Below are 110,739 nucleotides of genomic sequence, written 5' to 3'. Positions count from 1 at the left end.
CAATAATAAGCTTTGGCTCAAGCCATTGCTACGATCGTCAAATACAAAGCTTGCAGCGGGATTCTTTCTGTGCCTACGCGATAAACTAAGTTGCAGAATTATTTCATAGCAAATGAGGCTTCACTAGACAAGCATTAAAAGAAGATTTAGTACACATGCACGACACAATTGCTCTGCACCTCCGTTCTCATCAAACAAGTAGCTCAAGATAAAAGTCGGAAGCACAATCGTGCCGTAAAGCTTGAGGCAAAATCGGAAGTAGTTGGCGCCTTCAGTAACCTAACTACTGTAGTTAACTACTTCAAATAGTAGTTTAACTAGTAGTAGTTGCCACTACATTTCTGCAAGTAGTTGATAACTACTTTTTAACTACAATCAGGTAGTTTAACTAGTAGTTTAACTACATGTAGTTAATTACTGGCCATCACTGGCTTACACGAATGCTTACGTTCTCCCTTCCGCCCCTCTGCTCTTTCCCTCTCTTCCTCTTGAGGCCATGAAGGGTGGAGGAGGTGCGTTCACCGGCCATCACTCGCTTTTATGACTTCGCAGCTGTCAATATCATTCTACAACCCGTTCACTGTCATCGTTTATTTCCCTAAATGGCACTATGTCAGCTTAGACGACAGCGTGGAGACTGCGCTGTTGACTGGTTGACATCGATGATGTGGACATCATCGATGGCGCGTGCGTCAGCCGAACTATACCCAAGCCATGAACCAGTGCTTTTACCAAGTGCATCTGATGCAGCATCAGCACTGGATATGACAGTGTGCTATTTTTCTTCTGAAAAAAAGGCAGACGCTGCGCTTGAACTTGTGTTCAAATCAAAAGCGATGCTAACAGTCCCACTCCACGAAACAGTTGCAGGAGCTAATTATGGACTGCCTTCAACCCTAACTTGCTTCATAATTTTTCCTTCAAAGCCGTAACGGCCGCAACGCTGAGGCGGTTTTCTCCGCCGCAACATCGGTTAGGCATCGGAAACGTAACGACGGTAGTGGCGGAGGATAGGAGAGAATCTTAAAGTGAAACCGGTACCGCAAACCGAACCTATAACACGACTCGAAGGGCATCACAACGCGTCTGCATGCACTGCCTGCACTCAATCCCCCTTCCAGGAGAGCGTCTCCCGTTAGCTCGAACTCCGCTTCATTCAAACTAATATCCCGGCCCCCTCGAGTTCAAATTAATGAGAGTCCACTGTATTAATGCTCTTATTGGGACGCGGGTTTCAACTTCGAAAAAATGATCAAAAAATCGATTTTTTGAAAATGGCAGTATTGGGCTCTCTAGTACCTGCTCCACATGGTAACGAAGTGCTTTTCTTGAAAACGCACCCTAAGTGCAAAAAAAAAGAAAAGAAAAAAAGAACAATTTTGTAAGGCAAGATAGTGCGATGCGCACCAAAGTTCCTGAAAAATCTGCTGATTTTGAACGCCCATATCTCTGGAACGAGAGCTCCGACCGGCGCAATTTTGGTATCGCTGGAAAGGGCATTCTTTCGACTTCAAAGTTCCCGCTCGGCGATGCAGTCCAATGAAAGGGAGGGCGGCAAACTATAGAAGTTGAAAGGAACCCGCGTGAGCGCCAATTGGCTTTTCCGCGCCATGTGATTGCTAGGAGCTTTGCCATTGGACTCCTCCGCGGTTGGCCTGGCAACGAGCGCCGTCTCCGCCAGGACGTCTGCTAACCCTTCGCATGGTCGGCAGCTTCTAAGGATTCCCATTTCGTTTTTCGCGTGTTTTATCGTCCTATCGCTTCGGAAGTTACGGAACGACGATCGTTCAAGAAAAAGTATGCTACAAGGCGTCAATTCGGTAGCCGTAAGAGGAAGTCACCGAAAGTGAAGACGACGACGACTTCTTTGTTGGAAATCGAAAGTGACCCTCCATGTTGATGTGCATCAGTGTCCTTCCGATGACTTTTGACCAAACGATGGTGATGATGATTACCAAATGCCGTCCAAAAGTTCAGGTGCGACAATTCAGATGCGTTTAGAGCCCAGTTTTGTGAATACAGAAGCATCGCGTCAGATGCCCGAGATGGTTCAAGCCTATCGTTGAGTGCTGTGTCCGCGACCGAGCGCAAGATGGAACTGACGGGTGACAATCATGATTCTACAGATGCACTGGACTCAGAGGAATTTTTGATGTGCCATATTGTGGAGTTGAACATACTGCCGAGCGAAACGCTCTACCAGGAGTGCGGGCAGCCCGGAGTTAGTGTTCTGCTGGGCACTATACACAGACTGGCGGCTAAGATGCAACTGACGTGCGAATGCTGCGCAACTGTCGCTACTGAGTGGTCCTCCCTGCGTGTCGAGGGCAGTGGAGCTGAGTAAATATGAGAGCTATATTTCGCGTAAATATGATATAAATATTTCGAGTAAATATGAGAGCTATGCAAGCTATCAAGAGCACTGGGAGAGGCTCTACTGCCCTGACTGTCTTCTGGTCTATAATGAATGCTTCGCACCGTGGTTCGCATCACAAAACGTTTCAGCAGCACCTGAAGCAAACCTTTCGACCTGCTGCTTTTGCAGCAGCTGATAATGTGTTCAGGGATGCAGTATCAGCTGTGAGAGGGACCTACCAAAACATGAATGAAACTTTCACAAAAACATCACTGTGGCCTATGATGGCACTTGGATGACCCGTGCCACACTTCACACGTTGGTGTGGGAACAGCTGTAAGTGAGGCTATCTGCCAGTACAACTCTGGGACCGCAGTCCCCTTGGACTTTGACCTGGTGTCCGTGCACTATGCCGAGCCACAGAGAAGGACCACTTGTGCCGAAAGAATGCATCGATAGGTCATCAGATGAAGGGCCAGAAAGGAAATAAGGCCCGCATTGAAAGCGACCACAAAGATTATACTCCTGGTGACTTTTACTCCAGTAAATGTTCCAAACTTCAAAGCTCGTGTTCTCAAAATGGGTTTTTCTGCTACTTACTTCGCTCGTGGAGAGGATAGCTTCACAACCACTAGGTCTAACTTCACCCTGTTTGTTTCGTTAGACTCGTGAGAGATCACTGCACATCGTGACACTCTTATGTTTTCAATTTCGATGGCCCCTGGTTTGTGACAGGAGTATTTGTACATGTAACAGAATGACTGGTTGTAGCCACACAACTAAAAATTGAATCCAGAAATTGCCAAGCGAGAAAAAAAATAAAAAAAGAATATTACGAAGTGGAGCAATCATTTGGGAATATACAGCAAGTAACGGCATGCTTCTATCACAATTTTTTAGGTCTCCAGCCTCTCCACGAGACAAGAAGGTGAAACAAATTATAAAAATTTATTTTAAAAAATCTGCATGGAATATCCCCTTGAAACTTTGGCAGAGTCATTTCAGCCACACCATGAACATTTACACCAATTTTCATCAAAATCTGCCTAAAAATATAAAAGTTGACCTCGAAACCCACGTCCCCTCCTTAATTATTGTCCTCTTCAGAGAGACAAAAGAATCATCTTCTGATAACTAGTAAGGTAATTAGCATAGAGGAACTTTTATTCCTGGGAAGTACAGTAAGGACTCCCTAAGAGGGACTGTGGAAATTTGTCCACCTTATTTATTTGTGATTATACCTCAAATGCCCACAGGGGGTTTTACATGAGGGGGGGGGTACAGGTAACGTAATAACACAACAACACAAACACCACAACTAAACAAGAAAAGTAAGAAAAAAAACAAGCATTATAACTGAGTCACAAGAGATACACAAGCATCATAGTTGTAGGAAACTACATAGCTGGTTATGATATGCAATGAAGTCGGGTTGTGTTACAAGTGACTGGGGGAGGTCACTCCAATCAACAATGGTGCGTGGGAAAAGCGTGTGGTGGAAGTGAAACATACGACAACTAGTGTGGTAGATTCTGTGGGAATGGTTGATCCTATATGATGTGTTGTGAGCAGGAACCAAGAAGGGAAGGGGAAGGATGGATGAGTTGAAACTTTGTAAAAAAGGCACGATAAAAACTTTCTGCGAAGTGACAACTGTGGTAACCTGAGCTAGGACTTAAGAGATGTGATGCTTGATGGGTAAGAATAGTCAGATAATATAAAGTGGGTGGAGCGGTTTTGAACCGATTCCAGTTGGTTGAGATGAGGTTGGATAAGGGAAGAGCCTGATGAGCCTGATACCTTATGACAAGCTCAGCCTAACAGAAGTGTCCAAACTATCATGCTAGGCATATCTCAATTGCCAATACATTGTAAACACAGAATAAAACAGGCTAACACTGAAGAGATATTGATATAGAAACATTTATTTCACTTGCAAAGATGCCTACCACTATGGATTTCACCACTACAGTAGGCAAACACAGCGGAAACATGAACAGAGCCAGCCACTGCTGCATGAAAACTGTGTTAAAGCTAGGGGTGTGCGAATATTCGAGTTCTCGAATTCGAATCGAATATCAAACGCTGGAACTATTCAATTCGCGAATCGAATATCCAATATTCGATTTTTCGAATATTTGACTATTCCACGAATATGAACGACGCAACCCGGAAGTGGGCTTCACCTGATGCTTCCGTGCATGAGGTGAAGCTTCCTTTACGAAATTGCCCTTGCTGCAGGACCAACACAGGCGGGACAGTGTTACTAAGGAGTACAGAAGGCCATCCAAAAAATTTTCAGATTAAGACATCTGATGAAAGTGTGTGTGTCATTATACCGAATAGCGCGAAAGGTTTTGATGTGTGCAATTTGTTTCCCAGAAAAAAACTCACATAAACATAGTTCCGCGCGTTCACCCTTAACTCGCCACTCCAGCTATAACGAGGATGAGGAGGTATGATGGCACGTCACCGATGACGGCATAAGGGGACTCGTTCTGGTTTGCCGGTCAGTGGGGGTCAGCGCCTTGTCCCTTTGCCGCCGTAAACCTGTTTTGGAAGTTTTCCCGGAGAATTGGGGATAGAAGGAGCGGCCGAAGCATTACCGAGCAAGGAGAAAGGCTTTATCGGAACCCCGAACAGCCGAGTAGCAGACGACAGCGGAGTAGCAGACAACATTTCTCTAGGCCAATCGGCGAGCGTTCTCCTTATAGCGTCAGCGCGAGGTTCCAGGCAGATCACAGGCTGGTGCTGCTCTTCACCACCGTTGCTCACGGTGGCTTTTTGCGGCGTATTTTAAATTCAATTTCTGAGATAATTATGACGCTGTGGTGTAAATTACTTCGCATGGTGCACCTTACTGGCCTACTTAACAGTTTTATAGGAAGAAAACTGGGTGTTAAAAATGACTTCTGTGCTACTTTAAGATAAAGTTATCCAAAGTTAGTTTTGTAGACATGGTCTGTGGAAGGGGTGGCGCCCCTCCCACATGCAGTTTAGCAGTGCCGACGAGGGACTTTGATTTGATGTCTGTGAGGTTGCCATTAAAAAGTTAGGACTCTTGAATAATGACTACAGCCCACGAAAAGGGTATTCATGGCAAAGCTGAGGCAGGATGCCAATTCGTTTGCTTCACAAATGGCCTGTGGTTGTCTGAAACAATTACAGCATCATCCGTATAACATGCTACTGCCTGACATAAAATTTTGAAATGAAGGTAACCACTCCAGTAAGTGTAGGCTCACCTGAAAAGCAGGAAACACTCCGATGTAAAATTAAAGAGTAAGGGCTTTAAACAGAAGAATTGCATGTCTCGCTTGTGACAGTTAATGCCAGAAAAATTACACTAAAGCCAAGGGCTACAAAATGGAAACTTTTAGTGCAAAAGTCACATATTGTAAATTTTGCACGAATATTCGATATTCGATTCGGTATTCGATTCGACTTAAAATATTCGGATTCGCACACCCCTAGTTAAAACACAATGCTAGCTCCTCGGTCCTAGGGCATAACACAACCCCGCTCACAGGCAAATTGGAACTGCGTGCTTGTTGGATTCACACTCGGAGAATATCTTGCATGTCCTTGCGTGCGGCCATGCACATCCTTTTTTGTTTTCATGCAAGGTCACCATCACTGACACCTGACAACGTGTTCTTAGTGATGCCGAACTTCTATGCAACATCTGTCTTTGACGGCTTACTGTCACTTACTTTTGGCAATATCTCAACCTTCATTTCAAACGGAAGGGATTGACACGCTGTTCTCTAATGGTGAATTGGGATGATCATTTTGTGGCGCCATGGCCTAGCGCTCGGAAATTGCTAGTCTGACACCTGTGCTGGATCATGTGACCTTTGCCACCTGAACATGAGTGCCAGGAACCTAGTGGTTAGTTGCTTGGAACATGCTAGGGGCATCGCGGTCGCTTGTCTTTGGGTTTCGTCGTCTGCTAACCCACATGAACTTTGACATGCGGGCCAATGAGGACAAGCGTTTGTCAGGAGGAATGCACCTCCTCCCGATTGGGCACGATGCGTGACGTCATGCTCAAAACCGCGCACGCGCACTGCCGCAACAAGAACAACAGGAGTAGCCGGTCAGTGAAACCATGTGCGTTTGTTTGTGTGCAGACTACGTGCGTTTATCTTTGTTTGTGATTAGTGTTTCGGGCTTCGATTACTGGCTACGGGCTTTTGTTTGTGAATAGTGTGTGTGCGTTTGAATCAAGTGAAGTAAAGTTGATGAATGGGCTGTAATATGAGTAGGTGCATCTCTATGGTATTATAGAAACCATATCCCTCCAGTAACAACAAAAATTGAGTTCTCATATTATGATCCAATGACATGTCAATATTACTCTCTCCACCTAAAAATACACGATACATGATGCTGTGACATAGATATATGTGAAATAATAATTTAAAAATTAAAACAAACAGAAATATTTGACGCCGGTGGTCGATATACAACAGTAAATACGAATGAGTGAGTTTTCTGAATTTTATTTCATCTTTCTCTCTTTCATATATTTTCTGAACCGTTACCGAAGATAAGCATTTCTGCTTCCCCCAAATACTTCAACCACTTCAGAAAGCCCCACACACCGTAGGCACCCAAACTATTACCTTGTTCACATTCAAGTGAAACATTCTTGAAAATGGAGTTTCGCCACAGCATGATTCCTCAGCGTCTCAAAGCTTGTGAACTCCGACGTGCAGTCGTTGCATTTGAAAGGGAGATGGATATCTGCGCTGATATTATGCACGTTTGCTATATGCCTTCGTAGCGTTGACGGTCTCGCAAAGAACTTGTCGCAAAAGCGGCATGTCGTAGAATTCGTCAAGCTCGATGGTTCTGACGTAGTTGGTCTTTCCATGATCTCCACGATCCCAGTATTTGAATGTGATTCAAACACGCACACGCTAAACACAAACAAAGGCCCGTAGCACGTAATCGAAGCCCGAAACACTAAACACAAAGACAAAGGCACGTAGTCTACACACAAAGAAATGCAACGTGGTTTCACTTGTAGTTTCACTGACCGGCTACTGTTGTTGCGGCAGTGCGCGTGCGCGGTTTGCCAGGTTTGCACATCAGGGTTGGAGCATGACGTCACGCATGGTACCCAATCGGGAGGAGGTGCATTCCTCCTGGCAAACGCTTGTCCAATGTGGGCCCTCGCCACCCTTGCAGTGCGAATGTGATGACACCGGATATAGTTGGGCGACCCGCTGCCCAGTCGTATTGAGGCTGGGCAAAAAAAAGTGCTAGCTGGTAAATTCCTGGCTCTCGGAATGTGTGACATGAATGTACGAGATTGCTGCGCTGTGATCAGTCGAACATGACTGCTCGGGATCTGTCCAAAAAGTTGCCACGAATTGACCGCCATTAGTATCATCGTAGAGCAGTAGATTATTGTAATGAACCAGTGCAAACATGCCAGGGATTTCCTTACCTCCCTTGGTTTCTTGCAACGCCCATTGAAATTTCTTTGATTGCTTAGTGTAGCTCAGCTACCAACGTGCACACCCACAAACATCTGTCGATATACGTACACCCTCCTGTCGGAAGCTCCCACGGACTGAAGCCGGAACGGAACCGAAAACCGCTTGGAACCCTTTTTTTTTTCAGGAACTGTAACCGGAACGTAACCGTAATTCACCATCGGCAATTAACTGAAACCGTAACCTGAACCAAAACCAAAAAAATGTAATTTTGCTTACTGGTTCACATGAATCGGTTCAAGTGTGCACGCAAACAACTTTGGATGCGATATTTGCAGAGTTCGAGGTAACTCGTTACTGTAACTAAGTTCCTTTTTTTTGGTAACTTGTAACTTAACTCTGTACTTTTGCGCCGTGGTAACTTTCAGCTTTTTCAGGTAACTTTGCCAAAGTACCTTAAGTTAAGTTCCAAGTTACTTTTACTTCGCTTTTCACTCACGTCCACATATTTTCTTGCTTTCTCTCCGGTTCCTTCGTGGCATTTTTTGCCATAAAACGTGATATTCAATCAATGACAGTGTTCTATTCAGGAAGTAAGAAACCGCTGCCATTGAAATGAAGCTGAACCATTGAGCGACCACAGGGAGTAAGATGCAAAGCGTTCGAATAGACCTCTACCAGAGAAACGTTATCATGACGTTGGTAGACAGACTGAAACCTAAACAAATCGGAATGAGAGGGCTGGGTTCCACGAACGGGCACTTGTTCGCTGCCTCCCATTGAAAGAAAAGTAGGACCGAAGGTCGCGTCCCTTTCAGGGACCATCGTAATCCCCTGAAGACCGTGGCTTCCGGGCGTGACCTTGTTCAGCTCTAGCTTCGAGCGTAGTTCAACTCTACCAATTTTGTGGCGCTCTCGAACACTATGACGTCATTTGTTTACAAACAGGGAGAGGTCTATTGTTGGTCATAAACGAAAACGATCTAAGGGTGTTGCACTGCTCCGCAGGTCTAACTCAAGGTGTAACTCAACAGCTCACGCGCGCTGCACCTGCGTAATGTTATTTTGTGTCCGAAGTAACTTGGATGTAACTCGTTCTTTTTTTAAGTAACTCAGTAACTGTGAGTTACATTTCAGGCTTAAGAACTTCGTTATTAACTTAGTTACATTTTTCACACGGTAACTTAACTCGTAACGAGTTCTTTTTGACGGGTAACTTCTCAATCTATGGATATTTGTATGGCTTTACAACTCTGATTAGTGGTGTAGTTATGTGCTTCTGTTAAAGTAGTCTCTTCATCATGTGTTGTGTAGACAACACACCATCTCGTGCACTTGGACACATAATCGTATGACAATGTATCGTATGAAATGTATTGCGTACATCCCTTATGAGTTATGAACTGTATTATTGTGATAATTTAAGATACCAAGCGTTGCACATTATTTCCACATCTGTTTGCTTAACCGCTGAACACACAGAGTTTTTCTTGCCTTGTAGCTCGTTACAGAACGAGTGAAATGAATGTGCACGAGATAGTAGTAACCGCAACAAATTATTTTACGGAGAATGTCGCATACGGCAAAAGTGCGTCGAAGAAAGAGTTCACTCTTTCTTCGACGTGGCAGATGGCACTGCACCACCCTTTCGGAGCGCAACAGATAAATGTGTTCATTTTCACCCGTTTCCACTTTGCAGCTCATTTTGCGACATCCACGAAGCCTGCCAGATACGTCCTATTGGAATCTGAAAAAAATATACTGGTTCAACTGCTTGGTTACCAGTTACCGCAAATATTAAAACTGCAAATCCTGTAACCATAACCGCTTTCACAGTTCTGACACTGAACCGTAACCGAACCAATATTTGTGTCAGTTTCAGTCCCTGCTGTACCTCCACCCCAGAGGTCGATTTCTGGGGACATTACTGAACATGACATACCAAAACTTCCGAAGCCATCCTCCAGTGGCAAGATACATTCATGCGTGCATCACTATGCACACGTTGAAATTGAAAGGACGACTGTGAAAGTTCCTGTTAGCTGAATTAAGTGGCGGGGCGAAGTGGTTTGTGTTGGGCAATTTTTTTTTTTGTGTGTGTGCACGCAGGAAACCAACCAGAGAGCCACACATTGCTAGGCATATCCGATAATTCAGCTAAAGCGGGTTTCTTCGCGGGAGTATAGTATTAAAACTTAACCACCTTGTCTATTGAAAGAAATCTTTGCAGGAACCTTTCACCTATCGTGCCACACAGTGGTAACATATCAGAGCTATGCATATGTGAGACAATCAATGTGAACAAAGCTCTACCCTAAATTTTCTAAAGACAGTTTTGTGTTCTAGTTGTTACTCTGTCAAAGAAGTACCTCAGTATACTCATGTACAGCAATCCAAATGAGGCTTTTCACTAGTAAAGCAATGCATTCTCAAGTTATTCAATGTGGTAGAGACAAAATTAGAAGTCAGTGTTGCTCATGTTTAAAAGAATGTGTACTATAGTGCGATGTCTGACAAAATAACCACTGTCCTGCGCGTACCCCAAATGGCCCTAGTAGTGAGATCCGTGCACGAAAAATAAAACGCGAGATGATTTCACATGGTCTGCCGACCACTAAGCAAACTGAATAGTTTGCCCACCATAATGCTGGTTCTCAAGTTAACGGCCCTTATCGGAAAAAAGGGTCCAATCAGTCAATACTAATGACGCAAAACCATGGCCTGACACAAAAGGGACAGGACAAGGCTACTGGTACATACTACCATACTCGCTGGGTTGTCGATTCTGTAGAACAGGTGGCGCAAGGTTCAGACGTCTCACAACGTCTCGGAGAAGGGCGATTTGCCCGAAGGCTTCAGGCGTCTGCATTTGTACTACATGCCACCCGATCGAAAAATCCATCAGAGCCAGCCCTAATGGACCATTAGGCCAATAGGCCTATCGTAATTTTGGACGTTTCCAATAACGGTCTAGTCGGTTAGCGGTTTAGTTGTCTGATGGGACCATTATGACCTAAGGGTCTAAATGCTTGATGGGAGCTCCATGATACAAAACGGACGTTTTTTTGTAGAAAGCATTTTTTATATTTCTGCTTTTCCCCCCACCTCCATCACCACACATTTTATTTCTTCTTGCTTCTATTATTTGTTTGTTTTTCTTCCTGTTTTCAGGACTTTTCATAATGGACAATGCGCGCGGCGTTTACACTAAAACTATAAAAGCTCCAAAAAGGCTTTTTGGGTAAGACCAACACAACGTTTGTGTTTTATTACTCCTTTTGAGTTGAGTTGATGAGAAAAGAAAGGAAAAAAAAAAGAGACATTCTGTAGGTCCATCGAAAATCGAACTTCTGCAGTGCAATCGCGCGTTTCTTTCTCTCTCGCAACATATATGCTTCATTCCGTCAGGGAGTTCAGAGAACTTTGATACTTTTTGAAGCTGCCGACGCGTGACATCCAGGGGATATCATGTCAGGCATCCAGCGGATACCATGTGTATACCGTCATCATATGCCAGGGGACATCCATCTATGAAACACCCAATCGTTATTTGGATGCTTACTGTAATGACGAATCCTGTTGTAGTGCGTCGCGCTATGCTCGATCACCTTTACACGCTACCGCGGTAACCGCTAATCCGACAGCTCTGTGGGGGTCCTATCACGAACCATATTCAACTGAATCCTAAAGCAATATTGGAATATTCCGATCCGCAATGAATCAGGCGGCATAAACCATTAGCAGCGCTCACGGTGGGCAAGTCTATCGGTCCGACCAAATAACTCTTCTTTTGTTTTAGGTTCTTTGGCTACTGCATTTGCTGTTACTTTTAAATTATAGGACAGTGCGAGCTGCCCTATTGAATGTTTTAAGGATGTCGGCTAGTTCGTTGTTCATTTCTTGTAATCGCTAGAACTCCCAATGCAAGAAAACACAGGAGCGTTCTAAAGTGCAAACATTTCCCACAATGAGTTAAGGCGGAGATTTGGGCGACAATGTGCACGGAGTTTCAAAGTGAAAAAAAAAAAAAAAGTCTGAAAGAGAGAGAGGGTCGCAAAATGAAGGGTGAGGTGTCTAAGTTTAATTGCACGCGTGCACAAACAAAACTGAAATGATAAATTGCTTGTCGTATACTAACTTACCATGAAGATAATGCCTCTGTTTTTTACTCTTTTTTGTTTGAGATTGTAGCGGCCGGTGGACAAAGACGAAGATGGCCACGCGCCTGGAGCACCTGCCTCAGTTCCACCGGCGCGGCCATGGAGATAGGCCACCGTCATCGCCTCTGCGTGGCATACCATTATAGCCGGTCGGGGCTCATGTAGAGGAACAACACCTCCTCTACATTTGGTGACCCGAACTATGAACACCATGTTCGGCGTAATTCGGTCCTTTTACCATCCCAAATTTGGCAACCTTCCCGCAAGTCCAGCACCGACGGCACGCTGCCGCGCAGCCTGGAAGCTCTCATTTCCTGTCCGACGCTACAATGGACCGCTATGGTAGCTCTGTGATACGGCAACCGATCGAACCTGATGCTCTCCACGTATCCTCAACCTCACCTGTCCAGACCCACTGGCACGACTCTCATCCGTCCTCAACATCCTCTTCTCGTTCCCGAATGGCTTCCTGGGCTCGGCAAGCAGACTGCTGCATACCGACTTACTGACTCCCTCCTACAAAGCACGACCAAACGGCACACACGCGCCTCACAGCTTTATCAACCATCACTTCTACCCGATGTTCACCGCACCCCGGCGCTCCTTCACTGCCGGCCGCGACACTCGAGCCTCGCGCTCACCTGCCGGTCGCGGCAGCCGACGCCACGGCACGCTTCAGCCGGTGTCTCGGCATCTCTCAACGGCTCGCACAGCCTCACCCTCTCCTCCTCTGGGACTCTCAGAGCTTGGGCTCCCGTGCCGGTAGCGGCACCCCAGGACCTCCGCTTCCCCAGCGCCTCACTCTTTTCCTCGCTCTTCCCGGGCTACCGGATCTGATTACTCATCAGCTGTGATGCTTCGCCATCGTCTGCCGTGCCGTCATCCTGTTCAACCGTGCATGCTAACCACGGTCGCCCTCGCTGCCCTCCTCCAGTGAAGTCGCGGACATCACCTGCTTTATCGCCGCTCCGCGTCTGAGGGGGGTGGGGGGAGTGATGTAGTGGCCGGTGGACAAAGACGAAGATGGCCACGCGCCTGGAGCACCTGCCTCAGTTCCACCGGCGCGGCCATGGAGATAGGCCACCGTCATCGCCTCTCCGTGGCATACCATCATCGCCGGTCGGGGCTCATGTAGAGGAACAACACCTCCTCTACAAGATATTCACTTTGGTACACCGAATGTCGAACTTGTGCAGTGCTACACCATTCCGCGTTGCCCTCTCACGAAGGCGACATACCGAGATTGGACCAAGCTTGGCAAGACATTGGCCTGCCAAGCTAGCCGTGCTTGGGAAGTGCCTGGCCAACGAGATCGTTTCTTGGTACGGATCTGTCCCCTGGCCGACTGCTTGCCAAACCTCGCTCTGCCTATCACTATGCAACATTGCGCCAACGTTGGCTGGCTGAAGGAGTGGTTGGCCCGCTGTAATCTGACTCTTTGCCAACCGTCGGCCATTGGCCATTGCTTGCTTGGGGACAAGACTAGGATAGGACAGGATGCGGTTTCCATCTTGTCTTTTGCAGTCCTGTCCTTAGTGTTCACTTGCATTGATAGTTTTAGTGATTTTAAGCTATGCCATATCTCTGGTGCCCCACTATGGGCTTTTGATCTAGTATGAGGCATCATCTGTTGGACCGCCGAGCCTCGCTGACAGACCAGAGTTCTCCTGTGGGGCCACCAACCCCTCCTAACAGACCCTTTGTCGTATTGTCAGGTCTTCTTGTGGGACCATTAAACACACCTGACGTACTGTGGGACATCATTTGTCGGATCGCTAACAATCCTGTCGGACCACTAGGGGTTGCCAATGGACCGTCATGTCGGCTTGATGGGCCATCAAAATATTCTCATTGACCATTATAATGCTTGGTGGAGTCTTGTCGGATTTTTCGATCGGGAGATGTGCGATGTCACGAGGCAGGTCTGTTGCACGGGATGTGTCGTTCACGAAGCGGTGAAGTCTCCTGTGTGTCTGTGGGTTGTGCTTCGCAAAATAGCGTTAATGATGTAGCGGTCGACTTGCCGAATGCTGGAAGCCGTCGAAGAACGTGCCCAGGTCGAGACATGTAGGCACGCGGGTTTGAAGTGAATCGCGTTCTTAGGCAGGCACAGCGACGAGCTCGAACGGTTGTTGCAGTCGAAGACTGTCGGGTCATTGCGCGGTCGTAGCATATTGTGTTGGAGGGCTTTCTGGGTATGATGCTCGGCAAGGTATTGAAGCTGGTGTGAAATTTAAAATCTCGATAGTAGGAGGCCGTCGAGGCCTCGATCGGCAATGAAATTATAATGAATGTGTATTTTTGAACGAGCTGAGCTCTTATGACTTTGGAGACTTCCGTAAACTTTCTCGAGGCCCGCTTGAAGGTGCTGAGGTTGTCCGAATATACCTTCGAGGGAACTGATCTGCGAGCAACGAACCTTCTGAAGGCCTGCATGAAACTCTGGATGATCACTGATGTGGTCAGTTCAAGGTGCACAACGGACAATTTGCACGCGAATGCACAGCGCATGCGCGGCTCCCATTCTGGCTGAAAACAGCCGGAGCCATTACTACGTTGACGCTCCTGTACATTTTCCCGTCCCTGGAATCCTTGTGTCAATGAGTGAGGCTACGCTTCCCGTGTTTCGTCACGAAAACTGTAGGGAAATGACTCGGGAACGATAACGAGCAGCTTTATTGCAGAATGGCTGCACTACACTCAACAAGCACAATAATCGTCTTCTTCAAAACAGTGGTGCACAGCTTATTGGTCTGGCATGGAATGGCACGGCGGGCTCTAGGGTCATGTTGCATACATCAAATGGACACTCAAACTTCGTACAGAGAGAAGCAGCAGAAACAGGGCTCGAAACCGAAGATGGATACTCAAACAGTGAACACACACAGTTACGCTGGAACGAACGACATGAAAACCAGAGCCGTATATTAAAAGGGAGTCCGGCCATTAATGGGTCATGCCTATACCTGAAGCTTCACCCACTTTTTCAGCTTTCCGACCAATGGAGTCTTGAAATATGGGGCGCTATCGATCAACCTATATCCTCACTATCTGTCCTCGTATCCAACAATTGCAGCGCCATTTTGAGTGGCAATTGGATTGGATGGGATTGAAATGGATACCCCTCGAAATCTGCAAAACTAGTGTATTTTTGGTGCAAATTTGATGAACGCCACCAAGAGAGCGTAAGGCACGTCGGCAATTGTCGTCTGCTTCCGTCGTTGTACCGCTGCCGGCAGAACCACCTGCTGGGACACATTCTCCCCCCAGAAAGGTGTCCAGAAAGGTGAAGAGAGCCTTGAGGGCAGAGCGTTGGTGTGCTGGATGTGGGCAGGGACCAAGCAATTTTGTGATGAATGAAAAAAAAAAGTGACATGGAAATTCAGCTGTCCAGTCTCGTGAAATATGTTCGCGTACATACCCCACCATGGCCGGGGTTGTCAAGCCCGTACCCACCCGGGGCCCGGTGGCTGAAGCCCGAACCCGGCCCGCATAAAAAACGCAAAGCCCGGCCCGCGGGCCGGGCTCGGGCCTTCGGGTAAGCCCGTGCCCGTGCAGTGCTCTAGCACTATCGTGAAAAAGATGAAGCAACGTGGCGGTGGTCGTGCTGAAGAGCTCGCCGTTGTCGCCCTCGCTTAGGGGAAGGTTCCCGAAACAACCCGTTTTCAACACTGCCTTCTTATCTCACCCTGCTCGAAACGACCTTTAGCGGAACGACTTTCATGTTTTATCCCATGTCAAAACGCCCTTTCTTAGAACACCTTCTCGGTTAATCCGGATGGACAAAAGAGGTAGCGCACGGTTGTTCCGGGACAAACAGTCTGTGGACGTTGACCCATGTACAGCATTGACCTACAATTTTCGTGTGGAGACCTGGGAACCGGACATTTCGGAGCGGACGTTTTGGTGCACGGACATTTCGGTACACGGACGTTACGGAGAACGGACACTTCGGTGCACGGACACCCCTGTTAGCCGAAACTGCCAGTTATTGCTAGAGGCCATTTCCGCTGCCGGGTGACACGGACACAAAGGTCATTTATCCTAAGTGACAGTTACTAAATTTGCACTTAATGTGTTGTCTGACAGGTGTATTACACCGTCCGCAGTGGTGGTTCGAGTGACAGGGTTCGTCTCCTCGGGAAATTGCTGGATTTCGTCGCTGCCGATGTTCTATGCATCCAGTTCATAATCTTGTATCTACAGTCCAGCATGACCGTGCTCATCGTCGGGTCGTCCTGTCAGTCTTTCTGGACATCAGGCGTACTTATGACACCGTTTCGCATATTTGTGTCCTGCACGCCTCGCGCGCTTTTGATGTATCCATATTCGACTCTTCTACTAGCTCTAAGACTTCCTTATAGACCGAACCGTTGCTGCCTTTGCGTCCCAGGCCAAAACGCCAAGCATAGCGACCCCCAAGGAGTTCGGCAAGGAAGCTTCGTGTGTCCTACGCTATTTAATGTGGTAAAGGTGGGCCTCAAATTGACAAGTCCTCGAAAAGTGGCATTCTCTGTGTACGTGGATGATATTGCCTGTCAGACAGTAAGAAGATCACGTCGTGCCATTCAGCGCCGCTTGCAGCAGGCTTTAAATCACATGCAAGTTGGGATGGATCTTCGGCCGAAAAATCCGTCGGACTCCCGTTCACACGCAAGGCCATCACAAATTTCCCTTTGTGGGTCGGTGTCAATGAGCTTGACCCTATACGTTTCCACCGCTTCCTGGGCGTGGTCATGGACTCGGATCTTCGATGGATTCGCCACATAAAGTACCTTGAAGGCAAGATAGTGATGGGGTTCCGCTATTCAACATCTTTCTGGACCTAGATGGGGCTGCGATAAGCGCTCGGTTCTTGCAGTTCACAACGCCTTGCTGCGTGTGACAGTGCTTGACGGCCTTCTAGTCCTCCACAAAATTGCCGTATCCTCATTGAATACCCTTCGCAGCTTGCTTGCCCGTAGCCTTCGTCGTTGCCTCGTTGCCATAGAGTTCAAAGAATTGTTCAAACACAGCAAGTTCTTGCGGAAGCTGGGGAACTCCTAATTGAAAGAAACCCTCCTAATAGAAAGAAAGAATTGAAGGAAACAGCTGGACACTTCCTCCGCTTGCGTGCACACAATCGTCGTCACCCGCTTCTCAGGAATATTCGGTACCGCCTCGTAAGTGCTCTGTATCATGTGATGCAGGTGACACGCCCGAGCCTCACTGGCTTCGCAGCTAAGGACGCAACACCGCCGGTGGTCCCGTAGTCTCTTCTGGTCCCACCTCTGTGAGGCCGACAACGGCGAGCCCTTTCACCAGCACCACCTCTTCCCGCTCATTTTAGTGACTCTCCCGGGTCTCGGGGAACGAAGAGACCAGGTTCCTTCTCAGGTCCTTCGGGACCATTTTTCCACACTGGCTGGAACGAAATTCTCCACTTCTGCCAGCGATATACATGGATGGCGCTTCCAGAAATGGCAAGTGCGCAATACAATACATCGTAGATTTTATACCTGGAGTATGGGCAGTGTCCACTGACTTCAAATCTGCACTGAAAGCCACTGGGGACATGGGCGTACCAGGATCGTTCATCCCCGTAGTGACGGACGTGTTAATAGACGAGTTCCGAAAATCCCAGAGTGCTTAGCGCCGCTTTGAACTGTGGGAGATTACTAATACGAAAGAAACGGGTGGCCTCCAAACTGTTCCGATTTCTTCCCTACCAGTCCATTGTCCACGACGTGTCAAGGTCAGCGCAAGCGAAATCTGGAGGATTATTCTTCGTTCCCCCGCTCAGCAAGCGCCCAGGATGCAATGCGTGCGCAAAGAGCACTGGGATTTTCTGAACTCATCTATTGCTTACCGGCTGGTGTACGTAGCAGGTAAGAGAGTAGTCCTGCAGTGGGTTCTAGCTCTGTCGTATCGTGGGGAAAGATCAGTTTGACATCGCCCTAGAAGCAGCTCTTTCTTCTAGCAGACGAGCTACCATTGCACTGCTGAAAGGTGTTCGTCGTTCGATTCTTCGACGCTTATCCCAGGCTTCCCGCGAATGGGCAACTGGCATTCCTTCTACATCTATGCTTGCTTGAATTGACCCAACGCTCGCTTACCGGATGCCATATACGTCTCGTCAGCATACTGCATCAATTCATCGGATGTAATTCAATGTGCCTTTTACAGCTCACTGATTTACCGCTGCCGCCAAGTTCACTCTCCAAGATGGCGTCACTGCGTTGATTTGGAAAATCAAACCTGGAACACATCCTTCTCAATTGCCCGCACTACCACGCTTGTCGTCATCTCATGTCGTCGGATTTTTCCACGTCCAGACTCAGGACTTTCAGTATGGAGTCCTTCTCAAAGTGCCGCTCCGGACTATGTCTTCCTACCTAATCCTAGAACCCTACCTAATGTATGCAGTTGCAATCCACTGTCTCACAATGTGCTCTCGCAAAATATCGTTTCTCCATGAGACGTAGAAGTAGCTTGGAATTAATTTCTGGCTTTAAGATGTATGACGTATAGATGCGCGCGATCTAGCAACATTGTTAGTCCGACGTTAGTTATACGTGAACCTGAGCTTGAGAAAGATTCGACCGATAAGGTGCCTGCACCGTTGCTAGGAGATAGACGCTGGATCACATGATGACGTCGTCTACCCTTGGAGAGACCGAAACTATGAAGCTTTACCGGTTCTTTCGAATATGGTCGGAAATGCGCAATGTTCACTCACGGCATTTATGCCTTACGTGTACTCATTCTTTGGGCGAGGTTGATTTACAATACAAGATAATATATATATATATATATTAAATATAAATCCGGAGTGGCACTGTGAGCTCTCATTGGATTCAGCGTGCACATTATACAGAAAAGGACATGATTCAACGTGTGGCATCTTTATTTTCGCTACCACTCTGGCACTTAAATACGGAAAAGGGACATCGGCGGCCTAGGTTTCGATAAGCGAGTTACGACAGACACTGGGTACAAATAACACTGAATGAAAGTCGTCGTAAAATTTACATTCGGCTCCACCCGATAGCAAGTAGATGACGCTAGTGTGTTTTAAATAGCGCGATGTCATTGAACATGTGCTGTTGAGCGCGACAACCTACTTAGCTTGTGCCGTTGCACGATCGAATGCTGTACAGGCTCACAACATTCTGCAATAAACAGTGCTGTGTTCGAAGCAAAAACTCTATTATCTGTGTAGCGTGTATGCTTGCATGGGAGGAAAGAAAGAATGAGCAGGTGCACTGACGTAGCTACATGACGATGCTAATCTGGGAATCCCATCTTTTTCTTTCTTTTGCAGGTTGTTTATAACCATAGACCTGTCCTGTGCCTGTTTTTACTATGAGTTCATTTCTGTATTGCTTCGTGTAAATCTAATGGCGGAACTGCACATCGTATAACTGTCTTCCAACCACATAAAATTGTCAATTTAACCCACGAATGTGTTAAAGATTACCAGCATCCCTGAACTTTACAGGAGCCACATTCATGTGCAGAAATTAACCGTCAACATCTCTTTTGTTTTCTCGGGCAGTGGCTCGAGTGCTGTTAAACTATCCGTGTAGCGAAGCGAAATCTACAGCATGAATATCGTTTTAAGGGAGAGGCATCAGGTACACCTTGACCCAGCGTGATGAAACATCGCTAGTCTGTTACTAGGATTCCGCGTTTAGAGCATTTTCCTTCGATATTTTTTCGTTTTTGCTGGCAGTAAATTTGCGAGAGAAATCCAGTTGGCGATTGGTATTTAGTAAACTCTAGGAACACGGAACCCTATTCATTACTCGCATAATTTTAAGTTGCATCCCCCATGCAAGTTCATTCCTGCTGCTCCCTACCTCCTGCAGGTCGGCGAAAGGAATTTTGCATACCGGCATACACGCAACATGTCTTCTAAAACTTACAGTGTGGTACATACTCATCATATGATAGACTTAGTTTCACCGGACATCGTATAGTACACCCTAACGTCGTGAACGGAAAGGCTTATTCTCAAGCTGCTCCTGAAACATCTTGTGGCGAGGTCTGTGGTACTCCCGGTCCCAGAGTCACCACTCATTGTGGAAATGACAATGCAGCATGAGGTGCACAGTAACCGCTGAATCTGGCGAAAAGATAAAAAAAAAAAAAAAGAAAGGGTCACGCAGGGCACAAGCACCGGTGCTGCCATAGCAGACGACACTGGTATGGGTCATAACAGACGAAGTCCAAGGGTGCGTCGTTGTCGCGAAAGAGACACAACACTTGTAGAGTTCGGTCAACTGCGAGTAAATGTCCGCTGGCCTTGATATGAAAAGTGCGTGGACGATATGTGAAAACGTTGAACACGGCGTCGCTTCGAAGACACGTGGTTCATAGTTCACAGCTTCGCGCTCGATGTGCGTGTTCACCACGTGAAATGGCTGCAGGATTTTTGTCAGGCATTGCCTTGGTCCTATCGACCTGTGGAAGAAAGGATATTCAGCCATTAGCTGCGAAAGTGTGGTAAGCCAGTTCATACCTGCGGCCACTTTGCCGTATTTGTTGCGTGATTTATTTATTTCAGTCGAGAATTCCATTTGCTTACTTTTCACGCTGTTGTCAGACTCCATGGCTACAGTGTCGTCAGTTTTGGTCTCCTCTTGCATTGTTTCTGAAAGTACAAGTATGACATTGTATCGTAATGTGGGACAACCATAGAGTGTTTATGAGTTTGCATTACAACATTGACTCCTCTACCATGAAACGTATTTCATTCTAGATACAGCACAGGTGCCTGTGCCTGACACTTGACCTAACATAAAACATAATTCTAGTATATTGTTTTTGCCACGAGCCCGACATTCTAGCCATGCGGCAGAAGTTGCGAGAACTATATTTGCGTTGCAGCCATAGCTCGCCATTTTGGGCCTCGAAACTCACGGGCACAGTCACGTGATAAGGCGTGAGTTCAGCCGCGGCTACGAACTCACGTGAAGGTCGACATGTTGTATACGGTGAGCTCGATCATGCCGCATATTAGCGCCTCACCAGATAACATCACAGTCTGTTCTGTTTACAAGTGTGATGTTATCCGGTGAGTGCACTAACATGCGGCATGATCGAGCTCACTCATATGCGATGCCGACCTTCACGTGAGTTCGTAGCCGCGGCTGAACTCACGCATTATCAGATGATTGTGATTGTGAGTTTCGCGGCCCGAAATGCCGAGCTATATGGTTGCAGCGTTCCCTTATCATATCCTCAAGAAGACTTTTCGTCTACGCTACGTGATAAGGCTTCTTCAATCTTCGCGTGACGTCATGCGACATTTGAAATGTTGGTTTGTGGGTTGACCGTTGAGCTCGCAGGCGCCTGTTTGAATTTCTTGCTAGCGAGAAATATCTGTTTCCCTCGTTGCTGCTGATATCAGTGACATTTGGCAGAACGACCTAAAGGTCAAAGGCGTCTTTTTATGTCGACCCTCAGAGCACCGTTCTTTTTTTATCGACGTCATTCAGCTCACACACTACTGGAACAGAACCATTGCAACTGTGCATTCACTTTGATGCTAAAGCACGTGTCACTGAGCATCACTAGGTGCTATGCGCATACCTTACACAAAGCATCCTGCCTGTGATTTGATTATGTCCTTCTGTGATGCAATTGGGAGAAAATATTTCAAACGCGACAGACATTCACATAAGGTACTGCAAGGCAACAGACAGGCAATGCGTGTTAGCGGCGTAATTTAACAGTATCTTGTAAAGGGAGCGCAACAAGTTCTACACGTGACAGGTCACTCTTAAGATTCTCAACCTGCTAGCTAAATTGCGGCAACTGGGGCGACGTCTGGTGGGAAATAATTCCAAATTCGTCAAGCAACAGTGAGCTATGTTGCCAAGAATGACTTGCTGCTCCTGATTAGTAGCAGCCTTTTTTTTTTCTTTTTCGTTTCACATTCAGCGTTATCTGCATGCAATAGTTTTGACGCCGTACGGGACGAGCAATGCGAAGTTAGTGGTAACTTGACGCAGTGCTGGCCGTAGTTTTGAATTTTAATTTTTCAAAAAGCTATGACTGTAATGGGGAACAAAATTGTGACGTAAGAGTGCTAGCGGCACATAGTATCGAATCGATAAATTTTCTTAGATTGCACTTTTCTTTCTTTACGGCAGCTTCAAGAGAAGCTCGGGAGTCATATGGTTTTATGCACCTTTGGGAATTTGCGAGTCGCTGAGCGTTGTGCGCAGAGCCTCTTCATAACGTGCCCTCTTCTTGACTTCACCTTCCAGTTGGTCCTGGACCTGTCTTCTGCAACGCTTTTCCCGGCGTAGCCGCTTCTGGTAGAACACTGCAAATGAATAAACAATTTTCACGACTGTTTCACAGCGGATCCGCGACTCTGATAATGAAAAGCCGTGGCCGATGTCCCTTACGTCGTCTGCTCTGTTCTTCTTGCAACTTTTTCTCCAGTCCCTCACGCAGTTCACGTTCTCTGAGAATCTCAACTTTCAGCTCCGCTGTAAGAACAAGTCCAATGAATAAGCACAGGTTGGCCACAAAGACTGAGGACAAGCACGACCCTATAACCGCAAAGTTAAATTTCTTGAGCTGAAATGCGCGGGACTCATTTTTGAAACCGTTACAACAGGTAAAGGTGGGGAACCTATGCAAGAAATATAGCCAGAACAGTTCCATGTTTCACGTTTGATTGAATCGTCTCTGATTGAACTGATGTTTTTCCTACGTCACCTCAAAGCAGCCCAATGGTGTCTGCATGAGGCCAACTTGCTGTTATACGCTGAGCATGATCAGGGAATACGGGTGAACCATCACCCTCAACTGCGTTCTACAGATAACTGTGCATATGTTGTACAGCTAACATAACCTGACACCTGGACCTGTCCTAAACCTAAAACACCTGTGACACCTAAAAGAGTTGCTTCCAGATGAGCTCATGTGAGAGTGATTACCTCTCTCCATATGGACTCTTTGCTCTTGGCGTCTAGCGTTTTCTTCAGCAACTTTAAGGAGGCCAAGGATGTTTTGCAGTAACGTTTCGATAGACCCAATGCCACCACCTAACAGGCCGTTCTTCTCGGCGAGTTGCAGCAGCTGGCTGTCGGGACCTTCAGAGCCTGCTCTCGGTCCACCGCTGTCGCTTAGTTTTGAGTCCCTGTCACCTCCCGCACTGGAAACACTGTCTTCGGAGTCCTCGCTCATGTCACCTTTAAGGGAAACTCAAATTATTTTTCGTGCCGCTTCGTGCGGCACTATTCACGCTGAGATCTCGCACGACAAGCTATACGAGGGTGGTACCATAAGTTTCCGGCCCGACCAACTTTTAATAGTCATAGAGACGAAACAAGTGTATCACTTTTCGACATAATCACCCTTAACTTCGATGCACTTTTGACACCTTTCACCAGCATTCTTATACCGTTGAAAAAATAGTCCGAAGTTTTGTCCGCAGAATGCTGGAAAACTGCCTCTTGCACCTCACTATCGTTTTGAAATCTCCGTCCTCTGAGATCCCTCTTCAAGTTTGAGAACAGGAAGTAGTTACTCGGTGCCAAGTCCGGACTGTAGGGTGGGTGGTGGATTGTGATGAACTCCTTCAGTGCAGTCTTGGCAACAGAAGCCGTGTGGACAGGGGCATTGTCCTGGAGCAACCGGACACCTCGACTCAACCTGCTGCGCCTCTCTTCCTTGGTGTTCCTCTCTTTGAAGTCGATGAGGAGGATCTCGTGACAATCTCAAAATATTGTTGCCATGATCTTCTTTGTGGATTGTGTGACCTTGGCTTTTCTTGGGGGTGCTTCTCCTGGTTTGCACAATTCCATCGACTCCTTTTTAGAAAGGGGATCATAGTAGAGCACCATAGGCTCATCCCCTGTGACAATTGACTTCAATATTTCTTTTTCGTTCTCTTGACAGAGCTCCAAAAACTCTTTGGCACAGACGACGCGCTGTTACTTTTGAACTGACGAGAGAAGTCGTGGCACCCATCTCGCACTGACCTTTTTCATGTGAAGGCCCTCGCCGATGATGCGAAAAACGGTTGTTTTGGAAAGCCCCAGCCTTTCTGAGATTTCCTTCACCTTCAGACGCCTGTCGCTCAGCACTTCCTCCTCGACACGAGAGAAAATTTCTTGTGTCACCACTTCCACTGGACGACCATCACGTGGATCATCTTCGATGGACTCTTGCCCCAGTCAAAACTGCTTAGCCCAGTCTTCTACCGTTGTGTACGACGGAGAGGCTTCCCTGTACACGTTGTCCAGTCGCGCTTTAATTTCCCTAGGCGAAAGTCCCTCTCTTATCAAGAATTTTATCACAGTAGTTGATTTTTTCCATTTTAACTGAAAAGTGCACCCTGGCTGTTTGAAATGCCGCTCTCCAACCGACAAAAGCATGGAGAGGGTTGAGGGTGGTGCTCCGGCGCTCCAACAGATGGCGCCACGCGTCCTTAATCGTATTTTCAAATTCTCGCGCATTTTCTACCTCGGGCCGGAAACTTATGGAACCACCCTCGTACTTAAGTCGAAAACCTGGGACGATATGTGCTGGATTATAAATAAGGATAGATGAGCCAAGGAGTAATAACTTGCCGGAATCTTTCTCGTCGCCGTAGTCAGACTCTCCCTGAATTTCATCATCCTCATCTTCGCCCTTTATGCAACCTTCTCGCAATCGGGTCCCGCCACTTTGGGAGAGGTTGAGAGCTGACGCAGCGTTATCGTTCTCTTCCCGTGGCCCTGCAACAGAAGTTAGCCACATCCGTTGAGTAAGACGTTTCGGAAATTATGTGGCCATGTGAATGTTGACTGTGTGGAATAATTGTCAGCGCGCTGAGTTGAAGATTCAAGTATTTTGTGTTAGGCACGGGGTAAGCAAAAGAAGGAGGCTTCCGAAAGCGTGTTGGATTACAGAGGAAAGCGTGCGGAAAGTAACGATATGGGTCAAGTGTGAACACGGAACCGTTAGAGTCTAGTAAGTGCTGTGTCACGTTGGAAAGCTAACGGAGGAGCTTTGCACGATCCCTTTTAAGGACCATTTAGACACATTAAGCTTGATACCGCTAAGCAAGCAGCTGTAAAACCGAAATTGGAAAACTAGTGGTTTATTTCACATGACTAGCCCCAAATTCCTGGCCCACTTTACTTTGTTTTTCCTTTTCTTCAAGAAGGAGGCAATCTCTCCTTCCTTCCACTATGGTGCTGATGTAGATGTCGCAGCAGGTATAAATGTGTTTTGTCAACGCCACCTGGAGTAAGCAAAGCCTGATGGCTTAAACGACCTGATGTATCATCAAGACTCTGCCAATTACGGCCGTGCTCCGGCGGCCGTATCTATGGAGATGAGCCATCATGAGACGCAAGGGCAGTCACTTGTAGCCACGGAAAGTCTCTGTTTGAAATCGTCTGCGGCGTCAGGCATTCTTTATTGGTGACGTTGGCAATGTTCGAAAAAGGTACTGAATTGTTCTTACATCCGGGACTCCTCGGTTTCCGGTTAGAATCGGATCCACGCGACTTGCTGTCTCTCTCTCCGTTGTCGTCTGCGTTCCTGTAACAGGAAGATTATTAAAGTAAATATATATATATATATATATATATATAAATGAAGAAAAATAGCATACGCTCTTTGGCTGCACGTTGAACATATGTTTATAAGTCCCAAACGTCGCCACGCCAGCATTGGACAGCTGTTTCGGCCTTATTGGGCCTTCATCAGCAATGCGTAGGTGTGCGACGTTTGAGTGAGTGGCGTCGGAAGGTCACGTGGAACGTGATGTCCTAGTAAGGACATCACGTCTCTGTGTTGGGCATCATCGTTTGTTACGATGTTGGACATCGAGGAAATTTTGGAATTTTAGTTCGTTTATATCGATCTCAAACTATGAGAACTACTGACCTTGGGTTGCAGAGGTCCACGCCCGCAGCGTACTGTCTGGCCTTGTCTTGTTGGCGACCCAAATGCGCCTGCGCAATGGAAGCCAGGGGCAGACCTAGGCCCCCAGACAGCAGATGACGTTGGTAGGCATTGGCATGTTGACTTCCCAGCCCAAGCATGCTTAGTGAGGGGTCTACGTGAGGTGGTCCTAGGCCTGGAGGGTAGCCACCACTGGCCTTGCCGTCAGCGCCTCCTGCGGCTTGTTGCCCTAAATTCGACAAAGAAGAATAAGCGTTAACCTTAATGACATTAAGTCCCAACAACATGAAGTATGTTTGTGCAAGCGAAAAGATGGACTATATGCAAAGGTGACATAAAAGTGTATTTCTAGGTTAGTGCATTTCCAAGACCGATAGTGACGCCGCTTATAGCAGTTGACGGACGATGCGTGCTTTACTTTCGCACGTTGAAACCGAAACAAACCAATTTAAAATGCGTCTCTGAAATGAATTCAGCGGTTGGATTATTTACGTAAATTATTTCAGCGTTTTCGATAGTTTTTTTCCACGCGCAGTTTCAAAGTGGGGCATATTTCTTTTGTAAACGAAACCTGCTGAATTCACGTTTTGCCCGTCCAATTCTATTCTATTCAGTAAAGGAAAACATTGTAAAGAACGCTGGAAAGTGGTTTTACCGAGTTTGTAATAAAGGACTGTTTTGAAATATGTCCAGTGGGTTTGTTACGTCCAACTGTGTCACAAAAACCCGTTTCGCGACTCACAGAGCCCTTTTCACAGTTCAATAACAAATATTTCATAACAATGTGGCTTTGTCTACTTCGCACGGAAACCTATGCTGCTGCTCTCGTTTTTTGTCCACGTGTGTGCAGCTGATACTGCATAACGGACTTTTCATTTCGTTTCGATGTTCCCCAGCTAACTGTCTGAGAGTTAACGCATGCAGAGTTAACCTGAATTACTCTCTCTCTCTCTCTCAAACGGATCTATGTGGCCTATGCCCTTTTGTAAAGACGAGGTGCTGATTGCTATAATGGTGATCTCCGTACGCACTACCATACCACCACCATGCACGACAAGATATTCCAAATGAAGTTGAATACGTATACAGGAAGCACAGAAGAGACAAATGTCGTGTACTCAGACGAGCGACATTCCCCAGAACAGTCCAGCGGAAGACGCGAAAAATGTCATAGCTTTCTGCTGCCACGTAGGCAACACGGTCCGTCGTGTATTTGCGTGCGCTGCGAACTGTGGGCAATATTCTGCGTCGCAGCCCCGACATATTCCATAGCAGACGACAGAAAAAGACGCAGACGCCGTCGTCTGCTAAGTGCCCTGTACGCCACTCCAGACATTCCACCACCGTGCGAATACTCAACTGAAGACGCGGAGGAACTTCTGCCCGTGAGTAGCTTCTTGCTTTTTCTTCCACGAGAGTATTCCCTGTGAATGTCGTTCGTGTGGATACACGAATAATAGAGAGACCGACAGTGAATAAATGGAGACGTACGATTCTGCCTCTCCCTCGGCAATGAACACACCATTACTCGACGCCAATGTTTCTTGGTGCGTTTTCATTAATCGTACTAAGTAATGCAGGAGCTATTAAAAAAATGCAAACCTCGCATACCACACATCATAAAACCTTTCATTAAGGACCTGATCACTCTCCCTGCCCGCAGAGAAGCACGCATAAAAGCGCCGCATATTATCGACCTCAACCGAGAAATATGTAAGATACGTCAAGGAATTCATCTTGACCGTTTTTTGGCCGTACATTTAAGTCGCAGATAAGAGAATATTTATGCCTGTCGAAAGAAAACGCGAAATCTATTATTACACGCGAGCAGTTCTGACGAACGCTTTGGTCTTTTCCAGTAATATTCATAATGTTATTGGACATGGGTGGGGCAGGGGAGATAAAAATTAATGCGAATCAATACTGGCACGCAACCAAGCTCTGTCTTATGTTGAGCTATACGTTCGACGGATGAATAATAAGAAAAAGCGAATTCTGTGCCAGGAATAAAAGGACGGATAAAAGCAAAAAAATCGTCAATGGTACCGCCTCCACAATTTTGGTTCCGCATCACGGTAATGAAACTCGTGATCGGTCGTCGAGGTGATTGTAAAAGTCGTATATCATTAAAAGTATCGAAGAGAAAGAGCGATGAGTTATGGCTGACCTGCATTTCTAACCGCGTGTGCGGGCGGGCATACTGTTCTGAGTGGAGGATTTCGCTGTGTTAGCGTTACAGGAAAGTGATTTGCTAGTGGATATTTAAATTTGAATTGTTATTTACAAGGTCCATTCTCTTACATATTGCAGGTGGGAGTGATGAAGCTATATATTCGTAAGAAAAACTGATCCGTAATGACTATTTTCTTTTCTCTTCTTCTTCTCTTACAAAACCAGAACTTGCAGCTACTTTCCGCCGATAACGGCAGGCAGACTGCTCTGTCTCAAACCCGGTTTACTCCACTCCGTATTAGCACACTGGCGTTGTAGAGGACGCAGAACACATCCTTCTTAGGTGTGGAAAATACGGTGACACTCGAAGGGTTTTAGAGACGAGCTTGTCTCGTGTGGACTCCCGAGCCTTCGACATCGCGAAACTGCTAGGTCCTCCGTCGTCCGACAACACGCTGAGGGCACTTGAAGTTTCTCTACTTACGACTAGGCTAATGGACATTCTATGACGTACTAAGTGTGTGCTTCCCCAGTGATGCCTGTTCTTGTTTGACATTTTACACTCACTCGTTTGGAACTCTTGAACTACATGTTGCATATCCATCTGTTTGTATTCACCGTATGTATGCGTTCTGGGGTACCTAGTCCAACGTTGTTGCGACTCACACCACCCCTTTTTTTCTCTTTATCACATCACCACCAGCACACAAAGCAGGGGATGAATTTTATATCTTAAAAATGAAACTTCACCGCATAAGAGGCTCACAGCATAGCTCACTCACAAGATTACAATGCAGAGTAGAAGTGAAGAAAGACAAAAAACCTGCTTCCGTTTTGTGTCCTGTTTTTAGTTTGCGCTCATATATGTCTTAGCATCTACTTTCAACGATATCTTTGCATTGTCGTGCTTCCGTTTTATATTAGCTCTTGTATACGGAAATTCCAAACATGATGTAACTAAGCGCCCTCACATAATTGCTCTTGTGCGTGCAAGAATAGCTAGCACGTGGAAGGGTCACTCACCTTGACTCCACATCTTGAAAAGCATGGCTGGAAAGTTGTAATCCCCATCTTCATCACCGCGTACGTAATCTGAAGAGAGTTGAAAATATGCACCTTTAACTTTTATTTCTTCTGAACCAAAGAGCACGTTATACTTCGCTTTCAAAACAATATCAGCAAAACACAAACAAAACAAACAAAATATCCGACACGAAATACAAAAACTCTGTGGGACCCCGAAGGCCATCGAATGGAACATGATCAGGTTGGAGAAATACGTGGCATTTGAGGTGAAAAGTTGTCGTTCGATGCAATGGGGCAACTTCAAAAAGAAAAATTAGCGAGACGGTTGGTTAACTGTCCACAGTAATGGGTGTGATTGTGAACCTTCGCTTCACAGATGTGTTTATATTGGAAGAAGTGATGAGAGGGTCACACGGGAGATAATTGAAACGTAACAGATATCGCGGATGGAGCATGCTTGTGGGAGTATACCGTCCATTTCGTTTTCAGGTAAGCAGCTGGCGTATCTGGGAATGTAGTACACAAGGCAACCGCCAGACGGCTCTGGACTACTGATCCCACATGTTGAATGTTCTTCAACACAGTCGTTAGGTACAATGATCGTGCGTATTCTTCTTTCCTTTGTCTGTCGTCATAAGGTCTGCGCTTGGTCTCGCATCATGCTACATTGGAGCGTGGCAAACCCTTCAACAACAAGACTCTGCTGCAGTGGTTTACCCAGGATTTCGTCCTTGGGGGGAGGGGGGGGGGTTGGGTTCTGCAAGGGGGTGTATTTACATGCTTTTCACTCAATATTACGCAATCTCACTAGGTTTTAGGGGGTCTCCTCCAGATTTTGGGGGGTGTTAGGGGGGTGTAGGGGGGGGCGATAAATCACTGCTCTGCAGCAACTATAAGGTGACAGTGATGCCTAAAAGAAGGCACAAGTAGAGTGAAATCTCTTGCGCCAATATGAAATCCAAAAAAGTGGAATAGCTTCGCAGAGTTCTGGAAATTACTTTTACTTTGTAATGCATTACCATTACTCATTACAATTTTGGAAGGTAATGCATTAAACTATACTCATTATTTTTACATAATTAGTAATGCATTACTAATGCCACTACTTTGGCGTTACATTTCCCCCAAAATCTCTAACGCAGTCCTATATGGTATTTGAAGAGCGCACCGTAAAGAGACGTGATTAGTCTTTTGCTTCGATACACATCACCGGTGATAATAATTATAGTCGCTGCAAAAGCGATACTTAAGAATGATTTCATCGAGAGATGAGAGCAGTATGTTTTATGTAAATGAGTAGCCATGGGTGAGATTAATTGCAGAGTAGAAGTAGTTCGTGTACAAAGACTCCACTTGAACTATGTCTTCCTTCTTGGTCAGGTGATCGGTGACAAAGGTAATTGAAAAAAAAAAAAAAAAGAAGAAAGAAACAGCTTGGGGATTTTCCTTGCTTTTACTTTCGTAACTGCTGGAAGAGTTTTCAACTCGAGTAATGTCATTACATTACACATTGCCAAGATGTAATGCATTACAGGTAAAACATTACTTTGTAATGCATTGCTCCCGATCCCTGGAGCTTGGTCGGTACACCTTGATTGAATAAAAATATTGTTATTACGTTGTTCATTCCCCTGCGTCTTTGGAGCGACATTGCGTGACGAAGCGAGAATACGCAGAATCGGTGCTCGTCCGGCACTGTATTTACTTGCGCAATTGTCTAATTTCTCTCGAGGGATAGTGTCGCCCGTCAAAGTGGTATGATCATATGCGTGTGAAAAGATGTGACAATGTGGAGCCACGCGTTGAGGAACGCTATGACGGAGGGATCCGACATGCTGTACGGCAAATATCCGTTCCCTTTTAAACAATTCTGCGAACGTGCTCGCCAGTGCATTCTCTGTGTGCCGGCTGATAATATTTTCTATTGTATAAAATTCTTTCCACAGACAGTTTTGCTCGGTGATCTTACGCATTAAGTTGGTACAACCCTGCCGATAAATACTTTTCGGTTTATCGCAGATTTGCGTAACAGAGCTTAGAAACTCTGCTCCTTGGCTCTGCTTTCCTTTTTGTAAATATAGGAAAGGAACCTATGGAAATCTGTCTAGAGTACAAAAAATAAAAAAGAAAGAGAAGAGAGAGAGAGAGCGATAGGAAAAGAAAAACGAGATTTATTTCGCGTTCGCTGCGTCGCCTCACAGACATAGCCAATGTAGCCATGTAGCTGCCAAACATAGACAGCCAAAAAGGGAAAAGAAGCGTAACTTGCTGGCATCCTTAAAACTTCACCTCGCAGAAGATACACGTAATTAGCGAAAATTTTTTCACCCTGCGGTTTAGTTCGAACTTCCCATGTAAGCCATCGCGGCGCCGGCTTAATTAATTTTAAGTTGTGCTTTCAGACCAAACCGCTCTATGTATCCAAATTACGCTTTATTCTGCTTATGGCTCGAAATATGGCCCTATGTGCTTCATTAATCCGTGTAGATCTCTGTACCCCAGCACAGCCTTGCAGCGTCGAATCTCTTTGCGAACTTTAGACCTTGACACATCCCAATCTTCCAATTATTCAATCGGCAGTGCACGAAATTATCGGGCATAATGGGCTATAATAGTATTGCCCCTATAATTGTACAGGAGCGTCCTGAAGCACATTATTGTGAAGTGGCATTAAGAACTAGAATCAGAAGGAAAAAGAAAAAATTGGAGACACGGTATCAAAATGATCGCACGTCCCATTTTTGTTTTAAATGTGCTCAGAATTCCTCAGTGCCTTCATCTCGTTTGAACTGACACGTCCACTGGAGTAGAACATGTACATCTGTTCAAAGGCGTGATCATGAGTCGCAGTGCAGCGGAGATGAGTCGACAGAATTGACGTACGAAGATGAGGTATGAAGGCGTAATAAGGAACTTCTCGTTCAGATGGAATATTTTTTTCGCGCCGATCTTCGTTGCGTCAGCACAAATCTGTAAAACACTGTTGTCGATGCACGTCTAGCGATCAAAAGTACCTCACATAATCAGATCGTCTGGGATGAAACTTGAAGTTCACGCACTGAGGAATTGTTACGATGTTGGTGCCTGGGTAGACATTTTTTTCTTGTAGTAAATGTTGATTAAATCATCCATCGTGACGTCAAACAAAACTCGTATATAAACTTTAGTCTGATGGACGCGTGTAACGAGTGATACAACATGCTGCCGATACTACTACATACTGTACAATGTAGTGTACACAAGTACAAGTACAGCTCCGGTCAACGGTATCAATAACAATGGAAAAAATATGGTCTCGTTCCCGAGCGCGATTACAACAACGTTTGGGGCCATGAGGAAATCTTAATTGAACAAAATTATTCTGTTAGTTTAACGCAAGGATTTTGTTCACTTAACATTCCCCCAGTGCACCAAGGGTGGCTGTTATCGCGCTAGGAAGTGAGGCCGATTTTTTCCAAGTGTTATTATTAAGGTTGACCGGAGTTGTACTGTACAAGAGTAAATTTTCGCGAATTTCTTGATCGTCCTTTTCCCGTGACTTTAAAGTCATGGGAAATATTATTAACGATACAGAAAAGTGTAGAAAAAATGTAATTTACAACGAACGAGTTTGACTACGCCGAACTGATCCGTTGAGTGCAATCTATATTGTAGCGCTATTTTAGTACACATTTAGCACACTTTGGCAACATTTACACTACTAGACATTGGTTCCGTACTTCGAACATCATTTTATCGTCACACCCTTGTTCCCCGCACGACGATTCATATTTGATCGTTGAAGTCAAATTCACCAAAGAAATGCTTGATTCTGCGCGTGGGTCGCAGAAGTATAGGCAATTCTCGATATCCCGTCTAAGCTTCACACTTCCAGCATTCTTATCCACATGGGCTCCGGGGTATAACCGCATAGAAATTCATGTCGGCGTCGTAACTTTCCAATTTACTGCTAGTTAACCAGGCGCAACAACTTAGACACGTGGCAGACCACCCTTAATATTTTTTATTTGCTAGCGAAATTGCGGCAAAAGGACTTTGGGGCGACATCTGGTGGGAAATGATAACCAATTCGTCAAGCAACAGTGATATATGTTCCCGACAGTTGCCCAAGGTTATCGAGAACCACCGTCAAATGACGGAAGCCGCCGTATTTTGTTCCGGAGTTGCCCGGCTGTATTTTTCTATGTTTATAACAAATAAAAGTTTCTAGAATGAGTGAATAAAACGATTTAAGACGCCTTTGCGTCGTGCGGCGTGTTTGTTACTGTTCCGGTGGAACGTTGAACTCGCCTATAGGCGCTTTCAGCCGATCAAGAAACCTTCTAGCCATTCAGGCTGCGGTTCAGAACTTGGATTGGATTCGTAGCACATTACAGTCCGCCATGAGCCAACCTCGGAGCACAATGTATCCAGACAACCTTTACATCGGCCCAGATTTGGGCGCGGTATTTTTCATGCTGATAACAATGGGACATCATATGGCTGCCGCCGGCATTTGACGCACCAAATAGGAAAAAAAAAAAATACACGGGAAAATGGTGACTTCGGCCCATCTGGTTCCCGAGGATGATTTGTCACCCCTGACGGCTACGTAGCCGACACGTAGTCGACTTTCTTTCGTTTTAGACCCAGTGTTATATGCGCATGCAATGTAGTTTACCCGCCGAACTTGACGAGCAATGTGAAGTTAGCGGGAACTTCGACACAGTGTTGCCCATAGTTTTCAATATCAACTTTCTAAAGTCGTAATGTTCATTTTCTAATCGATTTACCGACATTGCAAAATGTATTACATATGGGCTACACTTAGCGCTTGCACGTCTTTACCGTAATGTAGCGAAGATGAAGTGCGGTGAAAGGAACTCTCCCCCCGCCCACCCTCCAAATGACTTTCAGAGGTAACGTTACTGAACGTGGCGAAGTTCGCCGATGGGACCAACACTTTCACAATGTCAAACGCTCAAAGAGTCTTCTCGGCTGTGCGTTCTCTTTGAGTCTCGCAATTGGAAATATGCATGCGGGAACTGAAGGAAGTATAGCTCCTCAATAACAATCATCCCCTCACTTTTTAACCGCACGGATTCACACCAGTAGACCACTTTGTGCGTCATTCTGTTTCTAGGTTTCATAATTTGTCACATGTTCCTTTCATCTCTCCCCCTCCACAACATAGACAGATTGCAACTGTTCGTCCTACTATTCGCGTATGCACCGTCCCTTTTCAGGAACCCCCCAAGTATATGACCATTGAGCGGCGGAGATGTATGCTGTTGCGAACGCGACCTTTTACAAAAGGAAGATACAAACGCCAGACGGTTTCCCCAACCAACTGCCGGGATATCGTCCTCCTATTGTATAAATATCTCTCGTTTTTTTTTTCTGTCGCAGCCGCTGAAAGGTTTCGTATTGTAATCCGTCCAGTCTGATGCTAATATTCTTTTGGTTTCGTATTCACGCGTCGGTCCTTTCACAAACTTCGTCTGGCCACACTGCGGTTAGTCTTTTCTATGGCAGTCCCCCGAACTTCTGCTATGATAGAAGGTGTGATCTTTCACGGAGTAAAAAGGTTTAAAACACTTTGAGTTTGCATTTTCTTTTTCTCTTCTTTTTTTTTTATGAAGGGTGTGGAAGGCTGTGTGGTTTTCCAGAGAGATATACGACGTAGCCGATGAGATGTAATCCTGTGTCAACGCATCTCTCACTCTTTATGCTTTTCTTTAACAGTCGTCTGGATGATTGGGCGGTAGGATTTTTTACTGTACTTAGACTAGTTGCTATGCTTCCATGGGGATCTGCTTCGATAACGGTCGATCTGTTCATGAATCGCATATATGCTTCATCCTTCGGTATACTATTTCAGTGAGTAGATTAATATATCAGAAATAATATATTCTTTTCTGGACACGTATGGAGTGCAATAATACCGTCTTAAGTAAACGTCTGTCTGGGAAGAAGACAGATCAAGAAAGAGAGTTGGGGTCGTGTTCGTGTGGATAAAATTATGTGATCGCCAATCAGGTTCCATAGCTGTGAATCGTGCGAAAGTGATTGACGAAGACCTAGGTTTGGTCATTTCAGTTTAGATTAGACGTTTGAGGTTGCTCGGATGCTGCTTAACGGTGGTTTAACTAACACGAGCACTACTTACCCGACTTGAAGGAGTCGTAGTCTGCATTTTCCCCTGGCTTGAGTAGTGGAGGTGGGTAGCCGGTGCCGCCGAGGCCCACCAGGGAGGCGCGCTTCGGAGGCCGACCAGGCCTGGGAAAGAAGCCGCGTCGGAAAATTAATTTACAATATAAAACCGACAAAAATATCACTTACACAATCCTGCACACTCATCTCTCTGTCAGACGCGCTCCTATTTCCGCGTCATGGTTTGTTTGAAATATACATATTTAAAGAAGGTCCAACGAATTGCATTGACGTTGCATTGCATCGCTCTATAACGTGTCAAGCGTTAGCTTCGCTGCACAAAACAGTGTCGGGAACTCAATAACGCACGCAGACATTCCGGAGCACGGCACAAGCGCATCTTATGTCACTTCATGTCAGAAACGTTTATTTGGCATCACATACAACACATGATGCAAGGGGACCAGGCAAAACGCCGCAGTAACGCGCTTCCAGCTTCCAACTAAACCCCCAACACATAGAGTAGAAATCTCTCAATCTTCCTTTCTTTTCTTGTTTTAGCATGGTATACTTCTATTCGCGTTCGCACCGAAAGACTCCAAATTTAGGTTCCCGCGAATATGGCAGTTCACGTTCGAGATTAGGTATACTGATGATAGGCACTTCTTTCTATGTATAGTGTGCAAGTTGCTTGAACACGTTGACGAAAATACTTTATTTTTCACGTAACAGAGGAAAGAACCTACAAATGCTAAATGAATACCGCGTTACTCTGAACTGCGATGCATCCTGCCCTATACTGAAACAAATTGATTCCCGCGGCATTGATTTCCTGCTAAACTGGAAAAGGGAGAAGGAAAGGAAAGTGGTACGATCGTACCACTTTAGAGGCCGCGAAAGGGGCTATAGACGCACTGTTCGGTTTGAAGCTCCAGCTTCAAACCGAACAGTGCATCTATAGCCCCTTTCGCGAATTTCAGTTTCTTAGAATCACTTTTCGAAGTAACTGGTGCCCACCTAAACGCATTCTAGACTTTGCTAGACCTGCATTCGCCCTTGCTTCTAGAGTGCCGTGACTGTCGTCCCTGATTACGAAAAGACGCCAGTGAAAATACCAGGGTGGTTGTGTATAGAGTCACTAAATAGGGAGCAGAGTAGCGACACTGAGTCACGCCGGCGAGCAAGCCCGCCATCTTGAGTCAGGCGCGGCTGCATCGCCTAGCAACGGGACGCCAATCTCCCCTGTCTCCGGTTCGAGTCGAATTTCGAATAGTCTCTGTTGAAAATATCTCATAGTCTCTCTCGAAATGTATCTGATGATTTTGCTTCAATTGTCTGGCCCAGTTATGCTTGTTTTATACGTGTCAGTTACCCGTATATGTTCCATTTAATGTTTTTTTTTATATATAGCCGAGTATATGTCAAATTCAGATAGATATCGTTCATGCACGAGTAATCACATAGAAAACTGTGCGAGTCTTTTAGGGCGCCACTCATCGATCGCTTTGACGTTGCGAGCCGCGAACGGAAGCATAAATCCTACACCTTATTTATCCGCAACACGAAGATGAGTGAAAAACGAAAGCGAAACGACGGCAGGGAAAGGGGTGATGCTTTCCAGTCACGAAGCTCCAGAGTCAACAAACGCCGAGGCGAGCGCTTTCCTTCTTGCAGTGGAAATGTATCATCTGCTTTGTTCCGCGCTTGCGCCACTCATAATGACTAAGTTGCCCCGAAAAATTAATGAAATAGCGGTTAGTGACTCGTCGCGACACCGGAAAAATTGCTATCGTGGGAGTAATTTTCCAGTATGTTGCTGTTGTTCCTATTGTCTCTATTACCGAGTTCTTTGCCTTCCTATTTGCACGCTGCCCGGGGGACCATATGCGCCCCGACTTCATAACGAACTGTACGTGCCTTATAGACCGGGTGTTTGAATATGGGCCACATCCCAGCCGAGTACGTTAGTACTTTTGGTGCATATTTTGGTGCATATGCATATTTGTTGGCCCGCCTCTGCTAATTCTCGTTGTTTGCATATTCTACGTTGTACAGTGCTGTACAAAAGTTTACGGAACACGCTCCGGCACATTCCTTCCTCAGAGTGACACAATGCAGCGAATGGGACCGTACTTACTTAGACATGTGCTTAGTTAACCCAGTCACAGGTTTGCAAGGACGTGCGATACCATTCGCTGCAAGCGTGTCACTCTGATGAAGGAATGCGCCGGAGCGTGTTCCGTTAACTTTTGTCCAGCACTGTACAATGGCAGTAAAAAAAAAGAAAAGAAAAGAATGGTGTGTGCAGCGTGTTTGATGGTCTATGAAATCTCAGACAAAGACCAAGGGTAGATTCGAACGCGTAGCCCTTTCCATGCTGACTGAATAGCACGCTGTTGGCTTTCGAACCGGAACCAGCTATAGAAGACCAAAGAAACAACCAGAGAGGCCAACTGAAGCGATAGTGAAAATGAGAGTGTCGTTGAAAAAAGAATTTGCTATGCAGCTTCAACAGCTGCGCGCCTCGTGTCTTAGAGTGCATTGCGTTAAAGAATGCTTCCGAAAAACGTGTCATCGGCAAGCCGAGAAGCTTCGAACGAGATATGACAGGTGTACGATAACAGCTTCGAGCTCTACCCCGTGCACGTGCATTTGCATACTCCTTTCAGGGACCGTCCTGGCATCTCACTGTGAAATATTACGCGTCAGACTAACACACTCGCCTCAGCATTTCTTAATAAGGTCCCACGAAAAACATTCGCTTCACAACGTTTCCGCGCTTCTTCCGAAAAGAACGCCTTCCTCCTTAACAATGAGTGTAGCACGAGCGTTAACGTACCTTTAATGCAAATGTGACTCCAAAAGGGGCAAACCAACTTCATTCTCTAAGAAAGTCGCATTCTTTCTTTTGTGGGAAACCAAAAACGGGCTCGAGAAACGCGGCGTCTCTATTCTCGCCGCATACGGACAAAAAACGGGTATCCGCTTTTCGAAGAATACACCACTTCCTTCGGGAAGCGATTTAACAGTTTGAGCGTTTTCGCTGGAACCTAAAAACGACGCGCCAGGTAAGGGACTCGCGATGGGACGTTTTTAGGGCAATTTCTCGCATACGTATAGATGGAGTCGGGGCTGAAACAGCAAAATATGTGCGGAGGGATAAGAATAATAAAAGGGAACGCCGGGTGTTTAGTTTACGTATATATACAACGCTCGCGCCCCAGTTGTTTGTATTCGTTCGCTCCCAGCCCTGCATCTCATTTAGAAGTTCCACACATAAACGTTCGAGAAAGAAGGACGGACAAGCATGACAACGGATTTAGCGTGTGTTCTTATAGAATCGTATCAAAAACGAAGCGATGATGATATAATGATGATAAATGATATACTCAATGTCCTCACGGGTGCGGATACATCTATTTCAGCTAGCGCGGTTGCGGATGGTAGCAGATCTCACATACGCGGATACCACGCGGTGCGCCGCGCTCACCTGTATATAGTTGGGTTCGGATCCCGGGATTTCAGCATAATTTCATGTCCCGAAATCCCGGGATTAAGTTTCGGCTTTTTTGACCACAAACATTCCGTGGTACGAGTGAACAGGAGGGTAGTTCCATTTTAAACCGGCAAGGGTGGGAAATTGACAATTTTTAATTTCCGTGAAAGAAATATATATTAGATAGTATCTCGATGGATGACAAATGCAACAATTTCGAGCTCCATTCGATGAACCGTCTCCGATTTAGAGAGGCGGAAGGTTGCGGCGGCGAATGTTGCTTCGAATTTTTTCCCAACTTTGACCTCGTAGCACCGCGCTTCTTGTTTTACCACATCCTTTTAAAAACTGATAAAAGCTGATAAAAACTATGGGTTCAAGACAGCACGCGGAAAAAGTCTCCTGAGTCCTACTTTAAATGGGCGCTACGAAAGAATTCCCGAACATAGCACTTTCGGCAAAAAGTGTACGATTTCGAACTTTTATTGTTCATGAGCGGGTGCCCGCATTCTCTTGAAAGTAGATTCATTAGAACCGCTAACTCATTCTCTATCGAATGGTGCAGATATCATTTATATAGCTTCTGTGGTAGAGCGAGCAGACGGCTGTAAGTAGAAGCAATTCGCCAAATTTGCTCATCTTGGACGCCATCTGTGCCAGCCGCTGCAATACTTATTTCGTTAATTTTTGCTGCAAAAGGTAGTTTGACATGTCATCTATTAGCTGCAACAAAGACATTTTGCATTATTTTTTTTGTAAGAACGCCACGATTTTTTTTTTCGAATCCATGTTGCGCTGTTGCGGCGGCGGGCGCGTCCCTTCTTCCCGCTTGTGGCGGCGGCTGTTTCATGTTCCATTCCCGTTCCCATGGTCCGAACTTGAAGGTCAGAGATAACCTCAGGACGGCAGCCGTCACCTGTTTTGTCCTTCGGTCCCAGCAGTGACCGTCTGTGTGCTACAATCTGTGTGAACACTGTGTGAACACTGCCTAGTGGCTGGGCAGCCAGCTGAGGTATTTACTCGGTCCGGATGAATGGAGGAGATTGTTCCTCGTGGCTCAGATCTCAGTAACACAAGATTTCAGCGCCTAGTGTATTTGGATTGTGCTTAGCGTCACTCCGATCCAAATCTGTGCTCTGGTGAGAGAAAGTGTGCGCGACGCTCCCAACTTCAGTGCCTGTGGTAGTGACAGCAATGTCGCCCTCATCAAGAATAGTTTGTGCGGATTACCGTAACAAGCACAAACGTGTGATCTACTACCAACGAAATTTTCGTGCGGTGGCTGAGCTTGGGGTGGACATCGTGAAGCAGGCTTTCGCTGAGTACGAAAGGTCCAGAGATATTCAGCCAGGCGACTATATCTGCGGGAATTGTGCCCACTACTTTCACGAATGTTCTGCATCCGTCGACGTTGGCCGCTCAAGTGGATCTAACAGCTCCGAGTTCGTGCCACAGGAGGATGTTGTGCAGGACGTTAACGAGGCTATTGCATCAACGAGCATGAAGATCACGTCGTTGAAGCCCGCAGCGCGTGTGAAATCAGCGCGGTCCTACGCAAAACGGAAACAACAGGAACTACAACGAGAATTCGCAAAGAAATCCCGAAAGAGCCTTGCTCAAGCGTATGACGTAGAATTGTCGAGCGAGGATGAAGAATGCAGCAGGTGTAAAGAATGGCAAGTCAACATGAGGGAAGCTTTCCAGAACAGCACATCAATCCAAGAACGGTGCCGCCTGCTGACATTGCTTCCTAAGTCTCTTTCCGTCAAGGGTGTGACCGAAATTATTCCCGAGGCGACAGAGTATGATTAGGAAAGCACGCAAGCTAAGAGAGGACCATTGTGTTCGGTTCCAGCCGGAAGGCTATAGCGATAGAAATGCCATTAGTGCCGAGCACATCGAACTTGCGCGTCAGTACTATATACCAAAGACGAGCTGGGGTGTACCGCTCAAAGTCCTTGTTGTCTCTCTCTCTCTCTCTCTGTATACAGAATCTCTTTTTGTTCTTTTGATCCTCACAAATACGTATAATTGAAAGTAAAAAGAGAAAATGGAGGCACCCGTTTCTGAAAACTATACACTCGGCTGCTCCAGACCATAGAACACAAGTCATCATGGATGAATAAAAGGCAAATAGATCGAAACGCATCATTCCATGTATTCAAACAAGCAACATTCCCCAGAATACTCCTGCGGATGACGCGAAAAACGTCACTGATTTTAGCGGCTGCGTAAGCATAAATGCTGAACGTCATATCTCCTCGTGCACTACTAGCTGCGGGAAATATCATGGGGCGCAGCCAGAAGATATTCCGCAGCAGACGACAAGAAGAGACGCATTTCATTGCAAAATCGACATTCCATCACGGTGCGAATGCTGAATATAGTACGCAGGTTCTGCCCCGTGAGCAGTATCTATTTATTTATTTTTTGCGCTTTTTTCCCACTATAGAATGTTCCGTGGGGATGACAGAAGACGCGCAATCGCAATTTGTGATAGCATGGATGGTTGTGCAGGTGGATACAGTCCTACACGACATCCTGGGGATAATTGCGAAACAGTCCCGATCCCGTCCCGGGATCCCGGGATCAACATTTCGATCCTGAAATCACAGTAAACACGGCTCAGGATTCTGAACCTTAGCATATAGACACGACGCTGCCCACAATATTGTGAGGCTAAACAAGGGCAAACTCTTGATATCATTATACCACCACAACCTTTCCGCACAGGCAGCATGTTGCTGTGGGGACACCGCGCGTCCGGGTCTGACTTTATACAGGGACCTGCCGGCATTTGCCTTACAGCGTCGGAGGGAAAGCTCGGACGGCACAGCCGGCGCTGGGATTCGAATCCGGTCACTTCCGCGTCTCGGCTCCAGTGGGAGGGAGACGGCGCTCGGTTCGTGAAGCAATTTGCACCGCGGAGGATAAAGAAAAAATAAATAAAAGAAAAATGTGTATTACGTACGATTGTTTTTGCACGAGGTTTTCCCAACCTGTTAGTTTCTTTTTCTTCTTCTTCTTGCAAGCGATGCGTATTATGACATTTTATTGCCTCGGAGTATTAGAGCTTATAGTTTGTATACTGTACAACAAGGGCTCTGCCATTGGTTCAGCAATATGCATTATTGGCTACATGCTTTGTGCGTGATAAACAGCGCGCCGTGCACACTCCACGCCCTGTCACTGACACGTGACCTTTCGGGAAGCGGACTGTTTCTCCCGCTCGTATTCGGCAAACGATTTCAAGCTGGAGATCAAAGTTAACCGGCCACGTCCCGACCATCTGCGTGGCCAAACATCATGGCCTGTCAAAATAGGAGGAAAGACGCATCACGTCATGAAGAGACGAAAGACTGACGCAGCGTTGAAAATGGGTCCTGCCAGCGTTGCCAACTGTCCGGCTGTCAAGCCGAATTTGTCACGCGCGCTGCAGCGACAACAATACGAAATGAGGGGTAAGCGCTATACTGTCGCATTCATTGTTACAGCACGTTTAGAGTCGCCATCACATTATAACTGCTCCCCATCTGGTATATAGCCAGGATACGACAGAATAAAAAAAAAAAAGGGAAATAGGGTTCGAATCCCCCCCTCGATTTTTCCCGAAGTTTCCCATCGCGAGCGATCCCGTTTTTCGTGCGTCATATTTATGTATGCAGCCCGTTTCCTCCTGTAACTGGCCGATATTAGAAGGAAAAGTACGTTCGCGTTGGGAGGGTATCTCGACAAAAATCGCACCCGGTTTATTTATAGTTAGGAGTGGTGGTGGGTGGGGGATTATGGGATAGACGTCCCTTTGTTGTTCTTGTACGCGGGTAAGTTTGCACGTTTGGCTTGGGTGACAGAAACGAAGAGAATTGAAAAGGGAGAGTATGATTTAAGCCGCACTATAACTGCTTATGGGTCGAGGACGTGTTGGTGAACACACAGTGAAGTGGAGGTTGAGAACGTCCGCGGGAGTCGCATGGCTCTGTGTATGCGTTGAATTTTGTGGGAAATAAAATGGTTGAGAATCACTGAAATGTACTTATTGGGTGCGTTGGCCAGCATGCCTTATCTGCGATAGACAGGTCGCGCGTGTCTTTCCTCGTTAAATGATACATAATGCGATAGGTGATATGATAAAACTATATGTACTGATTATCACACACACACACTCTCTATCGATTTGTTAAAAACGTGAAGACGAAAAAGGGAGGACAAATGCCGTTTTAGGACACTTCGCATTCAGTTACCGTGTGTTTGTCACGAGCGACATTCCCCAAAATACTCCAGCGGAAGATGCGGAAAATGTCATAGCTTTCTGAAGTCACATGTGTCTTCATCGTCGTGTCTTCACGTACACTGCTAACCGTGGGGAATATCCAGCGACACAGCCACAAGACATTCCGTAGCAGACGACAGGAAAAGACGCTGACGGTGTCGTCTGCTAAGTGTGCGGTACGCCACTCCCGATATTCCGCACCGTGTGAATGCTCAACATAACACGGGACGGAATTTCTGCACTGTGAGCAGCATTTTCACATTTTCTTCCACTAGAATCTTCCGTGAGGATTTCGCCCGTGCGAATACACGGTTAATATCACAAAAAGGCATAAAACCCGCTCTATCCTCAAACAAGGAGTGACAGCGTAATCATTCTTCGCACTGGTTGCATTGAGCGTGTTATGCGTGCAAGTTCCGCTCTAATTGCGCCTATTAAGGTTTTATCTTTCAATTTCGGCGAACGTGCGACTTGTTTATCCACGTTCGAAGAAGTTTCTTTTTGTGAGTACCGTGCATCCTTCACGACGTAAAATTCTCAGCAAACGAAACGAGAAGAAAGAAAAGAAATGCGTCGGCGATATCACCGTGAATATACCGATCGACTAACAATTGACCGGCCGGAAGAGACATCGCTTTCGGCGAAGAATGCGGCGAGAGAAACAAATAGGAACCGGAAACATGAAAACCGAGGGCGGACGTCCCTGCCCGCGCTCTAAGAGAGGCGGAGACCGTAGAACGACACGCCCGCCTGGCATTCGGAAAGGAAAAAAATGCCGTTTCGATTGCGAGGTCTGTCAGTCGGCTGGCGCAAACTCCGTACGACTTCCTCCCGGCAAGACGCACGGCAAAGGACACTCCCCGCACTCCAATTGCCGTTGGAATGCGAGAAAACCCGCCTCTTTCTTCCGACTGCTCCACCCAAGTCCTTTTAGACAGCGATTCCTCCGCGGAGACATTTTCTCAACTGACGGTGATTTATGACTCGCTTTAGGAGAGAGAGAGAGAGAGAGCAATGCTCGGAATTGCTCCAGCGGAAATGTGAGATAGGAGTATTCCGTTGCACGCTCGGCGTTGCGAAAATGTGGTTCATATAACTGCACAAAAAAAGAAAAAAAAAGAAAGATAATAATGATAATAATAAAAACTTCTTATTCGGGTATTCTCGCATATGCAGGTCGTCGTTGCAAAGGTTGTGCAGAAACAGGGAGGGTATCACGAATGAGTGAAGCTAAAGCTAACAGTACCACTTCATGGGGAGATCGTTCTTGTGAGAATCAGGTAAGCGAAACACAGGGACGGCTTCCGTAGTTAGGTTCGTTTTCGATGCAGAGACAAATTAGGGGGCGTCTAACTGGGTGACGACTTTCAAAATGCGACAGCTGCATACAACGTACAACGCTACGCAGCAGTATTTGCACCGATTTCTTGCACAATTCCGTAACCCTTTATCCTCCTTCGGGCCACGTGCTTCGGGCATATTGCGTGACAATGGATAAAGCGGATCTCCTGTAAAGGGTACTTTTTGGCAGTCGTGTTGGTCATGAGGTGAAGCGACCTTTAGAGTATACGACCTGCTATTATACCTACGAAGATAAGTGATGAGTTAAGAATTCAGAAAGTGCCACAGTGTCAGAACAAACGTACCTCGCGGTATTGCGACAGCTGGGTCTTCTTTGTCTATGTACAGCTGTCTTTGTCATATGTACATGAACGATGCGAACGATTTTATTTTTTTTTCTACAGAACCTAATTGGCGAGCCTCATGTGTAGCGCACCTGCGTCCAGACTCATTTTCACTCGCTACATATACTTCCAGTAGAAAGCAAAATCATCGCCGCGGGGCAACGGCCGCCGTTAAACGGCCCAAGGTTGCCTCGTACTTTCGGGTGGCTCGCTTCCACGCCTTCTGACTTCGTTAAGACATCCTACCCAAATTCAGAGGGTGATATCGGAGCAGTACTAGATACACGGGTATCCTTGAAAGAAAGAAGAGAGGGGAGAGAGCCGGAATAACTCCCATGACGACCGAGTCGCAGAAAGACCGCGCCGGCCAATTACACAGTGGCTCCGAATATCGTATCTTTATTTATGAGACTCCCCTCTCCTACAAGAAATACAGGCTCCTATACAGCATGAGGAGCTCGCATGCAATGATCCCATCCGATTCACGTCTGTAATTGCTGCGTATGATTTATGACTGTCCCTCCAATTGTCCCTCACAGGGCAACCATGTGAGACCCGTGAAAAGAAACAAAAGCTTCCCCGCCGACCTATTAAAGGGTTCCTGTGTGCTACGGAGTGTGATGCGACACAGCAGGGAAAGCGCTGGAAGAACAAGACGTGTCACTTTGCTGCTAACAGAGGACGGTGCCCGTGTGTACAGGTTGTTATGCAAAGAGAGTTGTGTAGTCATGTACATGCGCGCACTCTGGTCATGTTGTTTAATGAAAGAGTTAGGCTTGAAAGGTGGATTAAATGCGCCGCAAAAGCTGTATACGAAATTTCGTAAAGCAGATTCAACTCACGAGGAACCAGCAAACTTGTCTTGTGGTTAGTAGTTGTAGTAAAATAGCTTAGACATAGTAGCTATTCCAACGAGATCGAGATGTGTTAAGAAGCAAGGCGTAATCTAGGAATTTTTTATTTTTATTTATTTATTTATTTATTTTGCTTCGTATACCCAGAGTTGGCTGCGCGACTGTTATGACTCGATTTTTGTCTCTCTTACTTGCTTAATATTTCATTCGGCGTTCTAGCGCGGACTGTTCGAATGATACATACTTTACTGTCAGTGCATTCGAGGTACCGGCCCTGTCGCGAGATTACCATAAAGTGACCAGACATCCCGATTTAGGCATGGATACGTCCCGCTTTTTTAGTTGTGATTTTGCTGTCCCACCACAGTCTGCCTGTGGGATGGCATTTGTGCCCTTTCGGTTGGAACGAAGGTCGGATGGAAGAAAGGTTGTTCTAAACAGCAGAAGCGCTTTCGGCTTTTACCTGGCCCTTTCTCGACTTCCTCGACCAAGCTAATAAAACTGCTCAGCATGTTATGCTACTATGTGCTACTATGCTACTGTGTGAGTGGCTAACGAGGCACCCACGTGGTGAAAACTTCGTCGAAACCGAAGCTCGGTTGGCCCATCAAGCTGGGAGCATGATCTTGGTTTCGCCGACGATCAGTGCGAAATGGAAATGCAAGTTCAGTAAAGAGTTCGGAGTGAATTTCCTTTTATATATCTGCAAGTGCCAAGACACGATAGCAAGAATAAACGTTCTAGATAAAGTATCTCTATGTGCGCACTAGGTATAGTACATAAAATGCAAAGAAAAAAAAAACAGAGGAAAGAAAATAACGGGACGTTGTACAATAAAAAATAGTTTTGTTCCTTGACTGAAACCCTCCCTATCGGGAAGCCCGCCTTCGTGTAAGAGGATAATGTATCCTTTTCAGTTTTGTTTCAATGACTGTGTATGAAAAGGAAAACGAAGAAAGGCGAGAGCAAGACGTTGCATGATTCTCGAGAAGATGGCCCAACTGCTAACCCCTCCTTGAATGCGCTCATTCTCATTATTCGCACTCTCCGAAGCTCACTGACGTCAGCTCTGCACAGGCTCTATATAATAGAGAACTGTGTAGGGCAGGTTGGTACAGTGCCAATGGTTTGCGTAGCAGATAAAAGACACGGAAGGTTCCGAACCAGACTGAAATAGGCGTTCGTTCATTGTTTCGTTGGTTTCATTCGGTCAGTAAAGGTTGAAAGTGCGACTTCGTTGTGTTTCGTCTCCGTCCCCCTGTCGCTGACTTCATGGGCTCTAATAAGCCGCGACTATTCCATTGAAATTGCATAAACCCATTCGGAGTACTCCTCGGTGCTGACTCCAACACGAAATGTTGTTGACACGCCAATGTATATTGCCCATGCACATCCCACATTTTACGCCACCCTGTGCGTTTATGCGTGTTCTGTGTGCTGCTGCTGATAAAGAAGACGTTGAACGGAGATCGGTATGTGTATCTTGCGAATTAAGCGTATCGTGCGGGGCTTTCCGTCCAAATTTATGAGTGGAGCTGCCCACAGTATTCGGTTAGTAATCTTATTGCTGAGCGTCGCCAATTCTAAACTGCGCGTTCATCAGTATTCGCACGAGACGTCCGCTCCCTTTCGAAAACCAGTTTCATAAAACTTCACGCTCACGAAACACGACACAAAACGGACGAATTCAACGAAAAATGAAGCTATAAACGGAAATATTTTGGGCGATAACAGACGGGACTTAACACGGACTGTATCGCATATCTTTATCATGATCTCGTAGCGTTTTTAATTCTTTTTCTCGCCGAGTAATTTGTCGGCCCCGTGCAGCTGCGCTATAGACTGCGTCAACGCCGATAAACAAACACGAAGAAGAAAGAAAGAAAGAAAAGAAGAAGAAAAGACGCCCGATGTAATGGCTGTGTGTTTCGCCTGAGGGGAACGGTTGTGTGTGATCACCGCACGAACAAGGCGTGATTCGGAGGATATTACACACGACAGCTATTTCGGCATGTTTGGGGCCGCTCCTCAGTTCGACCTCTAGGGTGATTTTCACCTTAAAGTAGTCGCATATATTATTGGATGTATACGTATGGCGCGTGCCTCTACAACTTCGCTCTGCGACGGGATCTCGTCCCTTGCATACAAGCACTCACCGAGCGAATGGAATTTCTCGAGAATTCTCTTTCCAAGAAGACAATGAACCTTCCTCACTTTCAACTTTCACTGGCTTCGGTTTTCGCTTTGGCTCGTACAACCTAAGCGTAAGTACAACAAAAGCGCTACAGCAAAGCGTAAGTAAGAAGGGAAAATTGAACGTGTAATGGGCCAATGGGTGTTTTGATGCACGACTGAGCGCAAGAGAACTCCGCATATCATATATATATATATATCATGTGCGTAAGCTCGATCCGCACGGAGAAGTCAGCGAGTGTTAAAAAAACAAAGAAAGTAATATGTAAAATTGAAAGCATGTGTGTCTTTCATACTGTTACTTTACTTCATCATGTAATCCAATCACACATTGTGATATAGAATGGATGCAAAATCTTTGTGTTGGATTTTGCATGATATATACCTGATTGCTAGTAAAAAATGAGAAGCGATGTAGTCTTCACAAGTGAGACTGGCCACACCAGAGCTATGGATTAACAACGGAACATAATTTTGTGGAAACATCTTAAAATTTCCTTCTCCATAATTATATAGTAACGGGCCTGCATTCCATGTAGTTAGTAGTATGTAGAATCCTATGATCGCATTAGTCCGTGTTATCTTTTTTCTTCTTCCTTTGAAATACACGTCGAACACTATACGAGAGACCATAGTATAGCCTGGAATGAAGAAATCTTTGGAAGCCTCATGCGCCCAAGCTTGCCGCCTGCCTCAATGCACTCCAACAACCATTACCTTGTGATTTTCATGAGGAGAGTAATCAACCATTTGCAGATTTCGTGTTTAACTTCGATCAAATTATTTTGTTATTATCCTATTTTGTTGTTTAGTTTTCTAACTGCCCCCTGTGTTTTTCCTTCGGAAGACTGGTTATATAGTTTTTCACGATGAACGCAACCTGATTGAGATGACGGATTTTTCTACCAATTCGTGTCCGTCTCGCTCCTTCACTTTAAACATAGAAACGCTACTGCTCATGTCCCTCTTCAGGAACCCAGCAATTTCCTCCTTTCTCGCTCTCGCAGAGATATAATGGCCCAAGCGATGCGAATCGCACAACAGACAAAAGCACAGTAGTCCCCGATTCATCATCTGCGCAATTATCCAATTCGAAACGTTTCTCGCGAATGCCAGTAGATGGTAGTAGCAGCAGTGGCTACCTTTCGGCTATAGCTGGCCCATGCTTCGCATTTACGTAATTGCCACAACCAATGACATATCGCCAGAGCATTCGCGATGCTGTATTTTGTTTCCGCTCCGGGGCGCTCATTTTCATTTCGTTTGACCGCGGGTAATGATCTTCGGCGTGTTCCTATTGGAGGGGGACGGGAAAAAATCGCAACGGGTTGGCGTGTTGAGAATGACAAGGAACCGGTCTACGTGCCCGGCCACCAGTCGTCATTATGTAGCACAGCGTATTATGTGCGTAATGTAATAGTATGGCCTCCGGCGTCCAACTATATGAGATGTGCTTCGCGTGATTATCGCCAATGCGAATGCCGTTGTTAGGGCTCCTGGGCGCGCCCATGGCAATCAGTTTTACGCAGTGCATGCACATTTACGTGGGAGAAAATGGCGTACAAGGACCACTTTTCTTTTTTGTCTCGCTTTTTTTAACGATAGTGCACCGATTCAGCCGCTCATAGGCTGGAGCGATCGAGCGAATCGGCTCGAAGGGCAGCTGCATGTATACCGTGCTGATACTTTTTCGGTTGGTGTTTCTACAGGGACAAGAGGTTTAGGGCTTCCAATCTTCTAGGGAAAGCACTACACGCTTCTGGCTAAGAGCGAATAATTTACTTGCACTTCTGCGTTAGATCACTAAGTTGCGTGGGCTTCATAATCTTCGGATCATAAGCGACATACAGTGGAAGGGGCGACACTTGCTGCACAAATGGTAGGTCTTAAACATTATCTGAGCAAGCATGGGGATGTGAGACCTACAGAAACCAACGGGAAAACTACCGTGGAAAACCGATTTCTTTCTGTTTTTTTCCTCGGTGTAGGAAAAAAAAAGTTGCCTGAAATCCGAAAGTAAAGATATAAGGTTCTCGCAAAATTAGGCCAAAACTTCGTTCTACAGTCATTTGAACTTTTGTCTCATTAACTGGACTGATGCATTAGTTGGACTTGTTCTTTGTTATGTTTCTTGAACATCCTGGGGTTGCATTTGTTCTGTTTTCCTAATTTCTTCTCTATAAACGTGATCTGGAGTAGCCTGTCCCGACTTTGTCGGGACTCGCATCTTTTTATTTTAAATCAATCAGTCAATCACGTATGTATTTTGAGCAAGACCAAATAAAACTTCTAATTATTTGTTTTTTATGAACGCTGGTACACTTATAAATCCTTGTCACTGGAGAAAAAAAGGTCTTGAGCTTTTTTTTTTTTAATGCTTCCTGGAAAAGATAATCTGAGGAAGCCGTTGTTCTATTTCAGCAAGTAAAATTTACTGGGATATTTCCGTCCCCACATAACAACATCATGCATTTGCTAGTCAAGTTTTGTGCGAATGGTTCGATTCACCCAAAATTTGTTACATTTCGTATTTGAAATATAATCTGCACATATAATATTTATGATATCTATGTGCAGTGTGGATTCCGTTTTCTTTTTTCTTTTTTTTTCCCCGCTTGGCTGTTGTGGGAAGAAAGCACGAATTCTCTTAGTGTGCATGGTCTCTATTTAGAAGTTGCATTGAAAATAATTTTGAGCAATTTATATTAAACTCCAATTCGTTCTCTATTGTCTGTGAATAAATTTAAGTTCTACAACATGAACATTTTGTTGCTAGGATTTAGAAAAAAGACACACACAAAATAACTGTCTTTTTTTTCATCAGTTCGAATCTTTAGGAAATTTTGCATCTCTACGCAAACTCCACAAGAGGCAACGCTGGTATTTATCTGGCACGGCAGAATGAGATTACGCTGACCTTTCACAGTGTGAATAACGGCAACAAGATTTGATTCCATTTGTATTATTTGTATTATATGTGTTCTATAGCAGGGAAGAGTATGTGTACTACTGTTTCTGGTGGCACTGTAGCACCCAATGATGCAAAAAAAAAAAAACGAAGTAGAAGAAGAAGAAGAAAAAAAAAACGCCCTGTATGTCACAGCCTCATCTCCAAAGAACTCCCTCCAATAATTGTCCTGCGAGCTCTTCATCGTAAGGAACACAACGGTGCTGTTCCGAAGTCAGCTGCCCTGCATTCCTAGCACTTAAGTGACCTGTGTCCACGTGGCGTGTCATATTTCGAAGCAGTTTTATCATCATTCATGGTCACCTCACTATCAATGTGATACATCAGTTTTTTTAATGCGGTTATTATTCCGTGCAATCAAATCGCGAATTTCAGGGTAGGGCTTAATTCAAGGCAAGGAATAACGTATCTTCGTGCAATGTGTCTCAAGTGTTGCACAATAATTACGCGTCTAGACCTACAGTAGCTCACTTACTTTCTTTGTTATTTCAGTGGAGCAGTATTGGGAAGTACTTGAAGTACCAAGTACTCAAGTGGTATTTTAAGTACATTTCTGAGTACTTGTACTTTACTTTAGTACGTTTGAAATCGCGTACTTTGCACTGTACTTTTTTCCCGGTACTTTCCCATCAAGTACTCATGTCCCCAAACTTGGACAAAAGTAACAAAAAAAGTGCCAAAATATGCTGCCATATATTTGAAGCATATTTAAAAGGACGAAATATATTGTTGAGAGGCTTGAAATGTTGACAAAGGTCTGGGGCTTCTATATTTATGTTAAATAAATGGAATGACAGGCACACATTATGACACTGCAAATGGGCACCGCCGATGGCTTGCTCTTGTCATTTCACTTCTCTCTCCATTTTGTTTTCTTCATTGGCAATTAATAATTTCTAGATCACAATGTGTGATTGGATTACATGATGAAGTAAACTAACAGTCTGAAAGACACACATGCTTTAATTTTCACATTTTACGTTTTTTTTAATTGGTTACATGGATTACATTGCTGCAGATCACTGTCATATATATAAAAAAACAAGGTTTACCATGTGATTCATTCTTTTTTATTTTCTTCATACTCTTTTTTGAAACACGTTGTATTTCAGAAAGCACCAAGGAATGCTCAGGAATCTGTAATATCTATTGGCTTGTGCTCTTTTTACTCCTTGAATTTCTTTGCACGTTGTACCCGAAGATTAGTAACGGAACGCCCCACTTTGCGCGTGATCTTGGATCGGACTCCGAGTATATTTTGCACAATCACAGCACAGCTGATTGCCTTTGTACATGTAACTGCAAATTGTGTTATCTGATTCAGTTCATATTCACGGTTGAGCATTCGAGTTGGGCTTATAGCTATATAAGGTTTTGCTAAAAGACATAGCTACCAAACAGTGGAATGCCAAATAATACAAATTAAATTGGCAGTGTACTTGATAAGTACTTAAAGTACTTTGTCTGTAGTTTGTACTTCACTTGAGGTACATTTGCAATGGGGTACTTCTACTGTACTTGAGGTACTAATGACCTTACTTTAAGTAGAATTTTGAGGTATTTTGCCCATCATTGCATTGAACACATTGGAAATGGGACTAGCAAACATCCCGAGTGACTTGGGACTAACATACCCATTTTTTTTCTTTTACCTTTTTTTTTTCTTTCAGCCAATCAATCGATCAAACATCATTACGTAATCATCATTTTTTTATAACTCTCGTGTATTACGATAACGCGTGTTGTCCTTCAGCAAATATTTTGTATTTGCAGGTAATAGTATAACGGCTAGATGTGTGATTTCGCTACAGATATCTGGCCTAAATTATTAATAGGTTTGCCTTCTGTATTAGTCTATTATGCGTTAATCCATTCTACTCTGCTATCATAGGACACCCCGGATTCATTTGTGTTTTTTGCTAATCAAGTTAATTTTCTAAAGCATTTGTAAGATCTCGCATTGTATGCGCTCATCACTCATCATTTTTAATTTACCTGTCGTTGTTGTATATTGTTTCTTCTCATTATAATCAATTTACAAGTCGTATATTGCATATATGATATGCAAGCGATGTACTTTTTCCCTTTTATTTTCTTGGTAAATCCCACAAGGACATTATGTATAGCAGTGATCCCTGTATATGCATACACCTGGGACTGTATAGCAGGGCTCGCCCTAACGGCCCCCACTGTAGTCAGCTTTCAGTCCAACTCTGAATAAAGTTAGCTCTCTCTCTATATATATATAAACTTCTGCGCAGATGTGTCATCTAGAATAGTAATGTATCAATGTCATGTGCGCAAGCTCGACCCGCACGGAAGAGTCAGCGCATCAACGGAAGTACATGGAAGCAGGGAATAGTTACATAGAATCATGAAAAGAAAGAAGGAAGGACGAACGCCTAAACAGTAGCCGAGTGCAGTCTGAGTCAGGTTCCAAGCATCGTCCGTATTTGTTCATCCGAAGCCCATAGCATATAGGATTGCCGGCTTCTATAAATTATCGTTGGCAATCGTGCTTGCCCCCGCCACACGAGACGCAACACGTACGGAGCTGAGAGTATAATTCGAGTAGCCGTTTGAACCCCGGATGTCGTGATAGCCGCTGGCGTTCAGAAAGTCAATTTCTTGGAGCTCACCGGCATCTTGCCTCACCACGCTCGGGCAAACTTGCCCCATATCCAGTTTCACGTCATGACAGCCGACGGGGCCTCGGCGAAAAACGCAGCGTTTTATATGTATCGCCCTCATTATTTATCACCTTTCATTGAGTGTTCTGGAACATGCCAGTTAGACTCATGACTTATTTCAACTCGCGTGACCACTGGTCGCATGCCGGATAAATGGTGAATGACAAGCGAGGTATTGTTTCGCATTTGGTTCTTGGCAAATGAATGTGTATTTCAGAGCAATTTCAGTGAATACCGTAAATAAATTCAATTCAATTCATTGTGCAGCTATGTAAGGGGTCGTTTGCGAGAAAAATTCCCCGCGACATTTTGTAGTGTAGCCTCTGTTATATGCACTGACGATTAAATAATTCAGAGTCTTAGCGAGGCTCTACGCGTATAAGGAGTTTCGCGTAGTTAGCGAAACAAGTAATTCCTAGAGAAACGTTTGAATGATGATAATGATAAAACGAGTAGAAATGTGGAGATGTAGAGAAACACCTAAAGAATAGCTTAGCTGAGACTTTAGCGCTGTGATGTAGCAGAATCCATATTTTTCTTGAAACATTCATCCATTCACACACACACACAAAAAAAAGCGAAAGAAGAAAAAAACTTTCCTTCGTGATTTACCTGTTTCTTTCATTTGATAGACTAGGATCGTGTTATCCGTGAAGTTTTGTTCGCAATATGGGCGGCGGTCGCCGACTTAGAGAGTATAGGTAGTTTGGGGTTCACGAATGTACATAAGCAATGACGATGTTGTCGATGTTTCGATATATGTGTCGTTTACGCGTGTACATCACTTGCTCGGATTTGATTAAACACTGCAGACGCTTATTATTCGTCGTTGAAGCATTATTTACCACGAAATCGTGTGAGAAAGGCAGCAACAAGGAGCGCATTTATTGATGTCGTATTGCGTTCCGTGTTGTTCAGTTCCGTGATCTTCGAATCTATGGTGAAGGAAATGAAGCAAAATCACGTTGCGTGCCTCACCTTGTCTTGCATACACTAAAATTTGATTGATTGATTTTCTCTCTAACATTTCAACCAACAGCCTTATTTGCATGTCTGCCAGTTTATGTAAGCTGTTATGTAGTTGTTATGGCGGTGATATATCGATATGTCGTGGCAGTCATGTATCCAAATAATTAAATAGAAGTTCAGTTATTAGGTGCACTTTTGATGAAAACATAAAGCGTCATCTATCGATAGGTATTGGGAAAATACTCCGGTACATAATTTATAGCAAGCATCAGTCCGCAGGCATCAAGAGTCATCCAGGCAGACCATCAATCAACAAAGATGGACCTTCCTTGCGTTATCTGGGTCCGATCAACCGATTTCCTTAACTGACAGCCAGTACGTTTTTTTCACGGATCACAAGAATTATCTCTAATCTACCGTGACATTACGCCGTTTCATTTTACCTGAGGCGTTCTCTCCTTCAACGCATTGCCTACAGTAAATCCTCGCAAGTAAATGTTTCACGCTTTGTTCCACTTTACCGCGACACTTTACTGAAACCGACACGAGCCCTGCTACATGCGCGTATACAAAGGATAGAGAGAGAGAGAGAGAGAGAGAAAAGGCATGTCGTTCATGCCCAGTCCGCAAAGCAGGACCTCCTTTTTTTCGCTTCTTCTTGAAGTATCGCGCTCGGCAAGAACTTATTGTTCGTTCGGTCCCTTTCTTTAACACCATCTGTTTTTTGCGCCAAAACAAAGGCGTCAATCAAACGTCGTCCGATAGTGTACCATGCATACACTTATGCAGATCTGACGACCAGAGCAGAAAGGAACGTCACGACTTGCATGACGAAGTCCTTTTCACGAAATTATGAGACAGGGTTCAGCCATAGATGTTTCAAGTCGATATACGTCCTCTGCGGGGAAAATGCGAGGTTTCTGCTTGAGTGCTCGGCCAACAGAAAGAAACGGTGAGAAAGCATTGTGCGCCTTCCGAGCGAAATCGTGCCGTGCAAGGGTTGCGCTATATTGTTGAACGAAGAAAGCTTTTATTGACCTATCAGTCTTTGATCGGGTGTATATTACAACGTTGTTATTAACGCAGGTTTCGCACAGAGAAAAAAAAAAGCTTTGTGTGCGCTCGCTTAGCCAATGGTGTGGCTGAAGGGTTCGTGAAGTGGCTGTGTGATTGGGTGAGAAAAAAGTACACTGTCGTTGAGCGCGTTGCGACACCGCATCGCGGATAGGGCCTGCAAGTGAACTGCCGTTGTGTTCTCTATCCATTTAGTCACCAGCAGAGGTGTGGGGAAATTCTCCGCTACCGTTTGCCGTTGGGCGTAGCACTAGCAAAGAAAACAATATAAAGTTTGCGTACCGAACACAATGCACTGGGTTAGCGGACACATGACATTTTGCTGCCTTGTGTTGAGGTTTAAGAGCACGTTAAAGCATCAGAACAGGTCATTTCTTTACGGGTTTATATTTTCCTAGCATGGAGCTGTTAATTGGTCTCGGACTAGTACTAGTATAAGTTGTTATTGTTGCTAAAAATCATAAAGTGCTGATTCTACTTTGAGCGTGTTGTAAAGATAAACAAAACGAAAAAGACCGTCTTAGAGATCGACCGCCCTGAAAGACCGTCTCAAGTTCTGTGTTTGCTAGTTGTCCTTTGTTTTACCAAATCACGGACACAAACACGCCGGGCTTCGTCTCGGAGTACCCTTCACCTCGCTTTTTACGCATGTATGCTTGGCCGCGGCGACACGATGGTATGCTGTAACTGCGTTGGAAGATATCGAGCATGTGATCATGGATCTGTATCGTAAAGCAAGAGAGGTTCTACGAGAGTGGATGGACAAGATTACTGATGCGCTGTTCACGCTGGCATCGGTGCTATAGGTCCCTGGCCTGATATCGTGCACCACCGTCAAGTACTGTTTTCGTTCGGGGCTTTCAGAGGGACACTGGTCTCCTCCACACGCTTTAGGTGAACTCAGTTCATAGTGTGATACAAATAACTCAGGAAAAACAAAAAACAAAAAAAAAAAGGAAATGCTGACACCAGCATACGAAATTAGACATTGAATCATTTGAATTTTATTCTTTTCTGGGCGTTGGAAGCTTACGTGGTTGGGTCGTGCATGTTTGTGGCTTGCCTCGGCTACACTTCTCGTTGTTTTCATATTGTGACTGATGCCTTTTGCAATGCCATTATCTAGTCATGCAAGGTTCATGTATTGCCTGTTGGGCTAGTGCTATGAATGTCACGCGCCGTACGAAACTTTATTATACTAACGACTTCGATCATTACTGACCCATCACTTGATCATTTCATATCATAAGCCGTATGCCCGGCGTGGTAGCTTCCACAAATTAAGTGGCTAACTTCGTCATTCATCGTCACACCATTTATTTGTTGTTGGTGTTGTTGTTGGCTGTGTTTCGTATACATCGCTTGGTTCATGAGCTCACGTGATGATGGGCGGCGAATTTCTCCATTCATCATCATCAGTGTATTTGTTGTTGTTGTTGTTGTGATGATATATCGATAATTGCGTAACATAAACAAACACATTCATCTAAATACAGCCGGACAGAACGAATATCGCCATGCATCAACATGAAATGATGATTTGAATTTGAACATCATACTACTGTCGCTTGTCGCAAGCATATAAACAAACTTTCTCGCCTCAGTTTCAAGTTTATTTGTGATGTAGCATAGCCTACGATGTGCAGAAAATAAGCTGTATTATGTCAACTCATACTGCGATATGATTAACACTACTGTTTTTGTAAACAAGTTTGCCGTTGTGGCCTTGTACTGTACTCATAAACAACAACAAAGTTTGTGATGACAATGTCATGGGATGTGGTACCAAACCCAATTTGACATGAGTGATACGAAAACATATGGAATGTGACAGGCACACCGATATTACAGGGAGGAAACTTACAGTTCATAGTACAGTAGGACTGCTGTCGTGAAGAAATCCACAACTGACGGAAGGGCACAGCGCTGCTGCACAACATTGTTCAAAGGTCACATGCAATTATACACATTGCTTTATGGTTTCTGGTTAGATATAATGTCTTTGCTGCAGCGTGAATTGGCAATGCAATGCAGCGTGGTTGTTGCATTCCATTCCAATAATCGCTGTCGACAGCGTACAGTTTCTACGAAAATTGAGATACTTTTCAACTCCGTGTCATCAGCCTAACAATGTTATAACTTGCAGTGTAGGACGGTTTACAGACCTCGCTGGAAGTGCTCCACATATGCCCGCGTAATGGATGCACGAGTCCAAGAATCGTCCCCTAAAAAAGTTTAGGCGCAGGAGCAATTTCCCATAGGCACACTATGCCTGTCCATCATTGAGCTGGCGTTTTCAGCATGACCCTCCGATTGTTTATAGAATACGTCAGAACGACGTGAGTCTCTGTGTATTCTCGTGACATCATCATGTATCTGTTGTTGTTCTTGTTGTTATGGAACATATCCAAGGAGGGAGGCTCTTTTATGGCAGTTGTCATCGTAGAGGCAGTAGACTTATTAGATAAACAACAACAACAAGAAAAAAGGGTGTGTAAGCCCATCTTTACGGTAAACTGAGGAGCAATTATAAGGACATTAAATAAAATGCGTTGGCAGTTATGGCAATTCAGTGCGGTAAAAATATGAAGCCACTACGCATGCGCGATTGCATGTATGAAAATCAAGCTATAAAGAATTATACAGCGATCCGTCGCAAATAAAATCCATACCCCTTGTCAGTGTTTCGGAGCATGTAGTCTACACGGCATTTTACGATGCATTTTATTATCTACTACCGCAAGTGGTACAAAATTTTGCAATTGAGGTAATAGTTGTTTAACAAGTGATATATATATATATATATATTATGCGTTGTATGAGCTGACGACTCACTGCGACCATCATTCTACACTTTCACGGCGCAGTCTTGAATCTATATATGCGTATGAACAGTACACGTTCAAAGACTTAGTTAAGAAAGCCAGTGTTTGGAGACAGAGTGTGAGTTTGGGTTTCATTTATTTGTGAGAAAATTGCTCCACTTAGCAAGGGAGGCCCTGTTGACATGGACATAAACTGAGTTTTCAAGATGGTTTACACACCCACTTCCAAGATGCACTACCGAATTTGAGCAAGGTGCCAGTGGAGCGTGTGGTTTACACATAGCCATTCTGCACATCCTATGTAGATTTTTGTACGCAGGATAGAGGCGCAGACACGTGACCTAACCATCACTGGTATTGCCACTTTGTTGTGTTCTAAACTCGTCACTGTTGCGCTCACAACAAATGTGTCGCTTTTTTTTTTGGAATTCGAATCTCTGATGTGCGGTAAGTGTGTCGGGATACCATGTTTGCTATTCGAATGTCGCAGGTAACACATGTGAGCATGTGTACCGCTTTCATATTTGTAGATATGTTTTTGATCCTGTTATATACGCTCATAATTATATATGGCTGTCAGGAAAACACGCAGCACTGAGAAGGCTTACATTAAATATTGGGGGAAGCATTGCGCGTTCAAATAAGATAATAATCAAATCTGTTGTCGTAACTATGGTATGGTACTTAAGTAACGAACGCCGTGACGTTTACTATGATATCCGCCTATCATGGCCTGTGGCGTAAGGATCGTACTGTCAATTGCAGCAAATTTCTAGAACCACCGTATTAGTGGTAATTGAACTGCTTAGTCATGAACGCGAGCTTCAGGCAGGTGTTGCCAAATTACGGATGGTGCCGAAACGACACCACATGAGACACCAAGAAACATGTCAATCAAGTATTCCTCGTAGTATATGTATATGCTTCTAGGATAACATGAACATTCATCACCATTCACCATCTTCTCCCCCTCAAGCAATGGGATAGGGTGCCGCCTCAGCGGCGAAACCTCCACCATCATTACTTATTTGTTCTAAGAGGCCCTACGTGGATAAAGAGGAAGCTCACCTGGCAGTGGTGCAGTCCTTGTAGAGGCAATCGAAGTCCTTGCACGACAGCAGCTTGCATCGATTCACACCCGGCTGAATCGCTCCCAGTCCCCTAAGCACTCGTACCTGTTCCACATTGCAGACGATGGGACTGATGCCCAGTCGCTTCAGCTTGGTGTACACCGTGTGCAGTCCTCCCACAAGATGCTTCAGGAACAACTCAAACGCCTGAGGCAGGCATAGTAAATACTCGCCCCTGTACTCAAATGCAGCGATCTTCTCCCCACGATAGTCAATTAATTTACACTCGGTAGCTTCCGCAGCCACTGCTCGAGACGACGATGCGCTCTTGAGACGCGGGTCGTAGCCCCGGAAACCGTTGATGACCGAACAGAACTGGTCGCACAGTGCAGCGGCGCTAAACGCCCCAGGTGGCGGTAGGGACGAATGGGGACCGTCTCGACGAGGAGATGTGTCGCTAGAACCGGCCGGTGAGCCACGAAGGCCAGAGTCCATCCTCGAGTACATAGACTGCAGCATGAGGGCACTGGCTAATGTTGTCGGTGGAGATTGTGGGGGCGAGCCATTGAGGTACGGCTGGCCGGCGGAGAGGTTTTCTGGCAGCGCGTCGCTCGCCATGGCGCGCGCTGAGGAAAAGTGCTGCACGAGTGAGTTGCCGAACGCGAGGGGTGCGCCGCTGTCGCGTGTGGGTCCAGCAAGTGGCTCCCCCGCGCGTGCTCTAGCTTGGAGCTGATTGGTTGGCGGAGGGCTTTCGCTCTCGCACCTGTTTCTCGGCGGTTCGCTACGGGAGTATATATACGGGCTGATCGAAACCCATGGTGGAGTTTCGAACGGCTAGCGCGGGCAGGATGTTGTTACTGAGCATACGATATTGAAAATTTCCAGCGCCATGCAAAGCAGCATGACACGCATAGTCGCAACGCGGGTCATTAGCTTCGATGTGAACGACAACGTTTCCACGTCGTGTCATCACAGTTTATTGTCGGAGCGAAGTATTCGAAGAAGGCGACGCTTTGCCTGAAGAATAAGTGAAGGGAAAACAACGAGCGTTGATGAAACACCGATATAAGTTTGTATCATATTTTTTTCGAGATAATCATATAGTCCTCAGGATAATGTTCAAAATACGCGTAATGGCGCACACTAAGTGAGTCAAAGTTTTGACTGCTTTTGATTATCTGCACAAATAGAATTCTCACGAATAACGCTATTTGCAATTGAAATATTGCCAGGTCTGGACCTCAGGCTGTCCCTTATACAACAACCGCAGAAGGTCTTCTGAAAAGCATTATTTATTGGCCATCCCTTGTCAGTGTGAGTTCAAAGGTCTGTGCTCCATGATCAAGGTTTAGTAGTTCAATTCATAAACAAATTCTGTCTTCTCAAGGTAGCCCTTGCGGTCAATGCTGTAAACAATACAGGCGTGAGTCAATGCTCCACCAGAGTTGAAACTGTGCAGTCGTCCATCCCATTTGTCCAGCTGCGCCGGTCTCACCCCATTTCCGTTTATTTTTTTCTCGCTTCATCCTTCCCCTCTTCGTTTTTATGGACAATATTTTCACCGTGGCGCAAAAATAGACATCGGCTATGTACCGGATCTGCCCCGAAGCGCGTTTTTAAGGATTAGAAGTGGAGCCTCTCTCCCTCGTATCACCCTCCTCCGTTTCACCTTGTGTCAGAAACCAACTAGCATGCGAGGGGAAAGGGGAAAAAGAAAACATACACTTCAAAAAGCAAAAACAAGATAGCGTCGTTTAAAAAAATGGGAGAAAAAGACTGTTTTTACGAGACAGAGAGGTGGAGTGAATATAGGTTTGGAGAAAGTAGAGGAGGTGACCGTCCCCCCTCCGGCGTGTGTATCTCCGGTAAGGGACACCGTGTTGTGGGCGTGGGGTAAATTTAACCCCCTGCCACCCCTCTTGACGGAGGTTCGTAGGTTTACCGAAAGCTGTATGTTTTTATATCTGACAACGGCGGTGCAGTGCTTGAGCCCAGATGTGAGGTGCTGACCTATTGCTGTGACGAGGGCCAGTTTGTTGTTGGAAAGTTTTCTCGGGAGGGGGGCGTTTTTGGTATTTTAAACCAGAAAAGCGCTGTTTGGAGAAACTGATAGAGCAATCTGGAAAAAGGTCGACATCCGGGTTGTTCTCTTTGCGTGTGTAATTGTCGGTTGTTTCCTGTGTGGAAATCACGTTGCGACTGTTCTACTTATTCGATTCTTTGAGAACTAATACGTCGTTCACGCATGTATTCAGTTCTTGTGTGTGATTAAGAATAATACTTATGTAGGTATTAAGCGAAGTAGTAATTCCACAATCTTTGCACTTACAACCTTTTGGTTGTCCCGAAAACTTAAAATGTTATCATGCGTCTGTCGTTGCAGTTATTCTGAAAATCTTTTCCTGTAGATTCGGCAGTCGTATTTTTCTTCTTCTCGTTTTTTCAGCAGCAGAAATTGGATGCAATGGGAGACATCCATGGACAAAGAAGAAGGTCATTGCAGCACCAGAAACTGGGGTTCATGAAGCGCGCGTAAAGGGGGCGTTCTTCAAGGTGTGTATAATAAAAGGCTTCGTGCGTGTCGAATTTTTGCGCATCGTTTCAAGCTATGTCTCTATTCTTATGCAGCATTCTCGAAACGTATCCATTGAGTCCCCAATGGAAACAACTGTATGTTCTTCAATGTGGGAATACGTTTCAATGCTTTATTTCATGGATGAGTGGGGTACGTTCATACACGGACTATTCAGTGAACTAAACAATAAACAACGTGTGGTACAACATCAGACGCCTTTTATTCAACAAACAGCATCCCACTCGTGCTGCGTCACATTACTATCGCGCAAAGGGAAAGCTTCACGGCGTTCGACTCGCGCTGACCCTTCGGCAGTCGCTTTCGAAGAACTTCGAAAAAGGGTGCTTTTTCCAACAACAAAATACCACGCGCAACCTTCGCTCCCGGCTCCGCTTTCCCTCGTCTCTTCTTTCTTTCCTCCTCACCTAGACTTGGCTCAGCATGTGGCGACACCTGCTTACAGTCAGGGTAGTTACACCCTCCCTTCTGCCAGTGCTTCTGTTGGAAGGCCGAACGCCTGCAAAGAAGGCAATATGGATAGATGAATTTGGTAAAGGAATGAGATAATGTGCAGTATAAAGCGGCGAATAATAAACAGGGTTGTGGCATAAACGGTATAATCGTGGTACACGGTAGGTAAAACAGGTAGGCGGAATTTTGAGAAGAACAAAAACTGTTCCAATTACGAGCGACGCTCCACTTTGCTGATGATGGAGATAGCGAGTACTCAGCACCGTTGCGTTGTTATTATATTCCCTGAGATGGTTTGCGCCTATAACAAACTGCTGTCAGCAGCTTTCTGCTCTGGCTCTCTACATTGTAACAATGTGAAATAGAGGATTTAATTCGATTCAATTTAGTTAAACGAAGTCGTATTTTAGTTAACAAAAGCATTTCGGTACACTTGCGACTTACACAACAGCATTGCGTGATCCGTATAATATGCCTTACTTAACTCTTTTTCCCGACGAATGTCGGCACAGTTTCCCTGAAGTCGGCCCAGGACGCATACTAACCCCCCTCTTGTCCCCCACTGCTTCCTGTTGTCCTCTCTCCATCTGTCCACGCCTGTACGCCGCTCATAGCCACAGTTGCTTCGCGGCGCTGACAGGGAATATAAAAAAAGAAAATTATTCGCTACTAATCTTCAACATCTAATTCCTACACAGACAGCAAGGCACTGCATGGGGTCGCACAAATACCCGTCTATTATACTACTATATACTTATTATACTACTACTATAGTATATCTATTCGAATATTTTGTGAATAATGACATGGGACATATCCATTTTCGTGGGGCATTGGCGCATGAGTGCCACATATACGTACCATTTTGACTGCATGATTCTTCGATGTACGATTGAGCTGTTGGCTACACGGAGAAGGTAAATAAGAAGAAACGAAAACAAGTAAATGGCACCGATTTCCTGAAAGACCAAGTCACGCTCTGCTTCGTCAGCTTTCAACTCAGTTTTATCGCGAATAAGCGCGCGAATATATTTATTTATTTACGTAAATCCGAGTGACATTACGTGGGAATACATTCCATTTTAAATTGTACACACTCGAAGGAATCTGGCACACTATTAGGCGCTAAACATTGAAATGTTGCAGCACATTACAAAAGTATCACAGTTGTATCGCGACGTAAAGCAACGGATTATCACTATTACGATCAACACAATATTATACACTACGCCTACGTAGAAGATAATATTATTACGAATGAAGATAGTTAAAAACTGAAATTGAGCGTGATTTGTGACTCCGACAATGTTACGTGGGACGTCATTCCGTTCTTGAATGGCAAGGGGGGAAAATTATGATAAAAACGTCACAGTTCTGCAATATAGTAGCTCAATCTATAAGGGATGACCGTGGCGTGGGGAAATGGATTTAGCCTTAATAACAGGCGTCTCATTCAGAGCTTCGTAGTAAATTTTGTGCAAGGGGGGTACGCGGGATATTTGACGACGGTGTAATATATATACGTTGCCATTTGAAGAGTGGGGTGTCAAATTCGATTTATAACCACCGTTACCATCAACATTTCGATCTACGAAAAATTTACTCATGTGTAGCCCCATATTGTGACACTTCTCTCTTCAACGAATAGAGTAGTGCTGAGGCAGTTTCGCGTACAGTTCAGTGGGCGTCGACTCAACTGGAAGTCACTACCAATCGTCATTTGCCATTTGTCTACGGAGAAACGAAGCGAGAAACCGATTGTGGCGCTCCTCGCGGCGCAGAGAGGAGCCGTGATTAATTGCATCAGAGAGGGAGACCGTTTAGTCGCCTATGACAGGCTACGTCTGCAGTGTGCGCTCGGTTTCGGCAATGCTAAAGCACTATAATACCTTAATTGTGCATAGAGCAGCAGGAGATGAAATATTTCTGGTGGTTGTATACGTGACGCCAAATCACGGTGTAGCACCTGCACTGCGCAAAATCGCACGACAAATGGCAGCTCTTATTTCGTACTAATACTCTGTTAACAACAACGACAGCTACGTGCATGGTGATGGGACCAGGTACTTCACCGCAGGAATTACGATACCTTATACCTGAGGGCATGTGGATTGGTATATGAGTGGGAAACATACACACGCGTACGCACAGATGACATGATGCATTGCAAGTGAGAAAGTGCTCGTGGAGAGGCAAGGCCACTGTTGGCATTAGTCTTTCATCCAGCAGCCCACTCGTGGTATAGTGTAATGAGCCCACATAGACAATATTGTCGTGACACAAGAGCCACACTCTTGCAAACGTTACCGTTGAGATCATAGTAACTCAAACAGATCGGTCGGCGTCAATAATTGATGACATGATGGTAGATACTGACGGTGCAGCGCAGGGTTACTGCGCAAGGACCTAAATCCAATTAAGAAGCTCATGACTAGCGAGAACGTTGTTCTTCAGGAGACGATTTAAAGAAACACAGAAGTCATTTTTAACACCCTGTTTTCTTCCGATAAAACTGTTAAGCAGGCCAGTAAGATGCACCGTGCAGTGCCGGATTTAGGGGAGGGTAGACGGGGCACTAGCCCCGGGGCCCCCACCACAAAGGGGCCCCCACCAGTAAAGGTCTTGTCCAAGGGAAATCTGTTTTGCATGCCTGAAACGCGTCCCTGAAACGGAAACTTGGTAAGAATCTGTCCTGCGTCCACGCATATCGACCCCGAATAACACATTGGATAGACATAGAATACACGAGGGAGCCCCCACAGCACAGTGCCCCGGGGCCCCCACCACTGTAAATCCGACACTGGCACCGTGCGAAGTAATTCACACCACAGAGTTATAATTATCGCAGAAATTGAATTTAAAGTACGCCGCAAAAAGCGACCGTGCGCAACGGCGGTGGAGAGCAGTATACCAGCCTGTGATCTGCATGGGACCTTGCGCTAACGCTACAGGGGTCACGCTCGCTGATTCGTCCAGAGAAATGCTGTCTCCTACTCCGCTGTCGTCTGCTACTCGGCGTACTAGGTCTACTAGGGCTACTCGGGATTTTGAAAAAGCATTGCTCCTGGCTCGGTCATGATCCCTGGCTGCTCCGTCTTCTCTCTTCGGTCTTCTACCCCCAATTCTCCGGGAGAACTGGCAAGACTGGTTTACGGCGGCAAAGGGACGAGGCGCTGACCCTCACTGACCGGCGAACCAGAACGAGTTCCCCCTGTAACGTCATCCGTGACGTGGCATCATACCTTCTCCTCCTCATTATACCCGGAGCGGCGAGTTAAGGGTGAACGCGCGGAGCCATGTTTATGTGAGCTTTTTCTGGGAAACAAATTGCACACATCAAAACCTTTCGCACTTTACTGTAAAATGACACACACACTTTCATCAGACGTCTGAATCTGAAATATTTTTTTGGTTGGCCCTCTGTGCTCCTTTAAGACTTATATTATATGTCCAGTCCGATGTTTCGGTACCTCCTCCTCTTAGCAGATATTTCTTTTTTTTATTCCCTGTTAGCACCGCGAAGCAACTGTGGCTATGAGCGGCGTGGAGAGAGGACAGCAGGAAGGAGTGGGGGACACGGGGGTTCCTGGGCTGACCTCACGGGGAACTGTACCGACATTCGTCTGGAAAGTATTTCGGAAAACCCAGGGAAAACCTCAGACAGCACAACCTGCGGTAGGATTCGAACCCGCCACCTCCCAGTTTTCAGCACGACCTTGGCTACCACCAACGAGCGAGACGCCTTAGCCCGCTCGACCATACCGCTGGTTTTGGCAGGCATTGTCCATTTGCGTATGTATGTAGCCTGGCCAAAGTTTGACATGGGTCTTTGTTTAACCAGCTTCGCACAACGTATCCTCTTCAGTACGCCGTGGCAGAAAAATATTGTTTGTGCGCCTGTTCATGGATTTTTATTATAAAAAAAAACAGCATCATCAAAATGTGCTCTAGCACAAGTAAGCCAATATTAGATTTCCAGCACTCGTTACACACAACACACGTGAAGAAATAACACATATATGCAGCTCATAGCGTAATACCACACTGTAATCTTCGAGTGAAATGTAATGATAAACCACGTAACGAAAAAATTCTCATGTGTTCGAAAAGCGGCTCGTGCCTTGGCGTTCCCATTGGAATGACATTCGACACGCCAGTTCTCTGACCGATACTTACGTTTCAACCCGCCCCATGCGTGGCCATAAAGCGTCCAAAGTTTTGTTCGACGCCTATCTCTTCGCTTAAAGTTTTAGGCGCAACACGGAAACAGAAAAGGCCTATCATCCCCGAGCACGCAGTAACATCTCTGAGAGTCGTCTGCTGTGTAGTTCCGTTTAAATTGCCCTCTCCAAGTAACTGCCACTGCAGGACCCGTAAAATCTTGTGGCGTGGAAAAGACAGCCGTATATACGTGGATGTTAGGCAGGAAACTTCCTATAAAGGGTATCCCGTAAAAAGGAAGACCGCGTGCAGTCCTCTCTGGCATGCACGGTATTATAATGGATTTCTTTTTACGATTGCGGTTTTTGAAGCGGCCGACTTTTAGGCGGACCAGTTTCAATTTTTTGGGCATAAAGCTTCAGTCAAAATCGTTGATTGTAAAAGACAAAGACCCGGCGACATTTGAAGTGTCGTCGTAAAACGAGGTTCTGCTGGCTGTCCTTCTGCTCGCGTGTCCTCACGGGTATTTTTTATTTTCCTCGCTCTGCTTTTATAGCATTTTTTTAGAGGGCAACCACTCGTTTCCTTTGCGTATTTATGTGCGTTGCTTTGGAAAATAACGTAATGACTTCGAGATAGTTCCTTTAGGGTTCCCTCCGCGGTGACTACTTTTAAAGCCGCATATACATTTGGGAGACGCGTTATTATCTATAGGCTTACGATGCCATCATAGACTCTGTTGAGGCATAACTGTGACAGACGTCGGAGAACTATCGTGAAGACTTTGATGAGTCAGGAGTTATGAGGTTGCGCAGATGGTCATCATTGGAAGGTTACTCGGAACGTCTTCCTGAGGTATGCATGCACCTGTGTATCGACAGTTTCTTCTCACTCTTTTTTTTTTTTTTTGTATTTTTGAGAGGATGGAGGAAGCAGAACTCCGTCCTTTTTATCATAAGGAATGTCAGGTGTATTTACGTGGAAATGGCAAACTTATTACGCAAATGACAAACAGCACCACATTCAATCCGGAACCCCACCGGCTGACGCTTTTTGTTCTTTGACAGAAAAGGCAAAGAGCGGCATCGATAGTCGCGAGCAGTGGAGTGGCGATCGGTATGTCAGGTCGATGCCGTTCATTGTCTCTTGGTGTGGTCGAGTCGGCAAGACGGGACCCTTGCGCCAGGTGCAGGTTGCGAGTGCAAGGAGCCCCATGGGTAATTGTTCTCGGACCAGCTCGAGGATGAGTCTATGGCAGCGAGGCTAGAAGGAAAGCTCGGAGAAAGAGAGATGGGGGAAAGAAAAGGATCTGTAAGGAGGCGGGGCACTCTTCTGACGTCGAAGTCCGGGAGCACAGCCATGATAGATACGGCCACAGGCAACACCACCAAGATACAGAAAGCCTGCGCGCTCGTCGACTTGACGTAATAATTAAGAGTCGGCCAATCAGGATCGTGTTTTCAACGGCAGCAGCTAATCACGAACGTGCTTTCAGCTGTCGTGGCCGTGGAGGAGAACCACCGGCGTCTGCGAGTTGTGATTGAACGCCGCCGCGTACTCAGTGCCGGATTTAGGGAAGGGCAGACGGGGCACTTGCCCCGGGGCCCCCACCAGTAAAGGTCTTGTCCAAGGGACATCTGTTTTGCATGCCTGAAACGCATCCCTGAAGCGGAAACTTGGTAAAAATCTGTCCTCCGTCCACGCATATTGACCCCGAATAACACATTGGATAGACATGAATAGAATATTTATTTCACTTGTCTACGAAATGTTCAAAATATGACAAAACCTGACTGCTGAAAAATCTCGGACTAGTGTGCCACACGGCCGCCGTCCTTTAGAAACAAAACGATGTCATTTATAGACATATAATACACGAATACATAGAATAATACATAGAATGCACGAGAGAGCCCCCACAGCACAGTGCCCCGAGGCCCCCACGACTGTAAATCCGGCACTGCGCGTACTAAATGGGAAAACTTGGAAATAACGTACAAAACAGTCTCAATCTTTCTCAAAACTGATTTTCTGCAAAGTGTCTTGCACTTTTTGTCTAAATATTTAGGTCTGCAGGTTTCAGGTGAGCTGCAATCATTTGCGGGTTCTTGAATTCGCAGAATGGTGAATCGCAGTAGCAGACGAATTCTGACTATATATGCCCACGTAGCGAAGGAGAAAGAGGAGGCAATGCGCAGGCTTTCTCTATCTAGGTGGTGTTGCCACAGGCCTACACGTTCGCCTCAGCATTCCTGATATCCAATCCGATCCAAGTCATGTTTTCCCTCTTGTCTCCGTGTGTGAAATGCGTTTGTCCTGGCTGCAGCAACGCAGCCGAAAAATATTTTGGGAGGGGTTACGGGAACTTTTACGTTATGGAGAGGACTTCGCCCTCGTTTTCCCGCACGGTGTGAGAACGGTGTAAGAAGCTTGTCGGGGATACCGCTCATAACGTGTGTTGGCCACCATTGATCATATTGAGATGTCCCTATATGAGCACTTCTATACAGCCTGACCAATGTGTATCTTGGGGAGGAGTAGCCCTGCCTGATGTCGACGTCTCGACTAGGGAAGTTGATGTGAAGACAGCTTTACGTATCCTTGGCGGTGAACGGACACGGGTTCAATGCGAAATGCTCAGTATTAAATTATTGGGTGGGGACTTCTATGCCGCCACACTACTCTGACCTGCTTTCTCCAGCAGCACCATCGCCGTCGCAGTTCATCTTTCATGCATGCCATCAAAATATGTCCTAGATTCCTCCTGCCCACTCCCTGACTTCACCTATACCGGACTGTTAGAAGCAGCGACACGACACGAACTACAGAGCGGTGCGAAATGTGGCGGACCTACACGACGACCAAGAAACACCTCGTGGAGGGCGATAGTCCGCCCGTGTCTCTCTGGTCCCGTGTATGACACAACGTGGTGCTTTCGTGGGAGATCGAGGCGCAGAACATTTTGTCGACGGACACATACTGGGTGCACGTTGAGAGTCGTGTTCCCTTTGAGAATCACACCTTCCTTCGGGTACTTATTCAGCGACACACCAACATCTCCTGTCGCGTAACATTTTATCGTGTCACCGTATCAGACGACTTGGTTGTGGTGCAGATATATTGTGCGTGCATAGGTGCTGTAAAGCCGTGGCGAAACGACGTCATGACACGCCCTTGTTCTTGTTGCTGCGGCGGTTGAGGGTGAACCTGAGAACATATGGCGGCGCGACATCTTTGCATTAGCTTCAAGCGTCTATGGTACTCGCATGTAGCTATTTGTGTCCAAGATGGACGAGTCCTGTGGAGACTACATGTATACATTGAGCATGACTTCCTACCTGTCTAACCTTATAATAATGTAGATGTGTGCAGAGTTCTTTGGTGCATATCAGGCAACTGGATTTTACTGTACTTTTAACGCTATATAGTTGTGCGTTGGTAAACACAGGATCGTTTTGCATCGAAATGTAAATAGGCTGAATTGTACATGTACTCAGTCATTCGAGTTGTGCTTCTTTATAGTTGTGTGTGTTGTGAGCGTGTAATCTTTAGTGTGGAGCAATGTGATAAGCGTAATAAATTTTCCCAAAACAAGATCAACCTCTGAGGTGACAGTTTCTCGGATACGTTTCGCGAACTTGATTTCTCCCGCCCCGCCTTTCGAGGCAATTCACTCAAAAATTGCGAAAGCGTTTTTGCGCAACCAAAACATAAAAAGGGGCTTCTACAGCATCGTGTACACGAGGATGACGCGCCGTGTTGCTGACCACATTTTCGTGTCGTATTTTGCGTTGGAAGCAACAGATGGTTCCGCCAGCAGTTCGCACAGGACTAAGTGCCCTACTTGAAAACACACATACCGTTATCTCGTTTGTGTGGTCCCTTTATAGCAGCGTCACAAATGGGTTCCCTTCTCGGTTGGCACTCTGCATGTCAAAGTGACTGAATGACAGGATATTGAAGGTGTCAAGAAGTATCACGCGGAATAAACATAAAAAGGCTTTGATGAGTGGACACCGTTCGGGTTTTGCCTCGAAATAGGGCCCCCATTTTCCTGTTCGTCATCGTCGAGTACACACTATACAGCATGATGATATCGACGTATATCGAGTCGACACGATAACACGACACGTATCGATATCGACACGTATAACAGCACGCGCTTCAATAGGGTTCCAGTGTTGAGGATTTGAGGAAACAAACGGGATTTAAATGAAATCCGCAGTTTTCAGAAGACGCTAAATCAAATCCAAATTAAGTCAGGATTTAATTTTATTCGAGTAAATCCAATCACTTTAAATCCGTATTTATTGCCAGTACGCCAAGTCAAATCCCTTTTTAAATCCAGATTTCTCAAATCGCAAATCCGGAAGAGGAACTAACGCTGCTGAACAGCTATGAAATGGTTTTAGAATCGACCGCCGTTTTTGAAGCTCGGATTTTGACACAGAATAGCTATTGACTAACACGAATTCGCAAAAGTGGCGTAACTAAGAAAAACAGGCGAAACATGGAAGATATACTACATCAGTGGAGCTCCATGAGCTACTGGGGAAAAAAGAAATGTGAACTTGATTTCAGGATGGATATTGCGCTGCGGGAAACGCCGTGCACTTTGCTTCCTCGTCGCTGGTGTCGGTACGGTGCAGCTGCCACATACATTTCTTGCTGTGCGAACGAATACGTGAAATAAAGACATGGGAAAGCAGCATAATGATACAGCACTGCAAAAAATGGTGGGGATCGAGTTGGAAGGACAAGATGAGTCCTAGAGCTTCTTTTCTCCCGCGCATGAAGTATAGGCCGCGTAAATTGACGTAAACAGCGTAACCAAAACCGTTGTTACAGTGTTCAGGCGGTACCAGAAGAACAACCTTTTATCCTATGAAGTGTTGCCGAGGTTTTCTCAGTGGCATATTTACCGAGCATTGAAGTGTATTACTGTCAGTGATGGGAAGTACTTGAAGTACCAAGTACTCAAGTGTTACTTTAAGTACATTCCTCAGTACTTGTACTTTCCTTAAAGTACATTTCAATTCGTGTACTTTGTACTGTACTTTAAGTGCTTTTCTTCGGCACTTCCCTTTCAAGTACTCAAGCATCCAATTGGCAATACAATTGGGAAACGCAAAACTTGGTCGTAAAATCATTTCTTTCGGTTTATATTAATGAGTTTGTAAACTATCAATGTTTTCTAACCAGCACTTGGCAAAAATGCCACCTAAAAGCTTTCCGAAGATAACACTCGAAACGCAATTACCTCACGTTTTATCACTACCGCGTGTCAGGCGTCCAGCGATACGATCTAAATTTGTAATGTACACTTCAAAGTATTTTGCAAAGGACTTTGTTCTTACTTTAAAGAGAGACTCCGGGACAGTTGGAAATTCTTATAGTGACTGTGCAAATAAGTTCGGAACATTCTTCCGAAATGATAAATAAAGTTGGGTTGGCAGTCGGGGACACGTTAGTTGCCAAAAGAGCTGGGATATATTTCGAAAGCTGGGAAATTTCGAAATTTGGGAGCTTATATCGAAACCGAAAATCCTCAGGACTCCCTCTCCGGCCTCCTGTACCCTGCGTGACGTCACAGGTAGTGTCGTGGGGGGCCGCCGGCTGCTTTTCGCGCATGCGCTTGGTAACTCCTTCGTGCGACATGGATGACGAGTCATCTGCTTCCTCAATTTCGTTTTGAAATACTCGCCACCGGTAGAACAGAACCTACAGAAAGGCGCACGCGAAGAATACTGGTGAGGTGAAGCCCAGTGTTGCTCGACTGCTCTTCCGTGGAGGAGTGTCGAATCACTCAAAGGGAAATATTCGTTTTCTAATTATCTGTGCCACTTGGGGATGATAAATTGTGTTCACTGAAACATCGTGCGGCACGGATTGATATCACACTGTTACTTCAACACGTTTTTGGTGCGGAGCCTGCTAGGTACTTTACTTCAAGTACAATTTTGAGGTGCTTTAACCATCACTGGCATTACACAGTATATACAGAGGCAGCCATAGTCCGAGGAAGCGCGTGCCACAGTCGCGCAAGCATGCAAATCGCTCATACATATAAGCTGAATTTCAGAGCGAATTATGTAAATCCAAATCCAAATCTTTGAGAAAAAAAAACGTGATTCAATCCAAATCCCTAAGCAAAAATGTGATTCAATCAAAATCCAAATACTCTTCATAATAAAACCGCCAATCAAATCCAAATCAAATCTGCCAGTCTCAGTCGCGGGCTTAAATCCAGATTTGAATCAAATCCGAGATTTAAAATCCCCAACACTAGACATTGGAAGCGTCGTTCAGCACAACATGACAGTGCACAAAATTTGATACGCGTATTCGTCAAGTAACGGACGATATATTACAGAGTTTTAGTATATCGTACGCTGTCGCCACTGCGTACGTAAGGAACAGCGTTGGTGGTTCTGCGCACTGCGCAAAGCTCCTCTTTCTGTTATGGGCGTGTGCAGAAACACCAACGCTATCCCTTGCGTACGAAACGGCGATGGCGTACGATATACTAAAGCTCCCTAATAGTGAGTGTTCATACATCGTGCGCTGTCGCCTTTGTGTACGTAAGACGTAAGGGACAGCGTTGGTGGTTCTACGCACTGCCCAAAGCTTTCTTTCTGTTATGGGCGTGCGCAGAAACACCAACGCTATTCCTTACGTACGCAACGACGATAGCCTACGATATATTAAAACTCTCTAATAGTGAGTTTTAGTGTATCGTACGCTATCGCCTTTACGTACGTAAGGGATAGCGTGGTGCTTCTGCGCACTGCGCGAAGCTCTCTTTATGTTTTGCGCAGAACCACCAACGCTATCCCTTACGTACACAAACGCGATAGCGCACGGTACACTAAAACTCACTATTGTGAAATATGTGAGGAGTAAATAGCAATGTGAAGTGGGTTTGAGAAGGTTCTAGAGGGTCGAATCATACGCATAATGCAGTGCCCTTTGTTTGTTTTTGCAAATACGTGTATATGCGCAGGAATGATGATATGAACTCATAGTCCTCCACTGTGTGGAATTAGCTGCGTGACCCGGCCGAGTCAGACTCTCAGAAACATCCTTTGCAGACGACAGAGCTAACACACAGACTAATACGCTAAAGATATATATATATATATATAGTCGCAACTTTCAAACATTGACTTCACACCTTTACAACCACATACTATACACAACGTAACTGAAGAAAAGTACACCACCTGATTGTCGAAGATTCGAAAAACACATACCCCCAATCACAGCGCGCAGAAGTGTGATGAAGTGTCGATGCCATCCGTTATACAGGGTGTCCCAGAAAACGTGTCATTTAATTATAATAAAAAAACTACACCACCTAGAATCATGCGGTCAACAGCATTTGTTCTTATTAGCTTTTTGCCACCTTCTAATGTGAATGTCATGTACTCCAAGTTTAATTATGTAAATATTTGCGAACTGAACTCGGAAATTTGCCAAGTAAAGGTCACTTTTTTACCCCACCAATATGAAGAGCGTGCCGAATTCATTCAAATTCATGATAATTCACAGTGATATTCACGAGCTATCCCATCGAAAAAAATAGCCTAATATCATGTTTTTCGGAGCACCGGACCATAGCGCGCTATGACTTTTTGGGCGCAATCGCTCTCAGTGCGACGAAAGGAGGTTCCGAAACCAGCCCACAGAGTGATAGTAGAAAAAGAAACAGTTCCTAAAATTGGGAGTGGGAAAGCATTATCCCAGCGAAAGTCGGACGTGATAAGCCGTTCCTGTTTTATCTCTTTCTGCGATGTCGGGGAGGGCTGGATTTCCAACCTCCTTTCGTCGGACTGACAAAGATTGCGCTGAAAAATTCACCGTGCGCTATTCTGGTGTGACCTCCGTAGAGCATGATGTTCGGCTATTTTTTCCGATGGAATAGCTCCTGAATACCCCTGTCAATTATTATTAATTTTACTAAATTAGACACGCTCTTCACATTGGTGGGGTAAAAAAGTGACCTTTACTTGGCAAATTTCCGACTTCATTACGCAAAAATTTACATAATTAAACTTACGTTACACGACATTCACATGAGGAGGTGGCAAAAACCCAGTAAGAACAAATGCTATTGACCGCATGACTCTAGGTGGTGTAGTTTTTTTTATTATAATTCAATGACACGTTTTCTGGGACACCCTGTATGTATATGTGGTTTTAAAGGTGTGCAGTAAGTGCTGGTTGGAAGTTGCGGGTATACGTGTGTCTTGAGTGTATTAGTCTGTACCAACCGGCCCGGCCAGTTGTTTCTTCTCAGAAACATGTTTCTCGACCCGGGCTCGGGCCGGCCCAGAGCACACAGCCAATAAGAAAGGCTCTAGCTCTGCCATGGCTCTAGCTCCATAGTACACCCCTAACTTACTCGACGCCATCATGGGCCCATCGACGCCCATAACTGGGATGTCGCCATCATGATCACCACCTGCCAATGCTGTTTTGCAAGCTGAAAACAGGAGGACGAAACAGTAGTGGTCTTGGGTAGCAACTAAGTTAAAGTAACTTGTAATACAACAATAATACAATGTTTATTACTAAATGTAACTAGTTACTTTTCCACAAAATCCAATTTGTAGCCCTAACTAGGTACCGCTTTTGGTTAAAGTATTCTGTAAAACGTAACTGCATCTAGGTGAGGCGAGTATTGGAATATTTTCCACGCGTCAGTTTGTCGAGGCAACAAATTTTGTCATCTCATACGCATCCAGGATGGCTTTAGACTAACTCCCACCGTGCTGTTAGGGCCCATGGGAAATACTCTGTTTTAACACTGCCAAACCAAACTTTTTTAGTTACATTTATTTGTATTTCCTTTCTTAAAAGGTAAATGTAAAGCAACTAATTTACTTTAACGTGGCAACGGTAGCTGTAGCTAGTTACAAGAAGAGTAACTGTAACTAAATTGGTTACTTTTTTTTAGTAACTTACCCATGACTGGTACGACAGACATTCTGCAGGGGCCATCACGTTCTGTATGGAGCGATGAAGCTGACTGCAGCTGGCGATTATCGACAGGCCAGATAAACCTCTTACCGCTCCTGATAAGTCACCGACGCGAATGGGGGGGGGGGGGGGAGGGTTCTCCTCCTGACCCACGAAGAGCGCTTCCTTTCGACTTCAGCTAAATTCAAGGGCAAAATCTGGTGATGTATATCTCAAAGGACGAGAAAACTGCCTGCTTAAATGTCAATTAACATAACCGCATTACACTCTAAAAACAGAGCTAGCTTCACCGCATCGCAGGCTCCTAGCCCACCATCATCCCGAATGACAACGTCCTCTGGCTTGATTTGATGAAAACGGGAGAGAGGGGGGGGAGGGGGCTACGTCATTTGTTGTGGCAATTAGGAGCTGCATATAATCCCACAAAAATGGCGTACGCCCCCGTTTTTAACCAATCAGGAAACAGAACGATGTCACGCGGTATGATAGTTGGCCAGGAGAGTGCTATGTGGTAAAGTTCATTTTTAAGAGACTGGGAGGTACCCGGGTTCGAATCCCGGTGCCGGCTGTGCTGTCTGGGGTTTTTTCTGGGTTTTCCTCAGACGCTTTCAGACATATGTCGGCACAGTTCCCCTAGAAGTCGGCCCAGGACGCACATTTCCCCAGGGCGTCAGTCGTGACGTTGCCCACATACGTGAGGCCGACAACGGCAAGCCCTTTCACCACCACCACCACCACCACCACCACCATTTTTAAGAGTGTACCACGTTTCAATAAATAGAAAGAAAAAAAAAGAACAATACAATAAAGAACAGCATTTTGCGCTGTCTGCACACGACCTTTGCGGTGTGGCCCGTAGAGCGTGAGAAACATAGTCGTCTTCGCTTTGAGACAGCCTGTATTTCTTCCATCGTCTCCACTTAACGACCCACACAAAACGGACATACGTACAACGATATGCCAAACCACTTGGTATCTGAGAAACTGAAGACAACCAGAACCATCTTCCGTCCCCTGCCTTCTTTTCTCCTATCTATATTTCGCTGCTCTTTCGATGCTTCTCGCTCAAGAACACCGGGGTCATGGGAAAGCACAAAACATTCCTGACCCATCTATCTGGATATTTGTTTCTGTGTGCGCATATATCGAGAACATAACACACGGAGTGTAAGTCTACTCTACGAAAAGCCGGCACCTTAGATAAAAGATGAAGACATGGAGAAGGAGAATGGCTGACCTGCAACTGATCATGTGGTAAACTGAAACCTGGGAAACATTTTATCATTTTATAGCGTCACTTGTGACGTTATAGGTTAGGATATATGCTTCTATACATACAACGGCTGCCCCTCTCAAGATTAACGGCCAGATTTTCTTGTCCTCATTCCTCGCTTTGTCGGCTTTCCTACTCTTCCAGTACAACAACACGCATACACTTTCCCAATCGAACTCGAAAAATCAATATTATAACATAGCAGATTAATAGGAAGGCTTAATGCTATTACGCTATGCGTGCCAACTTTGAGCAGCGCAGTCTCAAGTATACATTGAGAAAAGAAGCTACTCGACCACACTGCACAATTATCCCTCGTTCTTCGATGGATCACATGAACGACGAACAAGAATATGAAACAGTAGTATTCCAACGCCGTATCCCAAATGTTTTATCTACGCAGTATCTTTCTTTTTACTATTGCGATAAGAACAGATTATCACGCTGACACGGATCACTTTCTGCAGATAACTTTGCCGTGGTCTGCACTGTTTGTAAATGCTGCCAGCTTGATCAAGTAGGACTTTTATGATACTGGTATGGCGAAGAAACGTCAGTTGTGGAATTTTTATGTGACGGTTGCGTGTTACGCCGCGAAGCAACAGTGAGTCTGTGGTTATGAGCAGCCTACAGACGTGGACAGATGGTGAGTTAGGTGAGAGAGATGACAGTAGGAAGGAATGGAGGACAGGGGGCTTAGTATGCGTCCTGGGACGACTTCAGAGGGAATTGTGCCCACATTCGTCTGAAAAATCTGCGAGGAAACCTCAGACAGGACACTTGGTGGTAGGATTCGAACCCACCACCTCCCGCGGCTTTCAGCACGACCCCGGAGCTACCGTCAACGTACCGATGCTTTTATCCGTTCGGCCATGGCACTGGTGCTTCACAATTCCACGATCGTTATACATATCATATGAAGTGCCAGACGAAGTCATGTGTCTTCGAAATGGTACAGAATTTATGTCACGTGATCAACACTGTACTCTCTCAACCCTATGTGCCGCAAACTGGACTTACTAGATTATAACGACCATGTCATAATCCGCAACCCCTATGAGGATCCCGTCCGCACGATCCGCTAGGTGCTCTACTCATCGGCCCGCGAGATCTACATCATGATTGGACAATGGAAATTTGAGTTTTGAACGACCAGAAGCGGACGTACGAGTACCGTAGCAGACGACAGCAACGGCTCCTATGAAAACGCATAGAATGATGATGATAATCAACTGTAGAATGAAACATGTTTCGTGGGACATCCACCGCTTGTACAAAAATGCTAAGGTAACCTGAAGTACAAAGTATTGTAGAAGTTCAGGAAGCAATAACTAGGCCGATGAGTAGCGCCACCGCTAGCTTCCAAATCCGGCGGTGGGAAGGGTGCCTATGACATGGTCGTTATAATCTAGTAGGTCGTGGCCGCAAAAAGTATTGAAAAGACTATAATTTCTGGTTTTGGAAAGTATGAAAGAAGGTCTGGGTTTTGGAAAATATGACAACATTGCTCCTCGAAGGTTGAGTTCTGCCTCCTCATACTGTAAAAACAGAACTTCAACGCATAACACCAGCCATATGCACGAATGATGGGGTTATCGCTTCTGATTCAAGAACAGAGGGGGATACGCCTTTTTGTGCCAATTATCCATATCAAAATTGACACAAAAAGGTGCACGATCCTCCCACCTTTGTCTTCGAATCAGAACGCGATAACCCTACCATTCGTGCCAATGGCTTGCGCACATCATATGCTATGCGGTGAACTTCGGCTTTTACCGTGTACCACAGCTGCTTCCACAGACTTCCAACGTGGGTCACAGAGTAGAGTCTGGGAAGGTGCGCGCGCTGTTGCTAGGAGGCGGATGCCAGAACTCGCGATGACGTCACCTGCTCTTGGAGAATCCGAAACTATGAAGTTTCGCGTGTTCTTTCGAAAACTCGTGGAAGTACTATATGCAAACTTGCGGCATTTATATTTTGCGTATCGGACGAGGTTGATTGACAATACGAAATAAATATCAGTTATTTAATCCGTAGTGGCACTTTAAACACGGGGTATCGTGTTGATATCTGTCGCTGTGCTCTCTTTCTGTTTGTCACCCAAGTTTTGCGGAATAGCAAGTCGACGTCCCGTTTGGCTGACCTTCCCCCGTTTTTTTTCCCCATTAGGTCTAATAAATATATCCCCCTCATCATCATTAAAAGTGAAAGCGGGACTGGAGATGGAAGTAGTCTGTGCCATACGCTGAATTTAGGACTTCCTGGGGATGAGCAATTCAGGAAGTTTGCAATTCCTCTTGTTAACGGGAGGTTTGGAGTGCACCCTCGAATCGACGTGCTTTTGAGCGGCTTCGGACTTCTTCTCATCCTGCAGACATCCGTGACTCCGTAGCAACTAGTGCACAAAGCGAGCAAAAGTGCCTTGCACTTTGTTAAACAAACGGCCATAGACGGGTACACGCCTTGTTATTGGATGATCCCTCTGCTGCTGGGCTGGGTTTAGCAACCTCCTTTCGTCGGACTGACAACGGTGGTGCGCAAAACGTCGTCCAGCGCTAGGCTCTGGTTGCTCTGAAAAGCGTGATGTTCGCCCTTTTTTTCCCGATAGGATATCTCATCAATATCCGTGTCAATTATCGTGCACTTGGGTAAATTCGATACGCGCTTCACATTCGCGGGGTAAAACGCGACCATTACTTGGCAAATTTGGTGGCAAAAACCTAGTAAGAGCAATTGCTGTTGACCGCGTGATTCTATATGTGGCGTTGTTTTTATTATAATCCAATGACACGTTTTCTGGGACACCCTGTATACAGGCTGTTTTTTTTAGCTGCACCAGCTGTAAAAAAAAAAAAAAAAAAAACTATGAGACGAGACTAGATGCCGTTCTTGCACTTGAGTTATTCGGCGATGCGGACATCCTCTCGAAGAGCGTATGTAACTGCCGCATAACAAGTTATCGAAAATTAATTAACTCATTAATTAGGGGCTTTCGGGCAAAAGTGAGGTAACAGAATGGGAAACAATCCTCGATGGAAGCCATTCTGTCCTCTAAAAAAACCTGAAACGAGCACGTACGTTGAAGTATTCAGAGCTCAATTTCGCTATGCAAATGAGTCGAAACCGAAACCGTGCGACTCAGGAGCGCGGAGAGCACAGCGCTCATTCCATGTCAGAGGGCCACGTGCTTTGGAGCGATGGAGCGGTTGGACTACAGGTGCTGCTCTCCTCGTCATGTCAACGGCTTTGCGGCAGGGGTAAGCCTCCGCCTGAACGTGGCCGACTACGGCGAGCAGTTTTTTCAGTACCACTCAGGTAAGTCTCCGTCGGCAAAGGTCAAGTGCTGCTGAGGCGCGGGGTTTTGGTTTCGGATTATTTGCAGAGCAAAACTGGGCCATGGGTATTTCAACGTACGTGCTCGTTTCAGGATCTTAAAGAAACACCATGGCTTTAAACGAAGATTGTCACCCACACTGCTGTCTCACTTTTGCCCGAATGCCCCTAATCACTACACGGTATAACTACAAAAACGGGGGGAGGGATATATTTTTTGAAGAAGAAGAAAAAAGGAAAGAGGGAAAGGTCAGACAGGCCGAGGCCGACTTGTTATTCCCAAAAGAGAAAAGAGAAGCAAAAAAGGAAAAGTGTCGAGGGACGATGGGGTGGCTCAAAGGCTGCTGAGCAGCCCAGTGTCCTTCAGGTTGCGCTCGGCTCAGGTAGGGCTCGGGTGACTGCCCACTGTCTGGAGTGCGGGACAGGTCCCAGCAGCGTCGCCAGGGAAAGTTCCCTGTGGCATAGGGAAGTGAGAGTTGAGGCGAGAACGGCTCGGGGGCCAGCGTACCGCTTGCAGTGCAACAAAAGATGGCATATGTCGGCGACTGCAGCACTGCAGGGACACATCGCGGACGTCCGTCTATCCATCTTAGAGAGGAGCAGCGGGGTCAGGGCAACATCGAGGCGTAGGCGATGGAGGATCGACTCCTCCTGTCGCGACAGCCGCTGGGAGAGGCTGAGTTCCATCCTCGGTCGATGGAGTGGAGGAACGTGTGTGCCGCTACAGCGGCATGTATGCTGCTCTCATTGCTTTGTTGTTTTTAACTCTGGTGAAGCTAATAATAATAAAAACATCCTGTGTATCTAATTACCCTTATATGCATTAGCAGAACGTGCCGTGCGGGGATACGCAGCGCACACGCACTCAGTGAAAACACAAAATACAGGAACCAGAAAAGGTCCCATAATGGAGCTTATGCGGAAAACACGAAAGGATGCCGGGTGGAGTTCAAATCGAAGCCTCACTTAATTCATCAAGTAGCATATATCAGGAGCGTCCATGCAAAGTATCTTCGCTGAACCGTTCTCTTCTCACTCTATACAATCCAAGTTACATGAATGTCCTGCCACGTGCGGACAAGCGTGACATTGAAGGCATAGCTCCATCTGCTGCCGTGACGTAGAGGGCCCAGCGTGACGTAGCAGCAGCGCAGCTGCAGGTTTTGTCTCACATTTCCTACTGAAAAATCGTCTGCCACGTACAGCGCTGCCTATACTAAATAAGGTAACCGACGCTACGTGTAGGAACCACGCTCCAAATAAGAGTCTGCCAATCATAATGGCACTTTCAATAATCGGAGTTACATGAAACCGAGCCGCCATCAACCGCATGGGCTGGCACGTGGTAGCCACAGAAAGCCGGAGTTTGGAATCGTCTGTCGTGATTGGCTGGAGCAGATGACATACCGAGTTTGCTTTCAGACATATGTCGGCACAGTTCCCTTTGAAGTCGGCCCAGGACGCACATTCCCCAGGGCGTCAGTCGTGACGTTGCCCACATCTGTGAGGCCGACAATGGCGAGCCCTTTCACCATCACCACCACCACCACCGCATCTCCAATTACCTTACCATGTCCACGACCAGCTCCCGCGACCTAGTGGCTACGATGATGGCTCCGAGACTGAGAGGTGACCCGGGTTTGAATCCGAGCACCGGCTGTGCTGTCTGGGTGTTTTCCCTGGGTTTTTATCGCAGGCTTTAAGACAAATGTCGGCACAGTTCCATGTGAAGTCGGCCCAAGACGCACGATCCCCCCCCCCCCCCCGGCGATAGTCGTGACGTTTCCCGCTTGAGCGGGGCCGCTTATGGCAAGCAGTTTCATCGCCACCACCATTTCCACGCAGAGGATGAACCCTCAAACCCTCCAAATCTCTTTCTGGCTATAGCCGTGACGATACCCGCTCGCATGTGGCCAACAACCGCGAGAGGTATTCAGGTAACGACAAAGTGAGACGGGGCATAAAGTATAACTTATTTAATATATAGGTGGCGTTACCACGACGCATTTCCATCAGCCCTGCTTTTTCACGGAGCGACATATACCTAGACCTCACTCATACTCTTATAGAATTTCGGAAGGAGTGAAAGTGGCTCTAGAGCCCTACGTCATTGATTACGTAACGCCACCGTGCAAAGCATGCTGGTGGGCGCTATCAGCTCTATCAGCCTATCAGCCCAGGCGTTTCTCCCGCTTCTTTTCTAACCACAGCAAAATCTAACCTCGAACCGGTCTTCTCGTGACGTCACATGTTTGTAACAGAAAGTCGTCTATAGAGGGTGTGCGGATGAAAGACCGCTCTCGGGAGGGTGCGGCCAAGTTTTCGATGACACTCACTCGGCCAGATCAGAGTCTGATGGCTTCGACAAAACATTGCGTCAATGATAGAAATACAAGCAGTACACAAGGTGCTCATAGTCAACGAACGGGCTTTCATCAATGTGCAGCTGTAGAATGTAGAGTATCGCCCCTGGCGATGAAACTCCCTATTCATCATCTCGAAATAAAGTTGTCGTTGTGGACGCTAACACAGAGTTTACTGTTCCCGTGCTCTAACAGTACCAGTATTTTCGCCTCCGTGGTGGGTGTTATGCATCGATACGCGTTATACAACGTACACTTTTCAACCCTCGCAAATTTTCAGAGGTGCGCCTTATACACCGGAAAATAAAGTACGGCCAGTTGTGACTTTTGTCGCCAAAAATGCAGCTGCGCAATAATTTTTCACCTTATCTTTCTAGGGACATAAAAGTAAAACAACGTTTGAACGAGCATAGTTATCATTTTTTCCCTTTGGCGGGAGGGCTGTCACGAATAGAGTGATGTGTCAATATTTGGCTCGCCTTTAAGGGGGTTTCCGTTGCATGCGTCTGTATCGGACCCCTTTTAAGCGGATCTTTGAGTCGGACACTCTCCATATGCGTGGATTTGAACTCGTGCCTTCTGCAGACGCACGCTTCTTTTATGTCTTTCATGCCCTAACAGGCAGCATTCAGGACGAACCAGCAACTCATCATGGGCATTGCTTTAATTGCATTCTTCTCATGTTGTTACATCGTTTCGCTTTCATTGCATATTTCTAACGACGGTCTTATACCTTCTGACGCTGACAGTTGGCCATTAGCCAAATATTAACCTTCTTCAGCGAAGCAGTATAGGCAATACGAACTGAACAGCACCGTATACCCTACTGTTCGCGAACCCCCGTTTTCACGAATGTTCGTAGGGGATCGGTGCTAGTAAGTATTTTATAAACTATACTTTGAAATCCAAGCAAATGAAATCTAGCTTTAATCAAATTCGGCACGAGTAATCTTGGGCTCATCATGAAACAAGTCAGTCGAGCTACTAATTTGAACATCCAGAATTCGCGAACTTTAGTGGTCGCGATTATGCGCAGTGTACCCGATTCGCGAAAAATTGAGGCTCGCTAAATTGAAGGTTTTTACGGCATTTACTGGGGAGATTTACGAATAATCATTGAAGAATGGGATGGACAAAAACGGGAGAATAGTTTACTTCCTCCTGTTTAACGGCGTATACCCAAGACGACAGTAAAGAATTTAAACTATCAGAACGTCGTATGCTCAGGTGACATTTCGAGTACACTTGTACGCCGGGCAATACGTTGGGATGGAAATAGAAAATATGTCCCAAATTCATTGTCGGAAGGATCTTACACATTTCCCTTGGCTATCTTCTCCGAACTGTCCTGCACAGCGACACGTCCACAGCGGTGCAAATTTGTATTTTCGACAGTTTTTACAGCCAACTTCCCAGACCAAGCATTCCTCCTATCACGCATGTTTACGAGCAAAGGGATAACGCACTCCCGCCGCGCCCCAATTTCTCATATTAAAATCAGTCGTCGTCTCACACCTTCGACACGCAAGCAAATTTTCCATCGCATTGCCTCCTGCTCGCAGTACTACGAAATACAAATACGTGTAACGGTTCATAAATCATCTCGGGATCAATTACTGCGCTACTAATTGATTTCACGAGCACGCGCTCCAAAAAAGCGCAAGAAGCCATCAAAGGTTTCGTTGCCATTTTTGAACGAACGGGAAACGAATGCCCGCCTGCCTGCCTGCCGGGAAAACAGCGTCCCCTCTTCTGTGAATGCTTGGCACACATACACACACACACACACCTAATGACTCTTTCGCGCGGACGAACACGCGAGCTATGGCTGACGAGAGAGCTTTGACTTTCTGCTCCGTGCACAACGAGTGAAGGCAGTCGGGCAGGGCTTCAAGAGGGAAGTGTAGAAAAAGTGTCTTCACATATTACGCAAACGGTTCCCAGTCATTCGCACGCGCTCGTGCTCATTTTAGCGAGGGCAATTAATATCGGCAAATAGGGTGCTGATTTTGTTTCTGCGAACGCAACTACGCCGTGCTCGTTTTCGCGGAAGAATTCGCGGCGCGCATTTTCTGTTTGTCGCGCTCGCAATTCGAAGCGATTCCGCTGCAGTGCTTTAGTAAGCGTTGGTTCGTAGGCTTTGTTTGCAGCCATTCTTAGCGACTCCGTCTACGGAGACATTGTCCTGGTATTATGCGAATTTGTCGACGAAACATTATCTGTTTAATATGCGCGTGTGTCACACCCTGCCAGCAATCCGTTTATTTCTCGTAATTTCTCTTTTACGCTTACAGTTGTGGCGAGAAGCCTTTTTTTAAATTCCGTGCTGGCGCCGCGAAGCAACTGTGGGTATAAGTGGTGTACAGACATCTACAGATGGAGAGAGGGCAGCAGGAAGGGGTGGGGGACAAGTATGCGTCCTGGGCCGATTTCAAGGGGAACTGTGCCGGCATTCGTCGGCAAATTCTGCTGGAAAATTCCAGACAGCACAGCCGATGCGGGGGTTTCCAATCCTCTTCACCTCCCTGTCTAGGCGTGGAAAGCGGTCATCTTAACTACTATGCCACTGGAGCTGGTGGCGAAAAAAGTCTGGCATCACTAATTAAAAACGAGAGGCGTACGCCCCTTTTGTGACACTCATGGCATCAACGTTAACTGACACAAAAAGGCCTACGTCCCGTGCTTTCCACAAATCGCAAGTGATAACAGTACCATTCTGTTCAATGCTAGCCTTCAGCGTGTCATGCAGTCAAGTTCTGCTTTTAGAGTGTAGTGAGCAAAGAAGCTTCCGATCTGCGTCGATCACCTCGCCGACGCCGCAGTTTTAATTGTTGCTTTACTCTGAATGCTAACTTCCTTCCGGAAGCGGGGAGTAGGAGCGTATTTCAATTATTACAATTATGTATTTCATTCATTGCGTACCCCACAGCGCCAATAAAGGCATTGTAGCAGGGGAGTGTTGCATGACTAATGTGAAAACTACGAACATACAGAGCGGAAAAAGGAAAAAAATCGAACATCGTGGCAAAGCCTTCAGTCTAGTCAAGAAAGAGAGACATTCAGGTGCACTAAGAACATTGAGTGGCAATGAGTTCCGTTTGCGTATTGTAATATACGAATTACGAAATTATGGATACAATATTTTCAGTACAACTGAATTATATTTGACACAATGTATAATAAATGAATATCTTGACGTGTTCCCTTATATCACGGACGTTCCAGAAGCCGCATTTATCGGTCCCACGAGACGAGAGCTTTCCGTTTCCACACATTGTCCACAGGAGATTTAAAAGCGAAGCCCTCGAGAAAAACGTCATCAGAGCCCGAACACCTCTCTCTATCGCTGTATATAGCCGAACCGAAAACAAAGAGCATGGCCAGCACGAGGCAGGTCAACACCGTTAACCCTAATTCAGCGCCATGCTTTCATTTGGTAGAGAGTCACGGTGCGCTGTAAAAAGCGCTGACGACTGCCATGCACTGTCTTTAGAAGCATGTTCCTCCGGCTTCCTTATGTAGTCGTAACAATACATCAGCAGCCCAACCAGCATCAACTGATAATAAAGCGGAGGCCCTGTAAAAGGCCTAATAAACCGCGGGATTAAGGGCCGAAATGTCGTCGTATTTCGGCCCTTTTACCTGCGCTCTCTGGGGGACACATGACGCTTGTTTACGGGGTGCCCCGTATATGGGGTCTTCAAATGGCTGCCACCGCTTTGCAGGAGACCAAATGACCTTTTTTGCCGGGGACAGAGAAGAGGGAGACCTTCTGTGAAAGGCAACGCTACTCTTACCGGAGGGTGGATGGGCGATTATGACTACAACGGGCATTGTAAACTCGGGTTCACGCGTCCCTGTGATTACGGGGCTGTCGAGTGGTCGCAGCTGATTTTGGGGTGGACGCGAAAAAGGACGATGTCGTCGCGTATGGCAACCCAGGTGTCTGGCTAACAGAAGTGAGAAGTCATGTTTCGTGAACATGAGAGAACTGATGTTCTGATGTGCTTGGCGTCGATCCCTGTCGTATGAATGTGTGTATGAGTGTGCAAAAATGTAAGAGTGAAAGGAGGATGAGTGAGAGAGAGTTACTGGTTTGTCCCATCAGATGACGCACCCTGGAAGTCGCTGAGAAGGCGTGTTAGCTTAGCTCAATTGGTAGAGCCATGGAGCGGTAATCCAGAAGATATGGGTTCGAGTCCTACAGCTGGCTAACCTTTTCAGTGACATTCATCTTTCGTGTTCGGTGCTGTAGAGGGATATAACATCCGGGGTGTGATAATACTCTCGCGTCTTTATTAAGTTGAGTTATCTGTTGGATTAGTATACGTGCTTGTCATTTATTGCTTCTGAGTTCGAATTTGCCTTAAGCTATAGAAGTGCTGTTTCCCCGAAAACAACACAGTATAGCGTGCACAGAGAGGTGTCGCGGACACAGAACTTGTAATTGCTGTGCCATGCGATTTTATGCAATTATGAAGCGTGATAAATGTTGTAGATCACGCTTAATGTGTGTGAGGGAGGAACACAAACACGATCAGGTGTGAGAGAGGAACCCAAGGATCGACGGTACTCTCACTCCTTTCTCCAACGTATTTTCCTGTTTTATATTCCTTACACAATCGCTATAGCTATTTTTCGTATGAAACGGTAATGATGTTCATAGGTTAGTTTCAAACTGCAACCTGCTTCGATTCCACGGAACATTCCGGCAACCATCCCATTAAGGGTTTCAGACCGTGACAGTCTAGCCAAGCGAAGTATCCGACCATAACGGCAAAATTTGCGAGGAAAGATCACTATACACCGAAGACACCTGCACCATGCTTTGTTTTTGGCATCTACACTTCATACACACTGTGATAGCTAGTCTCGTTCGCGCTACACGCAACACATACGCGCCTTAATGTCGCTCTTTTTAGTTCCATCTTTGTCGCACTTTGCTGACGCCTGATCCCAACGGCGCAAAGCCGCAAACTACCAACAAACGCTGTGTCACTAAACGAGCAGTGTTATGTTTCGCGAAGCATCCATACGTTAATGGGCACCGCAATCCCTGCTTCTATCTCGCATAATGACGATGCACCTGCCGTCATAGACATTTTTACTCACTTGCGCGGGTCTATAATAACCTCCTCGTCTGTGGACTAATCGGACATCATTGCTGAAATGGCTTCTGATGCAGCAAAGAAGATCCCAAATCGTTTTCTTTATCACTCCGCTAGTCGTTTGTGAGTAAACAAAACAAACAAATGAGTTCGTTATCGTCTCTGTTCTGCAGCATCATCTCTTGCCTATGTTCATGAAGGATCTTTTTAGGGCACGCAACGCCATCATGCTTAGCCGTATTTTGAGAAGAGAAAGCAAAACAAGACGGAGGCAGATGCCGCAGCGGCTTGCCGTTGGCAAACACTTTTCCGCCTTTTCGCACTTTTCGCTAAAAAAGGTGCGAACAGGTGTCTTCAATAGTGTGCAAGCCAGGCAGAAGTTGCTCGCGCACCATTTGGCTCGCTTAGCGATGCCAGCATCACGTGACGCGGGCGTAGCGTAGCAGGTAGACGATGCTTCTCGTGGTTGCCCTCGGTGAGGCTGCGCAGGCCAATCTTCGAACACTTTTCGCAACAGTTGTAATCTTATTTTGGCTTATACTTGGAGGGTTACAGGATGTACATATCTATGTGTATTCCACGCACTTTTGTAGAGGGCAAAGTGAGTGCTCGGAACTTTTTTCGGTGTCTTCGATTCATTGCTTCCGAACGCTCTATAGCGCTCTTGAGCGATGTTTCACTTTCGACTAGTCGAAACAGAGCACTCTCACTGCATTCGACTGGCGCATTTGAAGCTCCTTCCTCCAACTCGGAGCGCTCTAGAGTGCTCTCACCAAAGCCGTCGGAGCGGTTGCGAAATCTGGTTGGGTGCCGGTCACGTGACTTCTCCAGCTTCGGCGTTTTTTTTTTTTCGGCGCATATCACTGTGCGCGGCCATGACGCCCCCACACTGCTGTAATGGCGACCGGGTGACGTCAGGCAAGATGTCTGGTCTCAAGGAAACTGCCGTCCGCCACGCCTGCCATGTTCTGCGTTTTGCGTCGTCGTCGTTTTGACTACGAGGGAAACAGTGGAAGTCACATGAGTTAACATTCCCTCCCCGTTCCTCTGTTCGAACCTGCCGCGTTCGGCTTTTGCACGATTCCTCCCTCTCGGAGCTGGAGTGAGATGCGCTCTGACCAGCTCGGAGTATCGGGACGACCAGTCGAAGACACCATTAATGCAGAAGAACAAAGGGCAGGGGTGTGTAAATTGAAAACAAGAAACAATAGCACGGGTTCCTGATTCGGGTGATACTCATTACGAACATCTGGGAAAATGGTGTACGCGTATGTGACACTGCTTTTATGGTCGCATTCCGCGTCATGGAGAGCTAATTCCGTCAGTGCAAAGCAGGATTTATTACCGAGAATATTTCAGTTCCTGTATCTGGTACATAACAACGTCGACTTTCTGTTTCCGTTTCCAAGCCACTTACGATACCGGTTTCCATTTCAGTGTCTGAAGCAGTATTTTGGTTCTGTTTTCGTTTCCGAGCTATTTTCGATACCGCTGTTTGCGTGTGCTCAACGGTATTGGATTCATGCAGATTGGATTGGATTGCTCAGTAATCCGTTTACGTTGCATTCAACGCGTGCGAAGTTTCACAACTTATAAAAAATATCAATGTTTATGCTCACCATTTTGTTTCTGAGACTGTATATGAGACACGGGAAAGTCATAGAAATGCATAACCACGATAGTGCTCACCATATGGGGACTTATCGATAGAGCGCCAGCTGCCGTGCAGCTGAATGCCTCGCTCAATAAAGTAACAGAAGACACATCGGTCGCGTCTATTGCGCAAGTTCTTTATACTGACTCGTGTGGGACAACGTCCACCGGCACGAATTCGGTGAAGCACGAATTCATGAATTCGATTCCGGTTATGGCTACTGCTCTTGGACTTGGTAATGGAAACGAAAATAGTTTTGTTTTCCGCTACCATTTTCGGTAACAAACCATAGTGCAAAGTCCCACGGAACGTATCGTTATCTTTCGAAATGCTCTGTGGTTGTGACACTTTGCTCCAATTAAGATATCACCAGATGAACGTAACAGATAGTGATTTACATCGATTTGAACCGGCATTCCAAGTTTTACAGCAAATAAAATAATGGACGCGTGGGAAATCGGCAAAGCGAATACCGAAGCTCATCCGGCTCTGACATCTCTGCAAGCGTATCCGCCAGTGGGGCAGCACAAGAGAGGCCACGTGCTTACGACAACCAATGAGAATGGCCGTAGCTCTCGCTCGTCTGAAGCCCAGACCTTGAGGCGAACATATGTTCCAGGGTTTGTGTCTGTCCAGGTAAAGCACGTATTTCCGAATACTTTGACTTGATACAATGCGTACTTGATGTACTGCACCTCATCCATCAAAGTGCTACAAACCTTTTAAGTGCAGCTTATGGCAACTTGATACGGTATCGACTGAGAACGTGTTCACAGTGTGCGGATTTCCTCATAAGTAAAGAATATAACGCAAATTGAAAAGAGGCTTACGAACAATCGAGACGAACACAACATTTAAGCCTCACCAACGGCCACGCAATCATCTGAAAGACGGCTGTTGACGAAAAGCCAACGAGTGCCGGTGTCGCGACCCGAACCCCTTTGGTGTCGTGTAATTGATAGTACACATGACCGGCAATCAGAGAGTTATGGGTTCGAAACCTGTCAACTGGCGTCTTTCAAAGTATATAACGTTCTCACCTAGTCTTGACTCAAAACGGTCCTACGCAGGCGGTTCTTCCTCGGTTACGGCATGATGGACCATCATAAATCCACTATCCTTAGCACATAGTGACAACTGTTATTCCCAAAAAGTATATTTCGCTTCACTCAGCGTGCGAGACTAACATCTTCGTATGCAGTTCAAAAGAAACGATTTTCTCTCAAATCGTCCGAAATCGTTTCTGAAAAACCTCACCGCCCTGCCCTTCTTTCATTTACACTCAGACAGCTCCCGAAAATAAATGGACGTCGGTATCTGAAATGTATGTACCCGCAGTATAAATATGTAATGTGCATTCTCTGCCGATATCTGCTTTTGAGTCCATCATACACCGGATTCCGGCTCGAACGTATCACCGCCCCTCCCCGCGGCGAAGTAGTGCGCTTTCTTTCTTTCTTTTTTTTTTTTTTTTGCGGGGGATGCCATCGATATTGGTTGCCCGTAATGACAATAGCGCGGAAATTTTTAAATGAATCTGCGAATCTAAAACCGGATGCCAACCTCGATATATATACAGCTGCGTAAACTCGGAGAAAAAGAAATATCGCTCACAGCGGCTGGAGGAATCAGACATACTGATGACTTTTTCGCCGGGGGTGCGCAAAAAATCGGGAAAGACAGTTTTTGCCGCATACCGACTGCGGAAGAACGAAGAGGAAGTAGAAAGAAAGATCAAATGCGCATACGGCACACCATATTTTAAAAAGATAACGCGGCCCGTTTATGCGTCTGGCAACAATGCTGGTCAATAAATTTGCGTCAAGCAATATGGCCTCAGGTGGTCTTTCCCATTGTTGCTCAGTTTGCGGATTTTGAGGGGGAAACGCTGACAGTTTTTGCGAGCCCGAAGTTTATATCACAATTCCTTACTGCTGCGTCATTCGTATCTTTCAAAGGGAAGGTGTGCATAGATCGGGGACGTTTTGTGAGCGTTACGCGAGTCCGTTACCGCGCACGTGGCGTTAAAGGGAGCTTTCGAGGTGCACTCTCCGGTTTGCGCACACTCTGGAAAGTATTGATTGATTCACAAACAGTGCGGTGTGATGCTCGTATCTAAAACATTTCGACATTTGACGCTTATTGCAGCACGTAATGACAATCATTGTTTAGTGTAGACATAGCCGGTGCAGCGAACATTGCATCGCGTTCAAAGGGCCACACTAAACATAGTTAAAGTGGGACTCCGCAACAAAATCACCACAAAGGTTGTGGTATATCCGTAACCTTTGGGAGGGGTCAGGAACATGTGTACGAAATATATCGTTCTAAAACTGCGCAGATTTTATTCAAACGAGTTTATTACGAAGCGAGAGGGCACTGAAAGCCACACACTGGACGAACCGCCGTAGTATGGAGCTCTGTTTTGTGCTCTTCGCATTTCGGTTTCGGTTTGATGTTGTCATCATTTATGAATTAACTATTGACGCAAAATAAAAGCGAATGTTGTATTTGGTATCGAGGGGGAGGTTCGTGTTCGGTATGATGCTCACCTGATTTTTCCCCCCCAATCCTTGCGAAGTCTTCCTTTAGAGGAGCACGGTGGGGCCGAAAAAAATGTCAGGAGGAGTAGAAATCATAAGTACAACCCCTGGGACACATATTCTCACATAAAGTAAAAGTGGATTGAGCAACTCGTGCGCAAGACAGCTTTTAATTTCACACGTCAGAAAAACTGCTTCCCTCGACTGGCAGTTCGCGACGTCATGAAATCGTGCCAATGGCGAAGCACGCGCCTTCTCCTTCCTCTTCTTTTTGTTTTGTTGTTGTTGTTGTATTCGGCGCCGCCGGTCCCGAGTCTGAAGCAGAAGTGGGGAAATTTTGTTTTGTCACGCATTACCATTACTCATTACTTTTTTCAGAGATAATGCATTACGTTGGGCATTACCTTTTTGTGGCCCTCGCAATGAATTACTAATGCTGTTACTTTCTTCAAGTAATGTCATTACTCTGGCATTACATTCTCCCAGAAGTGTCTAATAAGTCCTTTAATATAAAAATCAGGCACCCGAATATTCCTGAAACCGGTGCAAGTGAATTTGTGCATATATGCATAAAGTATTGTTGGGTAGGCGTAATGAAGAAATGAGCCAACAACTGTTCTGGCTGCGAACCTGATACCAACTGAACTTTATTCGCGTTGTCATTCAGAGACTCCAAGCAAGGCGTACGCTGTAGTAAGCAATTGCGATGGGTGATTCTCGAAACGCTCTACAACTTTCCAATTCGCATTTCGGCTCTAAAACGAATAATTAAAAAGTTAGCAAATTAATTGCGCCTAATTAATTAACCGGCCACCGCGAAAAAAAATACGGCGGTTAGAACACGCGACTCCTCAAAGTATGCTGTAGTTTTCATTCGCTCATGACGCACCATGTTTTTTTAGACGCCTGTGCACGTTAGCTTGGACAACCTGTATGCGTTCGAGATGCCTGGCCAAGTGAGACGAGATGTTCTTACCAGCACGTAAGGGTTTTGGCCAGCAGGACGTAAGATTATAGTCTTGTTTTTCTGCAAGTCAGAAATATGCGTGTGATGCACGGGTGTTAAAGGAAGAATGAGGTGACATTTAACGTGGCTCGTAACCCTGTCGCATATGTCAAGCTGTCCATCAAGAGTCACCTTGCGAAATATTTTCGCTCTGCGGTGTATTATAACTGTGCAATCACATTTACAAAAATTGTCGGAGAAAGCAGCCGCGGACGGCCGACACACGAGCCTCGCGTGACGTAGGGAAGACCCCGTGCCTGTTTTTTTCTTTGTTTCTTTCTTCACAGCTCACGCGCCGTTTACACCTGCTCGATCTGTGCTGCTCTACGTCACGAGTCACGTACCGTGGGACCACGTTACGTCATGATGTTCCCTCGTTCTCCGATACGCTCTTTTCACGAGTGGAGGATTTTTTTGAAAGTTGCGCGGAACAGACAGAGGCCCCGCGCGCGCTCTGTAGGCCAGAAGAAAACTGCGAGAAAAAAAACGCAATTTGCGCTTTTCCTTTTCTACCCTTCTGATGAAGCGCGACAATGCGGAGCGGCCTTCCATTGGTTTCCTCAAACAATCGCGATGAACAGGCATTCGTTTGAAGAGAACAATAGGAGGCCGCTCCGCATTTGTCGCGCTTCTCGAGAAGGGGAGAAAAGGAAATGCGCAAATTGCGGTTTCCTTCGCTCATAGGTCACGACCAATGCAACGCATGAATCCCGTTCCTTTTGTATCACTGGCAAGGTAACAGCGGCCTTGTTTAAGGACGTGCTGTAATGTTGGCTGCGCCATAAGAGTTACTTTTAAAATTAACTTATGCCAAGACAGGATAATTGTATATTAAACAACTGTAGTGCACATGAGAGTACCGCAAAAGTATAAAGTCATGACACGTACCTGTACTAAATAATATAACGCAAGCTCTACAAAGTTGCTTTCACAAAGCTTTGACAGAAGCTTTCTCCTATATGTACGAAAGCCTACGCGTCAGAACCGAAAGCGACCTTTTCCCCACAGAATATTGGAACGTGTTAACCCGGCCTTACAGAGCGATAAAATGTAAATTAGAAAACAACGCAGGGCAATTCCTCACGGCACCATTAGCAAAGAGTCAGCGCATGGGGAATAGACACCGGCGCTGTCACTGTCAGCTGCGGGAAGATTGGGAGAAAAATAACACTAGTGACGGAAAACAAGCTTCCCCCGACATAAACAGTATGTGACGTGCATAGCGACAATGAGGACCCACCGTTTGGCTGACAAACTTTTCAAATTCATCGCCGTTGCTACCACGCCCGTTTATCTCTATACGCTCCTCATAAACAAAACTGAGTTGTCAATCCCCGCAGCGATGTATACGTGGGATAGATACGTTGCTTGTTGTGTGCTGTGTCGCACGCGGCAAGGGGAGGAAGGGGCATGTATAACAAAATCTATTTTCCGACGGAGTTTGTTAAACCTTTTCTGAGAGGGAGTCGATTTTGGAGTTTAGCTGAAAAATTCCCGCACGTTTATCTTTTGTGGCTTTACATTTTTGAGTTGTTTTTACTCGGTTAGTTTTCGTCCATATTTGCTGCGATGTTCTTTTTCGGAAGTGTCCTCGTGTGGTGTTGGACGTTCGAAGGTGTAGAAGTGGCTGAAAGTTGTTGATATTTTCGTGGTGTGGAACGGGTTGAACGCAATTTCCGGTCGGTGTTTGAGACACGTCAGCGTAGGAAAAGATATGACAAGTTGTCGGAAAATGTAATACTTTTCAGGGAATCCGTCTCATATTTTTGTCCTTTTAGAGCGTTCTCGTGGTGGACCCAAGAAAAACTGTGAATTTTTGGAGTGCATACAAATGGGGAGAGACATTCTTCGCGCGTTCTTTTTTCTTTCTTTCTTTTAGTTGTTGTCTTGTATATAATATATGGAGGACGACATACAGTACGGAGTTGTTGGAGACGTGCTGCTGAGTTTGGTCTTTCGAAAGAGCAAATTTCGAAACTGTACTGGCGAGAGTGTTGGAACGTGCTCCATTACACGTGTTCTCTCCAGCAACCGAAAAGGGGGAAATGAGCAAGAGAAGCTGAGAAACGTAGGTAGAACGTGAGTTCAGTCGTGGGTAGCCTATGGACATAAGACATATGCTACTTGTCCACATCCAAGTGGAGACGGGAATGTGGCAAGTGATTTGTGATTATACATTGCTTTGAGGAATAAAGTCGTGTACAGTACAGCCATTTGTTGTTGCACCGCGGGCGAGCGTTTGGACCGAGCTTATGTAGTGCTGAAATGAATAAGAGACGTCCACACAAGGAGATTGGAGAGTCGGTTCTTCCGACATAATCGTCAGAGAGTCGAACAGCTTGCGTTGTCATTCGAGCGAGCCTCGGATAATTAAGGAGGCCTAAATCAGTCACTTATCCCTCTTACACCAGGCACAGATTCGGCATTTCCCTTACCAAGTGCTCATACCCTTGCTGCCACGCGAACCGTGGAACTCCTCTCCGCGACAACAAGCTTGCTGCATATGAGGTGCAATCAAATATAACGTGTGGGATGACGAACTGATGTCCATGTTCTATAGCCTTGTTTTTCATGAACGACAACGTGAAGCTGACGATGTCCCTTTTACCTGCCAGTTCTGGCTAAGACGTGGTACTTGATCCACTAGGGCGACCTGTCAGTTCTATGCGAACATGCTCAGGAGCTTAATTGGCGTAGAAGAAAGCCGTCGCATAGTCCAAGCTGTGTGAACGCGTGTAACAAGCAACAAGTCAATGTCGTATACACGTCTTACATCTATCAGCACATGACAGATAACGACAAAGCATGCACACCCTGTGTTGTGTCACTGAAGATGCGTTGCAGCTGAATATATGCTACGCATCTTTGTGATAGCCCCCAGTATATTCCAACCCCTGTTCTCTGACAGGTCGTTTCCACTGCTACATATGCAGGACAACGTTTCTTTGTGATACTGGGTCCACTGGCAATGATCCGTGACACGATTCACGAAGAATTGGCCCAGGCTCAGAGTCAGCCCAACAAGGCCTACAGGAACCCTCCGGCTGCAGTCTCCACGGCTCTGCGCTTTTGACTTTGACACTGCAACCATGGGACGGTAACGGAAACAGAAACGGTATATTACCTAAATTTGAGCTGGTAACGGTAACGGAAATGGAAATGCATGCCACGTTCCTGCATGACCGGAAACAGAAACGGAAACGAAAATAATTGGCTGGTATTGAATTCCTGTAATGGATAGGTTACTTTTATTAGATGACATAAGTGATTTTTTTCTCATTACTCTATTTCCTGTAATATATGCCGTGAATGCTACACGAGAGCCTGGAAACGCAATATGGGATCTTCAGGGAGTATTCATATGGGATCTTGCAGTTGCTGAACTCTGAATTTAACCCGGACACTCTGCAGGATGAAGATATGTTTCTACGTATTTTTTTAAAGACCCGGGAGATGCACGGACTTCACCGAAGCGAAATTATTCGGCGAGACTCCGGAGCGCTGCACAGCAAAGGGGGTGCTGATAGAGCTGAAAGGGCCGTCTACTCACAGCGCCATAAGAGCCGTTCCATTTCCGTAAATAGTAACGCAAACGTAATGGAAGCGAAATCGAAAGGCTCCTATCAGAAACGGAAAGCCGAAACGGGAATATACGATTTAAATTAAATTAAGATTTAAAGAATATCAAAAGTCAACGGACCGTATAGATAGCCAACTTCAATGCGTTCAATTTAAATTTCAAATTAATCGTTTTGACTCAAACGGTTCGCCAACGGTTTTGCAGTTACCCAACCAGATTATTAGGTTCTGAGTCAGCTGCTCTTCCCATTGGTCACCCACGACGCCGTTTGCGAACAGTTTCACTAAAACGATTCACTAAAACTCACTAATAATGGCGGTATCCATATCTGTTCGGTTCAGTTCGGGTTCAGCCCAAACAATAGCACGTTATTTTTGGGTCCCGGTTCTGGTTCGGTTCTATATTCTGCAAACAATTACGCTTTATGCAAGAAGACGTCTTTTCCTTTTACGTAGTATCATCACATCACGAGGTCTCGCTAAATGGTATTTCCCGCCATTCTGATACCGAAAGAAAGCGAATTGATAAGTCTTATATATGTGTGCTTTACAAAGGCCCCATGCACCCCTTCTGCGGTCCTCGGGCCTCCCTAGTCGCTTTCCTCACCAAGGAGACAGCGGGCATTCGCTTGTAACTCTCGCGGCCTCAACAAATATCACTCGTCGGGAATAGTAGTAAGTACTCCATGTCTCGGATCGATCATGCCTTAGGAGCGCTTCGAGAACAAGATACCTCTCCTCCTTTGATTCGCGTCACGGCAGCTTCTCAGGGAAGATGCCGACATGGAGCAGGCAGGCTGCAAGAGTCTCACTGGCTTGTAAGAGATCAAAATCATGCCATTTGGACTCTCCAACGCCCCATGCCAAGTTCGAATGCGTAATGGACACGGTGCTCCGAGACTCTGAGGTGGAATAAATTCGTTTGTTACCGCGCTACCTCGTTGAGTTTGTCGCGTCCTTCTAGACATTTTCCAGCCATATGCAATGACTGAAAGCCCACTTACATTCAGTATCGGCGTCTACGTTTCGTCTCCGGGGGGACAAGTGGGAAATTTGCGCCCCCCCTCGTATTCTTGCTTCCCGAGAGCTGTCTTTTTTGCGCCCCTTTATAGGCGGACTCAGGGGGGAGGCAGTTGCCTCCCCCCGCACCCGCCCTTAGACGCCGGCCATGCCTCGACTGCCTCTTCTCCTCGGGTTTAGTCCTTGGCAACCTTACACCTTTGCATCTCATGACATCATCATTTCAATGTTGCTGGCCAACTCCTGTGGCGGGAGGACTCTGACTTGATCCCGACAAGTTCAAAGGTGTTTCCCATTTTCTTGACTTGAGTAGCTTGCCTAGATTATGTTACTATTTCCGTTATTTTGATCTGCTGCTTTGCCGATCTTGCGGTTTCGTTAACAAACGAGGGGTGTTCAAGTCAAACCGGGACTGTTTCCTGAGTGTACAAATGGCTCGCGCTACTTCTTTTTCGTCATTTTCACACGCGAGAGGCCTCCGCGTTCACCACGTGGTGGTCCAAAGTTTGTGCAAAACAGAAGACACGTGCTGGACAAGATGGCCGACAACGAGGTGAGCGCTGACATCGAACAGCGAATTGTCATGAAGTTTCTCGTGAATGAAGGCGTAAAGTCATACGAAATTCACAGAAGACTTCAGGCTCAGTATGGCCACGATACACTTAGCCGCAGCAAAGTGTTTGAGTGGTGCAAACGGTTCCGAGACGGCCGTACATCAGTGCAGGACGATCCCGGCCGGGGTGGCTCAGAGCCCAGTGTCAGAGTTCCGAAGCACCCCGTCTGCGGGTAAGGTCATGGCCACGGTTTTCTAGGACAGGGCTGGCGTTGTTCATGTTGATTTTCTGCCCAGTGGTACCACCATCAATAGTGCATATTACTGCCAGATTGTCAGGGATGTGCATAAGGCGCTAAAGCAAAAGCGGCCGGGCCTCATCACCAAAGAAGTCCTCCCCCGACAGGACAATTCACGCCCGCATACTGCGCATCTCACGACACGCACCTTACAGGAACTTGGCTGGGAGTTGCTGCCACATCCCCCTTACAGTCCAGACCTCGCCCCCAGCGATTTCTATCTCTTTGGGTCACTGAAGTCGTTCCTTGGGGGCCGCCACTTCAGCTGCGACGACGAGGTCAAGAATGCGGTCTGATTATGGCTGCTACGCGCCGGTAAGGAGTTCTATACGCTGCTGGCATCCAAGCCCTCGTGAAACGCTGGGGCAAGTGCATTAGTGCAGCTGGAGATTACGTTGAAAAATAAAAAAAATTCTCGCTTGTAAGTTCATTTTACTTTTGCGAAAAATGAAAAGTCCCGGTTTGACTTGAACACCCCTCGTATATGCTTTGGGAGGGTGCTGAATTGTTTGGACTGCCTTTGACCTATGCTCTAAATCCTCACAGTATTCAGCCACTAGAACCATCTCGTTTGTTGGTCGACCGCCAAAATTTTCAAGTTCTCTAGAACTAGAAAACCATTTGTGCATATCCTATCTGCGCTCTGCATGTTGTCCAGTGATTAGTGCTCCCCTGCATGACGCGAAGTAGCGGAAGTTACGCGCTGTTCGACTTCGGATGTACAGGATGTGGCTTGTTGCACTTGACCTGTGGTCGGTTTACGCAACGATGAGGGTGCCCTTGCCGCGTGTCCGTCTTCGACGAAAGTTATATTGCCATATCACAGCGCTCCAGAAGGTCAGGACAGCGATATGTACTTCGTTAATTAGTTCTTGAAGCGTCTGGTATGCTATGCTTTTGTTATCATGCAGGTGCCCGCTTGGTTCCTCTTCGAATGGCAGACACACATGCTAGCGCCCTTCTAGAATTTAATGAGTTTTCCTAAGCTGTGCAGAAGTCCCCAGTGTTGTTCGTCTTCCGTCTTGGTTTTCTGCCTTGTGTAATTCTAATTGGCATTAAGCTTCTTTGTTCCTTCTTGGCAACGAGCTTCTACAGGCATGGGCCACCGTAAGCTTAAGAGTAAAAACCGGGACTAGTGTACTCGAAAGGGGAAAAAGTGTAAGGACAGTACTTAGGATGCTTGACGTTTCGAGCGGACGCTCTTCATCAGAAAAAGGGGAAAGAGAAAGCTAGTGTCGGAGGATGTTCAACATACTGCAGAGCCCGCTAGGGGGCTGCACGTGAACGTGTTAACTAGGCAGCATGTGTAACACCGGTCGACAGTTGATTAGAAGCCTAAAACCAGCATTTCGTTTAGACCCGCTGGATGGGTAGTGTTCAGGTAATGTACCATGGAAACCGGAGCGGAGAGCAATAACGCGAATGTTATCAATAGTGCGGCCGAGACTCGAGAAATGTTTAGAAACCAAGGTTACCTGGTGGTTGCTGATACCTTCAGAAATTTGTAAATGTACGAGTCGACGATATTCCCAGAACCTTTCATCAAGCTTTCGTTCGGTTTCACCTATATAGAGCATGTTGGGACAGATCGAACAGAAGATAGCGTAGACTACGTTAGCGGTTTTGCATGTGTAATGACAAGACGTATTAACGTACCGGCTATAGAACTATGGAGGCGGTGGTGGTTCGGGCCCACATGAGTGCATGTGAGGCAACGGGGTCCCTGGCACCGGAAGCTTCCATACCATCCAGGTCATAGAAATCTTAAGGAGTATGCTAGAAGGAAACCTCCGAAACTGGGACGTACGGGCGAGGGGAGCGCCATATTGAATCAGCTACTGTTGCCGCGGCGCATGCAAACAAAGGAATCCAGTAAGCATACAGCAAACACAACGCCAAAAATGTTTTTGGAACAGTAACATACCGCCAGAACCCATGAAACCGTAAGATATACGAAAACACATACACACACACACGAAGAAACAGACACGATACGGACGCCGCATGGGGACGCCGTCTCCGCCGCTGCCTCAACCAGCCCTTACTACAAGCCTGGATAGGGGCGGACACTGACAAAATATGTAGCCGACGGAAGCAGAGGAGCAGCCGAGCAAGTGTTGCAACAGTTTTTGGAACTGTGGCTGCTTTCACGGGCTGGAAATACACGACGTTTCCTCGGCTGATTCAATATGGCTGCCTCCGAGCGCATACACTGAGAGAGGGAAGAGCTCCGTTCAAGTGCTTTGCTCTCCTCCGATCCTTCTCCCCAGCTTTCCTTCTAGCCTCTCTCCGTAAGATTTCTATGATCCAGGTGGTGTTGATGTCTACCATTGCAATGTTTTGTGGATGTGTCGCTCCTCATGCACCCTTCCCTTTTACCCACTTCCAGGATTGATTTCAACCAATCAATACGGATATTGAATGATATCCAATCAGAAACATTACTCGATTTGCAATGCTGATTCCGTGTTCGCGTTTAGTTAATTGAGGAAAGCGTCTTGCGCCTGTGACAGGTCTTTGAAGACAACAGGAATTTCGATTACTTGCATGATTGGGCAAATCGGCTTCGAAGTCTCACTCACACGTGTGTACCGCTTGATCGACAGCTCGCGCTTTGTCCTGTCTGAAGTCTCGAAGAGTTGCAAGATTGTTTCTTCCGACTAATAGATTCGTGCGGCATGCTGCCCACCCTCAAACACAATAATCGTGCATCTCCTTCAGGGCCCCCCAAGCCAATATGGGATGCTGTACCTTTGAATGAATATTTCAGACAAGTGTGTCGCAAGCAGTACATAACATTCTCACCCTGGCGCAGTCTTATGCACGTTGCGCATATTGAGCTTCTTTCAGATGTCTATCAAACACTGCTAAAATCGTTTGTGCTGAAGCAGGATGTGCATGTGTAAAATAAATGGTTTCTAGATGAATGGAAGTTACTTGAACACAATTGCTGGGTAAACGAAATAACAACCGCAGTGTTGAATTCTTTTCTATTTATGCAGTGCAAAAACGTTTCCATTAATCGGAATCAAAATTTTGGCAATCCTGGTCAACGAAATAGAAAGCAGAACTTATTGGACAGGTACCAGGTTTTGAGATGCACTCCACCTTTTTTCGATCGCCGTCGCTACGCGCATCTTATACATCGTTTCCCATCCAACCTCAAACCCAGCGCTTTTGCAGCAAGCACAAGCCAGAGAGGAGGAGAGCGATACCAGGGAGGAAGCACACGGCCCGTGTGCTTTCCTTCTCTCTGGCTTGTGTGGTAAACTGTTTTCAACATGCTCCCCCGGCTAGACGGCGCTGCGCTTTCAATATGGCGGTGTCCACGAGAAAACAGTGTATTGTTCGAGCCTTTTCGATTGCGGTGGTGAGCACCACTTGGCTAGGCTAAGCTTATTCGTGATGGCGACGCGTACAACACTGAGTATAGTAGCGGCAGCGGCACGCTATTCTCTTTCTTTTTTAATACTAGTTCTCATTCTACGTTTTAGGGCTGTATTCCCTGGGCCTTCCTTAGCGCCCAATATAACCACGTTCCATGACCTACAACGGTATTCAAAAGGTAAGAGCTTGAATGATTTCTACCATTTCAGGCGCGCAGTCTCTACCAAACTTTGCAGGTACGTTCAGTGGCTTCCACTGGCTTCCACAAGAAAAATAATAAAGGTGACATCACCCATGTTCTTGGAAAAGTAAAATAAGGCCATTGACGCTTGTGTGTGAGCCACACCTGTCTTTGAAAATGTGCTGCATGTTTCATACAGCTTGGGCCATGTGAACAGTGCGTGCGATTACACCGTTACGCATACTCGCAGGTGTCAATGGCATGGCGCGTCGCGTTTACTTCAGTAGCATAACGACACGAGTTATTGAACCTATTGGGCCCACATGCAGCACAAGTCAAGGTGCCCAGTTTCCCCAGCACCTTCGTATGTCTAATAGGTAATTCGCTGAAAGGAGTATATAACGACCTGTTCTCACAGACAAGGCTTTACTTCAGAGCGCTGGAAACCAGGCGCTGTTTTCTACCTTCGTGTTCTCACTTGCACAGCAGAACACACAGCGCTCGACTGGCACGGCAGCTCGAGTCTCGCAAAACCTCATTGGCGACGTGACCCACCGCCGTTTGGTCTTGTGTTGATTCTTGATTCCCGTAAGCTGTGCGTACGTACAAGCTGAATTAGCTCAGCAAACGGGAAATTCGACGCCCATGTTCAGTTCACCACGACACCAACACAACACTGCAAAACCAGGAAGCAAAACGATCCTACAGCTTCCGTGACGTCATGGGTAAAACTGCCTCTTGATTGGCCATCATCGCACACCAGCTCTAGAAATGAGGCTGAAAAAGTTGACAGAAGCTGAGCTGTGACAAGCGCTGTTTTCCAGCGGTTCACAGCAGTGCGAGGAGGAAAAACAGCGCTATTTTCTAGCGTTGTGGAGCAAAGCGCTGTATGTGAGAACAGGCCCTAAGAAACAGCGCTCTGACAATCACGCATTCGCACACACAACACGCATACTGCCCATTTGGCCTAAGCCCAACTTTCAATGTTCGTTATCAAAATCGCATTTTGGAATTAAATTGCCCTTTACTGTCCTAGTTGTGCGGCCTAATGCTTTCAGTTTTATTACGTGTCATACGATAGAGTGCCCGCCTGGGTTGCGTTCAGTGTATGGTTTCGAAGAAACTGAGACACGCCGTCAGTGCTGTCGGAGATCTAAGGCCGAGGTGACCTCGTTGGGTGGCGGGTACAGAAAAGTGATTCATGAGATGTGCGCGTGAAGAACCGTCGGGAAAAGGACAAAAGCAGCCTTGTTGTTGCTCTCGCTACCCTCATCACAGATCAACATCGTGTTTAGTATCACAGCTTTCCAGCATCGCTAATAGTACTAATATTAGTCTTTATTTGATACTCAAAGTGGAGACCGGTAGCGTGGACAGCTCGCATGCAGTACTTTTTTTATATATATTACGTATGTGCATTTTATTTTATATGTTTCAGCTCAAATGAGAGCCCTGATTTCTTCGGAGGTGCATTGATACGAGTGAGTTGGTTGGGGTGTACGAATTTCATGGCGCAGCAGGGACAAGAGACGAGACACTGATACATGAACACACAACACGAGGCATGACATCTCTTACGTACTCTAGGAAACAGGAATACGCAAAAGATGTCGACTTGTGATATGCTAGGGGCAATTGTGGAGCAGATGCATGAACGACGATTGCACACTATGGACGAAAGGTACTGAATTACTTGTATTTTGAATTAGTAGTAGCTACTTCCGGTAGATAGTACAACACACGATTACACAATGGTATTCACTCTTATCTTCAGCCGTAGTCGAAACCCGTTGTCAGAATGCGCATGAATTTTCTGGCTTTCCACAATTTCACGTGAATGGTGTCAACCAAGTACTAGATATATTTGTCGCACGCAGCGCACGTGACTTCTAACCTTGTAGCGCACACATCCGCTACGCAGACATACTTTGCATTGACTGTACACAGACTATACATTGGAATAGAAAAATGAAACGCTATGCAGGAAGTCCAATTTTCTGCTCACGGGAATTTAAGCGTCACGAGACTATACAAGTACACGTAGCTTTGGAGGGCATCTTTTGTAGCAGGAGCTCAATCGTAACGCACAACGCAAGGGTTAAATTTTTACAAAGTGCGTTACAAGAAATGTGTTCAACCAACGTCCATAAATGTTCAAAACCACAAGCTACAAATACAAGCTAGTCATTTCCATACTGATAGCGCGACCTATTTTAATAGCGTATGACCAATGTAACCCTTTCTCACCAGCTCCAGTGGCAGGTTAGGATGATTGCTTTGCACGCCGAGACTGGGAGGTGACGCGGGTTCGAATCCCCGAACCCACTGTGCTAACTGAGGTTTTCCACTGGGTTTTCCGGCAGACTTTTCAGACGAATGTCGACACCGTTCCCATAGAAGTCGGCCCAGGGCGCTTCACGGAATAAAGAAAAACCCTCGTCCCTCCCAAGCAGCACAATGTACTGAAAGTCGAGTGCAATAGGGGTGGACGGTATGTGTCTTATAAATGTTTTTTTAGTTTCACGAGTCTATTCAAGGCCTTCCATCTACCCGTCCACCCCCATTGCACTCGACTTTCAGTACATTGTGCTGCTTGGGCTCAAGCATGCTCGCTCATGAAGTCGACATTGGTGTCACACGCGCGGCTCCGACATGATGTTTTCGACGAAAGGTGGACTTCTTATCGGACTTCTTATATTGACCAATCATCAATTGGACTTCCGCACAGAGCAGTGCATATACGCCCGAGCATCTTTTCGACACATTTCCTCTCCGAATATATCTTTCCTCCACGTTTACAATCACTCCCTCTCCCAGATAGGAGGAAGAGAGACAATAGCCAGAGACCCCAGAATATATGTAAAAAAGGGCAGCAGAATATATTACTTCTTGAATGAACAGTCATTTATCAATGTCAGGATTGGTACGCAGACTTCTATTCTATTCGAACGCACGCACGCACACACATGCACGCGAATGCTTTTTATTCTTTAAATACGTCTTGAATGAAAAGGGATCACCTCCTTTCCCCGGCTGCAGAATTAGGAGGCAAAAAAAAGTCCAAGAAGCTGATAAGGTTTTCCCTCACTCCTTCTTTCCCGTATTCCTTATTGCGAGTTTGTCCTTTTTATGGCTCGCGTGAGCCTATAGGAAAAAACGGAAAATACAAGAGGGAAAAAAACGGGGCGAAAAGGGGAGAACTGGCGGCTGTATGAGTAGATGTTCTGCCTTTTTATGATTGTGATTATATTCCCCATATAGTGCTCGAAAACTCGTAGTGTGCTCGTTGTGTTTCTGGGTTTTGAGTATGCTAGTAGTATTAAGCTTGTCCTCTGCGCGCGCGTCCATGGCGGGAGCGGCATATGTTCGTATAATGAAGGTGGTTCGGGGTTTCTGGTATATTTGAGGGAATGTATGTTTAAATATGGCGTTACGTCTTTTTGTGTGCGGCGTGGGAAGGATTTCGGGGGTAAATTACGAAGTTGGAGGGGCGTTTGTGTAGGAAAGGGTTGCTGAGGTTCCGTACGCGCGCTCTGCAGCGTGCATTTTTCGGGAGAACAAACGGAACTGCGCGGTTGTGAATACAGGGGAGAGTAAGGAATATTAGGGTCGGTGCTTTTCGTTTTGCATATGTGGAGAGGGAGTTTTATGAAGCGTTGCGCCTCATAAACAGTTAATTTTTTGGGTAAAGGACAGGATTTCTTTTCGCCAACGTATGATTCGGTTTTATACCCACCTATTCGCGCTGTGTTTGGTCGGAAAAATTTAGAAACTGTCTATCGTTATATGACATAAACACGCCGTGTTATGGAGGGTATCAAACACATGATAATGTCATGCGAACACTACAGAGAAGACCGTCGCTTGTTACAGTGGAAGATGGTAGCACATGACAGCTGGCCTTTTACTGTCCATAATACTCCCTGAAGCCTTGCATCTGGCATTCACCGCTGTGGCATTCACCTCTTCCGGGACATCGAAGCGAACAATAGGTTTTAACGCATGGTGTCAGGACAAAACAGTGGACCGTAACGGTGGCCCCTCATTCTGATTTGCTCATTCTGCATGCTGTCATCACATCATCATTCCCATCAACCCCTAGTAGTCCGTGCTACTAATCGCTCTTTAGCGGTAGAAGTGAGCTGGACTAGCCGGATCTACACTCGTGGGGCCACAATCTGCATGTTAGTTCAATTCAATGCAATCCAGTCCATCAATACGCCGACGCTTCTGGGATAATGTAGTTGTGGAACAAACACCAGCGGCAGTAGTCAAACACGACTCCTTGAACAGGGTAAGACGGAGTGCGCTACAACCAAGTGGACCCTCTTCAACCTCCGTTTTGTGCAATAATAGCTAGGAAGCAAGTGAGCTGGCGACTAGACTAATTTACCGTGATGAACTCCGTTTTGTGTCTCTAACTCGATGAAACGCTCACAGTTCGCAGCAGACGACTCCGTCCGATTACCTTGTGGATTGCGAGAGACAACGCGGAACGGGGGTTGTCCGTGTCGGGACTGATAATAATCGCGTGAAAGCTATTTTGTGGTTGCTTAATTAGTAACGCATGGCAGTAACTAAAAATTAGTAACCTAGTAATTAGTAAATTAGTGACTTTCCAGACGAATGTCGGCACAGTTCCCTCTGAAGTCGGCCCAGGACGCATACTAACCGCCTGTCCCCCATTCCTTCCTGTTGTCCTCTCTTCATCTGTCCACGTCTGTACGCCGCTCATAGCCACAGTTGCTTCGCGGCGCTAACAGGGAAGTAAGAAAAAAGTAAATTATAGTAACTCTTTTGCTCAACTTTTTGTCGTTTTGTCGTCATTGTGGGAACCATATCCATTGAATGTTACATTCTCATTAGTTATCGGTTACTTCCGCCTTAGGCTAAAGGAAATAAGTACATAGTAGGCTATGGAGGATGGCGTGCAGATGCATTGTGCTGTGTGTCAGCTTTTTCAACCTGTTGGTATAGAGCGTATAACCGGTAACCAGAGAGATCAAGGTTGGGTTCATTACGCTCACGACATCTTTCGTCAACAGGTTCCGTACTTCTTTGTTACTAAACCGCATCAGAGTGTGACAACTGTTCATAGCGTGACATTTCTTCCTGATTTTCTTTTTGTGTAAATCTACTCCCAAGTATTATTATTATTATTTGTGATCTTTCTTCATTCTTCAACCTGAAGACTATACTGTAACGTTTCGAATCATTCCGAAACTGACGACTCTGCACTCTCAGCGATGTGTGGCGCAACCGTGGTGGACGTCGGCGGCGGAAGGTCGAACGTAGGTCCGATGTATTCGTGCAGTCGCCGGGCCTTAACAAGCCAAGAGATGAGAAACGGAACGAGAAAGCAGGCGAGTTATGAAGAAAGAAATCTGGACGTTTCATAAGACAATGAGGTTGTAAAGGGAGTATAAAGGATTCTATGGGAGATGGTAAGTGAAATGATATATGATTGTAAATTAAGAGTTAACAGCGCGTGCTTGTTAGTACGATGGCGCAATGCAACATGCTTCGAATCCGGAATGGATTGGAAAGTTGTGATAAAAATTAAAAAAAAATAAAAAAACTGAAGGGCGATTAATGTAATTAATGCGGCGGAAATGCGTTAGCATTCAGCCGACCCACCCATTACGACTATCTACCCCTATCCACCACTATCCACCCCTAACAATCACTAACTGTTACTAACTACACAGCCACAACAGCGGCGCAAGCCATCTCCACGCCGGCGGCGTATTTTGAAACGCTGCTTTCACTCTTGCTCCGTCTCGTTCGCCCGCTTTCGGCGCCGAGCAGCGGCATCCGCTGCCTGACGTTGCTTGCGTTGTTCCTCGGTTTCGGCAGCTCGTCGCCTTCGCTCAGAATCCGTCTTCTTTTGGTGCATACTTAGCCCGGCACTCGTACTCGGTTCACACTCCATTGTGTACTTGAATAGACGATTTCAGAAATTGCATGGATGGCCCACCAGAGAGTGCCGTGTTGCGAAAGCCCCGCTGCACCTTGGGATTTAGTTTTCATGAGTCAGAGAGAAGAAGAAGAGCGCAAACGGTTTCGGTTTTCTCTCTCCTTCACCTCCCGCACCTTCGAGCAACAGGCAGACGAGCACGAATGTAAACCATTTCCCACGACGCATTGCGCGATGCGCGTCACTTGGGCGACGGAGGGCCCCCGTGCGGAGCACAAGGGCAATATATGAAATCGCCTATTCAGCCCATACGCGCCTTGCACACCCGCAAGTTCAGACTCGCCCGTGTATTTGGCGCACCGCCAAAGCCGTTTCCGCAGACGTGCTCCCCTCTCCTTCTCCACGTTTTGACCACAGATCGACACCGACACTTTTCTTTGAAACGCCGCTCCCAATGCTAACGCATTAATAAGTGCGAATGTAACGGTACTTTAAATATGGAACGATGTAGAAGGCTGTTTGTTTGCCATACCAATAACAACTGAGTAACTTTCTTGGGACGACTGACACAGGCTCGTGGGTTAAATATAGTCATCTACCGTCACCGAACGGAAAAGCATTAATTCTGATCATCACATGTACAGAGAGGGAGGAACGGCACACCTCCAAATAGGTACGCGTAGTTCTCCCCGTTTCGCACTTCACTATACCTTTGGTATAGGTCGTGATCACTAGATTTCTTCTTCTGAATGGTGATGTTCACCGCTTCAACTTGACTGCAACCGATGCAGCAGTAGCTGGAACAATGGAGTCAACAACAGTTCCAGACAGACATTTAAAAAATGGCAGCAAATAGTTGGCAGAGTTGAGACTGTTGGCCAGAGTCGCCAGAACCGAAATCAGGTCACATATGGAGAACATACAGAGTGAATATAGAGACACCTGCAAAAACAAAGCAGCTAACCTATGTTAGCTAGACGGTGTAGATGCCGTACGAAACCACGTGGTAAAAGTTTATAGTCGTGTTCAACTTAAGAAGGAAAAGAAATCTAGTCCGTCAGCTCTCAAAATATTACTGAGCCGCTGATATGCAGAGAGGTCACGCTCTATCCTGCGCCAGATAATGTAATCCATCATACTCACGCTGCTTCCGTATTGACTTTTAGGATTGGCCGCATGACACTATACGCTGCAGCAGAAAGTGGGCTTCCCTACTGATGGCGCATGGTGGCGCTGCAGCATTTCTCCTTGCGCAATATTGCGTCTCTGTATCTCCAACGGGGTGTGTAGTTGATGGACTAGATTTCGGTTCCTTCTTAAGTTGAACGCGGCTATAGTGAATGGATTTGAGGGCCCAGTTAGTGCTCTACAGGATAAACACTACCTCATATTGCCAACAAGTTCGCAAACGCCGAGACCACTGGAGTAACTGCTGCAGGAATTCCGGTTGAACGTTCCCCATGGTTAGGTGCGTTTGCGTACGCCAGGTGTGCGTTAGAAGATTTCTCCTGGGAAAAGCCATCCAGCGCGCTACGTCAATATCATCAAGTTCATCATTATGGAACCTTGTCTTCCCGAAGTCTAAAATATTGTCATTTTACCGAACAGCGCGAAAGGTTTTGATGTGTGCAATTTGTTTCCCAGAAAAAACAAAAAACACACACAAAAAACACATAAACATGGCTCCGCGCGTCCACGCTTAACTTGCAACTCCGGATATAACGAGGAGGAGAAGTATGACGGCACGTCACCGATGACGTTACAGGGGCAACTCGTTCTGGTTCGCTGGTCAGTGGGGGTCAGCGCGCTGTCGCTTTGCCACCGTAAACCAGTTGCCAGTTCCCCCGGAGAATTGGGGATAGTAGGAACGGCCGAATCATGACCGAGCCAGGAGCAATGCCTTTTCAGAACCCCGAACACCCGGGTAGCAGACAACATTTCTCTGGACCAATCAGCGAGCGTGGCCCCTGTAACGTCAGCGCGAGATCCTACGCAGATCCCAGGCTGATACTGCTTCCCACCGCCGTTGCGCATGGTCGGTTTTTGCGGCGTGCTTTAACTTCAAACTCTGCGATAATTATGACTCTATGGGGTGAATTAATTCTTATGGTGCGTCTTACTGGCTCTGCTGAGCAGTTTTATACAAAGAAAATAGGGTGTTAAAAATTATTTCTGTGCTTCTTTAAATCTTGTCAGCTACGAAGATGGTTTTATGAAGGAGGTAACAGGAGGTCTCAGTCTCGTCACCAAGATCATCATCACTTTTCTGAACCAAACACACCGCTGTACAAAGGGAAACGAGTTGTAAACAATGTGGATGATGCTATCATGTTGATTCTGCTTCTCGCTCAAGCAGCTACGATAATATGAAAATGTGCTTTTACACTTTACACTGCGTTGTAGACGGAGTACAAGGGCGGTGATACCGACGGCAGGAACAACCCATAACGGACAAGACCATTCAGTCCAGACCCCATCATTTTGTGTCCCTCCACTCATGATACATCTGATAACCTTCCCGCGTTTATCTCTCGTCACAGAAAGCCTCTAGAGAAGAGGCCAAATTAAACCCTCCTTTCCCGTTTATCTCCGTGTCCCCAATCACACCCGCCTAGCTCTCTGCACGCTGATGCTTGCGGCCGCTCCGCATCTAACGGCAACGGAAATAGCTTCGCAAAAAGACACGGGGCTGATGTCTTGTCTCCCCGATAGTGTACGATATTGCTCTGGCAGGCGTAAAAGGCATTCCACATCGCATCGGAGCATCGTTGTTTTCTACTGGATGAGTAATCCATGGAGAGCACCGTTGTCAACGGACGTGTCGGGTTCAAGTAGGTGGTAATGAATGAAACGTAATTAAAGTTTAATTAAAATGCGTTGATTCAAACTCTTCTCTTCACGCACGGAGCTTTGAAGGGGAAAGTAGCTGGAGGAATTTGGCGAGGAACGTGGTACGAATGCGAAAGGCACGACACGTGGGAGTGTGTGTTTGGAAAAGAGTGAGGGTGGTTGCACTCGAGGTTCGAGGGACGTCGATGAAACTACCAG

The 110,739-nt window shown here is 46.0% G+C and overlaps 1 protein-coding gene and 2 long non-coding RNA genes across 3 annotated transcripts; 1 reads left to right on the top strand and 2 right to left on the bottom strand.

Moving 5' to 3' along the window:
- Positions 1-18,831: 18,831 nt before the first annotated feature.
- LOC135396061 (dachshund homolog 1-like) lies at positions 18,832-59,988 on the bottom strand. Its single transcript, XM_064627107.1, has 11 exons — positions 59,285-59,988; positions 35,209-35,318; positions 29,058-29,126; positions 25,845-26,091; positions 25,420-25,496; positions 24,539-24,685; positions 22,901-23,155; positions 22,364-22,447; positions 22,141-22,278; positions 20,533-20,598; positions 18,832-20,408 (listed from the first exon to the last, which is right to left on the bottom strand). The coding sequence occupies exons 1-11, from the start codon at positions 59,902-59,904 to the stop codon at positions 20,401-20,403; spliced, it is 1,821 nt and encodes a 606-aa protein (XP_064483177.1). The 5' UTR covers positions 59,905-59,988; the 3' UTR covers positions 18,832-20,400.
- On the top strand, positions 20,276-22,313 carry LOC135394480 (uncharacterized). The gene is made up of 2 exons (XR_010422916.1): positions 20,276-20,450; positions 22,103-22,313. It is a non-coding gene; the product is annotated as an uncharacterized LOC135394480 (long non-coding RNA).
- Positions 59,989-62,057: 2,069 nt separating the features above from the next.
- On the bottom strand, positions 62,058-75,494 carry LOC135396060 (uncharacterized). The gene is made up of 2 exons (XR_010423278.1): positions 75,461-75,494; positions 62,058-62,378 (listed from the first exon to the last, which is right to left on the bottom strand). It is a non-coding gene; the product is annotated as an uncharacterized LOC135396060 (long non-coding RNA).
- Between the last annotated feature and the right edge of the window lie 35,245 nt (positions 75,495-110,739).

Source organism: Ornithodoros turicata, chromosome 5, assembly GCF_037126465.1.
Source record: "Ornithodoros turicata isolate Travis chromosome 5, ASM3712646v1, whole genome shotgun sequence".
Lineage (NCBI taxonomy): Eukaryota > Metazoa > Arthropoda > Arachnida > Ixodida > Argasidae > Ornithodoros > Ornithodoros turicata.
This window is presented reverse-complemented; position numbering and strand designations above follow the sequence as displayed.

What these genes read in the sequence shown, in the direction of transcription:
- LOC135396061 (XM_064627107.1), bottom strand. Translation starts at nt 59,904, where the DNA reads ATGGCGAGCGACGCGCTGCCAGAAAACCTCTCCGCCGGCCAGCCGTAC. An exon ending in AAGAGTCCATATGGAGAGAG is followed by an intron (nt 22,448 to 22,900) that starts GTAATCACTCTC and finishes TTGTTCTTACAG; the next exon opens with CGGAGCTGAAAGTTGAGATT. An exon ending in CGACTCGCAAATTCCCAAAG is followed by an intron (nt 20,599 to 22,140) that starts GTGCATAAAACC and finishes TTGTACTTTCAG; the next exon opens with AAACAATGCAAGAGGAGACC.